The 132,623-nt window shown below is 36.9% G+C and overlaps 1 long non-coding RNA gene across 1 annotated transcript; it reads left to right on the forward strand.

Moving 5' to 3' along the window:
* Nucleotides 1-778: 778 nt before the first annotated feature.
* On the forward strand, nucleotides 779-65,630 carry LOC140689109 (uncharacterized). The gene is made up of 3 exons (XR_012063987.1): nucleotides 779-875; nucleotides 46,105-46,215; nucleotides 65,501-65,630. It is a non-coding gene; the product is annotated as an uncharacterized lncRNA (long non-coding RNA).
* The last annotated feature ends 66,993 nt before the right edge of the window (nucleotides 65,631-132,623 follow it).

The raw sequence follows: 132,623 nt of genomic DNA on the forward strand, positions 1-132,623 counted from the left end.
GCTGAGCCTAAGCTTGGACTTTCCAGCGATGAAGAGCAACAGTCACGTATCTTTCTTTTGGTAGCATTAATCTGATTTCCATTTGGGAATTTCCTCTCACACACTATGTAGTCTTCGTGGGGCTACAAACCCAGCCACCTCCCTGTCTCGAACCAATGTGAGCACGTGACCCAGGTCAAGCCATTGGACTCTGTCTAGACTTTGGGAATTAAACAAGGTAGGATGCAAGAAAAAATAAAAGTATAGTTAAAACACTTCTTTTTTTCATTTTTGGTCCCTGAAGAGGTCTGTGAAATCCTTACTTTTTTGAGCCTAGTTCTCCTGCCTTCCTGTTCAGACTGTGTAACCTTTCAAGGAAGTTATTATCTGCTGGAAGACAGGACATTTGGTGCAAAACTGTGGCATAACATTGTCCAAAATGTACTTAGGTGATTGTTTACTAAAACAGACTTCAAGCTACTTTCTGAAGGACATTTTGGCTTTTCATCTGGTTTCCCTGACACTCCACCTCAGGGCTGCCATTCTCCACCAAATCATTTTGACACATTTTTCCATTACCATCGATTGTATTGGGTGCCAGGAATGATTTGTTTCTGTAAAACAGTGATGTTTATGAGGGTTTTTTTTTATGATTTCTTATAAATTAAATCATATCCAAGGGGCTGTCTTACCATAGGGTCACTCACACTCACTCAGTTGCAAAAGGCTTTCTTAAGTGGGAGAGAGAAGTCTGGAGTGACTAGTATTTAATGGAATTTCTCGCATTCTAGTACAGGTCAGCGGGAGCGTCATGCGTTGGAATCGCTCATGTATGGAATGACTGCTTTCAAGAGCATGGAGAAGCCATCCATTCTTGTTGAAAGGCCAGCTGAGAGGTGAGTAGTATTCCCTTCAGGAATCTAAATTCCGTCCTGGGATAGAGCTTCCCAACTCAGGCTTGAGACTGTGTCCCAGCCCCTCAGTGCTTCGGCTTGTGGTGGAATCACTCCTGTGGACACGCTCTTAAACATTTTGTGCTCGATGTTCTTTTCTTCAAGGAAACCCAAGAAAAGAAGTCCACCAAGTTCTTAGTGCAAATGCTGTACAAATACTGCTGAGTGTTTTTGAGTACTTTTTATGTTTTAGATCCCATGGTAGCCTCTGGGTGGACAGTGAGAATCGGGGCAGACTCGATTGCTGAGCTCAGGGGACTCACATTCTAGAGGACGATCATTAATCAAGTCATCACAAAAAATAGAGGTTTGATGACAAATTAATAATTGGCACGAAGAGAAGACTTAGTGCTATAAGTGCTTTCACAAGGGGCTCTCTGCCCCAGTTCTGGGATGGGTAGAGGCCAGGAAGGGCTTTTCTGGAATTTGTAGGATGATTTGAGAGCTAAAGAATGAATGGGAGTTAAGTGGGCCTAGGGACAGAGCAGGGACCTACCAGCTTGCTGGAACTTGAGTATCACTACTGTTTCTTTACCTTTCCTCAACTTGTGTATGCAGCGTAGACTCTGATTGGGTTGTAGTCTTTACCTTGGAAAATCTTTCAGAGGCAGAAAAAGGCTTCTCACTGTTTCTTTTTGAAAAATGGAATAGTTTATCTCTTTTTCTCTAGGAACATTTATTTCCTAGTTTGAATTTAAATCTTTTTTTTAATTGATCTGTTTTGTAAATTTTGGTTGCTATGACAATAAATTGATTCACTTCAAAAGCTATTAAGAGCAGCTTGGCTAGTCTGCTTTCTTTGTTGAGAATATTACCATAGGTAAAATGTCAGCGATGACCAAGAAAATTTCAGGGAAAAAATGGTACAGGAGTTTGGCAAGATGCGTTATACCTTCTGATTCATTAAACATGATAGAATTTAATTTCTAGTGAATAACTGAGAGATATTAACTCATTTCATATGAAAAACCAGAAGAGTAGGTTTAAGAATGATAACCTTTCTTGGGTTTTCACTTAATTTCATTCATTATTTCAAATCAATATTTATTGAGTTTCTACTGTGAGCCAAGCACTGTGCTAGGTACTAGAAATAAAAGATGAATAAGACAAATCCCCATCCAATGATGAAACTATAAACCAGAATTTTCGTGGGCACAATGGAGAAACATTAAAGCCAGAAAAACTCTGGTAAAGCTGTGATGCCAGGCGTGTTTCCCTTCTCTTAGGCAACATATCATAAAAAAGGCATGGGCACACCTGAGCAGATGACATTATTTTTGGCATATTTTTCCGCTTTCTAACAACAGTGGATATGAGGTAAACATATTACTCAAATACATAACCTGATGGTGAAAACGCCATCACCATGGACACTCAGTCCAAAGCCAAGAGGGTCCATGAATTACAGATAGAAGAGGTTGTGTCAGTGAATTAGCTACCGATGGTTTTCTGCCTGAGTTGAAAGCTGATCCGACTCTGGAGCCTGGATGCCTGCATTTGAATTCCAGCTCCTACAGCGAATGGGTGTGTAACGTCCAGCAAGTTGCCTATTCTTTCCTGAGTTTTAGTTTCCTTATGTATAAAATGAGAGTAATAATAGTTATGTACCATATGGGGTTGTTACGAGGATTAAATAGGTTAATGTTTGTAAGGTTCTTAGAATAATGTCTAGCACATAATAAATGGGGTGTGTATGTGTGTCTTTGGGCTAAATAAAATGAACAGCTTCATATGGAAGTAGTAAGTGCTTCTTTACCTTAGGAGGAATCAAGGGCAAGAACGTACAGATAACACTCAGAACTCACTTTAGACCCCACCTTCATCCTTTTTCTACTTGAGAATTGCTTTAGGATTTTGAATAAGAATATCCACTGATTTCGAACCTCAGTCCTTCTATATTGCATGGCCCAGGAATCTTACTAATAAGCCATTGGCTATATAAAAGCAAATAGTATGAAATAGAAAGATCAGTGAGAGGCATGGATAATTCAGAAACTGGAAAGTAGATCCTGGATAATTGAAAGATGATGGAAGACAGTGTGAGCTATTGAAGTCAATCCTTTCCCCTCTTTAAGAAGAGCAGTGGGAACAATTGGAAGACTGTGATGGGATTCTGTCACATTGGGAAGAACATGGACTCTGAAATGTTGCAGGTTGGAGCTTTCATATGGACTTGCTAAAGACTGGTTTTTTGAATGTGAACATTAGTTTATGTTCTCTGAGTTTTGGTGGCCTTGACTATGAAATGAGCATAAAACTGGGGTTAATTTATGTCACGTTCTTGTAATGGCGTTGGCACAATGTAGATGTTTACAGAATTGTAGCTGTCACTCTTCTTACTATAGCTTCTAACCCAGCTAGATGTGTAGACTGAATGAGATTTTCTTAAATGGGAACATGTTAGATGTTTGTTTGATTTTTTTAAGGTTAAAGAACTAAATAATGCAATGATATAAATAGTACATAAGGTAAAAATACCAAGAAAGCTTTGAAATAAAGTATGTAATCATAGTGATGCTTACATTCATTAAACTGGACAACCTAAAACGTTAGACCTTAAAGTTTAAAAGGGAACCTAATAATGTAAATAAGCAGGTGGTTCCTCTCCTTAGTAAAGCACACCAGTCTTCAAATTTACATTTAAACCATCACCAACAACCTGGGAGAGGTTGGAAGGAGTCTGTGCACCTTCATTATCACATTTTACTGAGAATGGCATGCCATTCATTGGTCAATACAGAGGGTTGGATTAAACCAGTGACCAGGCAGACATTTTTATAAAGTTGAGTTATTTGGCCATCTGCCTTTGTGTTTTGTTATTATTGCACTTAGAACTGATCAAATGCAGCATCTTCTAAAAGTGTTAGTGCTCTGTACCCAGAGGGAAGCCAAAACTGCAGGCAAGCACCAAATAATTTCTACAGCTACTATATAGCTTTGAGGGCATTAATTTTACGTCTGTGCATGTGAATGTGTGTACACAGGCATATAGGTACATATAGTTAATGTTATATGTTATATACATTTAAATCCAATATTATTGTTTCCCTTTAATACCCAAACGAACTTCTATCATAACTACTTTCAAACCAACAGCTAAGACTGGTTGTGCCTGTATCTGACTGTCAGGACCATTTGTGTCCATGATAGGCCAGAGTCAACTGGGTCCTACCTCCTTGAAGGTGGCACCTTACCTTGTTTCAGTAGATTCCTAAGTATGTGTCAGTGGTGAACGTTAACAAGTGTTTTGAAGCATGCTGTCTTTAGAGGTTTTCATAAGAGGTTATGTCAATGAATTAGTAGGCTTAATATGCCTCCCTATTCCATTCTCACCCTCAGTGCAATCCTGGTTTCTTTTTGAATTTGCATAGCAAGATTTTTCTTAATCAATAGTCTAGCCCAGGACATAGTATCACAAATTATGCATTAGTGGAAGCCCAGTTAATAAAGTTTTACCAGATAATGGTTCACATTGTTTTTAGCTTTATTGAAAGCGTCATTGTGTTCCTCAGTACGGGGAAAAGTAATACTTTAAATTTTTCAAATGCGATCATGAGAGGCCATAGTGCCTTAGGAAATTGGAATCTGAAAGTCATAGGATAGGTCAAGAGACCAGCTCCTCCTCTAGAGAGCCTGGGTGGAGAGAAAAATAGCTGCATTGTGCTGGAGGTCTAATGAAACACCACCAGCAAGGGCTCTCCTGCTGAACTTCCATGTCACTTACTGAACGCTTTGAAAAAACTTACACTCTTAGGTAATTCTACAGCTGTGAATTGGCAAGTTGGCAAGAGTCCTGAATAGCCTTGAATTTAAGGCTGAGAAAGGAGGGAAAAAAGGACATTTTATCAGGTCTTGTAAACTTATTTGGATTTTCCTCAGAGACTAGACCATCACAAAACACCCATTTTGACTTTGAATATGTGTCTTCCACAACCTCCAAGAGGCCATTGAATTCTTATCTATTTATATGCAGCTGGACCTGTGTGTGGAGTATATGTGTTAAGTCTTTTGCAAGTACAGAAGTTGGATGTTTTACCTTATTTTATGTTCTTGCAAAATAACTTAAAAACAGTTGTACACAAGTGACATAAATTTATTAGCTTGCCTTCCCAAAATGATTTTTTTCCCCCAGAATAAAAAAGCTTTAAAAAAAATTAGCTTTGGGTTGGTATGCTCCCCTCCCCCAACTTTGGTATTGCTTTTTGTTTGTGTTTTTGAGGTTGAGGGTTATCTATGACTCATTGGCAAGCTCCAGTTCAATCAATTTAGAAGGAACTTTTAGGGCTGAGTTATTTTTAAATGCCTGAAAATGAGGGAGCTGTAAATGGAAATCTAATCACAGCTTAACCTGTAGTCATGCAAACAGTCAACTATGAAATCAAATGAGTTTCCAACCCTCTTAACCCATTAATGGTTACTGACTAGCTATGTTGCCCAAACATCATTTTTCAAAGAGCAGGAAAAGGAAAAGGCACATATCTGGATGGGGGTGCATTGGATAGGAAGGGAGGGGTGCTGCAGATGCAAAGAAGGAAATCTCTAGGATACAACAATTTCCTTGTAGACACAAGCATGGGAGCTTACATAAGCATAGATCTTTTCTCTGTTACACATTATTCCTGTTTGTTTATGACGAATTTCCTTTCCTTGGTTGAACTGCACCTGGTTTTGAATACTTGACATTACAGAGCTTTAGCCCCTGCCACTCTTATGATTAAACTTGCTGAAAAACAGTTCCAGGATTTCTTTGGGATTTTGTATCCATCTGAAAAAGACTCAGCCTTGTCTGTCTCTCTCCCAGCCACCTCCCATCACCTTTCCTTCCTTTGCAGGTTTCCACCTACTCTCCATTTCTGTTTTTTTCTTGGCTTTTGACCCATCTTCTTTGTCCTGCCCCTTGTAAGGATTCCCTGCTCTTTTTCATATGCTCAGCTCAACTTTTATTACTATCTGTCCTAAGAGCTGTACCCTAAATCAACAAAAGAGGTAGCCTTAAAGGCTAACTTGGGGGAAAAAAACAATTGTCTAAACACCCAAGGATTCATATTAGTGATCAGTGTGCGTGGAAGAAAGGAGATGTTTGCGTGTGAGTGTGTGTGTGTGTGTGTGTGTGAGAGACATATAGAAATGCCAATAATGTAGTTAATTGATATGCATTTATTTTCTTACTTTCAATTTTATATTTAGTCCTCTTCAGAGAAGGCAGGCATTCCCATATAATGCAAGTACAAAAAGTATTGTAAAATATGTTTGTGATTGTTGAATTAATATTCTCTACTACGTTAAATTATGAAGTCTCCTTTCTTATCTCCTGAATTGCCACCCCAACTAATCTGAACCAAGACCAATGTAAAAACCTGCATGAATAAGGAAAGTCCAGTTTGGCATTCAATGAAAGCCATGCTTGACTATTTCATCTCTCAGTAGAAAAAGGCAAGCTTGTTAGATGTTGCTTTAGTGCCAAGTGGTAATTACCCCCAAATGATTTCCTGGGGTTGGACCAAGCCTCTTTTCATGAACATTTACCTCCAGTGTCAGAGAGGAAAAACAGTCTTTCTTTTTCTTACGCACACACTCATAAAGATGAAAAATAAAAAGGAAAGCCAAAATAAACATTTTTTTTCTTCTGTTTTGTTAAACGTGGAACCTTGAGTAATGCATCTTTCCCTGTGTGTTCTGAAAAAGGCAACTGGGAACCTGGCCCCTCAGTGGAATTTATGTAAGCTGCACGTATTTAGCACATGAAGTAGCCTGTTTTTGAGCTATTACACTTGTATCCAAAAGCCCACCCCAAATGACAGGAAAGAAAGAACGGTGCTTTGGTTTTGAAAAAGTTGAAATTGAATGGAAAAAATAAAACCTCTCTTTTTTACAGCTGTCATTGTTCCTTTACCTAAGACCCTATGTGCCCTTGTATACTTTGTCTGTTATGAATACTCTGCCACATCCACACCACCAAAAGGGTGAACGCTGGAATAGAATGAAAATTGCCTGCCATAGCATGTGCGGCTCTCATTTCAAAAATCCATATGAGTAATGCTTAAGGTCTTATGTGGCCCTCCTTTGAGACATGTTATCACAATATTTAATAGGTTGGCAGTTGATTCATCCTCCAAACTATATTCCAAAGGATCTCAAAGTCCTTTCAAAACATTGTGAACATGAAACAAAGTATTTTGTCCTAAGTTTTTAACATTTGTGATAGTTATAGGCTGCTTTGTCATTAATATCCATCACATGGAGGACATTTGGCTGAAAATGAAGAAAAGATTTATTAAATTTAGTTTCAATTCCATTCATGGGACCGAAATATATGTAGGAATATGAAAAAGACTAATGTCTCTATGTTAAAGAAATCGATTTCCAGGGTGCCAAGTAGAAAAGTGTAATTGAAATTGACCCATTAAATGATTACATTATTTGTATACCAAATCTAATATATTTCACAAAACTGTAGAGCTGTTTCAGTAACTACCTGCCAAACTGTATATATTGTTCCTAATTAAGTTTTATAAATGTACTTATAGAAATGTGAGGTTGCAGAATTATCCAAGTAATATGTCTCTACGTTTATGAAACCTGTTCCAGAGAATTAAGACAAGGCAGTGCATTTCTAATCTCATGACTATTTCATGACTAGTGAAAGCTGTAATAAACAAGGTGACAAGATGAATACTCAAGGGAAGCCTCCCAGTTGAATTTCTACAACATACTTGGAAATACATCTACTTCTTTTTTAACTTCTAGCATTGCCCCTGGTGAATCACATTGTAGTAAACACTTGACCTTTACAAATGTGATTCGAACGCATTTTCTGAGCACCTACTATGTGCCTGGAACATGCTTTTTCAAATCTTTAATTTTCTGTACTCCTGGCAACCACTCAGCAAATCAGTTCTCAATTATTCCTATTTAGCTGGTGAGAGATGATGGGCAACTCAATTAAGGTACAAAATATTTAATTTTATGGCTGCTTTTAGTCTTTTTCGCCCTTTCATTATTAGACTGCGTGTTTCTGAAGGGCAGGAGTAATGTAAATGCCCTATTCATCTTTGTATTGAAATAATTTAAAAATATGTTATTTTCCAAATGATTTAAGGGTCCTTTTCCTCTTTGGTTTTCTTTACATTTCATTTTCATTGAAGACAAATAATCAAAAGACTCTTAAGATGTTATGCATTTTTCCAGTTTACCAAATTGAAATGTATATGTATTTTTAAAGGATAAATAGTGTAATTTTCTCTTTGGAAGAAAATAGGTTCTCCTTCATATAAGAAGGTGATGCTACTTGACACTTTTGAAAAATTATTGCATATAAAACATTCCTGAGGCATTATTTTAAGTACGTATAGACATGAGTAAGGCAAGGTTCTGGAAACAAGTTCTGGAAAATTGTGAAATAGGATGTTTGTCATCCTCTTCCTGGTGCTTCTGTTCTCTGGTCCCCAAGGGGTTGTTCCTTTCCCTGGACTGTCTCTTTTGGGGAGAATTTAAACACTCCTTGTTAATCACTGGGACAGGACTGAGAATGATCCTTTAAATTTATGAAGTGGCATAGGTAGGGGCCGGGTCCAGGCACTCCAGGTGTCTCCTGCTGTAGTACCGAAAGACCAGTCCAGCTGTAGAGTGCAGTGTCTACAAAACAAAGATAAAGGTGACAAGCAAGTCAGGAAAGCAGCTGGGGAATTCTGGGGCGGGGATACGTTGAAATCCAAGGGCAGATGGTGCATTGCAGTGAACTTGGCTCCAGTTTGTAACTCCATGGCTCCAGTAACAGGTCAGAGTCTGGTCCTGAGCTTTGGAAAATAGCAGTTTAGTCCCAAGATCTAGAGTAGTTGGTTTGTTAATAAGTTTACCAGGAAAGGAACTTAAATGCAGGTAGAAGCCCAGGTTAACTGTGATCAAGGTTGGTGCTAAGCTAGTTAAAGGGTGATTAGAGGGCAGTCCTTCCCAAATCACAGTTAGCTGGCAGCTCCTCATGTCCACCCACTCCAGATAAAGACTGGTTCTAAAACGGTGATGGGGTGGAACTTGTAGTTCAAGCTAGTTGATAAGCTTTCTGTTGCTGTACTAGTGCTGTATATCAGTCTACCCCCAAACTAAGAGGCTTATAAAAAAAAGAGTCTTTACTGTTGCTCATGGGTTTATGGTTCTGCCAACCCGGACCAGGTTAGGCTGATTGCGCTTCCTTGTGAGCCTGCAGTCAGCCTGTGGGGCGCTGGTTGGAGATGACTAGTCCAGGATGGCCTTATTCACATGACTAAGGGCTTACTGGGACACGTGTCTTCATCTGTCAGGCTTAGCCCTGTCTTATTCTCATGGCACTAAACTGGGTACCAAGAGAACAAGTAGAAACAGTCAGGCCTTTTGAGGCTCAGAGCTGACACATTGTTACTTCTCTTTCCTTCCTTAGGTCACTGGACAGCTCAGATTCAAGGGGGTGGGAAAATGGACACTACCTTTTGTTGGGAGGAATTGGAAAGTTGCATTGCAAAAGGCATAGATAAAGGGGAAGAGTGAAGAATTGTAACCATTTTGCAATCTGCCACATCTGGGGCCTTTACCTGTTAGAAAGGAGGGATATGGAGTCTAAGATCCAGGTGGGGCCAGGTGGGGCCAGCCTCTTCCATTGTCAGATGTACGAATTCCTTTCTTTAAGAATGTCTGTCTCAGGTTGTTGGTAACAGATGAGCATGTGGCTATGGTGATCCTCTTTAGGATTATGAATAATCCATAGCTTGCTTAACCTTAGCAGGCTAGCACATTTTTTTTAAAATTCAGGTATAATTGACATATAACATTATATTAGTTTCAAGTGTACATATATAATTCAGTACTTGTATACACTGTAAAATGATCATGTCAATGAGTCTACTTACCGTCCATCCATACAAAGTTACAAAATTTTTTACTTGTGATGAGAAATTTCAAGATTTACCCTCTTATCAATTTTCAGTTGTACAATGTAATATTATTGACTGTATTATCCATGCTGTATATTACATTCCCATGACTTATTTATTCTGTAACTGGAAGTTCATACCTCTTGAGTCCCCTCACTCATTTTGCTGATCTCCTAACTCCCCTCTCCTCAGCCAACCACCAATATGTTCTCTGTATCTGAATTTTATTTTGTTTTGCTCATTTGTTTTCCTTTTTAGATTTCACGTGTAAGTTAAAGCATCTGTTTGTCTTTCTCTGTCTGACTTATTTTACTTTGCATGATACCCTCAAGATCACAAAGGCAAGACTTCATTTTTTATGGTTGAGTAATATTCCACTGTGTGTGTGCGCGTGCGCGCGTGCTTGCACACACATATCAAATGTTCTTTATACATTCATCCATTGATGGATACTTAGATTGTTTCCATATCTTGCCTACTGTAAATAAAGCTACAGTGAACCTAGCGGGCATCAACCTTTTCAAATTAGTGTTTTCATTTTCTTCAAAAAAATATCCGAAAGTGGAAATGCTGACTCATATGGTAATACCATTTTTTAATTTTTTCAGAAACCTCCATACTTCTTTCCACAGTGAGTATACCAATTTACATATTCACCAACAGTGTACAAGGAGTCCCTTTTCTCCACACCCTCGCCAAAACTTGTTAGTTTTTGTCTTTTTGATAACAGCTAGTTCTCAAAGGTGTGAGGTGATACATCACTGTGGCTTCGATTTGCACTTTCCTAATTAGTGATGTTGAGCATCTTTTCATGTGTCTATTGGCCATCTGTATGTCTTTTTTGGAAAATTATCTATTCATATCCTCTGCCCACTTTTAATGAGTTTTTTTTTTTTTTTAGCTATTGAGTTTCTAAGCTCTTTATATATTTTGGATATTAGCACCCCATTGGATATGTGATTTGCAGATATTTTCTCCTGTTTAGTACATTGCATTTTCATTTTTGTTGATGATTTCCTTTGCTGTACAGAAGTTTTTTATTTTGATGTAATCCCACTTGTTTATTTTTGCTTTTATTGCCTTTGTTTTTGGAATCAGATTTAAAAAGTCATCATCAAGACCAATGTCAAGTAACTTATGACCTAGATTTTCTTCTAGGAGTTTTATAGTTTCAGGCCTTACATTCCAGTCCGTAATCCATTTTGAGTTAATATTTGTGTATAGTGTAAGATAGGGTCTAGTTTGATTGTTTTGCATATGGCTGCCCAGTTTTCCCAACACCATTTATTGAAGACTTGTCCTTTTTCCCTTTGTCATATTCTTGCATCCCTTTATCATAAGTTAATGAGTCATGTATGTGTGAGTTTATTTCTGGACTCTCTATTCTGTTTCGTTGATCTGTATGTTTTTATGCCAATATCATACACGTAATAAGTGATGAGTACGTGTTAATTATTGTTGTTTCATTATCATTAGTTTTAGTATTGTTATTTGAACTTGCTAACCAAAACAGAACAAGATGATTGCCTGCAGGATATTGAGGAATACAGGGCTTTTAAAACAGAAACAATCTTCTTTCCTTTCACATAAGACATTTTTGAGCAAGACAATCATCTTGAGTCTCTTTTTCTCTAGTAAAGGTGATGAATTTGTGCCTATTGACTACTTTCTGAGGAACGTAGCTTGAAAATCATAGCTCTAAGAGACCATGGAACACAAACTCAAATGTCCCTGAGGCTTGGCTGGTAACACAAGTTAGAGAAGCCAATAGAGTGTAATTCAGTAGAGAGCTAGGTGCTATGCACCATCTACATATGAGAAGGCCACCGTGAAGTAGAAGTGGTTTTGATTGTTGGTGGAAGGAGAAAAGAGAGCATTTCTTATGATCACAGCTTTTTCAGAAGTTAATGAGATAGGTTAGAGGAATAGTAAATAAAAATTATTCAAATAGTGAGATAATTGTGGATACTCTGGAATTTGAGACTGAAGTCTTAGTAAGAAAATTTGGATTTAGCATGGTGATACTGTTTCAGTGGTACAAGCGACTTATTTTTTCATTTGACTCCATTTAATGAAAAATAAGAAATAATATAAACCAGGGAATAGCACATAAAAGTGTAAGCACTGCCAGGAAAGTTTGTGCTCACCACTAAGAAGCTGAAGTTAGAGGAAGAAACTGTGGGTTTGGGGAAGAAGTATTCTTGAACAGCAGAAGAGAGTGGCCTGAGGTGCAGTGGCCTGAAGCCCCTGCAATGCTAGGGGTTCTGCATTCCTCCCTACAGGGCTCTCTAGAACTGTGCCATGACAAAGCAGCAGTGAGAGGGAAGGAGTCATTCTTTGTAACAGTGAATGCCAGCAGTTTTTTCTAAACAGTATCCATCCAATGAAGAGTGAACCTGGGACATACGAATTTCGGTGTACGTATGCAGACAGAAAGGTTTATTATCACCTACACGTATTCTTGGAAGTCCTGCATAGAGATTGCTGTTCTTTTGTGGTGTATCTACAGTATATTCCTGAATATTCCTCTGGCTTGAAAACTTGGTTTTCATTAGCATGTTGCCAACCTATGAATAGCAAGGCACCTTGGCTCTATTATATGGTACTCTCTCCCAAGAGTAATCTATTAATTTGGTTTCACAGGTCTCAGCTACCTCCTCCTCCTATAATTGGTAGATTTCTTTCCACCCTTCAAGTCATTGTCTTTGGGGTCCTTTACTTTTCTCTTGTAGGTGATACTCTTGAGTTCATCTTATTCCTTCTCCATTAAGTGGAGCTTGGCAGTGGTTCCAAGTAGCATGTTTATTAGAATGTCCACTCGAAGCTACAGGAGATTAATTTGGTCCTCCAAATTCTGATTCTTCCCATAAAGTTGGGAGATGCTGAGCTTCTGTCCAAATATGCCTCCATCAGTCCCTGTCTCTGCAATCCACTATTCGCTTTCACATGTCAGACTTCACTCTGCCTGGTTCAAAGTAGGGGTTCTATAGTCAAGTTCCAGCTCAGTCCCTGGGGTTCACTGACCCAATGAAGGCAAAAGGTAGTGAGATTGTAGTAAGAGGCTGACTTCAGAGGGGCATCTTCTTGGACTGGACATGTCCCCAGAGAGAGGCATCTTTGGTTTGCTGAAGAAAAAGATCAGTGCTTTCTTCTGACTGGGAAGTCAGGGTGAGAGTGAACCTTTACCATCTCACGCAAAGACTCCTCTCTAAGACCCTATCATCTTCCACAGCTTTGGCTTGGGTTCTTCTCTAGAAAACAGACTTTGGAGGCAGCAGTACCGGGGGCTGAAAGAACACTGATCTGTGTTCCTATATTGAACAGAGTTCTGTTATAGGCAAAGAATCTCCTCTGCACCTCAGTTTCTCTCTCCATAGAGTGGTGATGTCCCACTAGATAATTATAGGTGTCTTTCAGCAGTAAGGTTCTGGTCACCTGTGATAGAGAGCCATAGTATATTCTTGAGCAATATAAATTATTGTGTAGCTATATGCGCAAGATTGCCACCAAACACAATTTTTAGCAGATCAAACTATCATTGCCCTTCTGCATTTTCCCATGATAGGTCCGGCTTTCCCACAGTTCCTACGCTTGTAGAAAAAGCAGATCAATAAAGAGTAAAGAGAGAATGTTTGAAATGGTCACACAAATGGGAAAGCTTGATTTAATATATCAGAATATTTTGTCCCACCAGACAGATCTAATGTGTACCAAAGTGTTACTTAGTGAGGATAGAAGAGAAGATGAAGAAGATGTAGTGTTAGATAAACTGAATTTTAAAGAAATCAAGATAAGAAATTCTGATGCATCCATTTCAGGTTAAGCACTGTACTGCCAGTGAGGACTGAAATCAGTTGGATCCTTAGATTTTTTTAACTCCATGCATTCATCCCTTATGCTCGAGATGGCCTTCCATCCCATCTGGAGAGGACACACTGATGTCCAAAAGCTCTCTTTCTTTTGGACAATGCTTAAGTAGACACTGCCAGTGTTTGCTCTGCGAATCTCCTTTTGTATGTGTTATTTCATAACTAAACCTTTATTAGTGGACATTTTCTTTTTCAGGTATTTTTGTTTATTCAAGCAGGACACAGTCCAGCCTTGCTGACTTGCGAATCACTTTTTCTCCTTGAAGTGACTTTACACATCTCTGCTTTGCTCCATAGTTGATATTACTCTTAATTTCTCAATGGGAAATCTTATTTCCCTCTTTTCCTAGTGCGTGAGAGGTAAAAGCCTCACTGAATTCCCAACTACTAGCAAGAAACTTATGAGAGTTTCATTTTTATTCTTGGCATGGCTCGTACACGATCTCACATGAAGAAATTAGGATGTATTTCAACATTATGCTCTAGTTCCATAAAGTTCTGTGGGGTTTTATTAGAATCATATTCTAGGAGGCTCTCCTTTCTCAGTTATGGCAACAATTTGTAAAATTAATAATTACACCCCCTCCAGTACTACTTACTCAACTTTGCTGCCTGATTGTTTGCTCCGTGGGGACATGTATGGTGTGTATTTTATCCCCAGATCTGTAGGACATCAATGTACTCTGCTATACTGTTGAAAGTAGTGTTTATTTATGACTGAGCCCCAACCCTACTCTTCTGCATTACCTTTCCTCCCACTTGCCTTCCTACCTCTTCATAAAATGGCACGTAACTTTGCCCAGAAGTATGTGTATAGCTGTCTGGCTTTATTTGAAAATATTATTATGCTTTAAAAGATACCATTTTACAGTTGTGTATTTAACAAGAATTATTTGAATGTTTGATGAAAGTAATTTCGTAGCTTGCCTAAGGAATTGTTTCCAATTTTGAACACCCAACACTCTCTATATCTTCTTTAAATCTAAATTGACCTTTATCTAGATCTCTGTCACAACACAGTATTGACTTGCCATCAGCACTGCACAGTTTCCCTCTGGCAGAAGTCATAAATTTGCTGAATTTACCCAGATGATGGTTTGCTATTTTTGTAAGAGAACACTGCCATTGTGCCAAAAGTCTTCCGTCTTGCAGGAACTGGCTGCCAGTGCAATTTTCTTGGGCTGCAAATAGGGCAACAGCTGTCCCTCCTCTACCAGACTGTGGATACAACGTTGCCAGAGAGGTGCTGCTCTAGAAACTAAGACATTTGTGATAATCAGCTCAGCCATCCAGGTGAGCTGAAGTGTTTGTATCTCTTGGAATAGCAGGAAAATTTGGACTAAAAGTAGGTATTACTTAATTTTTCGGTTGTTGTTAAGCCCCTGAAGTTCACTAGTTTGAATTGTAGTTACTGCAGTGCACAATGGCAATGTTGTGTAGGGAAGAAAATTCTGGATTGAAAATGAGAATTTGGTCCTTGGGATCTGGTCCCTGCTCTGCCTTCTTGGGATATGTATTCTAATTTCCTTCTTGAGAGTTTTGGTCTGCCATATATAAAGTGAAGGTATTGCACAAGATGATTTTTATGGTCTTTTGGATCTCAAATTACCTGTGAGCTTGAATCTCTAATTTTAGAAAAGGGCAATCTTTTGATGGGGTGGTCTGTCTGTTTTCTGTGTGCTGTGAAATTTGGGGAGTAAGTTTTTGCTAAGCCAGTAAACCTGCCTTATAAATTTCCATGTCTAACTATGAGATGAAAAGATCAAATATTATTAGAGGAGTCTACAGTAATATTTTAACCTTGCTTTTCATTCACAGTTTTTCATTTAATTGGACAGCAATTGCAGGCTGAGTGGGACTCTTCTTCCAACGGAGGCATCTGTCTCCATGCATCGATGCCTCCATGTTTTCTCTCCCTGTTGCTCTGTCTCTGTGTTTCTGTCTGTCTTTCTGTCTCTCACTTCACTTCACTACCTGTCCTGCAGTTTAGCAATTTGGAAAGAAGAATCTTCAGAGTTCTAATCAACTCTCCCTATTATGCAATTTAACTAATTTGAGGGTCATTTGAGTTCATTTAGTAGTTCACAATTTGTGAATTCCATATAGAAACTCAAATAAAGTGTATGTCTTTGACAAAAGAAAATGGCTCCCTCATATTCCTTTGAGTCAGCAAAGGTCTCAACTAGGCTTTCTTGCCTTTCTCACAGTGTATTTCTGCCTAAAAAACAAAGCCACTATCATACCCCACATTTAAGAGTCAATGTCATGGTCTCTCTCCAGCACCAAAGATTGTTCTTTACAGTTATATGAATTTCGTTTCAGCATGCACCTACATAAATCACCTATTTGTTCTGCCTGAGAGAGGAAAAGAGAACGTCTAGAGTTAAAAAAATTCTTTTCAAAGACCCATGGAGATGTAGTTTTTCACTAGATTGTATAATATTTTTGCTTACTGAAGCCAAAGGAATATGGAAAATAATAATTAGCCCATAGTAAAGCTACTTGAGGGCTTTTTGAAGAGTTAAACTGTGGTATTATTTATAGACAAAAAGGTAATATTTTCTGTGTATTCTCGCCTCAATTTGTCTTGTTGCTTTAACACATTACACGTTATAATGTAATCTATGAGATAGAAACAATACCAGGAGTCCTAATTAAATTAAAAGTAATTACCAGTTGTTCAGATAGGGCTTTCAATTGAGCAGCAGGAAGTTGATATTTTGTCATCCCCAGTTTATCTCCATGCATGGAGCACGATTCTTTGTACCAGTTATTAATGGCGTTTTTCTCAACGGCCATGAAGAGTGTGGGAAATAGGGAATGAGGAAGAGAACAAAAGGAGGAGAGGAATTAGAGGTGGCTCAGAGGGAGACAGAGACAGAGGAAGCTTTCTGTTGCTGTTCTTCAACCCGGATCTAGGGAAATTTTTCATACATTGAGGGACCTATTGCTGTCCTCTGCTCACCTATGAAAGAAATATTTGCCCAGCCCATATTTGTAACATATCCTAATTTTTCTTGACCACAAACAGAATTTTAAAAAGAGAATCTCACACATTCTATGCTCAAGGTTTGGTTTATGATGTGACAGACTTTCCATTTTCAGGAAGAAAAAAATAGTTCCAGCTCCCAACAGGAATTTAATTTGAGAGAAGGAGGGAAATGGCAATATATAAAGATTTCCTACTGTCCAATTTCTTATTCTGCTTTTCGACTGGGCATCTTTTAACAATTGGAAGCATTGCCATTCTCCCACCAGGAAACACAGCGCAGGCTTTTAAAGAGCATTTACAGGGTGATGTCCGTTTGATTGACCGTTATCTTGCTGGCATGCTGCTGCTACAAATATGAGCAATTATTGGGAAAGCAGTCAAATTAAATTTTCATAACTATAAAACTGCATTTTACCTTAGGGGCACAGCTTCCTTCCTATTTCTACAATCTATTTTCTATGCTTTATATTAAATCTAAACAAATGAATGTTTATCAACATTAATATTTTAACACAGTATGCCAGTCAGTGCCCTCTCTCCCAACAACTTTTTTCATCTTTTTTAGGAATTTTCTACAAGAGAGTTTTACTTTTCTAGTATGAGATGGGCCATTTGGGATACACTATTGTTATTGGGCTCTTTTCTATCCACCAAAAATATACCTTTTTCTCATTCTTACCTTTAATGATCAAATAAAATCAATAAATGGCTTACATGAAATCGTTTAATTTGTTTTAGAATATTCTTATCAAGATATTAAAGCCTAGTTACCCCAACAGGTCCATCCAATAAGGATGACAAATGTTGTAAGTGGCAGGTGGCATGCTGTGTCCCCTTCTCATCCCCATGGCTGACACTGCTAAATGATTATAGCACAGCTCATTACTGAGACCAGATATTGGCTCTTGGCAGCTATTTGAACTGATTTGAGTTGACGGAAAAGGTGAAATCTATTTTGCTATCCATATTGTGAATGGTTTTATCTCTGTGCTCTGACTGTCCTGCTTGGCATCTTCTCTTATCTCTCCATCTTAAGCCGCACTGGAAAATCCAGCCTCACCATGTCTTACTCTTACCTGAACCACCAGATCCTGTTAGTCCCAATTTTATCCTTCAGATCTAGCTCAAATCATATCTCTTTCATGAAGCATGAAGATTTTCCAGATTTCTCTAGATCACATTTATCTTTCTTCTCTGGTGACTATGCCCTTGTTGCTAGAATGACCGTATGTCCTGGTAATATAACAGTAGGGAAAAAAATCCCTGGAGATATAATCTAGGCTACTATCTCATTTAGAGAGGTAAAGAGTCTCAAAATTCTGTTTTTGAGTGTATCTCATCTGGATATAAAATTGGGCAGATTGAAATTTAAATATCTCCTAGTTCTTCTGTTGCTTGATTTCTGAAAGATGAAAATATTTTTGTATATAAATATATATTTTTATTGAAGTATAGTCACTTTACAGCATTGTGTTGATTTCTGGTGTGCAGATACATAATGCTTCAATCATACATGAGCATACATATATTTGTTTTCATATTCTTTGTCACCGTAAGTTACTACAAGATACTGAATATAGTTTCCTGTGCTATACAGTATAAACTTATTGTTTATCTATTTTATATATAGTGGTTAGTATCTGCAAATCTCGAACTCCCAATTTATCCCTTCCTACCTTCTTCCCCCCTGGTAACCGTAAGTTTGTTTCTGTTTCGTAAATACGTTAGTTGTCTTTTTTTTTTTTTGGACTCTACATATCAGTGATATCATATGGTATTTTTCTTTCTCTTTCTGGCTTATTTCACTTAGAATGATAATTCTGATTTGAGGAAAGGAGAAAATCTTTCCAGGGAACAGCCATGGGAAAGGGTAAAGATAGAAGGAAACATCCTAGGAAGAAATGATAGGGATTTTGAGAGTCTGTCTGTAGAGCTGCTGGATGTGGTGGGGCTCTTACAGCTCAGCTCATTGACTTTATTTATCATCAGTAAATATTAATTGTGAGTATGTTAAGTGTCAGATTTATGCATGGCTGTGACCTTGACCTTGTGCAGTGTTACTATATGGCAAGGCTATCATTATCCCCTGACTTTTAGCTTAAGCTGTGTTTTAAAAAGGCAAGAAAAAGGAGGAAAGAGTAGGAAACAAACTCTAAATTGTCAGGAGGAAATTAAGTAACATGTTGTTTGGAATAGAAGGGTGAGGAATTAGAGAAAGCTCATTTAACTACTCAGTCTTCGACATAGTGCACCAACCCACGCTTATCCTACTTTCAAGTAGTTGAGAAAAGAGGGAGGAGAAAATATTAATTTTGGAGCCCCATGAGTTATTATATTAGAGACTACCTGTGCAAAAAAACAGTGCAAAAAAAGCTTGTTTTCCTAATAATCGTCCACTCTCTTTTAATTCATCTCATGCTGGCATGTCTTTGTGATGATTTTCTTAATTTTTTTCTATTTCAAAACTTTCATGCCAAAGCTGTGTCCAAAGTGAACGTCATCCTGTTTACCAAGGGTGTAACTTTTTGAAATACCTGCTAATCTTCCAAATATTAAACATTGTGCAGGCTGAAGTGGCTTTAGTAAGTGGGAAGAAACGAAAGAAAGAAATGTGAGTGAGTCGTACTTTCCCCATAGCAAAACGTGGGCAGCTGTGGATGAGACATCTGTGTTTCTCAAGGGAGTCAGTCCTACAGTTTCAGGCAGTGAATGACATTTTTGAATCCTTTCCAATGGCTGCCCACCTTTCTTGGCCACATAGAACTGGGCCAGGCAAATAATCAACAGCATTTTTTATCTCTCTCTCTGCGGAGCATTACACTGGGTGCTTTGGGGAAGGTTGCCAGAAGGTGTATATATGGTGCGTTGATATGGCTGCCTACTGTATTCTTGCTCTCAACTTCTTCTCAGAGATCTTCTTTCTCAGGAGAACAGCTGCCTGCGCTTCCTCTTCCTTCAGCAAAGTGATGCTTTGGTTTCTGAAACTGGCCCCCTGATACATGCCTTTGTTTCCTGAGAGACCCAGGCTTCAAACACTTAGAAAAGACCACAATACACCTCACTGCTTCATTTGTTGAGTTGCCAATTGATGTTCAGGATTTTCCAGTGTGATTCTCAGTACGAACAACCACTCCGAGTACTGTTTTTAGCATCATTTTCTTTTTTTCCCACCTCTCCCCAAACCAGCATCATTTTTTAAATTAGGCTTTTTAGGAAGATCATTGAAACCTGATCCAGGAGGTACATTTAACTGTACAATTGAGACAATTCTCATGTACCTAAAATTATTCAATGTTAATCTTAGTTTCCCACTTTATTTAGTTATTCATTTGTTTATTCATTCAATCATTTACTCAACAGCTGTTTGAATGTCTATATTTGGCAAGTTTTGTGCTCATTGTTGGGGATTCAAGCAATGAAGAGATGACAAACAGGTTACCTAGTGAAATGAAACTTAACTGTGGTACTGGAGATCTGCATTACCCAGTAATTTTTGACTTTAAACTACAATAGTATAAGGTTATTTCAATTCATTAAGCATTTATGAGGTGTCTAGTCTATGAAATCTTAGGCAGCATTATATACAACAATGAATGCTGTGAAAGGAATGCACTATTGTTCTTCCCTTCCAAGCAGTCATAATGTGATCTCAGATTCAACTGTATTTAAAATTATGCTTAAAACTAAGACATTGTAGTGATAGATGAAGTGCTATGGGAGTTAAGGGAGGAGAGAGCAAGAGAGAATAAAGGAGGGAGTGAGGGAGGGAGAGAAAGAGAGAGGGAGGGAATTTGGGAAGACTTCCTGAAAGAGGAAGGGTTGGAGTTGAAACTAATACACATTGAAAGGGTAGTGGGGATTTGGGAAGGGATGGCAAGTCCTTCCTGACAGATTAAAACCAACCGACCAACCAAAGAACCAACCAACTACCTCGATGTTAAGGCCAGCAAGTAAAGTCAGTTTCTAAGAACAGAAAGAAAAATTGCTGTAGATAGGGAGTTCAGTCTAGAAATGCTAGTAAAGACTGTGTTGTGAGGAAATTTAAATAACAGGTTGAGCAGGAGGGACATTATGGAGTATGTGAAAGAGACCTAATGGCAGCTTTCCAGTAGAGAAGTGACATTGGTTTGATCTGTTTCAGAAAATAATTTCAGTGGCAAGATTCAAGATGTATTGAAAGGGAAAGACCCTGGATATAGGTTAGGCAATAGTGTTAATTGGGTGGGAGATAATGAGAATTCCAACTAGGACTGAGGAGGTGATGATTGAGAGGAGGTGATATATTGGAGAAAGTAAATTGAAGCAAAACCAATAAAGATTTCAGACCAATCAGATGGTAGTGGTATGGTAGCAGTGGATCTTTATTTACTTGTGAGTGAAATGAGGGGGAAGCTGGAAGGGGCATTTTGTAATTCCTATATTCCCTGAGCACTGTATTCTATAACAGATTGGATTTTGCAAATAGTAAGCTTGTGATACCTTTTAAGAGAGCTGTTTAGTAACTATTAGAGACAGCACCACAATCGTAATAAATTGATGACAAAGTGGAAAAGAGAAATTTGAATCAGTGAATAAGGTCAACCCAATTTAACAACTATAGAACTAAAAACTGGTGCCTAAATTAGATTTCTTCCAAGAACAGGCTTCTTCCTCATTTCTTAGTCAGAGCCAAATCTATGTTTCTTTGATGCAAGGAAAGATTATAAAAGTATTTTCTTTTTTTAATAATAAAAATGACAATTAACATTTATCAAGCACTTGGTATGTACCAGGGACTGCTCTAGGCTGGCATATGTGTACAATGAGAATGCAGACCATATAGATCATACAAGAACTGGTAATTAGAAAACATTGGCAGCAGCTTCATTTTCTGTTAAAAATTATAAATACAAAAAAGGTGGAATCCTGATACCTAATTTGTAAAATGTGGTTTTTTGGGGGGGTCCTATATTTGTTTGGATACCCACCATGCAGAAATCCTGATACTGAAACAGAAAATAAAATGAAAGATTCTGCAATTTCTTGCTGGCTACTTGGCTCTTCTGAGCCCTTAGCTTCAAGGATTTTTCAAAATATATTTTTCTGCACCACAGCTCAGAGTTGCTAAATCCAGAAATTGAAACATTCTGAGAACCAAATCATTTCAGGATGAATCAAAGCTCTTGGAACATTGCCCTAGGATTTTGAAGATAGTGTTTAATAGTGAAAAATGTTCAATATTTTTAAGGAAATCCCAATTATGGAAGGCTGCCCCATTCACATCCCTGATGATGCAGGGTGTCTGACACAGGATGACTTGTCTCAAGCTTCACTTCTGTGAAGAGCCAGGACCCTGTGGGGGAAGATGAAGGGTCTCTGGTCCCACAGCTCCACCAGCACTTCAGACCACTTACAGTTACCCACTGTGGGGAAATCTGACGCTGATGTCTGTTTCTAACTCCACCTTAAAACCTGGAAATGGATACCATCCTTTATTCCATTCTCACCAGCTTGTATTCTGGCTGCCATTTTAATGCCAGGAAATGTGACAGTTTTGAGCAAGAGTTTCATTCCCTGCCCAAACTGTCTTTGCTATCTTGTCTGTGTTTTTGCTTGTTTGTGCTGTGCAGGACTGATGATGGAACCAGAAGATGGGGAGAGAATGAATATAGTAAAACAAGTCTTAAGACCAGGAGGTGTTTTAACATGGTGGAGGGGGTATGAGTTATGGAATCAGACAGTAATGTGAAATTATTGTGTAACTTGGGGCAAGTTATTTAATGATTTTGTGTCTCAGTTTTCTTAATCTGTGAAATGAGGATAATAAAACTTACATCATGGGGTTTTATGGGGAATTAAATGAACCAAACATATAGAGCACATAGTAGGTGATTAATACATGGGAATGGATGGTATTATTATTAGTAGTAATATTAATAACAATAAAAGAATGGAATGAAAATAAGGATGAAGCAGTAATGATGGGGAGCCACGGGTAAAGGGTCATCAGCTGCAATGCTTGACAATTCGGAAGATGCTTTTAGATCTCTCCATAAAGTGGTGGATGGTCTTCTTAATTCCACAGAGACCTTGCCTCTCCTAGACAGGAATGCAAGGTAGAGTGAAGTTAACCTGAAATTTCCTCTCTCTCCTTTCCCCTCCAGTTCAACTCATTTTTCAGAAGCTAGCTGAGTTATCTTTCTCTAGGATGCTGTCACCACTGACAATGACCTCCTTTTCTGTTGAATTAAGGCAGTAAATTACATGCCATCTGGTATGTTCTCTGATTACGTCCTGGAGGTGTGGCTTCCAAATGCAGTCAAGATTTCTTACACTTGCCTTACCTTTCTTATGTGTCCTCTGTAGGATGGATGTGTGGCTGAACACACAGAGAAGCCTTAAACCAAACACTGTGATGAGATGAAAAGAGTAGTCACCTTAAGTTTCTTATATCACAGAAAACCCATTAAAGGGGCAGAGGTACTTCTTTCCTCAATAGGTAATACATTTTCTTCAGAGATGGGAAGGATATTTACTTTTTCTTTGTTAATTTTCCATGTTGTAGCCTCACTTTCCTCTGCTTCATAAAAATTCATAGACCTTTGACTTGGATGTACTCTTTATGATTATTTTAACTATAACATTTGGAGCATGAGGACATTGCTAGCTCAAAGACTGTAGTGATAACAATCAAGTGAGATTTGATGCCCAAGACTCAGGACTTGTAGCCCAGAGTTCTCATGGCTTTAAATGACTTCTAGCTGACCATCTGCATATACTGTGCCTTGTTATCTTCTCTTATTCCCCCCCCCCATTCAAATCATTAAGAAATTTACATTTCACAGAGATGAAATATATATTTAGCAAGGATTTCTAGTTGGGCTCAATTAAAGTTTACAAGGGTTATATGAAAGAATTTATGTAAGGCTTTGTATTTCTTTGTGAAATTAATTTTATTTTACATTTCTAAGCTTGAGAATAACACGCATACACATATGCCTGCAAAACATATGCGTATAAATGTGCATACGTATGTATATGCAGACATGCACACACACTTCTTAAATCTCTTCTTCTCTCTGATAAGTAACATTCTCATCATTATTCTGTACAGTTTTTTGTCCCAGAGTAATGAAAGGCTGTGTCAGAAAGCAATCGGTACAAATATTGTCATTTAGGTCAGAATATGTAAATGTAGGGGGCAAGGTTGGCAAAACCCAAGTGAAAAAGCATAAAAATGAAAGTGGGAACTTAAGCAATTAATTCTCACATTCTCCAGCCTTAACCTGATTATCCTAATAACACATCACCTCATTTTATTCCTCTACTTTTCCTCTCTTGTGTTAGTTAATTATTGTTAAGTAACAAATTATCCCCAACTGTAACAGCTTAAAAAAGGCAAGTATTTATTACCTCACACAGATTCTGAAAGAGTCTTAGCCTAGTACTTCTGGCTCAGGGTGTCTCATGAGGTTGTAGTTAAGTGGTCAGTGGGGCTTGCAGTTATCTGAAGGCTTGACTGGGGCTGGAGGATCTCCTTCCAAGCTCATTCACATGGCTGTTGGCAGGAGGCTTCAGCTCTTTCCCTTGTGGGCACCTCCATAGGGCTGCTCACAGCATGGATTTCCTCAGAGCAAGTGATGAGCGGGTGAGGAGGATGAGAGAGAGAGAGAGTGTGTGTGTGTGTGTGTGTGCACACGTGCGTGTGGGGATGGGGGAGAAAGAGAGAGAGAGAAATGAGGGAGAGAGAGAGAAAATGATTGAGGGAGCTCACAAAGGAAATGGAAGCCAGTGTCATTTATAATGCGATATTGGATATGACAGACCATCACTTTTTCTGTGTTCCATGGATCCTGGTACCGTGTAGGGGGAGAGGACACAAGGATCCGAGTAATAGGAGGCAGGGATCATTGGTGGGTTGTCTTGAAGGTTGGCTACCATATCTGCTCTCTGCCTTAACTTCCCTCCTCCTCATTTCAAAACCTCTGTCTTTGGAACGGATTTTTAGTTGCCAACTGGTAACAATTTTGCTTCATTGCTCTTTGTGTATCTACATCATCAAATTTCATGGCTTGACAAAAAACATTTTCATTTGAAAAATGTAAATGATTCATGGCTTCAGGAAATGTGATCAGTGCTCTTTCCACAGTGTTGGTAGACAGTAGAGGGTGCTGTTGGTGTGTGTGGACCTAAGTTGAACACTGTGAAGGTAGAGCTATGATGGGGCTGGTCCACTTCTCATCTTGAAAAACAGTCAGATGATTTCTAATCTGATTGGTTTTCACATGTCTGTATCTCAGTTCTGAAAAATAAACTTTACTTTTCTTTAGACAACAAGTAGGCAACATCAGGCTTTCTATAAAGGCTTCTGTTAATTCCCAGTGGTCTGTTTGTAGTTTTTCGAGTCCATGCTTCTGGCCCTACTAATGGCTAAGAGAGCAGAAGCAGGAGACCCCTGATAGTTACTTTGACGTGGATTGTGTGCAGATCATGAGGGACAATACTGTTTTTTACTTGATTTGGCTTCTCTGCTAGGATTGATTTTTTTTTAAGGTTCTTTTTTCGTATTAACATATTGCAGAAAGGAGTATTGACTACTACCAGCCACCTGCATGGCTGATACTGGGTTAGTGAAGGATGAGATATTTTCTTTTCTATTAAATTGAGATGAGTGTTTCACAGGGGCGCTTGAGGGGACTGTTATTTCTGTCCTTGACTCTTTACTTTCTTGCAGAGAATATTTCTATCAATGGTGTGGATTTTTTTAGGGGCTGGGGATACTCAAGTGTTTTAGAGACATAACCATATGAGTAAATTCCTCGTATTTGTAATGCTGTCCCAGTAAGATTATTGTGCACTTGACAAGGTAATTTCTAGGAAAAAGACCCAGTTTCATCTCTATAGTTAGAAAAATACTGTTCTTCTCTATCATATTTTAAAAAACATCTCATTTGATCACCTCTTATCCTACTACAGTATAATGCAAGGAACATTAGTTTTTGGAGTAAAAAAGACCCAGTTTCAAATAACACTTTGCTCCTTACTTTCTGCGTGGAGTCTTGTGCCTCAGTTTGTCCTCTGAGAAATGAAAAGTCGTGATAGTAAGGATATTAGGCACTGTGTTGAGCTCCCCCTACATCTCTTCATTTAATTTTTATAGTAAGCTTTTATCAGGTATACTAATATTTTCTATATATTTAAAAATAAGGAAATGAATTTGAGATGCAAAGAGTTTAAGTAATCTGTTCAAGGTTATATGGCTGATAAACCACAAAGTTTAGATGCAAACCCAAATGTGTGCAACATCAAAGTTACCCCCCAACCATTCAACATAATAATACTGACATTACTAGTTTGAGAATTACATTTGAAAATGAACATCTATTAGCCAGCAGAATCTTGTACTATTAACACTTTAAATAAATGTTAATTCCCTTTACTTCTCTTATTTGGAGCAATTTAGCTAGCAGATGGAAGGAAGAACATCTGTTTAGAATGATGACCTCTGCTAAAAGAGGCTCTGTCATAGTTTTGCATAATGACACCATGATTGTTTTTCTTGGAAAACAAATTATAAATGTCCATAAAATTGACAAAGGAACAAATTGGGCACCCCTGGATTCTTTCTGAAGCTTGAACATCTTTGTGGGGGGAAAAAACACATTAAAGAGAGTTTTTCCTCTCTTAAGTAGTGCCTATTTTAATCATAACCTTTGGAAGAAAATTTAAATGTAAAAAGGTGAAAATTAAAAGAACTATAAATAACAACAAATGACTACTTTGTAAATACAAAGCCACATTCACTCCCAGGGCTGTTGTGTCTCCAAACTATTTGAACAACAGTTAATAAGCACATTCCCAGTGAAAGAAAAAGCTAACTGATGTTTCATCCGAGTGCACCCTTTGTTGAGCATGTTCGGGAATGGAGAGCTGGGAGATGGGGATTTCCGTGCTTTTTGCGTTAAGATGTGTGCATGTGCCCACCGAAGAAAATGAAGGGTTTTTCAGGTTCCCCAAATACTCCTTTGCTAATATTCATCTCTGTCAAAAAATAATAATGTGTTCTGCTTGGATTAGTTGAAAAATCATCTTCTTTTCTTGATGGTTTTCTTTTCTCTGTGTTCTCACACTGAGATAACTCACTTCTGGTTCCTGGGCTGGGGTTACCTTGATTTATATGTTGTTTTTTGAGGCTGGTGTTTTGGGGATCAATGGGCTGGACCAGGGACAGCGAAGAGCCTAAATCTTTGCAAGGGCAGCCCAGTGAGTTGCTGGCCTACCTGAATTACACCCCATCCTCCACACTCCTAACTATAAACCGGGGACACTGCAGGGCTTACTTACAGGCTTGTTGTTTAGAAATTAGACAGGCCACTTTCTTTGGGCCACAAAGAAGGCAACGGCAAATACTAAGTTCTAATTTTTTTTTTCATCTTCAAGTTCCTGTTATTCCCTTGAATCTCTCTCTTTTTCTTTTCCTTTATTATTATTTTTAGGGCAAATATCTTTATTCAAGATCATATTATTTTATATAAGAATAAATGAATAAGCTATTGAAGCAATTAAAGCTAGCATATAAAGGATAGAATGAATATAATTTGGGGAGTTTTGGCTCACTTGGTTTCAAGTTCCAGCTTCATGAGTTGCTATGTTTGATTATGGGTGAGATATTTAGCATTTCTGAATCTTATTTTTTTAATCTATAAAGTGGGGGAAGATAGTGGTTATTTGCTACAGTTGTTTTGAAAATTCAATGAGATGGTCTGTAAGATGCTTAGCATGGAGCCTAGTAGAGTTAATTTTATGGCCTATGCCCCTTGACTATTTGAATTCAGGAGGACAAAGAAAATCATCTAGATTTAGTACCAGAATGTACTACAGTTATAAATTAGTTATGCAAAACAATCTGTTTCCTCTAGCCTACAAATATAGGTATCCAGAAGGAACATCTATGTCCCATAATAATAAGTTTTTCAGTACCTAATATATTTATGGGAACCACTGTAGCTGGTTTTTAAAAGATACATGTTATGTGGATGAACCCTTCTATTCACCTGTCTTTACAGATGAGAAAACCATTGTTCATAGATCATGATCAAATAGTTTGTTCATGATCAAATAGTTAATGACAGAGCAAGAATTTAAAACCCAGGTCTTGACTTAGTCACTATCTTGCACTGCCAACCCTGTTAGAGAAGCTAAAAAACAGTCAAAGGGCAGCTCAAAATACAGAATCAGAGCGTCTATTTCTAAAATAAATATGATGTGTGTATTTCAAAGAATACCTACTATTTTTAGAGCTTTTAACCAATTCGTATGTCCCAAGCAAGAGCTTTTGAAAACCTATGACCTCATGAAGCTTTGCATGGCTTTATTTTGACCATTGCTTTAGTTAGACTATATCTGAATTTCTTCTTTAAGGTTTTCTTATATTTTTATGTTCGTGTTAATTACACCATGTACAAAGGAGTTTCACATATGTTTACAAAACAAACCCTTACTATACTTTTGTAATTACAAAGTCTGCCACTAAATTACTATTTCATGTGTTTGTGTTTCAATTATTAATTGTGGCGGCATATAACTAAAGCCGAAAACATATCATTTCTATGGTAATAAGTGAGTGCAATTAGCAGCCTATCTATTCCACACACAGAATGTATTCATTTGCATTCTGTCTCCTTGTATCATTTAACTGTGTTTAGGCCAAGTCATGTCATTTCTGTTACCTTTTTTCAATCTAGAAGAAATCTGTCTTATTCTATAAGTACTTCTAAAATGTCTAAATAAACAGAGTTGGGTGAGGTGACACTCTGAAGACATAAACCTCATTCACTCGGCTGGTTATTTTCTGAATCTTCTAAAGCTCCCAATCTTCTGATTAGTGGTGATAATTTTTAAATTGATGAGATATGTGCATGATGTAGCCTTGCAAATAAATTATATAGTTTTATAAATCTTTTTCTGACTGATGAGTCTAATCTCTTTTTTCCTTGCCAACCACAGGTAAGTGGGAAATTAGCTCTGTTTATCTGTGTTGTATTCACATTACATTAACCAGAACTTTTTGGGTGATAAGTAACAAAAACTCAACTCAAGCTATATAAGCAAAAACATGAATTAATGTAAGGAATTTGAGGTTTCACATAGAACTCAAACGTAAGACTGCAACTGAATTAGCCAATGAACTGAAGCCAGGAACTCAAACCCAGTCTAATTTGGGTCCTCTGAGTTGCTGCTTCATTCCTCTCTCCACACTGCTTTCTTCTGCTTTAATAGGCTAGTCAACTGTGGTAACGGAGTGGCGCCACCTTGTTCCAACATGGCAGCACCGTCTGAAATCTTGTGGATTGATTGCACATTTGTGATCATGAGATGATATTCCCAGGAACAGGAATTCTGAGGAGACATTCCAGTCCACTACTTACACACATGCATGAATTAATGGTACATTTAAATGACCAAAAAGTATTTCCAATAACATTGCCTGTTTAATTTTGGTCAGGTTCTCAGATTACATGAAAATCAAACATGCTGTAGTGAATGAAGGAAAGACAGCGGTTTCACTAAATGCAGTGAAACGGTAACAATAGCTGCCGTTATTGAGCTGTTACCTTTGAGCAAGGCGCTGTGCTAAACGCTTTAAAGGCATGATCACATTTAATTTTCACAGCAATAGCATAGAGTGGAAAATAGTATTATCGCTATATAATAATGTGATGATGAGGAGCTTCAGTACTAACGTTATTATTACATGATGGTTGAACCGGGGCTTAGAGAGGGCAGGAGCCACCTCAGACTTGCTCAGCCGTGACGCGGCAGAGCTTGAATTCACACCGCGGGCTCAGGGGCTGTGAAACCCATGTCTCAAACCACAGAATAGTTTGTAACCGCGTTTTATTTTCGTGATGTGCTCTCTGTTCAGGATCTCAAAGCCGATTCCTAAAAACTAAGGATTCAGGGCATCCCATTCTGCCAAGTTTTGATGGATTGTGATAAAGTGATAAGATACTGCTAATTACAAGGGAGTTGTAATTGTAGCAGAAATTGTCTCAAAAAGGTTCTTGAACAGTTGTCTATCTTAGTCCAGTCTCTGTTGGTTTTTATCTGCCAAACCGGTTCTCCTTTTGATGTCCATCTTCTTTGCCTTGTGTACCTTTTTTGTACTCCTCTCTTAAGAACAGAATTCTGCCTTTGTTACCCTGCTTTTCCCCTTTACTTTAAACTTTGAAGGCAAAAAACAAACAAAAAAACTCTCTGAATCAAACCAAACCCAAGCCAAACCAATAGGTATAAAGGATACTGTGACACCTGTGGACATGCCACGCAAAATGAATAAACACTGGCACTTAGTCATACGTGATTCGGAACATCTTTAGGAACCAAAACATTAGAGACGATGTTGAAGTCCTTCATGCTCTCCTTTTAAGGCCTCCTCCCTCCCCCTCACCAGAGGACAGTGTATATTCAGTCCCATGATGTTAGTCTTTGCCTGAATATATTGAATTGAGCTATTTGTGTATATATTTAAAAATTTACCTCATTTGTAGCAACTATTCATAATGGTGTGCTATTTGCTTGTGTTTTTTTTTTCAGTCAATATTATGGGTTTGAGATCTCTGTTGAACAATGCCAGGTATCCAATCGTTGAATAATAATCTAACACATTAATCTTACAAAATTTAATTATTAGTTAACCTGTTAATGGACAACTAAGCTGTTCCCAAGTTTATATTATTTAAAATAATGCCACAATAACATCCTTATACCTTTTATACAAGTATTCGAGAGTTTCTAATATTTTTGAGCTTACAGTCCAGGGGGGAAGATGTGTTGTATTAGTGGGTGTTCCTAAATGCTATGAATAAAAATAATGGTACAAGGGGAAGGAACATGGATATAGGAGGAAGAAATTTGTTCAGATATCTTAGAGGAAAATATTCTCCCTGGCTAAGGGAACAGCAAATATGAGGACCCTGAGACAGAAAAATCCTAGTATACTGATACTTTATCCTGAAATCGTGATGCACTTCATTATTTAGTTCAATTATTTATTTCTGTTGCATTTCTACATCTAGAAATGATGAAATATTATCACTTCCTTATCAATATCTATGTAAATTATTTCTTTTTCTTATTTTATGGATTAAATATAAGCTCCAATATAATGTTAAGGAAAGGGAGAGAGTGAACATAGTTTCTTTAATGAGAATATGGCTAAATGTTGAATATATCTTTAGTAAAAACCCTTCATGAGGTTAAGGATGTTCTTTCTTCTATTCTTTCACTGTTAAAATAATTTTTAAAATTGGTAATAAGTTGTAAATTTTTCTGCAGAACTTTTCATGAAGAGCAGCAATAGCTGTACCACTCCCAATTCTGATTCTTATGCCAAGGTGTCTCCAATTTTGTTTTTCTCCATTTTTCCTTTTAGAATTTCCCCCATATTCCTGAACAATATGCTAACATGACTATTTCTTGATTTTTCTTTTTTAGTGTTAGTTTAGACTTCCTGCAGAGGAGCTTAGGATTTAATTCTCTTTTCACTACTCCATTCACACTTTCCCTACCCCTTTCTTATGATAGGTATATCAAATTTCCACTTAACCCAATATTCAGTGTTATTTTACATATATATAGTACATATCATGATAATGCATATATATAAACATAAAATAATGTATATATGATAGCCAAGTCATGTAGTATGCTATGTGTGCGTATCTTTTCTTGCATAACTCTGTTCTTTTTCCCCTTTGTTTTTGTGGAGCACATCCTCCAGTAGTTTCCCAAAAAAGGATACCTGTGGCAAGTAGTACATATTTTAGATGTTTATCATCTGTAAAATTTTTTATTTCTACCCTCATACTTGATTGGGAATATAGATGGAAAGACAATTCTAGAATTTAAATACTCCCTCAGAATTGTGAAAGTATCTTTGCATTGTCTTCTGGTTGCTAGAGTGCTACTCTTAAATGTCCGGTGTCATTTAAATTAATATTTTTGTATGTTTTTTTCTCATTAGATATTACTTTTAAGTTTTTTCTTCCTAGAAGTACATTCTCTATCCTTAGTGTCTTGAAATTTCATGAAAATGTGGCTCAAAGTTTTCAGTTCTAGTAGATTCTAGAAATTCTTTATTCTATGATAATTTTCTCCCTCCAGTTTTTCTGAACTTTCACTCTTCAGATATTCTTTTAAAAAACCTTTTCTTTCTTATTAAAAAAAAAACTCTCTGGATTTTTGTTTTTCTGTCTGGGAGATTTTCCAACTTTATCATCCAACCTTCTATTAACATTTTATCTCTGATATCACTTTTTTTATTTCAAAGACTTCTTTTGCAGTTTTGCTTCTTTTGTCTTTGAATCCTGCACTTTCCTTTTTTTTTTTTTTTTTTTGCCTTATGTGTTTGCTTTTGTCTCTTCCTCAAAAGTCAGGTGATCCATCAATGTCTGCTCATGTTAAAGTATGAAGCACAAAGGCATTAACCAGATGTGATATTGCTGGGCAGTGAGTTTATTATAAAGTTATGGGGCAGTTATTACAAGTTTTTTCTTCTAGGCGGATAGGTTTCCTCAGAGAGGACTCCCCTAATGTTCTGCCTCGGGATTGTAAGTGTCTCTCTCAGGGCTGAATGGAGAAGAGGCTATTGTTCTCACGTATCAGGATATGAACATACACTTAGTCTTTTGTTTTCATGACAGGTCCCTTTGCTCTACTTTTGTGCCCACACTCCCTTTTGTTTTAGAGAGTAAATCTTCAGCCAGTTGCCTAAGACTAGTTAGATGGTGTTGCTGCTCTGTGCATGATGAGGGTACCTAGGTCTCTAATTGCTTCAAATGCAAAATTTCAATCAATCTGCCTATCAGTCCCACCTGCACCTTCTTGAAGTATAATGTATCTATAAGTCCTGTGCCTTTCAGGGCTCTGAGGCATGAACTAACTTACTTTTTGGCTCCCCATTACTGTACTTCTCTACAAATGCAGGTGTGGTTTCTAAGAGAGATTGAGTCTGTTTGCTTGCGAGCTTCAAACATTTTTGTCAACATCTCTTGTCACTTCTCCCATTCTTTTCTCTTGTGGACTTTTTGCTCTTTTGATACCTTTAGCATCATTTAAGCGGGTTTCATAAAGGAGCTAAGTGCATGAAAGCAAGGATAGTTTTTAAATGCCACTACTGAAAGGAAAAATTGTTAACTTAAATGGATTCCTACTAGTCAAATGGTGAAAAATTTGAATATAACATAATACTAAATGTAAGTATTAATGTCATTATTATGGTTGCTTGGAACAAGTTGAGTCTGTGAAAGGTCATGGATCCTTAATGATTCTCATACAAGAGTGAATATAAAGTGTAAAAAATTAGATAATTGTAATTCAAAAGTGACAACTATAATAGGATATGATTTATTTTTATTGACTTTAACAATTAGAAAAATAGGGTTTATATATGGATATATTGTTTCTAAACTATGAACATATATAATTGCTCATATTTGAATAATCAAAAAATAAAAAATACATGGAATTTTGAGTAAGTCACATAGTTCTGGAACAAGTGGGAACAAAGGTAAATAAAAATGATGGACTATAAATGTGTAGTTAAAAAGGCTTCTACAAAAATACAGAATTCAGGTTATAAATAATAGTGAAAACTATACACAGAAGTTGATATTCTGACATGGATAGTGGGAGTGGCACCTCCATGAGTACCTCTGCTACATGCCCCTCTAGCATTGGTCCAGATTAGAAGCTCCTTGATTTAAGATCCTTACTTTGCTGAAATAATATAAACTTTATTATGCTCAGTAATTATAAGGCTAAGCCTTAAAATAAATGAAGATTGTAGCTTCTTTAAGTAATTATAATCTTCCAAATGATAGGAGAAAGTAGGCATTTTACTAAGTAGTATAACAGAAAAGAAAGCAGAGACTTCTCCCATGTGTACAGTGTGTATTACAGGACCACACCAAAAAATGTCTAAATGTATATAATGTGAACTTTAAAGTAATCAGGTGGAAAATTAAAAGAATCAGATAAGAGGAACTGAGTATGCACTTATGTCATTTTCCTTTTTCTTTTGTGCTTTATTTTTTATTTTGATGTAAGCTGGTCTTAACTGAGGAATTCTCAATTTTTTTTCTGTTGCTGGTATCTCTTTTCTCTTGACTAAAAAAAAATTGATAATAAGGAGACCAGGGAAGTCATGTCCCTGAAGGTACAATTTATATGTTATTTTTTAGCATGATAATTTGAGAAATCTACAACTTTAATTTATTATGTTTCATTATGAATCTTAAGTCATGAAATTATGTTTCCCCTTGAAGTTTGTTTTTTTTTTTTGCGTGTTCCTTTGTGTAGCATCCAGTAATAAGTGCCACATTTGCAAATATCATGAATTATCTGTTCCAATTACACATCTGATGTTTGGATTTTCTCAGCAACATTTCTACCAGGTGGAAACCACCAACCTCTATCTGAATGCAGAGCGATGGTATTGTTAGTTCTCATTGACTTCCTGTTTCCCTATAGCACCTACCCATTGTTTCTAGTTTTATCCTCTGAATCATCAAAACAAACCTAATGTGCTCTGCTCTTTCTGTCTAGAATGCTTTTTCCCGCCATTACAAGACGCAGTCATACCAATATTTAAAAAATAACATCAAATTTTACTTCTTCTATGAGTGTTCCACAAGTGTTCCTTTATTATTACAAATAATTTCAGAAATTCATTCTCTGGGAAAAAAGTAATTGCCCTTTTCTTGGGAACATGGGAAATTGTCTTAAGCATCAATATAGGTTATCACATTAGGCATGGTTGGTTGTATAAACATTTATTTTACTGCTGTTAGCCAAAATTTTAAGCTACTTAAGATGCCATAACATAGTCACCTTGTACTTCCCAACACAATATCTTAAATAAACAGCAAGTGTAAACAAAATATTTTGAAATTTACTTATTTGAAAAAAATGCTCCAGCTCTGACCTTTTTTATGGTGGTGGTTTTCTCAGAGAAGAGTAGTATAAAACACAAGCTAAAACAAGCAAGGTTCCATATTCTTGCTATAAAAGGGGCTGCAGAATTTTAAAATTTTACTTACAATTATTAATTATTTGTTTTCCCTTAAGGGGGAAAACTAAGTTGCCACCAGTTGCAGTGAACTGTTGTTGAGCAGCTCTAAGTCAACATCTCAGCAAAACATAAGAATGCGCCGAAAGGAGTAATGGGAACGACATTTCTTCCAGACCATGTGATGAGCTTTTGGAAGACTTAGGATTCTTCCAACATAGAGCCGTAGTCACGCTTGTTACTGTGCCCAGCCAAGTTAGTGGGCAGGTCTATGTTGGGTCACCACTTGTTAAGAAAGAAATTTACTCATGTTGATAAGTGTTTCGCAGTTAAGGAGATAATTAAACCAGTATTGCTAAAGGTGACATCGATTTTATTGTGGTTAAAATCTTGGGGCTGGGGGCTAAAGAGACATTACTTCAGATCTTTGATCTGCAGGGATAACAGAAGAACTTAACATAAGAACTTAAGACAAATCCAAGAGCTTATCTTCATTTCTCTTTTCTCATCTGAAAAAAAAAAAAAAGGAAATAACCGTATTTATCTCTGACGGATGTTCTGTAGATTATGTAGCATGTTTAAAGCATTTGCTAAATGCCCAGCTCCTAGTAAATGCTCCGTCAGGCCAGCAGCAGCAGAAGCAGCAGCATTATCAGCATCATTATAATTGATAAGAAACGAGTATTTACTAGGTGCATATAAAACAATAGACATAATTACAGATTAGTATTAATAAGTGTCAAATGAAAGCTAGATAAATATTTGGAATCAACAGAGACCAGGAAGAAATTTCCCTTTGCTATTTTTTGACTCCTTCCATTTATCAGGCAAAAATATTGAAAACAGTGAGAAAATAACACAGCTTTTAAAAATAACTATAAATTCCTCCTTGTGCGTGTGTCCATCTTTGAATGCTGTTTCCTTTAGATTGCAGGGACCTTAAGGCCAGGGACTGAATTTAACCTAGTGTTTAATATAGGCATTTATTTATTCAGTTCTTAAAACTCCACTCTTGAATAAGCTGCCTTGGAGCTAAGGAGATCAGGCCTCCCATTTTTTGAGGGATTATTTTATTTTTTAGTACATTTGATGGGTGGCCCGTGAAATCCTGAGTATGGCGATTTCTCCCCCATTTTTTTTTCGTATTTCAAATGTGCTTACTCTGGTGTAGTGGGATTGTCATTTCTGGGTTCAGGCAGTGGCTCGGCAGTCAGTCCTTCTTTAGCTTTGTTTATGCACAATTCTGCCCAGACACTCTGAATTTACAAGTTCTGGAGTTAGTGAATGAATGAGTATTAAGCATTTACTTTGGACCAGGCCCAGAGTTAGACATTTTCAAATAGCCCCAAGGATGCGTATTATAATCCCCATTTTACAGATGAGGAAACAGGCTCAGAGAGGTTAAATGATTTACCTAAGGATATTTTCAGTGTAGGGACCAATATATAGGGAGGTGAATTTGAAATTGTTGGAGCACAGGGTTTGGAGAAGAGAGCAAAGTGGAAAAGATTCAGCAAAATAGAATCTGAAAAGCTGGGGAAGGACCATAATATGGAGTGCCTTTTTGCCCTGCTAAAGGATTAGACTTTTATCTTGGAGATCAGTGGTTCTCAAATTTAAGATTCATGAAACTTATTTGTTATAACTATTGAAAATGCATATTATTGCCCTCACCCCCCACTCTGAAGTGGGGGCTGCAATCTATATTTTCATAAGCAATATAAGTTATTATTTTGGCCTGCAGTCCACACTTGGAGAACACTGCAGTAGGCAGTGAACTTTGGAAAGAATATTTTCCAAATGAGTTTCATTATTCTTAGATAATGAAGAGAATGGGCCCCAAGGGTACTAAATTAGAGGCAAGGAAATATTTAGAACACTAGTTTTCAAACTTGTCTGCACATAAGAATCATCTGGAAAGCTTTAAAAAAATACTTACACTTGGGTCCCACTCCCAGAGATTTAAAGTTAATCAGCCGACTTAGAGTATGGTTTGGCCATTGGAATTTTTTAAAGTTCCCAAGGCAACTTTTATAGGCAGTAACTTTTAAAATCCACTAATTTAGGAGATTGTTGCAGTAGTCTATTTGGGAAACACTGCAGCCCTGAATTAACCCAGCATTGGCAGCACCATTGACAGTCCATTAGCATTTCTGGGTGGGTTAGAAAGAGGGCGTTCTTCCTCCATGGGAGCCATGGTAACCTTGTGTCATGAGCCTGGGAGTGATTCTGGTACCTATTTTTACCTCCTGTTGCGCAGTCATGTGGTCCATTGCCCAACCCCACAACCCTGGAGATGTTGGAGAGGTCACAAGGATGTGCATAAAGCTAGAGAGAAGAGTTAGGTTGGTTCCCAGTGATACGGTTTCAGTCTTATCCCCACTGTCTACTTTGAGTCTCCACTTTGGTCCCCTCTGTTCTGGTCATGCCCTGAAGGGAGAGTTGCTGAGCTTGACAAATATAGTCTAATAATAGTGGCTACCAGGGATGTTGTGTTGAGAATTATTTTGAAGTAAGTCCAGGAGTCAGTAGGCAAAAGGGCCTCAGTCAAGTAAAACTTTCTACCATGGTATCTGAAGAGGGTGATAGGGGTCCCCGGACAGGCATATGCTATCACAGTGTTAATTACAAAATATTCTCAGCCTAGATGTTATTTAAATGCAATTATGCAAAGTCCAATTCTAATTGAAGAAGAAACTTCTTAATTTGACCCACTATACACTGCTTAGAGGCATATTTCTTATAGATAATATTGTTTTGTTGTCATCATTGTTCTTAATTGCTCTTTCACAAATCCCTCACTTTGCAGAAATTTTGACAGGAATATTTTGTGTGGTTTCCTCTGCACGTTCATTCTAGGAAATACATGCTATTTTGGTAGGAGAGCCTATGCAGGCTTTTATTCTTAAGCCTATATCCTTTTGTTTTTCTTTTTCCTTTTTGAATATATTTATTTAAAAAAACTAAATGATTAATTTTTGTTGAGTTATAATTAACATACGATATTTTATTAGTTTCAGATATATAACATAGTGGTTTGATATTTTTATGCATTATGGAATGATCACCACCAATAAGACCACTTACCATCTGTCACCTTACAAAGCTTTAAGATCTAATCTTATGGGGTTTTCTGTGTATGTGATTATTTTTCTCTTGCTGCCTTTAACAGTCTCTTTTTATCTTTAAGCTTTTGCCATTTAAATTATAGTATGTCTTGATGCAGACCTCTTTGGGTTCATCTTGTTTGGAACTCTCTGTGCTTCCTGTACCTGGATGTCTCTTTCCTTCCCTGTGTTAGGAATGTTTTCAGCCATTATTTATTTAAATAACTTTTCTTTTTCTTTCTCTCTCTCGTCACCTTCTGAGTCCCCTGTAATGAGAATGTTAGTAAGCTTAATCATGTCCCAGAGATCCCTTACACTCTCTTCATTCTCTTTTTTCTTCTTTTTGCAATTCTGTTTGGATGATTTCCACTATTCTATCTTCCAGATCATGTATCTCTTCTTCTGTGTCATCTGATCTGCTGTTAACTCTCTCTAGTATATTTTTTTGTTTCAGTTATTGTAGTCTTCAGTTCTGATTGGTTCTTTTTTATATTTTCTAGCTCTTAGTTGAGGTTCTCACCAAGTTTCTCCATTCTTGTCCTGAGTTTGATGAGCATCCTTATGACTGTTACTTTGAACTCTTTGTCAGGTAAATTACTTATCTCCATCTTATTAGAGTTCCCTGTCCCCCAGGGTTTTATTTGGTTCTACAGTGTGGAACGTATTTCTCTGTCTCCTCATTTTGTTTGACTTTTGTTTTTTTGTTGCTATGAATTTGGTGAAACAGATACCGCTCTTGTTGTTGAAGAAATGGCCTTTGTGGGAGTGTCTTCCTTTCAGACTGCTTGTGTCTGGTGGTTTTGGCAGGCTGGTTAGAGCTGGAGAATTCACAGATTGGGGCAGTTCCTAGAGAGAGCTGCATGTGAGGCTGACTTGGCAAGGCAGTTGGTTTGCAGTAGACCCTGGCTATGGCCAGTTCTGGGTGGGGTTACTTAAACAATGACACTTATTGACACTTCTGATCCCAGAGAGGGCTCCGGCAATTCCCTGACCATTTGGTAGAAGCTCTAGAGTTAGTAAATGGATTTTCTCCCCATGTAGTCTAGGTGTCCTTTAAACTGCTGTGTTTTTTTTCTGCTGTGTGCCAGGGTGGTTAAGTCTGTGCTCTGGTTCCTCATCAATAGCCCAGCTGCTGTTTGCTGCAACAGGGATGGGGTCCTGGTGGATACCATGTCTCCATCTTTCCTACCCATTTCTATATGGTCCTTCTGTGTGCAGTAGCTGTTCATTTACACCTCCGGTTCTTCTTCAGGAGGATTTCACTTACATGTAGGTGAAGATTTGGTATGTCCATGGGAAGGGATGAGTTTAGTATCTTGTCATGCCACCATCTTGGACACTTCTGCCTTTTTCCTTTTTATCCTTAAGAAGAAAAATCTTAGTCTCCTGATCTAAGTGAGGCCTAAAAGAGTCTACCTCCTTATTTTTTTATGGTTGCTATTGATTTTTCTCATAAGTAACTTTCTGGAATTTTCTACCCCTTGAATGACCTAAGCTTAGCAGGTGGTTTGTGTTGTTTTAAACATATTTTAGGGTTAAATATCACATCGTATAAAACCATAAAACAAATAAATGGCAGTGATTTTAAAAGATTTTGCATAGCAGTAAAGGTCTTAAAAAGAGAATGGAAAAATTTAAAAAATTATCAGTGCCAGTGTTTTACTACATTGAGCATTAGCATTTCCGATTTACAGAGGATAAAATTGAGACTCAGAAAAAGGTAACAGAAAAATTTTGCATCAAAAAAAAAAAAAAGAAAGAAAAAAAAAAGAAAAAGGTAACGGAATCATGATTTGCAGGTCTGGCATTCTGCTAAGTAGTTAACATATTTATTTATGAAAGCTCTGTGAGTTAGGTATTCTCATGTCTGTTTTATGGATGAGGAACCTGAACATTAGAAAGATGAGCTACCTTGTCCGAGGTCAAACAGCCAGAAGTGCTGAAAATGGCATTTAGACTACTTTGACTGGCTCCAAAGCCCTGTTTTGTTTTTGTTGTTGTTTATAATAAGAGGTAGGAGGTCATTGGCCTTGGACTTGTGACTTCCAGTCCAGGGTTTTTGCCTTGTTACCATCATAAGTAGTTTCTGTTATCTTTCTAGTATCAAAGTAGCCTTAGCCTAAATCTAGACAGATCACATTTGACCCCAACATCAAGAAAGTGTTATCTATATAATTTTAAAGCATATTCTTACTACAGGTTTCAAGCTGAGAGCTCCAGAAGTTCTTGGGCTACATGAAAAGGGTTAACCCAAGATATATAATTGTAGTAAACATGTATGAAGCACTTACTATGTACCTGGCACTCTCCTAAAGTACTTTACATATTTAACTGATTTAAGTCCCCTAATAACCACTGGAGTAGGTGCTACCTTACAGAACAGGAAGCTGGGACACAAAGAGGTTGAATAACCTGCCAAGGTCCCAGAGCCAGAGCCCAAATCCATGTTCCTAATAACTTTGCCATGCTGCCTCGATGCATAACTTTCTTCATCTCTCCTCCACTAGCTTTTACCCTCATCCTAACAAGTGCTGCCCAACAGACAAACCTTCGGATAATAGCAACTCACTGCTCACTCTGGTTTTTGGACTGTACTTAACTTTCATAAAATCCTTCTTGGGGATTTTTAAAATAATTATTTTCTTTCTCTTTAGAAGAATAGCCAGTGGTACAGATCTTGGGGTTGTGTTGGCTGGAGTCCTTCACTTTCCATCTTAACTTGAATTGTCTGTTACCCTATATCTGCTTAAGACTTATCTATTTGCTTTCAATGCCTTGGGTTTAGTTTTTCTGTAATTGTAGAAGCTGTAGTCTCTGAAAAGTAATTTTCTTCACATTATTTAACATTACTGAGAATATTTTAATGGTAGATAATGGTAGATATTTTAATGTTCTATTTTAAAGGAATGACATGCCCTTTAGCTAATCTGCTTGCAGTTAGATTTATTTGCTGTATGAGCCTCAAAAGATCAAACCTTTTTAAAATATTGACAATGGAAAGTATATTAATGTTTTTGGCAATATAGGTGCTATACAAACTCAAGAGGTTATGAAGATTATTTTATAAAATTGAAATTGATTATTCCCTGTGAAGGTTGATTGTAACTACTGAGATCATGGAAATAAAATGCCAACTCTTTTATTATTTAGTGAATAGAATTGTTTTCCTTTTCATTGGTAAAATAGCAGTTCCATATTCTAACTTTACAAATGTAGTTGAGTTTTTTTCCTTTAAATAGTCATTTTCAGAGGGATGGTCCATGGCTTGCCAACTTACAGTACAGCTGATGTAAAAGTTTGTGATGGCAACCCTAAATGTTTTATCACCTGTCAGAAATTTCAATGGTAATAAAAAGTAACATCCTTTAAATTAATTAGACATGATTAGGGCTTCAAGCCCAGAGGCCACTTCATTATGCAAAAAATTATAACAGTTAGCTATTTAAATTACCATTAAATTGATTCTTATGTTAATTGATATCTCACTTATAACCCTAGATTTTAATTTATATAAGATCTTGGAAATAATAATAAGGTGTAATAAAATATTATTTTGAAGAAGTTCTTTTATGAAAAAATACGCTGGAAAATTGATTGTTATATTTGACCCTTGGTAGAACTTCTGTATTAGAATAAAGCTAATTTCTCGCCAAATGGCACAGTTTAGATTCATCTCCTGTGTTTGTGCAGCCCTCACAAACACCAGTAGAAGCTGCATGTGTGGTTCAGGAGGGTAATTTTCTCCCCAGTGAGCACTGTCTTATATTCTCTTGTCTCACACAGGAAACCAAGTTTAATTTAACCATTTGAGATGCAGCATGTGCTGTGACGGATTTTGGAAAAGGAGGGTAATGTGACTGTGCGCATAGTTGACTTTTGATAGAAAGTGATACATATTTCAGAGGAGAACTGACACCATGGAGTAGAATAAACTTGAGTATCATCTTGCAGGGTTTTAATAAGCAGGTACTGTTGTGCCTTTTCGAAGTTAAAATGCCAGTTGCAAGAAACTTGGAATTAATTGTTCTTTAGGGACAAATTGAGATGACCCAAGACATTTCCCTGTTCAGATACATAACCTCCTCATGCTTTTTTTTGTTTCAAGTGATGAGTTTTGAATCTGTGAGATGGCAGACAAATTAAAATATTGTTCTGGCCTCTTTTAGAGTGTCAGGTCTCTACTAATTAAAATCTATTTCTATTTTTATTTCTACATTTCTTACTATATTACAAGTTCCAAAAGTGTAGGAAATAAAGTTTATCAATACCATTTGGGCCTAATTTCTGGGCCTGGCTTTTCAACTACTTAAGAATTTTTCAAGAAACTTCTAGTTTGCTTTGTGGGTTTTCACAATGACCATATTCAAGTTGTAAACTGCAATCACAATACTATAACTTACAAGAAACTGTATTTGTAGGTATGGAACCAAGATTAGGGTTTTTCAGGAAAAACTCTTAGAGATGGAAAAATAAATTTATATAGTTCAGGCTAAACTCTTTCATACTTTCACTGCTTTTCTTCTTCCACATCTGAGATCTTTTATGTTTTAGTAGTTTTTCTCTTGTTTTGTTTCTGTTTCATTTTCTTTATTTGTCACATTTTGTCACATCCTGGGGGCTGAGCAGAGATAACATCTGAAAGCTGAGTAAGGTCAGTGCCTTCTAAGGCACAGTTGGAAACAAGTACAGTCTAAGAGGAGATGAAGAGCTGGGGATGAAGCTGGTACAGGAGCTCGTGAAGAGGGAGTACAGTGTGATCTAAGATGTTCCAGAAGTCGTAATCCAAGGAAGATGCCTTTAAAGGTACATATAAGATTTTTCTTTCTTCTTTGGTGTCTCTGGTTTGTTGGCACCATCCCACCCCTCCAGGGTGATGCCTATTCACCCTTCACCTCTGCAAACTTCATCTCTCCTTTCCTAGTTGTTGTCCTCTCAGACACTCCCTAATAGGGGCACTAAAGGGAGACTGGAAAACTCCAGAAGGAAGAAGGGACTTGTTCATTTCTGTCCCTCCCTGCTCTTGCCAGGATCACCCCAGCAATGCTGCCTCACTCCAGCGACTGCTGTTCACTCCAGCAGCAGCTTTTGATTCACTGTTCAGTTTTCTCAACACATAAAATCACACCCCCCAGAGCCACCAGAACTAGTTAGCAATGTATCTTCTTTCAAGGTCTGCATCCCAGATCCACAGGATTTCCTTCAGTGAACTCAGAGGCTCTAGCACTACACGTGGAATTTAAACTTAATTAAAATTAAATACATCTAAAACAGTTTTACAGGCACATTTCAACGGTGCAGTCATCTTATGGTGGGGAGCACAGAACCTTCTACCACTGCAGAAAGTTGTGTTGAACAGTCATGATATCTAGCACCAGCTGAGCAATGCTGACTTCTTCAAGGTCTGAGTTCTTTTTGTGTGGCTTCTCCTCCATGCTTCTGCATTCTGATTATCTCAACCTCTTCCCTGTGTTCCTCCCTCCGGAAAGGTGGCACCTGTTTCCCACAGTTGCTACCTCCGTGATACCTTATTTCCTTTTTTGCCTTTTCAGTTCTTTAATACCTTGGTAATAATTCTTTATATTAAATTTTCTCTATTAAAATCGGGGCCAGCTACGTAATTGAGAGACTAGTGCAGAAAGAAAATATAGGTTCCCTTGTTCAAAAAGCAGGGTGAAAGTGCCATTAAAGTTACATATAAGATTTTTCTTTCTTCTTCGGTCTCTCTCTTCCCAACTTGTTGTGCTATTTTGTTTTGTTTTTATGTTTTCCATTTAATGTTATACAAAGTAGAAATACAATTCAAATTTTAAAACATTAGTATGAAATTTATCATGTATCTTTATATTTTGCAATGCCAGTTTTAACTATAAATATCAGACCATCTATTCAAATGTGGACTCTCCAGCATTACACAATTTGTATTTTGTGGCTCATTCCTGGAGGCTGCCTCAAGCTGGCCAGAAGGAACCAATGCAGATGATACTCAGGACCGTTGGAGGAGGAAGATAGAGCCAGCTAATAGAGGGCCTTCAGGCATCGGTATACCTACAGGGTTGATGTAGACACTCATAGAAGCCCAGACCTGCCCACTAAACAGAGGGCTGGGCCAGACGGCTACTGAACATCCCTCTCACTGGCCTTGAGCTGGTGTGTCACACCTGGCACAAGGGTGGCCCTCAAGTTACTTTAAAGCTCAGTGCTGACAACATACTCAGTATCTAGATGGGGTGGGTTAGAAGCTCACTCCATCCAGACAGGATTGGCCAGAGTAGGTAGGGGATAGCTGCTACTATGTCTTGCTCCCAGGCCCAGGCTAGGGGTAGAAGGAGGGAGCAGTCATTGGGCAGGTGTGGGGACAGGGAAAGCTGTCTGGGTCTGGGGCACCAGAGTGAGGAGGAGTACGTGACTGAGCACTGAGTCTGGAAAGGTAGCAAGAGGTGGGAATCGTGTGAGCTGAGACTCTAAGCCCTTGGAACTCGTCCATTGTCCCATTGGACTTCATTTACAAAACACAAATTCAAAGGTAAAATGACTAAGAATTTCAACATAGTGACATCAGAGTGTCGAATTCCAAGTGTGGGACCCTTTTGGACATGGGGCTCTGTGTGGATGCATTGGTCACTTTTCCTGAAACTGGCCCTGATTAAAATAGCTTGAGTGGTTTTGTCTCTTCACTGGACCTGACTGATATGGATGGGAAGCCAGGTTAACTCTGGGGGTGGGGGGAGGGAATGGGCCAACAAATTCTGACACTTCCATCGGGACATCTGTCAGTCGGCTTTTACCACACACGATCATTTGGAGCTCCCTTTTGTTGCTGGCATTCCTCTGTGGACTCCAGTGTTTATTGGCCTGAATTCCTTTTGCCTTTCTTTGTAAAATGTACCGTGTTAGTAAGTTGCTTTTCTCCATTACTGTTGTTTTGCCTCTACTCCCTCAACATAACGTCTGCCTTCTTCAGAAGCCCTTACTTTGCAAAATTATCTCAAGAGTAGATACTGCCCTTCGATATTATCCACACTTTTAGTTCTATCTTTGATGTACCTCAGCCTTTTACTTATGAAGTATCTCTTTCCTTAGGGAAGAACATTTAACACTACATTTATCTCTGTGTAGAGTATTTAAATTCTGAGCTTTTGCATACAAATTCCCAAGAGTCTCACCCTTCATGAAACTTTCAGAAGCGTTTATAAGTTCCTTGTGTGGCAGAGATGCAAACCTGTGCTCTCTTTCCTCTGTTATATTAACTTCGGTGTCATCCCGGGGCAATTTTCAACTTAATGCTTCTGTCTAGCCTGTGTACTTGATGTGCTCACAGTTCTTTGGAGGTTAAGAAGGGAACTGACTGCCTTTCCTCCTGAATACCTAACCTGAATGGCCTGGAGTTTCTTTCTACTCTCTGAGATTATGGTAGGTCTCTGAAGGCCTGCTAGGTAGCTTGTACTATAGTTCTGAGTCTTCTCCAGCCCTTTGACACTGATTTCCTTGGGGACAGAGCTATAGGCTCAATAAAAAGTTTTAGTTAGATTGAACTTAATCAATGGACTTGTTGGGATACAAAAGAAAACAGAGAGGATGAAAGATTGGTTTTCTGTTCATTCAAATCCTGGAACACATTCTTGGTTCTGAGACAACATTCAGAGTCAGCCATAGGCAAATAGATTTTACATTTGAGGAAAGAATTCCCTAGTACAGCTATCTCCTTACCACTCTGCTTCGGTTAGTAAAATTCCTAAACAAATAAATACAAAAGCATATCTGAAGTTTGTAGCTCTGTCATCCCAAGAGGGCTATCCCAGGTAGAGGGACCATGTGGTAAGACCCAGTAGCCAAGGGGAATGAGGGATCCGGTTCCCAGAAAATGCCAGGAAGGGGTAAGAAATTGCAGGAAAGCAAGATTGACAGCATTCATAATTTTGCACCGAGTCACATTCATAGCCACCAACGTGCACATACATGTACATGTGTATACACACCAGCCATCTTTCCTCCTCTCTCTTCAGTAGATAATCATCTTCCGTCTCTACAGTGAAAACTTAGCTAAGGAAAATGAGAAAAATTCATGTTATTTGATCAGATAAATGAACTTTGGGATATACCAAGATGACCCAGCTCACAAGTTAGAAAGCAGTGATTAGTAGGTATAGGTGACTGGAAACATGACAAGAGAGTTTTGCATCTGAAGAGCTGAATACTGTAAGGAGACTTAGAGAAACTAAATAATTGTCCTTTTCACCTGAACATATGCCCAGACTAAGAAGGGAATCTGGGAAAAGGCAGAAGAAGTTTCTACCTGAAGTCTGTCTCTTCCAGAACAGAGTCAGGAAGAACCAACCATATTGGAAAGGGCATTTCTGATTAAGGTAAGTCTTGTAAATATTGTACAGATATCTGTAGAAAATATTTCTTCTCAGTAGGGAGATAATCACTTTACTAAGACAAAAATTGATCAAATGCATATTTCCTGGATAGACCCCTGACTCTCAGGCATCACCACAGGCTGTTGAGGTGTAAATGCAGAGAAAATGGTGTGTCTAATTGTTTTGCCCCTGTGATGATCATCAGTAAATGCCAAAGTAGTATTAAGCAGTTATTTCATGCTTGATTTTTATTCCTTAAATTCACTGAAAATGAATGATAATGAGTGACTTCTCAATAATAAAATTGCAGGTTCAGTTAAATGTGTTAATATTTATTTATTCATTTATAATAATAAATAAGCTATAGTTGTATTATGGCAAAGATATGTAACTCACAGCTTTAATGAGGAGCATTTTGTTTCTATAACTGATCTTCTGTACTGCTTTGTTTCCTATTTGAGTTAGGCACATTTTCTAATTATATTATTTCAAAGATTTTTAGTGTCAAGTTTGGACAGATGGACTTAATAGTGTCTTGATATGTTTTTCATCCCCATAAACGTGACTACTTCGTATTATGGTTTAATTGGTTTTGGTGGAATACGCGTTTTGTGAATATAATACAAATACATAATATGCATATAAAATTCATGCATAAATTGTTTATTATTCTTAAGGTAAAATATTTCAACACTCTTACATCTTCCAGTCAGTAGACACAATAAATGAGCCATATCATATGAAACATCTGTTACAAGTGGAATATTCCTTAAAATGCATATTTAGTCATTATGCTTCAGTATCATCCTTCAAATCCACCTTTGTACTTACCTTTCAGTTCTGGGTGGCACTAGGTTAAACAATGGAGCGGATGGATTGGGACTCAGCTTAACTGCCATTTTAAATCAGTGCTTGTATCTATGATTTTATCCTTGCAAGATGCCTTTGGAAGAGTTGATTTTCAACTATACCATTAGAGAGAAAGGCTAAAAATATTTTTGTTTGCTTTTCTTGCTTGTATTTTTTTCAGCTTGTTAAACTAGGGTCTGTTTTGTCTAGGTTATTTGCAATCTCATCATCATCCAGAGAAATGTGGTTTGCAAATTAAAATAGTAACATCAGCAATTTCCCCTGAGAGAGACTTGCTTCTACCCTGCCAGAGGCAGGATCACTAAGTAACAAATAGTTGGAAGGTTTTTCTCAGCTACTACTGTGCTTATGAGTGTATGAGCACTGGCAGGCAGAGACCTGTCTGTAGATGCTAATGCAAACTAATGTGAGCCATAATCATGAATTTCTTTTGGAGACATGGCATTACTATTATTACTACAAGAATGTTTGCTGAAGGCAAAAAAAAAAGCCAACTAAATAACAATACAAAATCTTTCTGATTCCTCCACTGTCTGCTTCATTAAGTGATTCTCCAGACCTCAGCTAAATATATTCCCTCTCTGGACCCAATCTTGCAATCCTCACTCCTATCAAAGTAGGAACATTGGCCAAGTAATGACTGCAAAACCACAGCCTAAGAATACAAGCCAATTGTGTTTTTGTTTTATTTTATATTTTTTTATTGTGTGCCTCAGCTTAAGTGACTCTGAAGTCTTAAAAGCTAATGCATGTCTTTTACAATCACTCCATCTTTTTGAGAACTCCTAATTAGGACAGAGGAAAGAGGAGTATAAGAAAACTTGTATGTATATGTTCATGAAATAACATAACAAATGATCAACTTCCTTCTGAAATCACATTTGTATATGCTTCTTATTGCCTGTATTTATGGAATTGTTTTTGCTACTGTCTTTCATTATTTACAAAATAAACAACGGTGGAGCTATTTGCCAGATTGTGTGATGATGCTAGTATGGAAATACGAATTAGCCTCTAATATAAAGTAAGTGGAGAATGGTGGGCACATGGAGTAAGAAGTGTTTGGTGAGGTGGATGCAGAGGAGGTTAGATTTAAGGCAGATGTTCGTGCTAATCATAGGATAGTAGAAGAGTCTTCTTGGGAGAGTAGCAATATGAAAATATCTTGTCCGTGTGAGTCTGGCTCCAGAATCTAATCACATATTAAAATGGATGAAATAGGGAATGTGTGGGAAAGAGTGAAATCTGATTTTTCAAATGACTTCAATGACACATCAGAATGAAAAGGCAATTGATTGGTTCTGTGGCTTTTCCCCTAGCTTCAGTGACACAGGAGGGTTTGAATCCCCCGACAACATTAACTCAAGTAATTGTTAGGTGTTTATCTTTACTGGAACTAAGAATGAGAATCTGTTTGAGGGTTATGTATCAGAAGAAACACCTGCACATTATTGTCCAGATATTTATTTGGTACCACGTGGCTAGTATTGGTGAGCTGGAGCTGCACTAGAGAACGAGTGCTAGCAATGCACCTTTGACGGAGCTACATGGCCAGCTAGGTATAAAACCCGGAGAGACCCCAGAACCCACATGTTCTCTGACTTCTGATTACCCACATGCAATGAGCATGTCTATTGTGAACACAGCTCAAGTGCTGAATGACCAAGACGTTAGAAACTCTGCCTGGAAGTCACCAGACCTCTTTTATGGCTCTGCTTTGCATGCTGCACATTTTCCTTTTCTGCGCTTACTAAGTACGGGATGAAATCAGTTCTGTCGTGTGAGCTGGATGTCAGTCTGAATTCAAGACCACTGCTGATGGTAGAACACAGTTGAAATTGGAGATGATAAGGTTTTCACATGTAATTTTTTTACCATAAATATTTCATTTTCACAGTGTGAACATGAAAAATTAAAACTAAAGTCATCAGTGTCACAACCTAGAGATTACTAACACACCCTGATACTGACATGTATGTTTAATAATAGATTCCATAAATGTACTCTTTTATATATGACTTTTCCTCACATATGTCATGAATATTCTACCATGCTGCTAAAGATAAATACAAATCATCATTTTTAATAGCTGCATAGAATTCCATTGTGTGGCTATGATTTTATTTAACTAATCTCTTATCAATACAGTTGCCAATTTTTCACTATTAGTTTTAATATTGTTTTTGATATGTGTGAAAAGTTGCTTTTCTAAAAATTATCAATTTATAATTCTACAAGTAACATATGAGAGAGCATACCTACATATGCCCATCTCTAACCAACACTCAGTTTACATTTTAAAAAAACTTTAGTCAGCTTAATAGATGGAAAATATTTCTTTGTTGATATTTATATTTTCTAATATTCTTTATATTAAGTGGAAAATTATAAAGAAGAAGGTATCACTCAAAAAACCTGCCATGTAGAGATAACTATGTTAAAATCTTGATGGTAAAAAAATAATCTTGGTGTTTAACCTTCTGAACATTTTCAATGCATATATGTATATGACTATTTAAAATATATTGGACTACACAGCACATGCCACTTTTCACTAACAATATGTTTCACTAAATTCTTTAAAGAAAAAATATTCTATTGTGTATGTTTCACAGTTTCCCTATTGTTGAATATTTATGTTATTCCTTATCTTTTTTGCTACTATATAATAATGCTGTGATGAACATCCTTATATGGAGTGTTGCTCACTTGTCCAATTATTTCCTTAATACACTTCTCTGAAAATGGAATTGTTGGGTATGTATGTATAGTCAAAAAAGTATGTATAGTCAAATTGTCTCTTATAAATGCCCATTTCTGCCTTTATCGGCAGTGTATATAAATATCTATTTCCCTACACTCTAGCCAGCTCTGGATATAGTATTTTAAATCCTTACCAACAAGATAGATGAAAGATATTTTAAATTATTCATCTTAGATTCAGTGAGATTGATTACTCTTTAATATTTATTGACTATTATTTCTTCACTTGTAAATTGCCCTCTGATGTACTTTGTCCATTTTTTCAGTACACTGTTCATCTTTCCTTTAAAGAAGAATTCTTTATATATTAGAGAATATCAACACTTTGTCTGCTACATGATTGTTACTGGAATTTTAACATTGATTTTGGTGATTTTACTGAGCTAAATTTTAAAATATAAATGTAGAAAATCTATAAATTTTTGATATCTGTTCTACTCTAGGATTTTTCTTCACCCTAAGATTATTGAACTGTTTTTTAAAATTTCTTATAGTGTTTTCTTTTAAACTAGAAGTCAGTCATTAATTCATTTAGTTTTTCTTTATCTTTCTGAATTTTTCCAAATCATTATAACTCTTCTACTTCCTCCATCAATTTGAAATATTTTTCTTATACATTACATGTATCAGTGTGTGTGTGTATACATATATATAAAATACATATATCTGTTCTCTCAACAGCATTCAAAAGTAAATGTTAATAGCAGATAGAAAATATCCCTGTAATTCTTTGTCTATCATATACATTTTAGAATACTTTTGCCTCATTCCAATTTTAAATCCATTAAGATTTTCAGAGATTGTACATGAAATTTATAGATTCGGTGAGAATCTTCAGCTCTATAAAGTTGAGCTTTCTCATCTAAAAAAAATATTCTTCATTTGTTCAAAGTTTCTTTTATGATTCTCATCAAAAGTTTGTGTCTTTTATAAATATATTTTACACATTGCTATTATTTATTCTTTTTATGTATTTTATTCTTTTTATGTATTTTATTCTTTTTATGTATTTTATTCTTTTTATGTATGTTGCTATGAAGCTTTTTTTATATATATACATACACATATACACATATATGTTTATTTAATTTTTTAAGTGAAAGTAAGTTTATCTAGAGATATCCACACTCCATAGAGTGTGTGCCATCACAGGAGGCAAGAGAGGCAGCCTGTATATTTAATTTTGCATGAGAAGTAAAACATGCATTTAAAAAGTGCCAAAAACATAACTAATATTTATTTTGGGGGGGGTAATTGCGTTTATTTATTTATTCATTTTAATGGAGATCCTGGGGACTGAATCCAGGACCTTGTGCATGCTAAGTACACACTCTACCACTGAGCTACTGAGCTATCCCCTCCCCCATAACTAATATTTATAAAATGTACACTCATTTAACCACCACTGAGGTCAAGACATAACATTCTCAATGTTCCAGAAGCCCATTTACATGTCCCTCTCCTCTCATGACCCTCTTCCTACTCCAAGATGATTAGTAACTTGACTTTTGTGATGATTATTACCTTGATCTTACTTATAGTTCTCTCGTTTTTGAGCTAGACGTCACTAAATAATATAGTTTAGTTTTGCTTGTTGTTGAGCTAAAATAACCATTATATGTTATTTGTAATTCATTTGCAACATTCATTGTTTAGCTGATACTCTTCAATATTTTAGTTGATTTTCTTTTTTTAAAACAGATAATCTGTCTTGTATCATCAGAAAATTGTTATTTATCTTTTCCTTTCCAAAGTCTATAACTTTCATTTAAACCCTATATGATCTTTCCCAACTCCTAGTCTAATAGCATTGGTTAGAGCTAAGAGAACAATGGTAAATAATGGCAGTAGTGAGAATCCCAGTTTCTTCCTGATACTAATGGCCATAATTTTAGTGTTTCATCATTATTCCCATACAGTGGTTGTTTTGAGATATATATGTTTATCATGTAAAGCAATATTATTTTATTCCTATTTTCTGAGAGATGTCTTTCAGAAGGAATATAAAATGTTGTCACATGGCATTTTAGTGTCACTCAAGGCAGTTGTTTGGCTTTGTTATTTTTAGTGCTAAATAAAATTTACAGATTTTTTTGGAGAAAAAAATTTATTGTATACTATTGATATCGCCACCTGGAAACATGATATTCACTAGCTTAACATTCTTCAGGAAAACTGAATAGTTTCCTTCATACTTTTTACTCCATTTTCTTAGGTTTACAAGTAGTAGTTTTCTATTTTTGTAGGTATTATGAATGGAATCTTTACAATTACAGTTTAAAATTGAGTTTTATGCATTTATTTTATAATTGGCCTCTATAGTGACTTCTTATTTTCTCTAACAGCTTTTTCAATTTATTTTCTCCTTAACTTTTTCCAGTAAATAATGTTAGCATCTATAAATAATAATTATCTTTACTTTTTCCTTTAAATATTTATAATTTAGGGACTTGTATGTCAAGATGCAGTAAAAGGGACCAAATTTATTCTCCACTCTAAATAATTACAGAACTGGACAAAATACATGAAACAGTAACTTTCTAAGCTTACTTTTTACTTTATTTTTCCAGCTTTATTAAACTAAGGTTACTGAAAATTGTATATATTTGTGATGAGTTGATGCACATATAAATTGTGAAATGATTACCATTATCAGTCTAATTCACATATCCATCACCTCATGTACTTACCTCCCTTTTTTGTGGTGAGAATACTTAAGATTTACCCTATTAGCAAATTTCAAGTATACACTACATCATTATTAACCATGTGTACATTAGACCTCTGTCTTTTGGCTATTGTGAATAATTATGCAGTGAACATGAGATAATAATTTCATTTCCTTTGGATAAATACCCAGAACTGGAATTGCTGGATCATACTTTGGTTTTTTGAGAAACCTGCATACTATTTTCCATAGTGGCTGTACCAATTTATATTCCCACCAACAGTGTACAAATGTTCCTTTTTCTCCACGCTCTCATCAATACTTGATATCTTTGAAACAATGATTTTTAGACTCTGGGGGAAATACAGCACAGAACTGTGATACCTAAAAGAAGAGAGACAAAGTGAACCCTATGACTGGACTAGCTTGCTACCTAAAGGCAGTTTCCAGGCTGCAGTGCAGACAGAGAATATCCAAACAGAGCTTTGTCAGTGAAGGAGAAATATAGTAGATGTCAGGGAGGTCAGGGAGCTACAGTCTGCAGAATACTGGAAATGAGGGGTCTTCACATACAGAAACAGAAAGCTCTGATAATCTGCAGAGAGGTCTTCTCAAGTCTTTGGCTCAGTACAGATTTGAACCTGGGAGAGAAGAAATTGCTCAAGCCAGGAGAGAACCACTGAGCAGCAGTAGGCAGGAGAATTTCTGAAACTTTAAAAACTGAGGATGGTTTGTGTTTCCAACAGCTAGAGTAGAAAGATGTCGAAATATATGGGGCATTGTATGGAGTCCCAGAGAAGTATTGTCTTAATGTTAGCTCTGCGTTAGGGTTGGACTAAAGCTGACTCTGGATCCACTCTAAAATATCTTGAAAACAATCTTTGAAAATATTCAACTAAGTCCAAGAACTTTTGTTGCATGCCAAAATAAAACACACCACTGCTTAAAGGAAAACAAAAAAACCCAACGTTCAGTAACATCAAGCCAAGATTGTAAGGAAGCATAAAAATTTGTCTCACAACTAGGAAGAAAATCAATTGAGAAAAACCCAGAAATAACAGAGATGATGAAAATAGCAGAAGTCATTAACACAGTTATTATAAGTATGTCCATGTGTTCAGATAGGTTGAGACAAACAGAATCATGAGAAGAAAAATGGGCCATATGCAAAAATACAGTTGGACTTGAAATGAAAAATACATTATCTGAAATAAAAATTACACTGATGAGAACAACAGCAGATTAAATACTGCAGAAAAAAACGTTATCAGTGAATGTGAAAAGACAGTAATAGAGCTTTCCAAAATAAAGCACAGAGAAAATAGTGGGAAAAACAGAGCATAAATATGATATCAAACAGTCTAACATAATGTGTCATTCAGGCCCCAGGAAGAGAGGAGAAAGAAGGCAGAACAATGATGGGGAAGAAATTTCCAAATTTGATAAAAACTCAAATCAGAAAGCTCAAATCATTTCAAACAGGATAAACATTTAAAAAAGCATGTCAAGGCACTTCATAGAAAAAGTCTGATGAAAACAAGTGCTGAAGAAAAAAATCTTAAGACAAAGACAGAAAAGCAACATGCACAAAGCAACAAATGTGAAATGACAGTAGACTACTCATCAGAAACTATGCAAGCCAGGAAATAATGGAGAAATGTCTTTGATGCAGTGAAAGGGGGGGGGGGGGGAAAGCCCCACAAAACCTGTTTAGGTTTTTTCAGTCAGCAGTTTTTTTCTCAAAAATGAAGACATTTTAGATAAACTGAAGCTGAAGGAATTCATTGTAATAGATTTCTACCTCCATATATGTTAAAAGAAGTATTTCAGGCGGAAAAAAAATGATACAGATGAAACTTTGGATCTACACTTTGGAATAAAGAGCACCAAAAATGGTAACTATATGGGTAAATTTATAAAATAAATTGTTCCCCTATTTTTAATCACTGTAAAAAAGAATTGATTGCATGAAGCAAGAATAATCACAATGTATTGTGGCATTTAAAGCATACGTAGAAGTAAAAATATATGACAACAATAACACAAATAATAAGAAGGGGAAACAGAAATATTACTTGAATGAAGAATTTATGGGATGAGGCCACAGCAGTGCTTGAAGAAAATTTTATAGTGTTAATTACTGACATTAAAAAGGAAAAAAGGAGGAGAGGGTATAGCTCAGTAGTAGAGTGTGTGTTTAGCATGCATAAGGTCCTGTGTTTGATCTCCAGCACCATTATAAATAAATAAATACATACATACATACATACATACATACCTAATTGCCTCCCCCCAAAATTAAAAATTAAATAAAGAACTTGAAAAAAAGTCTAAGTTAATACTCTGAATCCACCTTAATAAACTAGAAAGAGAAGAGCTAATTCAACTAAAATCAGAAGGAAATAATAGAGATAAGAGCTAAAATCAATAAAACTGAAAACAGAAATGCAGTAAAAAAATCAATGAAACCAGAAGTTAGTTCTTTGAGAAGATCAATAAGAATTATAAAATTTAGAGAAAGTAAAAGAATAGTAATAAATTGTTATGAACAACTTAATGTCAATAAATTTGACAGCTCAAATGAAATGTACACATACCTTGAAATACTCAAAAAGCTCACTAAAATAAAAATAGATAACCTGAATAGCTCAGTATCTTTTAAAGAAGTTAAATTTATACTTAAAAACCTTCCTCAAAAGAAAACTCCAGGCCCAGATGATTTCACTGGTAAATGATACCAAACATTTAAGGAAGAAAGAATAACAATTCCACTTAAATTCTTCCAGAAATAGTAGAGGAGGAAACAGTTAACAACTCATTTGATAAAATCATTATTGTTCTGGTAACTAAATTAAAGACATTACAAGAAAGAAACGTCAGACAACATCTCTTGTGAATAAATGAATTCAACAAAATATAAAAAGGATTATACATAATATATAAAAAGGATAATGTATCATGACCAAGTAGGATTTATCCTAGAAATGCAAAGTTGTTTCTACAGTTAAAAAAATCAATGTAATTCCCATATCAGGAGAGTAAAGAAGAAAAATCATATGGATCATCTCAATAGGTACAGGAAAAGCATTTAACAAAATTCAATACCCATTAATGATAAAACTCTCAGCAAATTATTCTCAGGGAAAGAAGGGCACTTCCTCATATTATGAAATACATCTGTGGAAAAATCTACAGCTAATATTATGTGTAATGGTGAAAAAATGAGTACTTCTGCATAAAATCGTGAAGAAGGCAAGGACGGCGACCCTCACCATTCTGTTCAACATCAGGAAGGAAGTAATGCATATAGATTAGGAAGGAAGGAATAAAAATATCTTTATTCATAGTTACATCAGTATAGAAAAATCCTAACAGTTCTAAAACAAATCTGCTAGAAGTAATGAATGAGTTCAGCAGTCAAAAGATATAAGGTTAATACAGAATTATCAATTGTGTATTTTTAAATTAGCAATAGTAATTATAAATGCCAAGAAATAAATTTAACAAAATATGTAGAAGACCTGTACATTGAAAACCACAAACTATTGCTGAGAGAAATTAGGTAACTCATATGAATGGAGAGAGATGTCTTTTTCATGGGTCGAATTTATAGATGTCAATTTTCCCCATCTGTAAGTTTAATCAGTGACATTCAAAATTACAATAGTTTTTTAATGCAAATTCAAAACATCTAGATTAGCCCAACACAAATTAAAAAATATGAACCAAGACAGACTCACTAACTCACATCCCTGATTTCAAAGCTTACTGTGAAGCTACAGTAGTTAAGGCAGTGTGGTATTGGAATAAGGATAAGCATACAGGTAAGTGGAACAGAACAAGCAGCCTAGGAAAAAACCCAACAAATATATGATTCATTGATTTTTGACAAAGGTGCCTAGATATTACAATGGGGAAAGAATAATGTTTTCAACAGATCATGCTGGAGCAATTGGATTTTCACCTGCAAAACAGTTAACTTGCAGACCAATCTCATACTACAAACAAAAATTAACTCAGAGTGGATTACAAATCTAAAGACAGTACGTAAATTTATAAAACTTCTAGATGAAAATAGGAAAAAAATTGTGATTTAGTTAGGAAAACATTTCTTACACGTGACCCACATAAGCATAAACCAAAAAGAAAATAAAAAGATTAATTAAATTTCAAAGTTAACCCTTTGACCTTCAAAAAATACTGTCAAGAAAATGAAAAGGTAAATCACAAAATGAAAGAAACTCTTTGTAAAACATGTAATTGATAAAAAGCTGTACCTAGAATATACAGAGAACTCGTTCAACTTAAGAAGACAACCAGTAAAAATGACAAAATATTCGAAACAGAGGCTGTAACATAGAAGAGAAAGAATGTCAGATACACTCATGAAAAGATACTCAACATCATTATCCATTAAGGAAATGCAAATAAGAACTATACTGAGATATTTATACACATCTTAAACTGTTGAAACTAAAATGACGTTACTGAAAGTTGCCAAGAATGTGTGGCAACTGGGAAAGCAAAAATTTTATAGCCACTATGAGAATTCATTTGCAGTGTTGTTAAATTAAACATACTATTACACAGTGGTCTATCAGTTCTACTCTTAGGTATTTGCTTAAAAGAAATGAAAACGTGCTCATACAATGACTTGAAATAAAATGGTTCACAGCAACTTTATCACAGTAGTCCTAAATTTGAAACAATCTGAATGTCCATCAACAAGTTAATGGACAGAGTAGCAGAATGGCTATCATTAAAAAGTCCACAAAAGATAAATGCTATAGAGGATGTGGAGAAAAAGGGAACCCTTCTGCACTGATGATGGGAATGTAGTTTGGTGCAGCCATTATTGAAAATAGTATGGAGATTCTTTAAAAAACTAAAAGTAGACTTAACCCATCATCAGCAATTCCACTCCTAGGCATATATCCAGAAGAAACTCTAATTCAAAAAGATATATGCACCCCAGTGTTCATAGCAGCATTATATGCAATAACCAAGACATGAAAGCAACCTAAACGTCCATCAACAGATGACTGGATAAAGAAGTTGTGGTGCCTGTATATGTGTGTGTGTGTGTGTGTGTGTGTGTGTGTGTGTGTGTGTGTGTGTGTGTGCATATATACACATACATACATATACACATACATGATGGAATACTACTCAGCCATAAAAAGAGTAACATAACTCCATTTGCAACAACATGGATGGACCTAGAGATCATCATACTAAGTAAAGTAAGCCAGAAAGAGAAGTACAAATATCATATATCACTTATATGTGGAATTTTAAAAAAAATAACACAGATGAACTTATTTACAAAACAAACATACAGAAGAAAATTATGGTTAACAGGGGGAAAAGGGGAGAGTGGAGAGATAAATTGGGAGTTTGGGATTTGCAGATACTACTAAATATAAAATAGGTAAACATCAAGGTTCTAGTGTATAGCACAGAGAACTATATTCAATATCTTATAATAATTTATAATGAAAAAGAATATGAAAAGGGTATGAAAGAGAATATAGATAATGTGTTAAACTGAAACACTGTGCTGTATACCAGCAATTAACACATTGTAAACCGACTAAAGTGCAATTAAAAAAAATTTTTTAAAGGAAAAATAACAAGTTAATGAATAAATTGTGGTATATTCATACAATGAACTAAAATATGCCAATAAAAAAGAACAAACTAACTACTAATAAATTCAACAATATAGATAAATCTCCAGAGCACTATGCTAAGTGAAAGAAGCCAAATACAAATTACATTCTGTATGATTTTAGTTACATGAAATCATGGAAAAAGCAAAACTATAGTGACAGAATATAGATCAGGTGCAAGGGGTAGGGCGAAGTGATTAATTTTGAAAGGCCACAGGGAATATTTTGTGTTGATGGCCTATATCATGATTTTAGTCTCAGTAACACAATTATATAAGTTTTTCAAGTCTTGTTGAATTTACACTTAAAATTAGCAAACTTTATTTTATGTAAATAATGTCAATGTAGCTGATAAATATAAATTTATACCTTTTTAAGAACACTTTTTATTTTCTGGCCTGATAATACTGACTAGCACTTCTAAAAGCATAGTAAATAGTAGTGGTAACAGAATGACCTTAGGCCTTTTCCCGATTTCATGACTTGTGCACCCACTGTTTCACTGTTAGGTAGTGTGATAGACTGTTGGTTTGGAATTGAATGTCCTTACCATGTTTAGTAAGTATATTGTATTCTTGTTTTGCTGATTTTTTAATATAAGAAATATCTGCTGGCACCTATCCATATGATCATATGGATTTTTTAGTTTTGGTTTTTGGATAAGATACATTATATTAATAGATTTTCTAATATTAAGTCATCTGTGATGCCATACTGATATAAGACATGCTTCTCTTTTATGGATTATTTTTCAAACGTGGGAGCTTTGCCTCTATTTTTAAAAGTGAGATGAATCATTTGTTTTCTTTTTTGCTCTATTAAATTCTGTTGTTAGAGTTATAGTTACTTTACACAATGAGATGAAAAGTTTTCCTTCTTATCACATGCTTTGAAACATTTTAATAAAATTGCAAAAATTCCTTGGGTATTTTAACATAATTAGCTTTTGAAACTACCTGTGTCATGCGCCTTCTTTAGGGGTATTTGACAACTTTCCCTAGTTCTCCTAGGATTATTGAGTTCATTTGGTTAATTTCTACTTTCTTAGGAAATTGTTTATTAGGAGTGATTTGTTTTTTGCCAAGATTTCCTGCTTTGTAAGAATAAAGTTAAACTGATTTAAACCCATTGTTCTGCTGCAATTTCAAATATGCTCTGCATGGTTTGTTATATTGTTTTTGTTTTCTATTTTATATTAAATTAAGCTTACCAGAGTATATCTACTTTATTGTTTTTTTCCCCAAAGAGGCAGCTATTATATTTATTTACCATTTTCTGTAATTTCTTCTAATTTTTTATTCTTTTTCCTTTTTCTAGCTTCTGTTTTTACGTCTTAGTATTTGTATTCATTCTTTTTATTTTCTAAGACTTTTAAAATTAAGTTATTAAAAACACCATTGACCACATTCTATGTATTTTAATATATAATGTTTTTTCTGAAACATTGTCTCTTAAACAGTATAATTATTAAGTTTTATTTCTTCAAGAATTGATTGTACATTATTATTTAGACAGTGGGAAGCTAGCAAAGGAAGGAAGTGATGATCAGATCTATAGAGAAATATCTGACAGCATTGTGCAGAACGGATTGCACTGAAGTGACACTTAAGATGAGGTTTAAGAGGCTATTGCAGAAGTTTACATAAAGGGTGATGACTGTGATACGAGCAAAAGTCACATTGCAGAGGGTTGATGAGTTAAAGGAGGGAAAGATGAGGAAGCAGTGAGAGTCTGATCATAAACTTAACTAGACAAGCAGGGTCAGCTACATCTGAGAGTGTAGCATTGGATAATGTGATAATCAGGTCAACAAGAGCTGAGTGGGGGCTTTGAAAGAGATTGAGAAATGGAGCCTTGAAGTTTTCCCGGCACTATGAGAACATAGCCACTGTTGCTATTTTGAGACATCAGGCATGGCTGGAAGGTAGTTTGTAAGGATGTCAGCCCAGCTGAGATGGTAATTCTAGATTATATATAAAGAAGATAGGCTCTTCTTGAAAGGAAAGAAATTGCACTTAGATGGAATTGTTCTATGAATGACTTACCATGGGCATGTTAATATTAGGAGAGGAAAGTGTCTGTGATGAGGAAAGTTCTGATGCCTTAAATCCTTGAACTCCTGGCCCATCACCCAAAGGCAAACCTCTTCTTCCCCTGGACTGCTCTGTATTCTCATCCATATACTGCATTTTCTTCACGGAGCCATCATTCCATCATTTTCCTCTTTTTGCTTCATTCTTGGCCAATGTATTGATTTATCTTTACCATTTGCACATTTTCTTTAATAGTGGCAACCTATCAAAATACTTTATTACTTAAAAACGTACATATCCATGATGAAGAAGGTAAACTAAACCAAGATATATAAAATAGTAAGAGTCCTCCCAACTCTCTCCCACCCATCTCGGTTCACACAGGCAGACACTGTTAATACTTTGTTGTACAGCCTTCTAGCCCATTTTCAATATATGTGCAAACCTAAGAAAAATAATTTTCTTTCAAAATTATACTATGATATAATACAAGTCGATAAGTTTCTCTTTTTTACTTAATACATTTTGGATTTCTTCATATTTCAGTGTTTATAAGGTCTTCCTCCTTCTTAGATATAGTGTAATGTTCCATTATATAGATGTATTGTAATTTTTAGTGGACATTTATGTGGTTTCCTTTTTTGTTGTTGTTATTATTAAAGAAAACTTTCAATCCTTTGAAAACTTTGCAGATACTCCTTTAGGATAAATTCCACAGTGGAAATGATGGCTGAAAGGCTAGGCACATTTCACAATTTTAAAAAACATTGTTAGAAGTTTATATCAGTTCAGACCCGAGCAACAATTTAGGAGGATACTAATTTCCTCAGATTCATTCTAGTTGTATCAATAGTTTTCAGTGTTTAACTTATTCATTCTAAGTCAGAAACCTCTATAAAGAAACAGTGTCAGCAAGACAGAAAATCTCGCTGTGTGTCCTCTCAGTTAACAGTGTCGTTAGTACTTTAACCTTTGCCGAGCTTTTTTGTGTATTACACCATTAGGTCTTCAAAAGAATTTTTTGAAACAGATTTTTAAAAAATCTGACTTAATATAGGAGCAAATTTAGCTGTGTGTGGATAAATTACTTGTTCAAAATCACAAAAGTGATTTAGAATTCAAACTCTGATCACACTGCGATTTGATAAAAATTGATATTTAAGTTTTGTTATGGCATATTAAGATAATTGATAATATTTACCTTGACATTTTTTCAACTAAACATTATACTACCTTAAAATTAATATATTTATTGAACATCATTATATATTTAAAAATTATTATTCTCTCATTAAATACATACTCTTTTAGAGGTTTTAGTAACAGAACATAATATTAAATTTTAGAGAAAATTTTGACTTTCAGAGTAGAGATGCCTACTTTTTTTTGATGAAAGACAATAAATAAGATATAAAATGCTAAAATTTTCTCTGCAGAGAGGCTATCGACATCAGTGTTAAAAAGATTTTGAGGTCAGAGAGACATGGATTACAGAACAGTTTCTGCTGCTTTCTGTCTGGCTGACTTTAGTAATAGGAAATTTGCTTTCTCCCAGCTTCAGTTTGTACACCTATGTAATAGAGAGATTAATGTACTTACCTCAAATCGACATTAGGAGGAGTTAAAAAAAGTTCTGTGTGAAGTGGTTAGTAAAGTGCCTGGCATATAGATTACGTGCAGTAATGTTGCTGCCATTATTATTGTTATTATTGAATTATCATTGCAGTTGTTAATAGTATATGTAATTTTTCAGAAGCAAATGTATTTCATACTATTATTTACATATCCATTAAGTTATTTTTCCCTTCTTCTAGAATATGTGTAATTTATTATAATCATGACATGTTAAAGCTTCAGTGGACCTAAAAGATTATTTAGTTATACAGATAAAGGTATTTAAGACTAGATGTGTTAAGAAATTTTTCAAAGTCACGCAGATTCTTGGTATCAAAATAAGAATTTGATTTCTGGTCTCTTTTCTTTCTCCTTAAGGTTAATTAATTCATTTTAAAAAACTATTGTGTGTATTTGAAATATTTTAAAGTAATTTTTAAAACTGCCAGTCAGATATTGAAGAATTCCCTTGGCATCACTGGTGACTGAATACATATCTCTCCTGATTTCATTGAAATGAATTTCTCCCAGTTTAGAAGCAGCTGAACTTTTGCCTTCTGTTTGCATGTTCAGTTATTTTTAAGAAAAGACACCCAAACTACAACTCTGGTAATTGTGCCAACTTCTTCAGTCATACAAAATTTAATTTATTTTGCATTTGTCATATATCTTGTCTCTATAATATTACAGGCACCTAAAGCCTTCATCCAGTAACTAGTTCAAATTAAAAACATTTCCATGCCTGCATGTAAATTGTGCTGCAGTTTTGTAATTTACTAAAAACATTATCTTACTATCAGAATAGTAACTCAAGAAACTTCGACAATAAAATAGAGAAATGAATTGTTTATTCAAGTAAGTAAAATTGGATAGTTGTTCTACCTTCACCTTTAAAGCACCGGTTCTCTGCCTGTACACCATCAGCTGTGGAATAAAGTCACACACACACAGAAGCAATCCTTGATTTGTATGGTGGCTGTCTTAAGAACAAGTGGGCTTCTAACTTTAATACAACAGAGAAAATTTTAAGCTCAGGCTGGTTAGACAGTTCCCCTTGGGAAAATCGGAAAAAATAATTTCTCTGATTTTGAGGTAGGTAGATAAGATTTTTCAAAACATGAAAGAAGAAAACAGAAAGAAAAGATGGATGGGCAGTCATTTGACTATCTAAGAAATCTAAAAATTATTCATATAAAAATAAAGTCTAAATCTAAAATATTACTTATATAAAAAGAAAATACACTATATATGGTGGTTTGGACTAAAAGCCAAAGAACCACCTGAAAATAAATATTTATAACATATATCTGATAATGAAATGAATTTTAATAAAAGTGCAAATTTAGTATCACAGTCTTTTCAATACCAAAATGGAAAAGGCAAGAAACAGAGTAATACCAAATATTAAATAAGGTGCTGAAAACATGCAACCTCACAAACAAATGATGGTAGATAAGAAAAGTGTTTCTGATGACCAATTTGGAAATAGGTGTCAAATGCTTTTAAAATATTTATTTCATTGATTGATTTAATATTCTAGGAATATAGTTGAAGACAATGGAAGTACACAATAAGATTGTAGTATTACGTGATAGCAAAAACAGCAGCAACCTAAATACCCAACAATTGGGGATTAGTTGAATATTTTATAGTGTATGGTAATAGATTCTATGCTGCTGTGTAAAAAACACATTTTATATAATTAGTGATGTGGGAAAGTGCTCACAAAACATGTGGATGATTGAAAAGATGTATTGATGTCAACATGATATGTATATATGATATAGCATACAATCCCAATTTGTAAAATTTTATGTAGGGGAGCTCTTAACCTGACCTATACTTTATAGAAGCATCTGATGGTCCTCCTCCTTTTGTAAATTATCTTTACTGATGTCAGTACTTACGGAGAGCTGGCAGATCCCTAGAATACCCACATTTTTATTCCACCTGTTCATTTAATGTAGACTTAGTGTCAGATGTTGGCTTTTATGTCTTAATACCATTTTCCTTGGCATTATACTTACAAATTCTAATTGTAGATTAAAATATCTAGTAAACTATGAGTACTAAAAGAGAGTAATTATTTATGTTAGCTAAATAGAATTCTTTGGAAAAAGTCAATAAATTTGAGTAGGTAAGAGGATTTGCTCAGATTATGTGTGGACAAGAAAACTGCACCACTGAGGGAAATGATTAAATGCTAGAATTCTACACTGAGATTTCTTTATATGTTTTTATGTTATTGTTCCCATTTTAGGAAGACCAACCTAGAAATCATTTATGATTCATTAGGAAGATGATTTATGTTGTAAAAATGACATGGAGCTCCCATCAGAAGACCTGTGGTTAGAAAAAAAGCTTGGCTCTACATCAAAAGATTAGTGAAGAAAAGCTTATTTATTAAGTTAAACTTATAGCTTATGAATAATTTTTAAAGGTTCTTCACCTTATAAAACCCTTTTCTGATTCTGCTGGCCATCAGATAGGAGGGCTTCTACTGCACACGTTGGTATAAAAAAAATACTAGCAGTCAATACCAAGATGTTTTAGTGATTGGCCCTTGATAGTTATGATCTGTTTTTTGTTCTTCAAACATATATTTTTCAGTTTCCCTGAGGTGAATATGAAGTATTTTGGTCACAACTTAAGGTTATTTAAAGCAAAAAAAGACCTCTCCACCCTCTCACCCACAAAAGGAATTGGACTTTTTGCCTAAATATGGGATCATTACTCTTGTGGTCCAAATGTGGTGTGAGCTGGAGGTTCTTCCTTCCACACCACTGGAATCTGTGAAGGATTAATGGAGCCTGTGCAAGGTCACCTATTCTGTGTTCTGATGGACAAAGCTAAAGATGGGACAGTCCATCCTGAGCTTTTTCAAGTCTGTTGGCTACACAAAGCTCATGATGAAAACAAGCATCCACTACAACAGGCAAATATACTTAGTGCCCAACAGTGCTCAGAACCTGGGTATGAGTGATCGTCCTTGTGAAAGACTGGCATTCTGTACGGTGATTGCTTCCAGACCTGCCCCAGCCCTCCAGGTATGCTTATTACAAACATGTCATACACGGACTTAATTGTATATATACCATGTGTTTGTCACATGGCATATGAACATCAATCCTTTGCCTAGCACACGGTAACTCTGTAAACAGTAAGTTTTCCTTTAGAAGATTATATGACAGATGCATGTGAAAACCATAAATTTGGTTTAGATGTTAAACTACATGGCAGTGGTTTCTATGTCTGTTTTCTTTATAACTTTTCTGCAGTAAATATAGCTTGAATCATGGTGGAACTGAATGCTGTTTAATGTGCTAGTGAAATGTCTTCCATTTTGCATGAGTGCTTTATGTCCATGGTGTAACATTAAGTGATGGCATATTCTTTCAAATTATATTTATATTCCAAAACCCAATTCCCTAATTTGCTTTTCTTTTCTAATGTCTTTTTCCTCGCAAAGTCCATAGCATTAAAAAGATACATATTCCTTGAGAAGATATTGAGCTTTTGCTTAGGGTCATACATAAAGGGGTTTGATTTAAATAATCACAGGAGTTAAATTGCATCTGTCAGAGAGTTCTACATTTTTGGCAGTTATAGGCTGCCTTTATTCAGTTTAATGATGAAGATTTGACTTTGTTGGATTTTTTTCTTCTTAGGAAAATGAACGGTGCATCTTTCTTTAATTGTGATCCTCGTCAACCATTTGGCCCAGTAATGGTATGCAAATTAAACTCTTTAAAAATTAATGCTAACATTTATTAAATAATGCATCATACAAAAAGTTAATTTGAAATTCCAAGTTGGACTCCCTATCTGCGCATGAGAAAGTATTTTTTGTGCCATCTTCATAAAACATCTTTATAGTCTTTCTAAATACCTTGAATGTTTTTCTAGTATTTTGCAAAATTATCACTATGGAGACTGTTCATGTAGACAGTTTCTCTATGCTTTTCAATTTTGATTTGTATAAACTCTCAGATTTTGAATTTATGTCACTGCTCTGACTTTCTAAACTTAAAAATGCTTATAGATGTGTCTTTACTAAAATTTAAAAAGTCTTATTAAGGAGTACGTAAACTTAAATTGTACAAGCTCACATTCACTTTTGATTCTCAAATCACATGCTAGTTTGACAACTGTAAACTTACATAAGATGCTCACCCAGACAGCAGTGAGCACCAGTATTCAGCCTTGTACATTAGGGATTTTGTAAATTTGATTTGTGAATTTTAAATGAGATTATGAATATAATAATAATCTGGGAAGAATGAATCTTCTCAGAGGCAGGTAGCCATAGTGTTAAGAACAGGAGTGCTAGAGTGTGACTGCTGGGTTTGAATGAATGCCAGTCCTATAAGGTATGAGCTTTATTGTCTCAGACAAATTCCTTAACCTCCTTGGGTCTCAGTTTCTTCATCTGTGAAAATGACTACAATAACAGTACCTATCAGGGAGTTGTTATAAGAACTATGAAAAGCTAGTAAATGCATATAAAGTACTGATCCATAGTAAGCACACAGTAACAATAATATGTTATTATTATCTTGAACATTTCCCTTCACTGAGAAAATGTTAGCTATGCTACTTAAGTGAATCTTCAAAGGATTCGACAATTTGGATTTTATTTGCTAACATAAGAGCAAGAGTCAAGTATCTCTTTACTTTGTGTTATCTATAGAAATGGAATTTGGGAAAGAATGTAAAATCCTTCATTACAGCTGATTCTTCCGTCCAATGTGAATTACTTAAAAAGGGAGCTTTCCCATACATGTTTTTATTTCAACAAACATGCATTAAACACCTACTATATGCAAGACTTCGCGCTGACACTCGGCAGGGAAACATAGTAACAGGAGATGTAATCCTTTTCCTCACAGTTATCCCTGTAGTTAGCAATAGAGATCCTAATGTATCAAAAGTCAGTCATAACATAAAAAAGGTATTTCAAGAATTTGTAATAATGAAAAAGTTCATCATAAAAGAGCATATAGTTAAACATTTAAAAGATGATAGAAACAATAAATATGTTTGCTTATTTTATATTTATTTAATAATAGCCTTCTTGTTTCATAAATATGTGAAGCTTCCATGCTAAGCGTTTAAAGAAGAGTAAAATCTCTGCGGTTGGGTTGGTCTACCAGAGCCTCATGAAGGAGGTGGGCCTTGGGAACATTTTGAAGATTGAGTTCCAAACAGGCTTCATCTCTTAGACTATCCCGTAAGTGGTAATAAGTGATCTACATATTAATTGGAGACAGGTATAACTCAAGGACTCAATAGTTGACAGCATGCTTAATTACTGCTCTTATCTACCCTGCAGTAAGCTTACTGAGCTTTTGTCAAGAAGCAAGAGGAATTAGTAGTTAAAAAAAAAAACAGATCACAAACTTGATCATTTCAATAGTACTATGCTTATTAAGGACCTAGTCAATATCCCCCCCATTCCCCCAAATTCTATATATATCCTAAGCACTGGGGAGAAAGAAATGGATTCATCGTTGGGTCCTGGCCTCCAGGTGCTCACAGAACATGTAACAAGTATTTGTTATGCTTTATGATACATGCAAAGATAAGAGTAAGCCAGCGGTGTGATGGATGGGGGAAATGGGTGGGAGTGTATGTGTCATGGAAAGCTTCAGAGAAGAGCCAGCGTTTTTCATTCTCTGCATTCCTGAATGGTAGCCAAATAAACGTTTTAATTTTGGGTCAATTCAGAGTGCGTCACAACTTTTTCCTTCAACTGAATCTAAAGCTATGATCAGCGAGTAAAATTGCTAAGATAAGTATCAATCGGCCAGGAGTCTGTGGAACCATCAGTCTTTTTGATTGACACTTTGGTGTCCTTAGAGTTTGTTTCAGAAATGGTTTTGGGGTTTAGATATCTGAGTTAGTTGGAAGATACTCTAAATCACAAATCCTAATTAATAATGGATCTAAGCAAAAGCTGCTTCCCCTACACTTATGAGAATTTTTCTCAATTGTTCATTTGTTCTTTTATTTATTCAGTCATTTAAATGTATGTGCCAGGCAAGCTCTGCAGAAAACTTTTTGGCTGATTTGGGAATGAACAAGTACAATTTATTTCTTCATGGATTCTTAAAGTCTAGTATTTTGTACCTAGTTGTCTTACAGAGTTACCAGATTACATTAGTTGATAAGAATAACTATCTCATGGGTAGGGAACTAGTCCTTTGTAGTATGGCTTGGATGCAGAGCCAGCCTGAAATAAGGAAAACTTTCAAGTACTGTCTAATTCATTAAATATGGAATCAATTCAATTGAAAAACCATACCAAAGTAAACATGATACATATCCTTAGACTGAAGAATAGCACAGTCTACCTTCAAATGATGACTGGGACATTCATTAGAATATTTCATTGAGATGAAGTCTTTATAATTTTAAGTGATGGTTAGGATATTGTGGGATTTCTGAGAATGTTACTATCACCACTAATACCACCAATAATGACTGCCTACCACTTTACATTTGAGATATATTTTTTCCTCACGGCAGGTGCATAAGTGTGTACAGTCATGTCTATTTGCAAAGAAGGAAACTGAGGATGAGAAATGTTGAGTGACTTGCCTACTATCGGCAAGGAGTTGATAAGTGGCAGAGCCTATACTGTATTTGATTTCTGCTTATCTGTCAGGAGTCCATCTGATAGAAGAGAGATACTGCAAGGTGATCAACAATGAAAAAATTAAGATTGTTTAGCTTTTATGCCCTGAATTTTAATCACAGCCTTTGAGAGTCTGTTGAGAAGGCTGCTTTTCTGCTATGTTAGTATGTCTGGGTAGCTCAGGTGCTAATGATCATGGAAAGTAATATGAATAACTCTTACAGAAACTACAAAAAATGTTCTTAATTTTACTGGAATCAAGACATAAAACACTGGTGCAAGGACACATGTGATATGTATGTTATATAAAGGAAAAGTATAAATTAGTGCTGGGGCAGCATGGTCAACGACTACATAATCCCTATCATTCTTTACGTTAGTAGGGGAAGCCCTCTGGAATAGGTCTTATCTCAGAGCCTGATTGAATGATGGGAGAGAGATAGCTGGCAGAGATGAGTGGAGGTGTTGTTATTTCTGGCAGAGGCTAGGACTTGAAGGTGGGAGTTAGTAAAGGGCTTTGGAAAACATGTTTAAAAGAGCAGATGGGGTTAGTAGGGGTAGTTAATCACAGTATCTGAACAAGATAAGAGAAGTGTGAGTTTTGTGTCTCCTAAATGAAACATTTTGAAACAGAAGAAAGTTTTTTTTTTTTTATTTTAATATGTGGGTAGGCTTCTACTGTAATGCCCCAAGAAGCACTAGATTCTTGCCATGGCAGGTATTTTTATAGGACTTTAGCTGGTTTAACTTAAGTTAAAAATAAAGATGGCTTGACAGTTGTTGAGGGCTGGGCATGGGGGTATACATTATTAGAACTATTTTATTAATGAAAACAGTCTTATTCAAGAGTTCATAAAAAAGCAGAGCCTGAGTCAAGAATTAAGAGGTGATGCTTTATTCAGGGGGCACAATTTCAGGGTAGTGAAAGTGAGAAAAGGGGAAGTGAATTCCTAAGGATGGGAAGTAGTGCAAAGTGGTATGTTATGTCTCTGGCCTCTGCTTGGTGATAAACCTGGAAGAGACAAAGGCAGTGTGGCGTGGGAGACGTATCCACCTGGCCACTTGGTAACTGATCAGACTGCCTGGTGAAACTGCCTTGGAACAGAGGTGGGAGGAAAGCGGGAGAGAGACTTTATCTGACTGGGTGTCTGCATCTCCTCTCTCTTCTTTCTTATCGGTCAAATTTCTTCCATTAAAACACCCCACTCCCAACCAACACGCAAAACCCTTCGACATCTGCTCAGAACCCAGATTCTGTACTCATCAGTGTGGTATTAACATTCAGATCTGGAAGTGGTGAGAGAAACCATGGATTCCAGGTTTGTGTCTGGTTAGATTGGTTGGCTCTAGACAAGGGACAGCCGGGACGTAAGCAGAGTTGGATGGCTGTGGCTGTGTCAGGGCAGGTGGGTGAGCCTCAGCAGAATCTGAAGACGTGCATAGACAAAACTTTTATTTCCTGTTTATTTTATGTCAAGCACTAGACTAGAACTTTGTATGCCTTTTTAAATCTGTTACTGTTCCCACTGTACAGTGGGGTATCTGAACCTTAGAGTAGTTACTTGTCCTTAGATTTGAAACTAAGCAGTTCTTATTAACCTGTTGGAGGGCAGTTTCCTTTTTTTCCTTTCCTCTCTTTTCCTCCTCCCCCTCCTCCCCTCCCTCCCTCCCCCCTTCCTTCTCTCTCTTCCTTCTCTCTTTCCAGCCTGTCTCCATCCCTTCCTCACTCTCCTCTCTTCCTTCATTTCTGTGCTCCCTTCCTTTTTTTCTCTCTCCTCCTGTGTTCCCTTCCCCTTCTCTTTCTCTTCCTTCTTTTCTTCCTCCTTTGTCTCACCGCTTCCTCCCTTTCTTCCTTTCTTCAATACTTATTTTTAACTATCTGCTGTATTTGAGGAACTGGTCTAGCTGATGAGCAACACAACCAACACAGTCCTTGCTCTCCTGCCTCTTCAAATCAAGTTGAGGGATGGGAAGGAGATGCACACAACAGAAAAGTAAACAAATAGCCAGAATATTTTCATATGGTGGTTTATGTTATGAAGACAGTGAGACAGGATATGAAGGTGACTGCAAGGGTATAAAAGGGATGGAGCGGGGAAGACACTTATTTAAGTCGTGTGTTTAAAAAAGTCCTTTGTATAAGGAGTTGATATTTGACCTAATATCTGGCTGATGGTAAAAAATCGGGAGATGGGTCAGTTGGGTTGCTAAGTGGAGAAGGGCATATAGAAGAGGCTACTAGGAAGCTACAGGACTGGTCCAGGCCAAAGATGATAATGGGTTGGCATAGGATGGTAGCATGGAAATGAGAGAAGTGGATGATGTAGTAGTATAAATTGGGAAATAGGACCAAACAGAGGTCTTAATAATGACATTAAGGCTTTTGATGTAAGCAATCTGATGAATGGTGGTCCATTTATTAGGATAAGGAAGACGGACTGAATGGGTTTAGTGTGGGGGAAGTAAAAAGTTCTGTGTTTGTTGTGTTAAGTTTGAGATGTCTATTAGTCATTTACCTGGAGGCACAGGGAAACCGCTGAATTTGAAAGCCTGGAGTTAGGAGAGAAATATGGACTGAAAATTAAAATTTGGGAGTCATTGGCATACGGATGGTATTGAAAGCCACACTTTACTTAAAATATGATGATTTTAATAAACAGCGGATGTAACAAATGCTGTTTCTGGGATTTTTTTCTTTTTTCTCTTCTTTTTTATTTATTCTGACTATATCTTCACTCTTACATATAATTAAAATATTTGCACATCCTGAGTTAAGACAACTTTATAACACTTCGTTATAATTTATAACCCTAAATTATGGCTGATCTTCCTTTTTGGTTTTAGTATTCAATTTGTAAACCCATGTAACTTATTATTCTTTAAATTTGTAAATGAGAACTTTAAAAAAAAAAACAGCAGTTATCTCTAGTCAATAACTACCCATGTGTAGTCTCACATAAAGTTTCTTTACTTTTTTACTTATAAAATATATGGATATTAATTACCAAGAATTAGAATACTAATAGAAGCACTTGAAATATGATCATATGTTTGTATTTTGCTGGGCAAGGATAGTGACTTTATTCGGAAAGCTGGCCGACTGACAGGATGGCAGACTAATGTCTTGGAGAACCATCCTACTCCAGTCAGAACACAGTCTCCTTTTATACAGAAAAACAGGGGAGGCGGTGTGGATGGTTGTTGCAAACTTCTTGCCACAGGAAGCCTTTGTTCCTGCAGCTGTCCATGTGAGTCAGGCCCTGGTGTCCCTGTAAACCTCCAACAAACAAAGGCTATTTTCTGTTTTGCAACCTGCCATTTCTACATCAGTGTACAAGTGCTAACATCCCGGAACGGGCTCTCCTGTACATTTCAGGCTAAAGGCAACACTGTTTTACAAAAGGTGCAGAGCTAGCAAGACTAAGCCTGGAAAACAAGGCACAGTGGTGAAAGCCACAGGAACAGATCCAACATGGAGTCAGATTTGTTCTTGTCCGTTACAGAGGGACACGGTGAGAGCCTCCTGGCAGTTGGCCGGAGGCGTGGCCTGCTGAGAGCAGCCTCGTGATTGCCCGGAGAGGCCGCAGCGGTCACAGGGAGGCATTATGATGCACCACGGGCGGTTATAAAAGCTGGCGCCGCTGCCAAGGTGAGCCATAGCAGAGATGGCCTTTCTGGTTCTCCTGCTACTTGTGGCCACGTCCTCGACCGCCTTCTCCACACCCACCTCTGACACACTCCATACCCATTCCTCTTGCCCCGGGTCCCTCACCCACACCGAGCACTCTAGTCGAGTGCTAGGCTACTACACCTTCGGGCCCCTCTGCGGGCCAGCAAGCCCGTGTACCCGCACCCAGCGCCCCCTGTACCGGCATGGGCTGGCCTGGCTCCTCTCCTGGTTCCAGCCCCATGGTGGGGGATCGGGCACTGACAACAGGAGCACAGCGGACCCCTGCCCATCCTGGGACTGTCCCTCCCAGGCGTCTGCTGTCCCAACACAGCTTTCAACCGGCCAGCCAAGCGACCACGCAGAGACACTTGACAGAGGGCAGCCGCCGACTCCTATGCCACACTTCCCAGGACCTCCTCCAACTGAGCAAAGGGTATCCGGCCCCAAGCCTCATGTGGACGCAGCGCGAGTCATGTTTTGCCTCTGGCCGTCGGCACCTCTGCCGGTCCCAGGTCAGCTAGCAGGAAGAGGCTGCTACACCGTGGATGAGGAAGACATCCTGCCGGTCCTCACGCGTGCCGTCCCCTACCTTGGCCCTGGCTCCCTTGGCCCTGGTTCCCTCCCTGATTCAGCCCCAACCTCCTCCACGAAGGGAAGAATGGGTACCATTAGTCCAGCCTTCCCTACAGCCAGCCAGCCAGATGGGAGGCCAAGACAGACCAGAAACAGCAACCTGGACCCAAAGGCCGGCCTGAACCTGACATGGACTGGAAACATTCCAGGCCACCAGCCCAGGCCAGACTCGATATACCGCTGCTGTGGCTGGAGCAGTCACATCGGTGGTGGCCCAAGGAGGTGACGGCGGGCTTTGGCAAGGGCAGGCACTCCAACGTCACCATTTCGGAGCCCGGGACCCTTGAGAGCGTGGTCCTCCTCATGGGTCACTGGGCCGAGGTGCTGGCAGGCCCCTGGCCTGGGGCCACATTCCACCTACCGTCCTGGTTCTATAACACCTGCGGGGTTATCTTCCTATTGAGACTCATCTTGGGGAGGAGAAAGGTGCCAGCAGAACAGGAGCCCCGGGTCATGGCAGGGAGGGAGGGGCGTGGGCACATTCCAGGGGAGCCCCTGGCCCTGAGCATAGAGGAGTCCTTGGTTGAGCTCCAGAGGCTGCTGGAGAGGAATTATGAGTTGGAGTGGGAAGTGGAGGCCTTGCAGCAGCAGGAGGAGTGGTGCAAGCAGGAGGCTGAGGTCAATGAGATCAAAAGGGCCTTGGAGGGTTTGCTCCACGAGGTGTTTTAACTCTCCCCTCAGCAGCAGGGGGTACACTCGGGTGGGGGGGTTAGGTGGGGGGAAGGGCGTGGGGGGGCATGGGAGGAGAGCTTCCCATGTATGTGAATTGTCAATAAATAATGTGTTGGGATGCAAAACGTGTCCACGAGTGATGGTGGCCCCGGGAACCGCATCGCACGGAGTCCTCACACCCTTCAGCGGGCTGGTGTCCACTAGGCAGGTGCCTCCGTGGTTGTGAACTACAGAGGCAGCACCATGACACCCTGCCCGACCTCCTGGTGCCAGCGCCGAGCGGGGTGCCTTTGGATGGAGAGAAACCAGGTGGAAGGTCTGCTCCCGGTGTTTATTCAAAGACTGCTTCCGGCCTGAGGCAGCCAGTTGGTCGCAAAACTTAGGTTTCCACCTGACGTTCTGGCTCTGCCCTCCAGCCACGGCGGCAGTGCCCCTCCACCCCAGGGTCCTGCATGGGGCAGGCCTTGGATGATCGATCACGGGGGAGGAACCAGAGGCAGGAGCTCTACTCTCTGCTGCTGGGTGGGGGCACGGGGAGAGGGGGCGCAGACAGCTCGCCGTGCACTCAGAGCCACAGAAGCCCTACAGGACTGGGGGCGGACTTGCTCTGGCTGCTCTAGGTTGGAGGAGTGGGGCTGGCTGGACAGAGCAAGGCAGAGCAGCTTTCAGGTGGGAACTGGGAGATCAGAGGGTGCTGGTGGACGTGGAGGGAAGTGGCTGCTTCCAAGAGGCGGAGCTGAGAATCGGTGATTACTAGGGCACTGAGGGACTGCGGGGCGGCAGCTCAGGTGGGGTGGGATCCATCTCCCAGGAGCCACCCTAGCAGAGTCCCCTCTCACGTCCTCGACCAACTGTGAGACCAGAGAGTGACCGAGTCAGTGTCCTCTGATCCAGAGGGGGCAACACGGCCCACCTGGCTAGGGCGCTCCTCGCAGCAGGATCTGACATAAACCTGAGGTTGGTCACAATGGGACGAAACAGCACTGAGTTTCACAGAGCTGACAAAACGTCTTACTCACGCAATTGAGTCTAACTAGTCACTAAAAAATATCACTGTCCCTTCTGCATACATCAGAACACATTTTAAGTGAAGTAAGCCACAAAAAGAAAGAAAAACACCTTAGATCGCTCATATGTGGAAATCAAAAAAAAGAAAGGACACTATGAACTCACCTACAAAACAAAGAGATTCGCAGACACAGTAAACAATCTTATGGTTACCAGGGAAAACAGGTGGGAAAAGAGAAATTTGGTCATTTGAGCTTTACAAATGTAAGTCACTATATATAAAGATAGATTTTTTAAATTTCCTCTGCTCAATATCTCATAATAACCTATAATGGAAAAACATCACAGCCACACCTGGAAACAAGTGTCCTGGGAATCTGGGGCAGTGGCAGGAAGACGGGTGCTGCCCTTCATGAAGTGGTATATTTGCCCCCATCTCCCCTGCGACATGGCCTGGGGGCAGCCTCTGCCGCCCCAGCCCTGCTGGAGGCACCGCCTCATGTCAGCCTGCCCCTTTTGCTGACTTTTAGGTGTCCTAAGTGAGTGGGAAGTCCCAGCCAATGATATTCCATCCTTGCCACCGTAATTGTAGGGATGAAAAATGTATTTTCTCCACCTCCTTAGGTTCTGGGTCCTTTTCAGAGGGAAGACGCAATTCCATTTTTTTTCTTTTTATTCCAGAAGGAAGGAGCAGCTCTGTGATCTCCAGCCAGGTGGTTAACTTTTCTGTGCTTCAGATTTCTTTTCCCTCATTCTGACAAAGGCTTCCATTGACAGCAAGCTTGAGCTAGTTGAGAGATCGCGCAGCAGCTCCTGGCCTGGAGGCCCAGTCAGGTGCGACGGAAGGGCTGCGGCACACAGGCCGCAGAGCAAGGATATGTTTGTATTTTGAATCATAGAAGGTGAACATAATACAGAAGGAGGAACTAACAGCATATTCCTGAAATAACTTTGTTCAGTAAAAGCAACTGTCTTTGTGGAGTAAGTTTGGAAGGAATGGGAGATGTGTCAGTGCATCACGGAATCTGTCTTTGAGTGCCTGGTTTACAACAAGCCTAAAGGAATGCTGCAGAAAGCAATATTGTCTTTATGCTGCTAAATATTCCCCCATTCTCAAAGCTAAGAAGAGATACCCACTTTCCAATAAATATTTACAGAGACTTCATGACATGGTTTCCCAAAGGCTTGTGTGGATTTGAAAGCACTGACCATTTTAGGAAGCATTGATTATGCTGTATATCTGCACAGTGCTGGACTCTATATGAACAGAGCAGGCTGATTTGTAAAACACATTCAAAGCAGTGAGCTTAATATACATATGTTAAAGCCTGTGTTATACCCTGCTATATACCATGGATAGTATATAACATGGATTGTATATAGCAGGTCTGGTATATGGCAAGATATAAACTGCATCTAGGTGAGGAATCAATGAAGAAGGAAGAATACTTCCCCTCTGTTATTTGAGAAAATGAGTTTAGGATTCTTGATAGAAATGTAAATTTTAAACATCTCCAGTGACAAGAGGAGGGGGCTGGTCAGCTGTGAGCTGGCACTTATTTCCAGCATTCAGTCAGGAGGCACCAAGGAAGTAGGTGTGAACTCACACATCATACCTGTAATACCTCAAGCCTTGACTCTGCTCCTTCATACAGTGAGCAGATATTTTTTGACCATTGCTATGGAAAATTTGAGAGATGATGGCTCCAAAAAATGTGGAAGATGGTAGAAATAGATTGCTACAAAGCTTTAAAAACAGTATTTTTAGTGATTAGAAAGTAATCCCCCGCCAAAACATAATTGAATAAAGTTAGCTGAGTGTGTGAACAAAAATAATCACACCATCCAGTGATAACTTTCCAGACTCTAATTGGTTAGAAATATGAAAGGTGGTATTATCCTTGTCTATGGTGACTGAAACTGTGGGCTAAGGGGAAAAATTAGGTCTGATTGCCTCTTTTTTTTTAAGTGTAGACTGAACGCATGTCAATTAAACACATCAAAATTCTTTCTGATTATAGGCATCAATATAGGGTCTCTAACTGTTCTGGTTCATAATTTTTTAAAACAATCTCTCAGGCTAAGTCTTGAAGTTTTTTTTTTTCCCCACAAGAAAGACTAGTCAAAATCTTTGATTTGTTCAAAGCAAATTATGTATGATTCAAGTTACTTTCTTCTGCATCTCATCCATGCTTCTCAAAGTCTCTAATTTCCCAATTTGTGATTTTTCTAATGTATCCTACTTACTACTGTTGGATTACTGTTTCTGAGACTCTATATTAATTTTTCTGCTTAAATATCAGCCATGTAGTGTTTCCCCAGAGTGTCTTATATACACTATTCCCAGGCAATGCAAACAAGGCATCAGCGCTCAGATACTTTTGGAAATTGCTCTATACCTTCTTTCTCTCTTAGGGATTCCAAATATATATTAGCCTAGGCCAAGAGAAATCCTGGAGCAAATATAGCTGTTTAAGTTTGTTTAACCTAAGTGGTTCCAAAGTTATTTGAACTTGAACCCTTCTTCCTCCATTGGGAACACACTTTGCAACATGCAAATCTTAAAGTGTCCGATTACATTAAAAAAATCTTCAAAGATCTGTTAGAACTGTAAAGTAGGTAAGAGATCAAATAGTCCAGTAATTTCACTTTACAAATAGTATAACTGGATTAAGATAGGGCTGGAGACTTATCAAAGTTCACACTAGGAAGAGCCTTCTCAAGTTAGTGAAGAGACAGAATTTTAATCTCCATCTCCAAACCTGTAGTTTTTTCCATCCACATTTTGCTTTCTTGCAAAGTAAGTTTTAGCAGCTAAAGATTCCCTTTTCTACACCTTATCTATTATATATGGCTTCTGATAATGGTTGAGTGTCTGGGAGACCACAGTTTAGAATTATTTATTCAGAATTCATTACTAACACTGAATGCCATGCAGGGTGGACAGTGGGGAGCATAACAGCCATGGTTCTTTGACACACAATAGTCAAATCAATCCGCAGATAATTACAAATCTGAACAGATAACAGGGAAGTTGTGTACCACTTTCCGCAGTTAGGAATGAAGAGGAAAACCTACTTAGACAGGGCTCCAGGAAGGCTCACCCGAGGAGAGGAAACATTTAAACCAAGAGAGAAGGCAGCTGCGCAAAGAACCAAAGACAGACCTTCCTGGGGAGGACACTCACACAATGTGAGGGCTCTAAAGGAAGGAGACAGCTTTTCAGGAGTGAAACAATGGCCCAGGTGGCTTGACTGGGTGAGTTAGGGGAACGTGGTTGGGGATGAGTTTGGAGAGGCCAAGCGAGGATGCATGATTTAGCTCACTGCAGACTGTAGTAAATTGTTGGATTTTTCGGGGGATAGGAAGCCATAACCTCAGGCAGTGAACTGGTGGTCATTTTCCTCACAGATGGTATAGTCGATTCCAGGCAGTTGCTTTTGCAGAATTCTGAGATGGCAGTTTCTGCCAGTTCAGGATGTCAGGCGACTACTAGCTTTGTGGAAGAACATGGGCATACTTGTTGCTGGAGCACCTATGCCGCTGATAATAGGAAGCATGGTAGGTGGGAGCACCAGGTTAGGGATGATGCTGTCAGCATGGTGGTGCAGAAGTACAAGAGGCCTGACCAGTGATGGAGAGGAGACAGCAGAAAGATCCTCCTGTGGTTACAGAGATGGACCTTCCACCTGCAGTCTAGAGTGAAGTGGGCAGAGACGATGGTGGGCAGAGCAGCAGAGGGACAGGCTCTAGGCCATGCAGTTGTTAGAGCAGAACTAAGAAGCTTCTGGGCCTTGACATGGACTGCACATGAGGAGAAAGGACTTCATATCCTGGCTGGTAGTGCTGTAAGTGTGATATGGCTGTAGCATCATGGTGCAGGTTGGATAAAAAAAGGCCTAAAGTGGACCTGACCTTTTTGGTACACATTTTCATCCTTCAAATAAGGATTTCCCTAAGAAATTCTCGGTATGTCGTTTTCTGACATAAGGGTTGAATTTTCTTTTCACTGCAGCAACTGAATAAACTTCCTCTGCAATGTAAGCTCTGTTTTCTGAGTTATTATTTCAAATTATTTTTCCCATTCAGATCTTCCTTCCTTCCTTCCTTCCTTCCGGGTTTATTGATTGTTAACTCCATGCATACTTGATCCTAGACAGTGGAGAATCGTAATAAACAAGATAGGGAAGATTCCTGCTCTCATGGGGCTGACATTCTTTTAGGCATATCTCATAATGTTCTGAGTTAGAATTTTCACCACAGTGAAAGGATTACCAGAGGCTTGTAATGTTTGGAACCTGGAGTAATACCAACATTTTATTATAAATCTGCAAATGACTTCTGCTTACCAAAATATTATTTCTATTGCTACTACAGGATATTAGGAAGAACTAATCACATAATAAAATACTTTGTGATGAATCAAGGGAACATAAGAATTATTTAATTCCAAATAAGAGGTTCAAGCACAGATTCACATATTAGGATGTTTATCTTCAAGTTTTAGAATAACTGAATGTGAAAAAATAGGGCAAAAGTTCAATAAATAGTGATATATAGTAATATGATGCAATATGTATTCATTAAAATCATGCTTTTAAAGGAGCAATATTATGTAGCATTTAAGACTCTGGACACTGGAGGCAGGCGTTTTGTGTTCTTGAGGAGGATACGTATATTTTCACATAGAACATGTTTTTCTCTCCAGGCCTGAACATGTTAATCAGTCCCTTTCCTTTTCACAATTGTAGAGTGTGAACTGTATCGATGTACAATGCCCTCCGGTATCTGCGTGGGGCATTGGTTCCAGGACCCTACCCCAACCCCTGCCATGGATATCAACATCTGCGGACGCTCAGATTCCTTAGTCCATCTTCCCTATCTGCGCATGTGGAAGCCCTGGATACAGAGGGCTGACTGTACTATAAAAGATTTAACTATCCCCGATTCATGGGTATTCGAGACGTTTCCCATAACTTGCTTACAAACTACTGAAATAGACATCCTTGTACACATATTCTGGTGTACGTGGGCTGGCATTTTTATAGGATTCAATGTGAAATTGGGCTTGCTGGCTGATGGTTCTGTGCATTTATAATTTTGAGAGTTTCAAACTTCAGAAAGTTTGAATGACTTGTTTCACTTCTCACAATGACAGAGTTAATTTCCTCAAACCTTATACCTTAGTATTGTACTTAACAAATGCTTATGTTATATAAAGTGGTCGTGTTTGACATGCATCAAACTTCCTTTAAAACTGTCACTTTTAGCTCTGTAATCCTCTCTGAGTTACTGACTCTGTTTGCTTTGACTTTCTGATACTCATAATGGCAATATCAACAGAATTATTTTTTTGCTTTGTATTAAATAATGCAGTATAAAATGTTAGTATTGCATCTGGCATATTAAAAACTCAGCAAATGCTGTTATAGTGCAGCAGTGGAAAGTGCCAATTGTGGTCACTATGCTTATGTTCATGTATCTGCTCAGCAATTTACCAGCTGTCTTGACCTCTCTGTGTCTCAGTTTCCTCATTTGGAAAGTAGAGGTAATAGTTGTACCCACTTCTGGGTTTTTTTGTGTGTATGTGAGATTAATCAGGATACACAGTATGAGTTTCTGGCACTTTTGTACACTTAAATGTTAGTGATTAATTTTATTCTTGCTATGAAGCATAATTATTTAACATTCTCTCATTTCTCAGTTTTTCACTGCTACAAAAGGTAATGAAACATTTTTCTATGTAAATGTTGGCAGATGTTTCTGATTATTTCATCCTAACAATCTTAGAAGTGGCATTTCTGAATCAAAGGATGTGCAAGAATTTTCACTATTTAAGGCTCTTGATAAATTATATCCAAATTCCTTACAGAAAATTTATTTATTGGCTCAGTTTTACCAATTCATACTCCTGCTAGCAGTGGACAAGCCAGGACCTAGCTCAGCACAACCCTGTCAGTGTTCAAAAGTACAAGATTGATTTTTATCTTTTCCAGTGCTAGTAAAATTAATAGCTTATTATTGTCTTTATCTACATTTCTATGAGTATGAGAAGTTTAAACATTTTTCTTCAGATGACTATCATCTGTATTTCTTCTGAAATATTGTAATATTTTTTCTAGTGTTTAATAGAGGTTTGGTTTTTATTTATTAATTCATAAGATTTTTAGACATTAGCATGGCCCTGACAATATTGCATGACATAAATATTCAATCAGACCTTTCTAGGAATGCATTGTACCCTTTCTGCTAACTGCCAAAATTGTTCAGTTCCTCAGCTGTGTATTCCTGAGAGGGTGTTCTGATAGTCTAAGCTCATATTTTTGAACCTAATGATTCAGTTTAGACAATAGAAGAATCTGTATCTTATAAATCATATATCCTGATTCAAAAACTATGGCCTGGGGAAAGTGATCACATGGTATGGAGGATAACTGTAACGATTCAGTTGTTCATACAAAGGATAGCTTCCATAAATGGGGGATGCACAGACACCATAAAACACATCTAGTTTTCTATCAGACAGGACTTATTTTTCTAAATAGTCAATTTCCTCAACATCTTAATACAATAATTTATTTCTTTCTTCTACTGTGTATTCATCTTTATCAAATACTGAGTTCTTCTTTACACTAAGGTCTGTTTTAAGGTTATCTATTCTATTCATTCCACTGTTCTGTCAGTTCTTGTGCCAGTTATTATAATGCTTTAATTAATTTTATTACACGGTTCTTGGAGGCAACCCTCTTTTTCCTCTCATTTTTCACAACTGCATTTGTTACTATTTTAAAATTTTAATTCAGGATGAAATATACATGAATTTTCTCAAGGCTTCTCTCAATAAAAATCTCAGTGAAATGGTCAAATCTGTTAGTTAGCTTGACATTTTCCCCAATGATATTAATTTCTTGTAATACTGTATTATTGCCAGTGAATATTGCTAGTGAAGTAGTTTTTCTTTTTGAATTAATAAAGGTCCTCTTTGTACCTCAAAAATGATTAATTTTGTAAATGTACCAAAGGTATTTGAAAGGGAAACATTTGCATTGATACAACCATGTTGATTTTATTATTCGAATTTTCTATATTCCTGTTTTTAAGCTGTGGTCAAAAAAATCCAAACATTTTGAGAAGCATATAGAATAGTACCATAGAGGGGTAGGAAGGGACAGACTGAGATTTCAAAATGTAGAATAGATAAACAAGATTATACCGTATAGCACAGGGAAATATATACAAGATCTTGTGGTAGCTCACAGCGGGAAAAAAAAAAAAGTGACAATGAATAGAATAGTACCGTAAAACCTCTCTCTCTTTTTTTTTTCCGACACCCAGCTTCCAGCAGTTACCCACTTAGAACTTGTTTTGTTTCATTCTTATTCATTTCTGGATTCTTTTAAAGTAAATCCTAGACATTACATAGTGTTATTTATGATGCCAGTATATATCTCTAAAACATAAGGACTCTTTGGAAATATAATTATACTATTAGTATTTCAACTAAATAAAACTAGCAATAATTACTCAATACCAAATGTCCCCCCGTCCGTAATCAGATTTCCAATTGTGTCATAATTCTTACTATTTCTTTTTTAGCAGTTGCTGGATCCAATGTGACTGCTTTTGTCCTTCCCACACTTCTGTAAGCTATAGATTCCTCCTTCATCTCTTGTTTTTTTGTTTTTTGTTTCTTCCTTTCAATTTATTTGTTGAAGAAATCAAGTTGCTTGTGTATAGCTTCCCACAGTCTGGATTTTGCTGACTGTATCTCTGTGGTCCAGTTTAAAATGTTCCTCTGTCTTCTGTTCCCTGTGATCTGGTAATTGGGTAGAAATGCTTGATCAGATTCAGGTTCAGTTTCTTTTTCAAGCAAAACCAGTTCACTGGTGGTGGTAAGTTCTTCCATCAGAAGGTACATACCACCTGTTTGCTGTTTTTTGTGATAGTGGCATTCTCTAGTCATTACTCAGCTCCGTTGTTTCCTTAGGGGTTGCAAAAGAGTAATGTTTTTACTTTATTTTATGTATTTAATTTATTTTGCATTTTAAAATTTTTATTTTATTACATTTTATCTTATCATATCTTCTTTCTTTATTAGCTTATGTCTTAATGAAAAGAAGATTCCCCTCATCATTCACTTGGTTACCTGGAGGTGAAATTCATATAGGAAAAACATAGTAAATACTTTTCTTTTCATCTGTTTACTATGTCACTATTTTTGGTCTATTTGGTATGTGAAAGTTTGAGTGAGACTTCACCTTCTCTAAAGATTGTATTTCTATCCACTTTTTCTCAGTCATATATATAATGAGTGTTATCTCACTACGTGTCTATTGAACCTGTATTTTCAGTGAGTGCGTTGTACTCCATAGCACAGACTTGCTGTTATGTGTTACCAATCTGGTATTCTTGAAAATTACGGCAGTAACTATACTTGTGCAGACATACCTCTGTGAGTACTTCCTAAAAATGGAAAAGCTTTCCAAGAGTACACATATTGTAAATGTTTGTAAGTGCTGACAAATTATTTTCCAAAGAGGTGGCATGGCTTTACTCTAAGTGTGCGTATGCTCTTTGCCTCACACCCTTGCCAGTTGTATATATTCGTTCTTTTAAAATGTTTGCTGATTTGATATAGAAAAATGGTGACTCCTTATTGTTTAATGTGCATTTTCTCAATTACTAGTGTGGTCAAAGATTTTTTAAAAATTTGCTTCATTGTGTTTATATTTCTTCTTGGAATTGTCAGTTGAATATCGTTTGCCTTTATGTTTTGATAGGTATTTTATTGCCAAGCTGGCTGAAATTTGGTTTGTGGCTATCCACCAGATGTAAGATTAACCTGAAAGTGTAATCAAGGATTTGGATACTGTAAAACAGCAGAGAGCTTGAAATTGGCATAATTTAGTAAGAATGTGAGGGACAAGTATTTTCGGTTGATGAGTAAGGGCATAGACTTATGTTTGGATGGACAACCAAAAGAAATAAAGAGTTTCTTTTGTGAAAACTCAGGAACCTATCTTGGGTACATAGAAATGTAAGTAGAAGGTTCTTTTCTTTTATTTCACCTGAAAAGGGCAGCATAAATGGAGGTCAAGCTGGTATATGTGGTTAGCACCAGTATTTCCCATGGGTAACAGTTTGGAATTTGATGCTTGTAGCCCCATGGTAATTTCCTAGAAAGCAGGAGTAGCAAAAGCATGGAATGCGTGCCAGTACTTGTGTGTCCTGCTCCCTGGACGGACATCACTAGACGGTTGTGCCAGTCTTTCCTCTTGAACTTACATGTACTATCATAGTTCTTTTTTGCATAGTTCCCTAAACTCATCTTTAATTAATGTGCATAGACAATCAAAATAAAACTGATGTTACAGTCCCTGTCATATACCCAGGCTCATTAGAATTTAAGGTCCAATAGTGTATGAATTTGTCTGATTTGCTTCCCAGTGTTTATAACACTTGGGACGTACTAGACACTCAATAAACATTTGTCAAATGAATGTACCAATAATACATTTAGACAGAAAGTTTTCAAATCATATTCCGATAGCCTTCACATTGGCAACAGAATGTTAATTTTATTTTAATTCATTGACTGTCTATTTCTGAGCATTTAACTTCCTAGTCATTAGTTCTGAGGGAAACCTTTACTTTTGATGTTATTTGGATATTGTGGGTTTGTTATAACAGAGTTTTTTTTTTTTTAACTTAAAAATAGAATTCTGTTAAATCACTGTGAACAACAACTACAATAGAAGCATGAATGGAAAATGGCTGTATTTTCAAATACCTCCGGCATCATCAGTATGATTAGCATCCTTTAGTCACATTCCTTCTGAGTTTACAATTTGACTTTAGATCAAACTTGAAGGTAGGGATGATGGTGACTAAATTGAACTGGATGGTGAAACTCATAGCCTATTTTCCTAAGGTCGACATCTTTTCTGATCCGTACAGGAATGTGATGCTGGGAAATGTGCTTTCAAGCTAGCTTGAGCAAGGGCAAGCATGGTTTCTTTCTTCCTTTTTTTTTTTTTTCTTTCCTCCTGTCGCTTAAGCTTTGGTGCTGATACCGGATGGGGTAAATCAGGAATTATGGCAACTCAATTTGAATTTGAATTGCTTGAAAATTGTAGCTCAATTCAAAATTCCGTAAGGTGGGAGTAGGAATAAAAAATCATTTCTTCTAGCAATCAAGAAGCAGTTCAGGTATGTGACAGTGTCAGATTTTCCTTATAAGAAGCCCTGTTACACATGGTCACTTAGTCTATATCCGCAGCTTGATTAATTTTCCAGGCTTCTTGGTTACTTTCCTCATCAATCTTACTTGAAACTCAACAGTATCTTAAACATTCATTTTCAAATCATCTCTCACAATTGAATAAAAGTTTTTTGTTTACAACGTGGAAAATGCACTCACTTAAATCTATTAGGTTAGGTGTTTCTGTTGTTATTCAGATGCTCAAACAAAAAAATCAGACCCAGGAAGGTGGTGCCCTTTGCCATGTGATCACATGGTTATTAAATGGCAGAGCTGTGTTCTTTTCACTCCAAGTAGAATGCACTTTCCAATAAACCACTTCTGCCTGAAATCACGTAACTGTGACTATTTTTTTTGAACCGGAGGGACACCATGAATATAGGAAGGAGAGTTTTTAATGGCCATTTAAAAATGAATTTAAAAAATGAATGCAGGAGGTGGTTAGGTATTTCCCATGTCGGGGCTTTATTTTAAAATATCTCGTGAATAGGTGAATGCTTCTTTTGCTTTTTTGTTGGCTGCTCCCCTCTTTGGGGAAGGTTAGGGGCTAAGCTGTCTTCCTTACAGCTGAGCTCAATTCGTAGTTCAGATCATTTCCATGCTAGAAGTGAAAAAAAGCACTCCAGTGACTTGGTGATAATAACTATTTGACCAGGCATGCATAGTAATCATTAGATTATTTATGCCTTCCATAACTGAATTTAATCCAAAGATTTCTACAGTCCTCTGTCTTCCTAGTAATTAATCTATAAAATCAGGCAAGTGTAAGTGCCTGGAATCTCTGAGAATGTGTAATGATTTTGCATTCTTTGGCGGTGGCTTGATTACTTTAGAATGGGTGAAATCCTGTGGTACAGACACAGAATCTCAAATATCCAGAAATTTGGATTTCCAAATGATGATCACTTCACTTTTCAGGAACCTCTCCTGGCTATGAAATGCCTGAAAGTCTTAAAGACTGGTTCTCATTACAAGATGGGAAATACCTTTATAAATATATTTAAGAACTGTTACAAACTTCAATTTGAGATTGGTCCTCAAGAGGCAAAGCCTGGGGTTTGGGAAAATGTTTACTTTAAGAATAACCTGCCTGTCTGCAGCAAGCTGTAGTAGCGTTTGTGGTTTTATAAAACCCAGCTGATTCACATTCTTCCTGAGAATGGCATTAAGACTATAGGGACATAGTACTCTGGTCTGAAAGAGTTTTCAAACCTATGCGTGAAAAGTCAGGCATCTCCTTACTCTGAGGAAGTTCAGATGATTTAAAACAGGATAGCAGCCCTGATTATAGTGTATGCTGGTGACAGTATCAAAACTAAGACTAGCTAATCCTAACAGAAACTAAAAGGATCTGGGTACTTTTATTAACTGAAAATCAATCCTTTTGTGTGATTCAATTAAAAACATCAATACAAATCTTATTTCAGAAGTCACAAGGAGAGTCTCCACCAATACAGCACATACCACAGATAGAAAACTGCTCAGCCCCCTCTGAATCGTTGCCTGTTTTAATAAGTATTCAGAAATTATACTCAGACTTCAAAAGAAATTGTAAGGAATTGTTAGCAGGTTTATTAATGTTTTATGTTTTATTAAAAGTTTGGGTGTACATTTCACAATGAGCAACATCAAAAATCAGACTTTCTGCCTGTAATTTTGCTTCCTCCTGTCTTTCTGCCTTTGGGATTCACTCTTTTCCTTTCATCAGCTGCCATTTTCAGCAGCATGCAGTAATTTCATGGCTCATTGCAAGCGCTGAAAACCTTTGAAACCACAAATGCTAACCTACCTGGCCTGCAGCCATTTAGGAAGAGATTAATTTAGCAAACAGAAGCAAAACACTTTCTACTTCTAGCCTGTGCATAATTTCACTTCTATCTATATTTATTTTACAGTGAGCAGCGTAATGACAATTTCAGTAATTGCAACTCTATAAAAATTTGCCTACCTAGCTTATCTCACTATCACAAGACTGTGAGTCAGTCAGATTAGAAAAAGTACAGCATGTGAAACAGCACTGGTTGCCTTCCAAAAATATGGGCCTTCTATAAAAACTCAAGTGATGCTTTGCACTTGTTTGTGTTCTTATCTATTGGGCAACGGTTTCTTCCTGATGTTTTGATTGGGACGGGTGCGTTCCTCTTTAATTCATGGTGATTTATGGGGGCATTCTCCTTACAAACAGACCAATGTATTTGGAAGACTAGAAGCGCCAGCCCATTTCTGCAGACTTTGTTATAAATGGCTGTTATGTTGCTGTCGAGCAATTTGAACAGAAGAGAAAGTCCATCTGGGGCAAATTTTAAGCTATCATGCTTGGAAGGATTTCAAGGACTAAATTAGCCCACAAACTGTTAGCTAAAAATAAAAGTTTTATTGTTTCTTGTCTGACTTAAAAATCCCACCATCAAAATTAACACCAATTATACATACTCTATATTTGTATGTACAGTTTCCCCTAAGGGATCATTTGTTGCTTATTTTTATTCATTTATGTAGTTCTTACACACACACACACACACACGCGCACACACACACACACACAATTGTTTAGCAAATAATGAACCTCTGGAGAAATAATGACTCAAGCAAATTGTTTAAGAATTAAGAGAAAACATAATGAAAGTTGAAGTCAGCTAATATACCAGAAAAATCATTTACACTATTTAACCGGTAAGAGGCATCATGAAGGAATTAAATTCAAGAGGTGAAAAGAGAACTCAGTGTGAAGCTGTTGACACCAAGCCCTGTGGCTGGGGCTTATCGTTGAGGGATTTTTATATGTATGTAAAGGACAGGACAAGAATGTCACATTGCTAAGTGATTCTTTTCTTAGATCAGCTACCGGGGGGCCTCTCTTGATAAGTGACTACACTGTTTGTTGTATAAAGAGTAATTCAGAGATGGGAATCTAGGGTTGAGGGTTGCATGTTATGGTCTGATTTTTCCTCCAGAAGAAAGGGATTTGGTAGTCACTGAATGACCTTGAGGTGTGGGATGGTTTCTCCAGTCCTTTGATAAAAGATCATTGCTCATGATCCTAGGTTGCAAAAACATTGCTGCTAGGAAAACACAGGGCGATATAATAAAAGGGAGAAAGAGGAGGACAGCCAAGCAGTGTTCATAAGGCATTTCTGTTTGGGTGCTGTAGCTTTTCCATTTTATACATTCCTTATTCCCAAGTAATAGCAATTGAACATAATTCTCTACTTCTTTACTCAGATTTGAATATTCTGTACCCTATAAAGGAAATTCTATGACATTAAACTTGTTTATGCACTGTTTTTATATTAGCTAATTCATTTAAGCATACAGATACACAGACGGCAGTGGGATGACTGGCCAACCCCCACAGATGTACACCTCCAATCTGCCATCCCATAACATTCATAAAATATGTCAACACAGCCTGGAATTTTTCCATGGTTTATGTTATACTATTGGTGTTCATAGCATACTGGCAAAATATTTCATGTTGAAATTTGTGGTAGTAAAAAAGAAAAAGGAATTCTCTCTCTGTTTTGAGGCCATTTGCAAAAGTATTCTATCAATATCCTTCAGTTATAATAAGCACTTAAATCAACACAAATTGAACATGAAAACACATTCATGTGCCGGGGCGCTGTGTGATAAATAGCTGTTCATTTCTTTAAACAATCGATGGTAATTACGCTGTCTTAATGATCATTTCTAAAATGCAGCACGTCTCTCCAGTTCTGTCCGAAGAATCATAATGCTATGTGATAGAATCAAAGTAATGACAGAAACATATCTGCAACCAATATTAGTTAGTATGCCGAAAAATTTCTAAAGCAAATAATAACTTTTCGTGAAGAGTGTTACTGGTATCACGTGGCTACTAATAGTGAACATTTCACAGCCAGAAGTTGAGAGTAATAGTTTCTTATTGGAGCAAAGAGGGCGGATGTTTGGAGGTGGCATCCCACTCAACCCCAACCCAGTGTCCAGAGGCCATTCCTGGCCAGTCCCTCAGGACAGGCGGTCAGAGAACTGCTGCCAGGTCCTCTAGAAGCCGTAGGACCTGAGAAGTTCCCCTGTAATGTCATTTCGCTCCTTTTCTCCCCAAACTTTTGAAAATTTCTGGGGTCATTTTTGTTCATTCTCACATGTCTGATGGTAGAGAAATGAAAGAGGTAGTGTGGAGTAGTAGAAAGTCTCCCGCGGCAGCCTGACTGCAGAGTTTGTGCTGATTGTCCTGAAACCATCCTCCCTCTCATGTGTGATATGTCTCTTCGATGATTATTGCAAAGATTAACCATGTCTTTTGCTCCATTCTCTGCTTTGGCTTTTTGGTTCTTTGTTTGTTTGTTTGTTGTTGTTGTTGTTGTTGTTGTTGTTGTTGTTGTTTTTTAGCCTCATTTTTACTCCCAAATTTAAAACCACATTTGGGACGCATCTCAGTCCCCTTATCATTCTCATTATGTTATTCATGAGACTTAAGATGTGCTTTTGCATGTCGTGGTGTTGATATCATGAAGGCAGGCAAAGCGGTCCTGATGGTTTTCCACTGCCGCTGATCACAGTGAATTTGGGTAAAGAACCAGTAAACAAGTCTCTGTGATTTGAAAAGCAGATTATATTATATATATATATTGTTTATTACTGTTTATACCAGTCCTAATTGGCCATCATATTTTAGTACCCTATAGTTTTATATAAAAGACTCTCACAAAGAAGATATTTTTAAATTTACGATTTCCAGTATTTCCTTTGCATGGTTCTAGTCCAGCCTTTGTAGGTGCTGCCTCTTTCTCTCCAGTCTTTGTTTTTTCTAGATCACTCTCTGAATAAAATGCATAGTGGATGCTGATTTCTTTCATTTACATTTTGGGTAAGCTTCCATACAAATATTATGAGTATCACTTGTGTTTATTGTTCTTAAAATATGGGGTCTGATATGGTGAGTTTATATTCTAAGCAAGAGTTAAAAGAATGTTGCCATTATAATAGGATTTTTTTTCATTCTTTTCAAGCTAATTGTTTCTCCTCCATTTTGGGGAATCTGTTGAGTTTGAAATTGAAATAAAAATTAGCCCGTTTTTTTTTCAGCTTGAAATATTTCAAAGAACTGCTCAAAATTGAGAAAATTTCCTTTTATTTTTCTTCTTTAACTTAGAAAGCTATGGTAGAGTTGTTAATGTTTGCAAATTAACTCTTGGATAGTCTGCTATAAAAGTCAAGTTTCCATTTTCCATTCATCCATAAGACAAAATTGTATTTCCTAAGCATGAGAAAAAGGAGTGAATAAGAATTTTTGAGGTAGCTCCCAATCTAAAGTAAAGAGAATTTCTCTTTCAGCAGTGAAGTATATGAATTTAGGCATCGGCTTTCTTAGGTCCAAACAAAAGCTATAGAGTCAGAATTTTTCTTCCTAATTATTATCTTACTGGACATTTTTTCTTTTACCAAAGGATTGTTTTTGTCTAAGTCAGCAGAATTAACATCAGTGCCAAATTATAATAAGATTCAGTCTTTGTGGGACACAGGTTATACACTATTTGTCATTTTCTATGTGATTCCTAATTCTTTTTCTGCTACTACTGAAATGGTAACATTTATTTTTTTTTACTAGAAAAATTTGTCTTCCACTGAGTAAATTATTTGAACAGTACAAATTAAGGCAGACCATATTTACAGTTGAAATCTTCTCTCCTCATGTTAAAGATAAAAAATGAATACAATGAAAAAATTGCCCATTTTCACTCTGGCTTGCCAAAATACTAAATTTCCTCTTTACTTAAGTATTTTCTTGAATTGGATTGCCCAGCGTTTAGTAGAACTGTGTTTCTGTCTTCAAATGGGACTATATAGCTTAATCAAGCAAAGTGTCTCATTATTTACAGAATTACACATAAAAACATTTTAATAGATGCCATTTTAGGCATTTTATAGTAAGTTATTACAGTGTTCATCCCAATTAACATTGAATGCATTGAATGTTGTTCATTTTCCTAAATACAAATGTTGAATGTATAGGTAAACCAGTAGAGGTGTGTGTGTGTGTGTGTGTGTGTGTGTGTGTGTGTGTGTGTGTGTGTGTGTGTGTGTGTGTGTGTGTGTGTGTGTGTGTGTGTGTGTTACAGAAGAGGTTTTCAATATATATACGCAGAGGCCAGCCAGAAAACATAATGAAAGTATATTTAATTTTCCAATTTGATTATTCAATAGTAGCATGACAATTAAGGAAAACCAATTCTTGATTCAAAAAAAAAGGCTAGTTTCAGGCCAGAGTATATTGTCAAGACCAAGTTATAAACTTCTGAAAAACAGGAATTATAATGGAATTGCTGCTGCAACCTTAAGTACAACGGTGTGAGCGTACTGCTATTATTTACTATGGTAACATAATAAAAGACAGCACTGTTTGGGCCATTATCCTCACTGCTCTCTTTTCAGTATAAATCATTATATTTATTATCTGTCTTCTTGTATAGAGGGTCATGAGAAAGGCCAATCGAAAGCTGAAGAAACCTACTTTTCTAAAAGAAATTGGGCCTATTTCTAATTCTTTTTCTTTATCAAATACAAGGGAACAGAGACTTTTTTTGTGTGAAAAATTGTTTCATGTGAGATTAAAGTGTAGATTATTGGTGAGAAAATGACGTTCACTTCGAGGCATCTCGTAGATCCCTGGGAGATACTGCTGGTTTCCCTCTAATATTTTTACCTTTCTTCCTTGGGGGATGTGTTTCCTGGCAGGTTTTGAGCAGTGGGTTCTGGGGCTTTTATTCTGTTCTGAGGACTTGTGTTGTTTATTTATTGATGACTAAAGCTATGATCTTAGTGAAATAACTCCTTTTGAATGAATTTTTACTTAAAGATCAGAAATAATTGTCTTAATGCTGCTTTCCTTTCTTCCTTTACGGAAATACTACAAAATATACTTATTTTCTCTTACTTGAACAATTACTTAGGCATATTAGGTAAAATACTTAGCATGTTTTATTAATAAAAATTTCAGAAAAAAGATGGTCTGATTTCATTAATCATTTGATTGCATATTGCTTTTGAATTTGTCCTCAGTCACATCAAGCCCTGGGTCCCCACTGTGAACAAATGACTTTACACAGGATGACAGGATCTCTATATTCAACTCTCTGAAGGGCAGTCAGGAGCCGGCAGCATCTGGATATGAGTTTTAGAGCAGAAAGTGCGTGGGGGATTGAAGGCTGAGAATAAATGGCGGGAATATCACAGAAGACAGCTCAAGGGCCCCTTTCTTACTTCCAGGAAAGAGAAAAGTGAATATAAAATGTGGCTGAAATAATTTTGACTGGATGGAAGCTGAATCTCACACCAAACTGCTCTCAGCTCAGATAGGGCATGCAGGTGGGAGTGTGATGATAACTTGTATAAGGAAAGAGTCTTACTACTCACATAAGCAGTTAGTCATTCCCAAGAACCCCAGTGTAGTGGGCACCCCAGAGAAACTAGTTTGGAGACACTTTTCCCACCTAACCAACAGCAGAGCTCCTGTCACGTGGATGCAACATGCTGCCACCCATGGCCAGTTCTTGGGTGCTGGCTAAGAACAAATTATGCTTATAACTTGGCTCATGTCCGTGTATCCTGGGGTATGGAAAAGGAAAGAGTAAACAGGCCACGTTGCAGAAAATCATAGAGCACATTGCACACTCTGCACCTCTTTTCTGTTAGTTTCCCTGAGTGTATCACACACTGAACAGCTATTTGCTGTAGCCTAATGATGGGATTATCATTGTCTAGCAAAGTTTTCAGATGTTTCTATTCCCCCCCGCCCCGGAAAAAATGCATCTTGGGATTTAAATGAAAATGGATGCCCGGGATACAACTATGGCTGGTTTTGAAAGCAGGGATGTAATCCTAGATGGGTTTGTGAGTATCTGCTGTGTGGCACTGAGGATTCATCACTGGCACTAGGAGGGTTGGAAAGTGCCTGTGAGCAAGTTGCGAATGTTCTAATCATGAAAGAACTACCTGACGTCACAACCCCATCTTCCTTGATTCAGAGTGAAAGTCCATTACCAAATGCCCCTGCTCCCTTCTGATAAGTCGATCTAGATTTAGTTTAAATCTAAATACTGGTTGCCTAGAATGCCTTTAAGTAGTATCAGCACTTAGACCATATCCAAAACCAGCTGAATAAGAATGTCTGAGGGTGAAATGCAAGCACTGAACCCCCCTCCCCACACCCACTCCAAGCAGTGTGCCCAGTCCCGGGGCCAGTCAGTCAGCCACCGACAAATGCCAGAGTGTGACTCTACTACTGTGCTTACCCCCTCTCCACCACTGCACCTGTTCTCAACAGTCTTTTCTTTCCGGACCTTTGCGTGTATAATTCCTATTGCCTCTAATGGTGGCTTTCGACTGTATATATAATCTCTCTCATCACCTTTATCCGTTATCCTCCACATTTCTCCCCATCACCGTGTGGTGTATTTATCTAACTCCTGATCATTTTCAAGTCTCAGTTGTCTTCATGTCACTTCCTCAGCAAGCCTTCCAGAACACTGCACACACTGCCCCCCAAGCCTGGGTTACAAGTGTCTGTAGGGTATAGTGATTTCCTTATTACATTGTATTGAAATTGACTTTTACTTCTGTTCCTCCCAACGGGTTTAGAAGGTTTAAATGCCTTTGAATGTCTCGCTCATCATTGTAACTGTAACCCTCCCTGCCCAGTTTTCTTGACAATTCTGTTCTATTACTTTCAGTATCCTGTTTTGAGCTGTATGACACAGTGAGATCAAAATAGACGTATTATTTTGTGAATGCTTTTGTGAATTAGATGGTATTATTAATTTGGGGCATTATCATCCTCATAACTGAGTGTTGATGTATTTCCCAGGTTCTAACGAGTGATGTGCACACAGTGTCTCATTTAATCTCATAGTGATCTTATGAAGTTAGGTGCTGCTTTTATCCCCATTTTGTAAATGTGGTAAACTAAGTCTCAGAGAGTCGGTAAATGCTCAAGGTCATCCAGCCAGTGAGTGGTGCAGTTAGTACTTACACCCAGATCTGTGTGATACCCAGATGAATACTTTTAACCACCACAAGGCTGTCACTATCTTAAGAAACTGGTGGAACTAGAGTATCTCTGCTTTTGACTTGCCAGGAGGTGTGCAGAGCTGAACCTTGAGCTTTAGTGGCACCATACTTACCAAACAAGGAAAAGGGTTCCATCAAGGTAAGTGTCTTAATGCAAGTCCTTCCTTGAAAGAACTTGGCCTCCCTGCATGACTGTTTCTGTAAGAGCTTTCATTTCCCATGGGCCAGTTTTCTGTAGTCCTGTGTAACCAGTCATGGGATTTCTCACTAAGGACTTTAGTTCATGTCACCTGTGTTTGTGTGAATACACTCAAAGTGCATAACACAGGATGGTAGCCTGCCTAGGAGTTAGGTGTCCCTCTTAGCCATTCAGTGACGGGCAGCAGACTTCCAGTCCAGTTGACAGTAGCTCTCTGCCGAAGAGGATAAAGCATACCTGCCTTCCTCCCTTTTTACGAGACCAGCTCCACTGATGCTTTCCCATAATAAACATACCAGGATCTTCTTGATTTTATGTTAAATTAAATTTGTAGAATGTTCTGTTTTCCTCAAGTAAAAGGTAATTTATTAAAATATGTGTTTTGGAGGTATGATGAGTCAATATTAATACTGATGACACAAGGTTATTATCACTTTGACAACTTTGCTTAATTCAGTAAATATTCCTCAGCATAGTAAACACTGGCCACAAAACCTGCAGTTAATATAAAGTAGGTAAATTGATTGACAAATAGAGTCTGGAGATCCAGGACTCTGAGTTTATAGATGAGTAATTTGCTGATAACTAATGGTAAGGTGGGGGTGGGAACACTGATGTGATCTTTAACAGTTAAGTCAATTTTTAAAAATGTTGCTAGATAAAATACTGCTTCTGAACAGGCTTTCAGACAGACTTGCTAATTTGTTCAATGGCTTTTCATTGCAAAAGAAAAAAGCGATGGTTAGTTTGAAAGCATTTGAAAAGACTGAATTTGCTTAACACACAGCTTTATTTATTAGAAGCTTGTAGCTAAAATAAAATTTCAATGATACAATTCTACATGAATTTTAGAAATATGTTTTATTATGAAGGAAGACCTTGAAGAAGAGTGTTAAGAAAACGTTATTTTAGTCTATCTGTTATTATCTGGAAGCATGTCAATAGTATGTTCTTCAAAAGAATTGATGGGAAATGTTGATCAGCAGATAATGAAGCCAAATGGATTGTTTATGACTATATGGGGAATACATTTCTTGCAAGGCTTTGAAGTATAGACATGAGGGTCATTCTCATGGCTGCTTTTGATGACATTCATCATTGTTGAATATCTAGATTTTAAAATACAGTGTATTTTTGTATGGAGAGAATTGCTATTTAGAGTATATTGTGTTTATATTAGCCTTGATAGCACATTCATGCACAAATGTAGAATCTATGTTATTATTTTAATATGTGGTCATTTTCCTACAATTTACTTTTGCTTGTGCTTTATTTTTCTTCTTTATCAGGATTTTCTTTTAGTGCCACAAGCAGATAGGCTTATTTGGATATCTTAACTCCATTTATTTATTTACAAATCGATGATTTAAAAGATTAGCATTCATTGCTTAATGCTTTTCAAACATCAAAACTGCTGTTAATTAGTCAAGTTAAATCACATGCAAGTATAAAGAAATTATATATTTGAGATATTGTCTATTTGAATATCTTTAGTCCATCACTAAATTTTTGCTGTAATTTTAAAAAAGCATAAACAAGATTTCAAAGAAGACAAACAGGATAACAAATCTGATTAGGAGTTACTACTTTGGGAAGCATGGTTATATATGTATGTATACATATAGAACAGTAATAACAGTAATATATTCTTTAATATGTTTTCTACATAATTATCTAACATACGGAACAGTCATTTGTATAGTCTGTGAAAGAGCTGAATAGGGTCACTGGAAAGTGGGTCAGCTGTAGAAAGCAGCCTTGAATTTATTCATTTCTGGATCAGAGCCTCTTCTAGCAGTGCCTTTTAAAAACATGGACAGTGATTGTTAATAATAAGTTATAAATCATTCAAGGGGGGAGGGGCAACCGAGGTATTATTCTAAACAACACACAGCTCTATAGACAGCAGGTAATTTGTTGAATGTCATTGTTTGAGATTGGCAGTAGGGCTGCAGAATGAGTCCACTTTATGGCTGTTAGTCATGGAGATACCCAGCTTCCTGTGCACTACTCATTACAATGGGATTCTTTAAGAAATCTCAGTACCTGCCCACTGGAGCAGAACTATGTGGAATTTTGAAGTCCTTAGTTTGCACGTCTTAGGAGAAATCTTTAGAAACGCCTCGCTTCATGCTCTTTTTTCCTGCTTTAAACAGTAAAGATGTTCAAGAATATGCCTTAACACTCTACAAGATGGAATGAAGGATCTAAAGATGAAGAAGGAGGCTCTGGTCTCATGGCCCTTACAGCACAAGGCAATCAGATGGGAACAACAACACGCTGAGTGCCAAATCCTAGATGACAGAAAAGGGCTGGAGGGACACTTTTTGCTCTGGGGAGGAGAGTGAGGGGTTCAGGGAAACTTTCCTAGCAAAGGTGTGAATAAGCTGAAGATGAAAGGATAGGGATGAACAATGGGGAAGGAGGTTTTAGAAAAGAAGATTCCAAGTAGAAATGTGAAAAGTAGAGGTTGCTCAGGGAGAAGTTGGAAGTTGGTTCAGCTAAAAGCACAGTGTGTGTAAGGAAGACGCAGTGGATGGGGCACGCGCATCTCTTACTCCTGATGTGTATTCAGGTACTATTTGTAAAACTGTGTCATCTCTAAAGCTTTGAGTGAGTGGGTTGTTGTCCATGAAGCTGTCTTCTCATGAGACACCTAGAAAACTTAATTAAAAGAATTCTGGAAATGGGCAGAATTGAAGAAATCTACCTAGAGTTTATGTTCATGAAACAGAGTAATTATTACTGACACTGATCATTCTTTTATGATATATTCTTTAGTTCTTAGGTATTGCCCAAATGACTTTGTGCAAAAGTAGTAGTTGGTTCTTAGAAAGCTTTTCTTCTTTTGTGAGTTCTAAGCCTTTTTTGCCAAAGCAGTGTAGTTAATTTTATCACGTTACACTCCTCTTAGTCTTAGTTAAAATCATTAATTTTCTGTTGCTTACTTGTCTATGATAGTTCTTCACCGTATCTAACACTTGTCAGTTGTTCTTCTGCCCCCAACTTAAGGTATTAGGAACTTTCACCTTCTGGGGATTCATTTTGGCTGAATGTTACTTAGGACTTTGCTTCTTCCTCCTGAGTCTTAGCAAATAGGTAAATTGGGGTACATGATAATAGTGGCCACTGAAGCCAGACAACTTACAGCCATTTTGGCTACAACTCACCCAGCCTTATGGATGGTTTTCTGGCTGAAAACCCCTTACTCCAAAAATAAAGGATGTTATTATTATTGGTACATAGCCATTCTTTTTTCTCTTTACGTACAACCCATTTTTAATACTGTGTTTGTGTGTCTCTGTGTGTGTAGGTACTGTGTCCTGTTTCCTTTGTGGATTATCTACAGCAGCGTTTGCTAACCTGACTGTATGTGTGTTCTCACCCAGAGTACTGTCAGACTGGCTTCTCTCAGCTTTAATTGGTGAGTGTGGAATAGATTTACTATTTTTTATTCTACACAAAGTTAATAAGTATTACTATTTGCAAGGCCCTGTGCTAAGCATTGAAGAGAAACACAAAGCTGATTTTCAGCCAGGGTGGGCATGTCCAAGTTAGTTGTTGAAATCTTGCCCTTGGTACCCCACCCACCCCAGCCATTGTTTCAGCCATCTTGTACACTCGTCTGGAATTCAGACTTCTCTATGGTTCAGCAGCTAGAAGATTAATCCCAGGCACATAGCAGGAATACTCCACGCCCCAGCTCTAGCGCCTGGGCCAGTCCTCAGCTCTGCTCAGTCAGTGCCCATGCCGCGTCATCGGCTAACCATTGTGAATGCCTCCCTGGACGCACAAACAAATAGAACATGGTCTCTGACCTTAAACTGCTCATATTCTTAGAGAGGAAGCAGGTATACAGTTACTAAACAATGTGCTTTAAATATTTGAGTTTGTACAAATCTGTATCTTTGTATCTTTCCACAAGGAAAATAAAAACTCCATTTAAAATAAACAGACACCTTAGAAAGTTAACGATAAAAAGCACTGTCTTGTTCTGTCCTTAAGCACAATTAAAAACAGATGCTCTTGTCCACACCACGTAGATGTTTTAAAAATAAAAATAAAATACTGCTCAGCTCCTTTTAAATACAGTAGAACACAAATTTAACTTATCTATTTATATTCTGGTAGCTCTATACCATAGTTAAATTATGTCACCTCAAAAGGTCAAACCACTTCTGATAAAAGCTGGATACTACAAAGGCTGTGGACTTCTCGAACTCAGGCACAAGACCATTCATTTTAGCTTCTTAGCGGAGCCCATTATCCATCTTTGGGAAATGCTCCTGGAATCACTGAATCCAGTTAGCCATGGATTTGATAAATCTTTGGACAGGAGTAAAATGTAGAGTTTCAGTCTTTCAATTTTTTTGAACTTAAACTAAATTCAGAATGCCCCAGATGTCTGATATTTTCTAATACTTTGACAATAAATAAATAAGATATATTTACACAACAGGATTTCAATACAAAACCTTGTGTTCACCAAAGATAAAGTAATATTAACCATTAATGATTTTTTTCATTACAGTATACTTTTACTAAAAAAGAAATAAGTTCTAAAAATATCTGTTGATTTTAGGCATTAAGAACAAAATAAAAATAAAATTCCTGAGGATCCTAGATCAGGATAGTTTCAGATCCATCTCCCACAGAATGAACTACAACATTATGGTTAGAACTGCTGTGTAACAAGTTGTTAAATCCCATTTAATCTTAAGATTTCATTTTTTTTACATTACGGCAGGAAAGCAAACTGATTTATTTCAGAGATGTGTTAAAAATAAAGATTTTAAAAAAGATAGTTTTCATTTCATTTTCTGTTAACGAGAAAATTAATGGAACCCAGGATTTTCCTTCTCTCATTTTCTGGATGTTCAAGGTTTAATACCTTATCATCAAAATGTTATACTACGTTTATGTAAAAATTTTAGGTATCTAAGCATTCTCACATGTCATCTCTCATTCTGTTTAAACCCTGTAATTACTGTATGATACAGATGAAAAAATACCAATGTTCAGGGATGTTAATGGACTTGCCCCATATCTCAAGATCTAAGACTGGAATTCAAGTCTTGATTTTTGAGGCTTTTGGTGGGTAGTAGGAGGGTAGGAGAGAACAGTATTTGTTTCAGTTACTATAAAAAGGCAAATGTCACTTTAAATACTGATTTTTGACGAAATTTCTTCAAAGTTAAACATTTTATAGACCAATTCTTAGAAATTTATACCAAAAATGTTGAGAGTTAACCAAAGAGCACATGATTGCTAAAATAATGATTACTATACTATTACCTAATACAGAGCAGCACAGAATTACCTTATCTTTACATTTATAAAATTCTGGGTCATTTTTATGGATTCCTTCCAGTGGCTACTTCTACAATAAGCGGCCAACTGCGCACAACATGCTCAAACCACACAAATGCATCGCAAGTCATCCTAAAGACAGAAGATGCATTTGCTAAACACATTTCTAGAAAAGCACTATGATTCAGCATCACTAGGGGAGATGAAAGGAGCACAACCAGGTCCCTGAAGTCATGTTTATGAGCCTCAGATAAATGCCTGTAATTCTCAAAAGGTGACCTTCCTTCATTCAGAAACATTACAATCTTAAATGTAGTGGGATGGGCCAGTGTGTCATGAGAAAACTACTCCATTTGATCCAGCCAACATTTACTGAGGAACAGGGTGCAACAAAGATGAATTGGAAAGCAAATACAGTCCCTTCAGTCATCTAGACAGTTGTTTGGAACCTAAGAGTCTTATGCTTGAAAAGCTAAGATTATTACCTTTTTAATCATTCAAAGTTTTGCTTATGGTGTGGTTTCTCTGCATTGAGTAGAAAAATGTCATGCATGATTGTGATGATAATTTAATCGAGTAGTTTAGTTTTTTGGTTACAGTTCCTGTAAAAGAATTCTTTTTACCTCTAATGCTTTGATATTTTAAGAATTAATGAATTAAATGAAAATTTTTTAGTTATTTTAAATGAAACTTAAGAGATATTTCACAATTTCCCAAAATAGATTTTTTTGAAGTATCATTATTTTTCTTTCAAATTTCCTGTCCTTTGGAAGCAGTAATGAATATCATTAAAGGCATCTGCATGTGTGTGTGTGTGTGTCTGTGTGTGTGTGTAGCAAGAAATTCAGTGGTTTTAACTCTGAAGCTGGTGAGATCATATCCTGTTTTCCTTCAGGCCTAAAGGTGCCTTTCACAGTGTTTCATTCTCATATTGACTTTACCCAGGACCTAGTTGGAGGTTCAATCAGTGAAATAAAATTACATTACAATTATTTCTACTTAGAGAAATACGACAGCTAGAATTTTTATGTTAATTAATCTTTGGTTTTTTATTATTGTGTGACTACCTATCATAAATTTCCTTGCAATTCAGTTTTAGTACATTCTATAAATTATTTTAGTTTATTCCAGCATTAACCTGACTTGCAAATGGTTAAATCTGCACTGAGTCTTTCATGCTCTAAAACCCAGTATGCTCCATATTAACATCAGAAGGAACCATTTTGATATTCAGAAATAATTGTAAGAGCAAGAAAAACCACAATTCACTGAATTCGTGGTCAGGTTATATTCTTGTTATCATGTTAGATTCTATGGAACTAAATTAGTACATCTTAAACATGATGAGCCGTAATTCACAAACATACTGATATTTCCCTCGGACTCGGACTAAAGAACAAACAGGTCGCTGCTGTTCTTGTCGCGCATCCCACAGCCAAATGAGGAAGCTCCTGCTTCCTCACCTGCATACCCAGTTAAGCACCATCTGTTTCCTGTTTTAATGTGATATCTCACATAGTTTTTCCAAACCTTTCACATCAGTAAGCACAATCCTAATAGACAGTTAATATGAATTAAGAAGCATGTTTTCACTTAAGCTGTGTTCTAGTTTTCTCTCTCCCTCTTATTTTCTAAAACGTGTAACACTGCACTGGCTGCATCAAACCCGCTTCAGTAGCATGAAATTCCCTAGATTAATATAGGTTATTTACAGTGTATTGACTAGACTCTGGTACCCAGGAGCTGGTGGGGTGGGGGTGGGCAGTGCAGAGGCACAAGTGCCTAAAAAGGAAGCTGGAATTTTAATTTTGTGTGGAAGGAAGCATCTCTCACCTCATCTTACCACCTTCTCTAATAGTTAAATTTTCCCTGTTCTCAACCCCCTCAATCCCTTACTATGTGAAAGTATCGAAATTATGAGTATCTGAACAATAGAGTCAGAGGTGAATCTACCTTCCGCAGCACCTTTACTGGCTGTTACTGTTTTCATTCATGGCACCCTGACTGGCTGAGGCCAAATCAGTCAGGTAATTACGATCTACTTTGACTTCCCATAAGTATGGATAACTAATCTGTTTACTCTTGGAAAAGTGGTTTGAGTCCCATGCAATCAATGAATAAAATAATGTGCCAAAGACTCTAGCCTTCACGAGATCCCAGGCAGCTTCTCATCTTCTGTTCTTATAAGGGCGTGTGCCATTGACGCTACTTACTGAACTTGTGCAGCCAAGAAATCCACCAGTTAAATCATTAAGGAGCCTTTGGAATATGAATTGTTTATGAATGTCAAACATGTTTCTCTTGTGGAAGATGTATAATATAATTCAGTGTTTCTCAAACTTTAGCATCAAAACCATGCAAAACATTTGTTAAAACAGAATGTTGGGTCCTACCTATGCTCTCGCCTCCAAGTTCCTTATTCAGTATTTCTGTCATAGAGCCCAGTAATTTGTAACAACTTCCAGAAGATGCTGCTGCTGGTCTTAGGACCACACTTCGAGAACCTCTGGGGTGTTTGTGGCACTACAGGGATGGAGCTGGATTTGCCTGTATTTGAGACCTGGCTCTGCCCCTAAACAACCCTGTGACCTTGAGAAAGTTATTAACCTCTTGAAACCTCAGTTTGCTCAGCTGTAAAATGAAGGTAATACCCACTTCATGAAGCGGTAGTGAGATTAAATAAGAGGATGCATGCAGAATGCTTAGGCCAGTGCCTGGGGAAAAAAAATAGCTGTTCAGTAATGTCACTCTCATGCTCTTGACCTGTTTAGGGGAAAGAATGCACTGTAGGCCATTTCTGTATTTCTGTATTTCACTGTACTAAGATCTGAAGGAGGGAGAGGAAACACAGACAAGGAATCTGAAAATATATGAAAATAGAGACTTGCCGGGAGTTAAATATAATTTAGTTTAAACACAAAGTAAATTATTCCTTTGATATTGTGTAGCTTGGGAAGTAGTTGCACTTTATCTTAGCCACTGGAATCCCATCCAAGAATAACTCAGTGTTAGGTGTTAGGTTGATTTCCTCCTCTGCTTAATTCTGGGAAACTCCAGTCATGAAATAATGTGTTTGTTAAGTACAAATCCATCTTTAGATTCACCTAGTAAAGTGCATTAGCTGCAAATTAAAAATATAAAAATAATGTATATACTCATATGTATACACACTGTTGTAGTAGTTTTGACATTTATATTTGTGTCAGTACATTTTTATTTTTTGAATAACATCAAAACTCTTCATGTGTATGAATAATCAAGATTTTATATCTACTTCTAAAATAAACTTATGGAGTTAGAAGGAATCTTAGTGATTGATGTTCTGATATAAACCTTGAATAGGTCACATGGCTTATAAAAACACAAAATGTTATCAAAAATGCTTGTAACTAAATCATATATGTCCATTACCAAATCTGTTTTAGTGCATGCGTGGCCATCACCATTTTACAGGTGAAGCCACTGAGATATAAATGTAAATGCTGTCTCAGGTGATGCAAATAATTAGATCCAAAGACAGAAGTGAAACCAAGATGCATTGAATCCAAGAAATTTTACCACTAGCATAATTATTTCTTGTGTGAAAATCTATTCTGTGAAATTGTCAAGCAATAGCTTTTTGATTCAACCAGTTACTTAGCAACCATTTACTGAGTACTTACTATATGCCAGTACAGGCATCAGATACAGAATTACCATCCTACCTGTATGATGTCAAGAATTACTTCTTCTAACAAATCTTTTTGGTTTTTCATCATTCACTTGCATCACACACAATCTGTACTTCCAAGTTAAAATTTGCAACCACAACTGAAATTAGGATCATCTTCAAAAATAAAATATACTGAAAAACCTATTTTAAAAACTGTTTTGCGATCCTTCCTGAATAAAAACTGAGCATTTATTTTTATCAAAGTCTACACCCTAAAGTAAGAATATTTGCAAATATGAGACTGTAAGTAAATTTGCAGATACTTATATGCAGTTATTTCTGGAATTTTAAAATGTGAGCACTGGGTAAGCTGATTTTTAAGATCTCTTCCATTTCTAATATTCTAAGATTCAAAGGTATTTGGGATGTAAATGTGTATTGTGTTGGTTTGCCACATATTTTTGACCTTAATAAATGTTCAGATTTATAATGAGCTTTATTTACCATAATTCTTTTCAAAGGAATTGATACCAGAAGCTCTCTGACACTAAAAATCTCTAGATAAAGCTGAGATTTTGAGAATAATTATGAGAATAAATAAATGGTCATATGGTATAAAGCCTTTCATGTCTGACTTCTTTAACTTAGCAAAATAAATCTGATACTCATCCATTTTGTTGCATGTGTTCGTAATTTGTTGCTTCTTATTGCTGAGTAATATTCTGCTGTATGGATGTAGCACAATGCTTTTACCCGTTCATCGGTTGATGGAATTCTGGGTTATTTCCAGTTTGGGATATTGTGAAAAAGCTTTTATGAATATGTAAACAGATGTTTTTGTCTGGACATATGTTTCCATTTATCTGGGGTAAATACCTACAAGTGGGATTATTGGGTCGTATGGTAAGTATATGCTTAACTTTATAAGACCTTTTTCTAAAGCACTGTACCATTTGTGGTCCCACCAGCAATGTACGAGAAATGAGCATAAGGAACAAAATTTGACATTATCAAATTATACTTCTAGCTGTATAACCATATGTATTTATATAGTATTTAATCACATTAAATGTATATGGATAGTGTTCATTGTATATCGTACCATAAGAATATAGTTTGTGTTAATTTATGCAAAGAGTTGTGGTTAGTTTTCAGTCGTCCTTTTACATTGCTTACCTTTACAGACTTTTTTTCCTAATTATTTCTGTACCCTTATATCCAGGGTGAATAATTTTAGTAAAGCAATGTCTTGTTTGTTACTACAGTTAGTGAAAAATAAGCTATTAATTGAAATACTTTTGCATGTCACGGATAACAGGCAAAGTTTGGACCAAAGAGCAAAGGCCAAGAAGACTTTGAATTGAAAATCAGGAACCAAGTTTTAAGGCCAGACGGGAGTCAAAGAACCTGGGGGAAATGATGGCCAGGAGTATTTTGAGTGAGTATGTACAATCGGCAATGGCTGGGGAAATTTTGGAAATTGAAAAGGCTGACACCCTCAGTTCAGTTTCTTCGCATTCTTTGCATACTTGTATATGGTTGGTCAAGGAAATTCAAGGAGGGCAGGTAGAAAACAGATGCTTCCAATATTTAAAGACTTAGTGTGTTTCCATTCCAGTGTGTATTGCATAAATTAACTTAGCTTACAAGTGTTTCACAAACCACCCAAAGTCCCCACATCCACACAAATCAGTAGTTTATTCATCACTGTCAATCTGTAAATCTCATAAAGATAAAACATGATGCTTTATGGAAATGGTTTATATATAAAATTTGGGCCAGTGGTTTTAGGAATTTGGCAGTTCAAGGTTTCAGGACATACCTTGTTAAGAGTCTTTTGTAAGGAACTCCTCTTCTTTGTAAGATACTAATTTCAAGTTCCAGCTTCTAGATAGTCACTACAGAAGCAACAAGCTGATGTGTACTGGGAACAGAACGCATCAAGGATGCAGGTGGAGATGAGAGGTGTGCTTGTGGTTACCTCTAATAAAGTGCCCTTTTGATCCCTGTGCAGTGACCACTTAACTTCCACGCATGACTCAGGTTCTTGCTATGCTCGGGATCAGAGGTAGGAGAAAGCCAAGATCTTGGCAACTAAACATCCTTAGGCCAGCTAGATCCACCCATCTGGGCCCTGATATCCCCATTTATATACTCAGCTCTTATCTGTTTCTATACTTAGTTGGTTTTTGCATAAGAACCCAAGTTCTCAAAAAACTGGGCTCCTTTACTGACATTCTCCCTGCTGATAAAAGGGAGAATAATATACTCACTGTTGTTGGGTCCCTCACATATTTCCAAGTGTTGATTCTCCATTGGCTGCCATTTTATAGAGCACCCCCTGCCCCGCCAACTCTTCTAAATCCATAGGCCTCTGCATTGCTAATACACAGAATTCCCTGATTACTACTGTCTGTTCTTTGGGTTCCCCAGATGGTCTTCTCTACCCAGCTGTCCTGATGGACTCCTGCTGCTTTCTCTTGGCCAGTTTTAGTAGGTCTGATTATTCTCTGGGTCGCAGCCATCCATACCGTATCTTGTTCCAGTGGAAGTGTATGACTGTGAGAATAAGCATGCGTGCCTGTTTTGGAAGAGAGAAGGTCTGAGATGAGCGGGGAAGAGAAACGACATAGAAGGTACAATTTTGGAGAAATTGGGAGGAAGGAAGAAAGCAAGAGTGCCTTCAATGATGGTAATTAGTAGATGCTCAATAAATGAGCAAAGCAAACAAAATGAAACCAAAAAAGGAGTGGACAGAAGCAGAAGAGGCGTCCACAAAAATACAGAGAAATAAGGACAAAGAAGAGTAGGAGCCTGAAAAAAAGAGAAAACCAAGTAAATGATGTAAATAACAGATACTGAAATAGAGAGAAGGGTCCATAAGACAACAGTAATTACTAAATCAATATTTAAAATCAGTTTATAATTTTCCTGTCACTAATTTATACCATTCTGTCTTCAATGATAATTTTATTCCTAACTAGAGCATAAGCTGACTTCTGTTAGAGGTGTTAACCCTGTGCAGCTCAGTGTTAAATGTTTCTTAACTGAAGTCAAGGATAAGAGATCATTTGTTTCTGATGTATAATTTATCTGCTTTTTAATGTTTCCGTGAGGCAGCCTGATTTGGAGAGGAGAGACAAAAAATATATGAGAAAAATTGCTCTCCTTTGTTTTACCAAACAGATGTTAATGGCATTTTCAACTTAGTTTGAAAGCTGAAGAAATTCCCATTTGATTTCTTCTTTGGGGTTACCTTGTCATTATAAAGAAGGAAAGAGACTAAGGTAGCAAGGGACTGTTGCACAGCGTCCTGGGAACATGTCCCTTAAGTTCTAACCCCTGGGGTAAAACTGCCTGCCTAGAGCCCACCTCTCCCTCCTGAATATGCAAAACCGATACCTGAAGGAATAAAGCTGTCGATGTCATTAGGACGTTTCCTATTTCTTTTCAGTCCCCGACTTCTACCTCCCATACATTCCAGATAGGAGACAAGTCAGTTCTGGTTTGACTTTCTCCCACTGAAAGCCCAGCCCTCTGTGTCTAAGTTATTCTGTGTTTTCCTGTTTCACACATCACCTCCAATAATAAGGATCCTGGAATCAGGATTTAGCTGGTGATTTTCTTGATGAAGTGTAAGACAAGGCAAGAAGAGAGCTCTTCCTCAGCTGAGCGATACTGGCAGTGTCAAGATGCCTGTTGCTAATATGGTTTTGTCAGTATGCTACAACCTGTGAGCACTGCGTGTGCCATGGGAGGATTTCAGCCTGCCTCTTCTCTAGTCACACTTTTCCTGTGTGTCACTTAAAGGGGGAGGAGATGATGGCAGCTCCTCTGGAATCACTTTCCTAGCCATAAGGAAGCTACAGCAGGTTGGCAGTAATGGGCTACAAATTAAGACCTCTACCCGTTAATAATATAGTAATCCTCACTGAGGTAGCAGTTTTTTAGCCATGGATTTTCTCCATATGCACAGTTCTCACCTCATTCCTCTGGAGAATGAGATGCAAAAGGAGAATGAAGTCTATGGAAATCTGAAAGTGAATCAAGAACTCCAGTTCCCAGTTTTCTGAGCCCATAGTGGCATATTAATTGCCCAGGGCTTTTTCCTGGTCCTGAAGGGGAAAATATGAAAGGTATGGGTTAGAAACTGGAGAGAGGGGAACAGAAGTATTTTTGCTTGGCATTAATAGGAATTTAGGATGTATAGAGAGAATGGGTATATACCGTGGAGTATGCTTTCTACTTCCTCCTTCCTTTCTACTGAATGGAATGCAGATGTAAATGGCGGGAACTGAAGCAGTTATCTTAAAATATGAGGTGAAAGCTGGGCATGGCTAAGTAAGTAGATAGAAGGGAACTGTTCTACACAATAAGAAGACCATATCACCCCTCAAGTGCTTTAACTCAGGGTGAAAGAATAAACTTTTATCTTGTTCAAGTCACTGTATTTTTGGATTCCCTTTTAAGGGAAACCTAATTATCTTAATGAATGCACAGTCTCTTCCACTTGAACATCGATGTTTCTGAGTCCCAATGCTGTTTCTCTGAAAGATTCACTGCCTTTTCAGTTTCAAGGAACATTGTTATTCCAAATGCCCTGACCATTCTGTCCCTTTCTCCCTTTGCAGTTCACTGGACTCTCTCCCTAAGCAGAATTTGTTATAACCACATCACATCACCACTAGAGTAGGGACAGGATTATAATTATAGCCTTGTATGTGTATCACTACCCTTGTATACATTGCATGCACAAAGTCTGGCCCCTGCTAGGTACTAAATAAAAATGAAGCCTTGTTCAATAAATGAATTCTCTAATCTCCAGTGAACCATCTTTCTCTAAATTCTCATTTCTTCTAATTTTCTCTACCATAAAATTTAGCACATGTGAATATTTTCCATATTGTTAGGCTTTCCAAAAATTTTGGTTATTTATTTATATACCCAAGTGTATATAAATAGACACCTGGCAGTCATGGGCCAGCCTGTCTCCAGGAACCAAAGGTAAAAGCAAGGATTATTCTCCACAAATCACTGTTCCACAGTCACCTTAAAGTGGCCAGCAAATATCATTTCAAGGGCTTGCTTTATAGGGAGTGTTGGTTGCCTTACCACCATTCATTCATTCATTAAATAGATATTTTTTGAGCATCTAATATATACCAGACACTATTCTAGGTGTTTAGAATCCATGTGAGAACAAAACAAAGATCTTTGTCTTCACAGAGCTTTATGTCCTAGACAGAAATTATTTTTTTAATTCAGCTTCTTTGAATAAAAGCACATATTTTTTTAATTTGAAGAATTATAAATAGCAATAAATAGGATTCAATATCTCTGTACACCATGAGATTTCATAAATTATGCATTTGGTTACGTAGATAACTTCAAAGCATGATGTAAAATGTAAGGTTTTGTGCAGCCCTAAGGACTCAAGCTATTAAATGTATGATTTTATAAGGCACATCACTTAAAGGTAGGCAAGAGATTGGCAGATACCGTAAGGTCACCTCTCACTGTGGGCCCTAATACCTGAAAGAAGTATATTTCAGTTGATAACTTTAAAAAAAATTTCATGAATGGGGTTTAGAATTAAGACTTTTGTGCAGTCTCCAATGCGTCCTAATATTAATTTACCTTTGAGGGAATGGATTAAGTCCTCTTCTCACATGCTGTTCAAGACCAACCCTTATTCACTTTATTTTTCTGATAAAATAAGCATAACTTTAATTAGAAAAGAAATCATTTTAGAAAATTACACAGCATTGTGCTGTCTTCGTTAGGAATATAGCCACTGCAAAGGCATTAAGAGGTTAAGGTGAAATTGTAATCACGGGGTTAAATCATTTATCAGCACTTCATATTTAAAAGGCAAAAATTGAGAGAAGTGGTTTTAAGCCTCCTATAATCTATCACTTTACAAATAAATACATCTAGAAAGATATATAATGTAATGTTTTTAAAAGATAAAAACCTAGGATCTCTCTTTTTTATAAGCATGACTGATATGAGTAACTAAATATCAATTTCCCCTAGATACATTTTTCCATGGAACAAATCACTTCTTTCCAGCAGAATACCTCTTGTAGCAGTCACATAATGAAAGTGTTTCCCAATAGATATCCATCTCTGAGAGCAGATTTTATTTCTCTGCCTGATTTCCAAAAATGCAATCTGATTTCATGAGGACGTAGGCCAATGGACCAATAAATGACTGTTGTAAGGATGTATCAAGAAATAGTCACAACTTGTGATGCAAAATCTGCCTTGTACTTCTTATTTCTTTCCATCCGAGAGTTGTAATTCCAGTACCATGCCATGTACATGGATTGAGTGCAAAGATCAGCCCCAGGCAGGTTTAAATAAAACACTGACATTTTGAAAAATGATCCAAGTGTTTCCTTTTTTCACCTTCTATGTTTTTTTACTTTGCTATTTCAGGTAGTATCAAGAAGGAAATGCCTTTTTTTTTTTTTTTTGGACTGTGTTTCTAATCATTGAGTAGATTTCATATTCTTCAGGGTATAGCAGTGCAATGACAATTTGTAAACCATGAAAGATAAAGTTGTAGAATTGGGAAAAGTTAGTTTTTACTTCATCATACTGTCTTCCTTCATTGGAAAGTGAACCTGGGAACCAATCGTGTGTTCATGAGCGGAAGCATTACATATAAAATAGTCGCCGTATATATAGCGTATCAGCCATTATTGAAAGTAATTCAAGACATACAATTGAAGACCATGATTTCCTTTTATTTGAACTTTCTAATTTTATTAGGATTTTATTATGAATGTTTTGATAGTACACACATATTTTACAGCACACCTCGTTGTTCTTAAGAGATAAGCAAATTTACTGTGACATTGTATTAGCAGGGACTGTCTCCTTGTCAAGGAACTGGTAGATGGGGTAGCATATTCCAGGAGTCGATGACTACTGCCTCTGACCTGAAAACAGATATATTGGATTTAGTTTGTTGGACATAAGTTAATTATCAAGTTTCATCATATAAATTGTCTTCAGAGAGAAGAGGCAGCAGGATGGCTCATTACTGCAGAGTTCCTTGCTTGACTCCATCGGAGCGCTTGCTCTCTGATGCCAAGAGCCACAGCCTCAGATGGAGACTTTAATTCATGGCAGTACTGCAGTGCAGTTCATTTCACGATCTCTATTGTTGTGTTGCTAAGAGTTCATTCTTCTCAGTAATGGGAATGGCTCTGCTCTATAGGAGGTTAAACATACAGAACCCTAGTGGCTTGTATGATTTCTGACTTCAGAATAGTTCCTGGCACACAGATGATGGGAAAGAAGCTGTCATTTTTTCCCCCAGCAAGCAGTAGTACCTTACGTAGAGAGTTTCCCCCCCAAATGCTTTATAAGATGAAGGCTAAACACATGCATGTACGTGCATACACATGACTGGAATAAAAAAATATATATACACAAAAGATTCCAGGTTGTTTCACACTGAAGAAATCAAATCATCAGTACAGCTAATCATCGAGTTCCTCTGTAAGTATTCCTTCAGGAGGGGATTTTCACGTAAAAGTTTCATGCTTGTTTGTTTAAAGCTTTGGTATAAATTTGCAGGTGATGAGAGCAACCTTCACTCTGATAAAAGAACAGGCCAAGCTACTGATTGGAGAAAATTACATGAAGTTTTTTAATCAAAGTCTCTGTGGTCTACTGTCTGATTTTCTAGGCCAGATGTCAAATGTTTTTCACTGATGTCGGTGTTGAAGTAATCACTAAACCAATTCCAAGAACGAGGAAGTGAGATGGTCATAATGTTTCATCTCAGTATTACATAAGGTCTCTTCCCCAGCCATGAACAAAGTAACAGGACCTCTCTGATTCAATATAATTACACAAACTATTACTTTGAATTCTTTAGATAGTTTCATCTCTTCAGATTATGTGACTTTTTTATGAATATGTGAATACAGCATGTACCTTGATGCTTTTAGCTAAAATGAGAAATGACCTACAATTACCAACTCGTTTATATTTTCAAGATTTACGTTTAATTTAAAATGTAGGTAAACATTTATTATTTAATCTGTTTTGTATAGTTTTTCTTTTTTGTAATAACCGATCATCAAAAACAAAACAAAACAAAACAAAACCCAGAGCTCACTAGAAAAGCAAATCTTCTGTTGTTTGACATGCCAAGAAAATGAGTTGCTAATTTGATACACGCTGTGATTTTTTTTTTTTTGAATCAGCAAAGCAATCTGGATGGGCCAGAGAAATTAAACCAAAATAAAATGTTGAATTTCTGATTCAGGGTTTTATGAAGTTATATACGATTATAATACTATTTTTCTGTGTTTTTCATTGGTACAAATCTCCTTTTTCTGGAAACAGCAATATCAGAGAAGACAGTTTTACTTAGGAGGACAAGTACTTCCTCAGATTTAATTGAAATCAGCATTAAGATATTTTGGAGATTCCTGAAAGAATGTGCCCTATCCCCCACTGTCAGTTGTAGCTCAGTCTGAAGAAATTCCACTGGCACTGGCCCCTCTGCAGTGGCACCTGGTTTCATTCCTAGAATTCCCCACCTCCTTCTCATGTCTCTCACATTGTTAGCCTAAGAGAATTAAAATACCTAGAGACAACAGATACTTTAAGCTCTCTTCTAAGTAGGAATTTCTTTGAAAACCAAAAGTATAAGGCAAGGCAAAAATAGCTTAGGAGAGGGTGTAACTGGTATTAAAACCAGTGTGAGTAGCAGTGGGTGGGACCTAAGAAGGACTCCTCTCAACTAAATAGCGACCCCCTCTCCACTCCCAACAGTGTGATCAAAACATTCCTACCCCAAAATATCCCTGCATCAACCAATCCATGTATTTATCATGGACAAATAGTAGGCTTCCTCCTGAGGTTATTTTGATGAATGAAAGATTTCCCATTTCATTTATTTCATTTCATATCTTCATTTTCTGCTAGACTGTTGGTAAGGCTTTGGTTTTTAGTCATTAATTCCAGTTATTTATGGCTGTATAACAAGTCATCCTAAATCTTAGTGACTTAAAACAGCAACAATTACTTTTATTATCTCTCACGGTTTTGGAAGTTGACTATGTTCAGCAGGATGGTTCTTGATTGGAGCCTGGGATGGGAGTCATTTCAAAGTCTCCCTCAATCACATGTCTAGGGGTTGATCTTATTGACATGAAACTTAGGTAGACTGTCATGGACTCTCCATGTGACTGGGACTTTCTCACACCAGACAGGAGGTAGGAGCTCCCAGTTTCTTAAGCTCTGGGCTCGGACAGGCATGGAATCACTTTTATACTCCACTGATGAAGCAGTTACAGAACCTAAATTTAGAAAGAGGGAATACTGACCCCACTTCTTAATGGAAAGAATGTCAAAGAATTTTAAAACCAATTTTTAAAAACATTTTATTACCTTTTCACCCTCAGTACATAACATAGGGTAAATTCTTAAACATTTAATATATATTGATAACTAAAAAAACTAAAGTTAAAGCAAAACTTAATAAGATTCTTAATTAGGTTCGAATCAACGTCAATAGATAAAAAGAGAAAGGTGCAAGAGACTTGTAGCGAGAAAAACAGAACTGAAAAGAAGAGACTCTAAAATATACCTCAAGTGACTGGCCTATATGACTTGGATAATTAGGGTACCATTATCTGTAACAGATTATGATGTTTCAAAAACACCCGGACAATAAGAATCACTCAAAAGTAGGTTTGGATCTCTACCACCACCAAACACATGCATGCCAGTTTGCACTTCTGCGCCTCAGTTAAATGGTAACCATAAGTGAGGATAGTACCAGCTAATTTCCAAGTTGTTGGGAAGATTAGAAATCATGCCTGGTAACCTACTCAATGCCATAATGAGTGACAGCAGTACATACAGTCCAAAGATTCAGAGAGAACGATAAATGAATCTTAGTATATATAAATGTCCTTTGAATACCTTTTTTTTATTAAAATGTCATGACTCAGTGTTTTTATTTTGTGTTGTTTTAATTAATTCAGTCTTTAGCAGTCTGTGATGAGAAACTTAATCCTGCAGTTTCATTAAGGATATGGGCTGCATTCTGCATCAAATATTACGCTTGAATTCCATGTTATCAGTTGTGAATTGCCAACAGTCTGTAAACCTGATCAGTTTGAAAATTTGCTAAAATTCTTTATAAATATTCACCACCTGAAAAATTCTTTATCTGTTGTAATCTCTCTCGTGATTTTGGATATTAATAATTATGCTTAACAAGAATTTTTTTTGTTTCACAGCATATTTAGCGAAAGCATATCCAGAAAACTAGTGCTTAAGAAACAGTCAATTAGAAATAATTTATTAACTTTTTATTTGAAATAAGTTATCTTCCAAAATTTTAAAGTAAAGAAATAATATTTTTACTGTATGAGAAGATTTGTGCATGGTCTTTCCCTCTTTCCCTCTCCTAGACATATTCTCATGCAGAGAAAGGGAGGTACAATCAGTGGAACTTATTCAAGAATTGCAGCAACCCAGAAAGAGCTTGTTCATATGCACAAATCTTACACTTATTTATTTAATATCCAAAATAGGCAATTTGGGTGAATATTAATATATGCAAACTAAATCCATTGTCAATTCGGGTTTTTAAACATTATAATAGTCATTTTGGGAAGAAAGGGGCAATGAATTCCATGGCCTTTTTATAGAGCTACTGACTGCCTTCGAGAGTATATAGAAACCATTATCCTGGCCATATTGCAGGTTACTTTTTCAACTTAAAAATAAAATCTATAGACCATGTTGAATAATCTCTCTTGCAAGACCATCATCCTAACTGCATTGAAACACAGAGATAAGATATTCAATGGGTATGAATGCTCTTTACTTATCATTGAGCTTTTAAAAAGGCTCATGTAACTAGATTCATATTTTATGCTGAACTGGGCTCCATTTTTAATTCCTATGGCCATTGAGGGATGAAACAGAAAAAAAGATGAATTTGTAGCCAGTGAGTCAGATGTTTATAATTTCTGAAAGAGATTAAGAACACTCAAAACGTTAGAACAAAATATGGAGATTTCCTCAGTTCCATGTGAATCAGATAGTTGTGATAGTCTACTACTTTAATAAAATATTTTTATGGATCTTGTTCTCAAGAGAAGAAAATTATAATTCCAAAACACAATTTCTACTTGGCTTTTTAAGTGAGAAGCATAAGAATAACATTTATTAATTGATTATTTATAAGCTTGTGGAAACATTAAAAGGCAATATGATTGTACAAAAGAACACAGGTCTTAGAACAAGAATTCACAAGTTAAATTCCTTCTATCTTTTGGGGGCAGGTTTGGAGTGCAGGTTTGATTTTTGTTGCTTGATTGTTTTTTGGTGACTTTTGCAAAATAGAGATAGTATAATATACCAAAAAGGTTTTTGGGAGCATTCAGTAAGCTAACCAATGAGAAATGTACTAGCACAGTTCTGGCCCATGATAGATTGTAAACAAATGTTAATGTCTTGCTTGCTTTGTATGAAATGGTAGGTATTACTGTTACTCACTAGCATCAATCTGCTTCATCTCTAACTTTGGCCACACTAGGCATGTAGTATGTCCTTGTGTCCTTGAAGTTAGGAGAGGCCATATGACTTCCTTTGTACAATGCAATTTGGGTAGATACGATGGTTGGCAGAAATGACATATGTCACTTTGGGGAAGAAGCATTTAATTGCTGATATTCTACCCTCCTGGTCACTCTTCACCCTACTAAGATGGTAGTGAAAGAAATTGTGTTGATAAGAAGTTTCAGAAGTTTAAAGCTACCTGGAATCCTGAACTAACTCATGAGCATGGCTACTCTTGACCTGAGAGCTACTTGGATTTAAGGTAGTCTTTGTGTGAGCCAAAAATAAATATTTGATTTTGTAAACTACTTGTATTTGAGGATTGTTTGTTACCTCCTTATAATCTAGTCAATCTTGAATAAGTTTACCTAATTCAGTTTTTTTCACTTGTATTTCACATATCTTACGGCATATGCACTCACTATTTAGAAGAAAAAAATAAACAATTTCACTGTGTATAAAATAAAAACTGAAGAATGTAGGTCTATAATATGAGAAAATTTATGCTAAATGGATTATTATTTCTGACTTGTTTAAAAATGACTTAGTACAATTCAAAATATCATTATTTCTGTTTTTGGTTTTCTAACTATACATCAGAATGTGTAAGTCATTTTTGAATGATTATTATGGATCACTTTGTGAGAAAAGAGACAAATTTTGTTTCACATTTGAGATTTGGGAAATGCACATCTTGAAAGTGAAATCTTGAAATGTTTTCATTAAGTTTGAAAATCATCTTAATTGAGTCATAATTTAAAGAGTGTAGAATTATAAAACTTAAGGCCTGGAAAGAATATGATATAAAATTTGGTCCCCAAATCCCACTTTGCACATCTAGAATCTGAGAACCTAGGGTATAAATTAATTGACTTGCCCAAAAGTGTTTTTATAGAGACATTCCTCTGCTAAAAATCAACCCCCAGTGGCCCTGCATTTCTTAGAATATAAGGTCAAAGCTCTTAGATCACACTCACCTCAGATTACTATTACCACAAAGAAACTAATCCCACGATTATGCTAACTAGACCACCATTTCCTGAGCAAGGCAGATTCTGCTCTTCTTCTATGTCTTTGCCAATGCACATCTTTACCCTCTGTCTAGGATGTCTTCCCCATCTTATCACCTTGACAGATTCCTGCTCAACCTGAATGACTAAGCTCAAGTACCACTTCTCCTGCTTTTATTGCTGCCAGATGTGGTATTTAGATGGTCCTATATATGTGACCCAAACACATTTCATATTTACTCACATTGTTTTGTAGTGTATTCAGTATAAATTGTATTTTTGTTTCCAAGTTTTTGTTCTTCATTGTATAAGAGGATTCCTCTTCCCTATCCGTTGCCCTGTAACTTGGAAGGAAAATATATTCTCTTGCTCTTTTGACATCAGTCTTGGCCATGTGACTTGCATTCGTTAATGGAATTTGAGTGGAATTTCCATATATCATAAAGAAGCCATTTTTTCTTTTCATACGTTAAAATAATGGCATGTGCCAAATAGGGGCTTCTCCTTTAATCTCGGTTCTGCAGTGAAAAAAGATGTGGGGCAAAGCCATAGCTAACCCACAGCCACAAAGTCAATATTTAATGCGAGAAATATAGTAAGAGTCTGAGACTTTTGAGATTTTTGTGAATGCAGTATTCTTTCATGAAAACGAATACACAGTTTTTTACATCGTTTTCCCTGGTTCCATTAAAGTAAGTATCTTAAGGACAGGCACTATGTCACATTAATTTTCTTGTTTCCAGCTTCTTGATCAATTTCTGATACATAGTAGGTGCTCATTGTTTTGTGACTAGATGGATGTAGTTTTGTTACATGATGCTAATGCAGTACTTTCTGAGGATTCTTATTTCCCAAAGATTTAGAAACTGAATTAAGTTCCAGTGATACAGAAAAACAAGGAAAAAAGGTTTATAAATGGAATATGAATGTTGCACAGACACATACAGAGACAGCAAAATTATTCACACTGTGTTCTGGTTATTTGCAAGTTGGGGGAAAAATCAAGTATAAATGTTTTTGTTGAAGGTTGAAGAACAAGGGATAGGCCTTGGACTTCAAGGTTCCAGTAGAAATCATTATTCTCTTTCTGATCAATCTAAAGATGGGTTTATGGAGTATGTGCATTTTTAGTAGTCATCTAAGGAACAGGGATACATGGTGATATTACTAAAAGGCAGAAGGATTCACAGTTTTAACGTGCAAGATAAGATATTTTGCATACTTTTACATTCCACACAAATGTAAAATGAATAAGGTAAAATAAGACCATATAATATATTTTTTTATCTTTCCTAGGAATATTTCACTATTCATTTTCTAGTTTCAGCACTCCAGAAGAAATTATTACTAAATATTGATTTGAAATAAAGTATCTTAAATCAGACTTCAACTTTCTAACAAAAGGTATGCATTTGTTTTTTAAGTTTTCTAAAGTAGTTTATTCCATCTGGATTTTACTTTTTAACTCATGTATTAAAATTTTTTAGTTTGGGCTCTATTTAGAGCAGCTAAATGTCCAAATTAAGTAAAATGTACTCTTATCTATTTCTGTTCCCTTCACTCATTTTAGTGATTTGAAATTTAACCATTAAAATGTTTGAAATAATTAAAAACTTACTCTTATCTATTTCTATTCCCTTCACTCATTTCAGTGATTTGAGATTTAACCATTAAAATGTTTGAAATAATTTAGGCATGAACCAGTGGCCTTTCATAGAGATTTTAATAAATTTGCTGTTTTGGAAATCTCACACTGGGGAATAAGGCTGAAATTTACCAACAGATATATGTGATAGATCTAAAGGGTGCATTTGAAGTTAAGCCAAACACAGTCTCATCCATGAGCTTAGTTCTTTCTTATTTAGGATTCTGCTGAATCAGAATCAAGGCATTCTGCATGAAATGTATTAATTTTTATCTTAGGGACTATTGAATGACTTATCAAACTGATAAGAAAAATCATTAGAAAGAGATATAATGTGCTCCAAAGAGTCCACTTGTGAAAATTATGTAAATAGGACATCAGATCTCATGCTTAGCCAACACAACAGCATACTTCATTTCAGTAGGCATTATAGAATTTCTGACCTCTGATGAGAATCCACTGGTTATATTCGTAAAGATATGTATCATGTCACTGTGGGACGGATGACTTATGTATAGAATTTTATTTAGAAGATTCTCAATTTTTAACTTCTTTTATCTACTGGAAAACTTTTAATCTGTTTGCTCAACCATACATCATCATAATTCTTTCTCTAGATGAAATCACTTCTTCCCTACATATTCAAAGATTCCTAAGTTTTATGCTAGTATTCATTTTGTTTTTCAGAAATTCGGATTTCTTCACAATAGATGGCATGGTTCACTTGCGATTTTGTTTACTGACGTATCATTGGATACACGCATTTCATGCCTTGCTTACCGTAACTCCAAGTGCTCCTCTTATGGATTCAAGTTAGACTTTGGGACAAAAGGACATTACAATATGCAAGAAGCTTGGTTTTGAAGATGAAGGATAATGAAGCTATTTGGTATGTGTATGTATTAAAAACACATTTGGGAGTTTTCTGTTGGTATATATCGCCAAATCCACCATGAGGCAGTTATGGCATCCTACAATTTTCACGTTACATTCAATATCTCTAATTTGTGCCAGATTTATTAAGCATGAACGGTCTCATAGAGACTGCAAATGGAAGGCAGTAGCATATTGCTCCTAGTGAAGTTAAAAAAAAATGCTGTAATTAAAACTCTGCTTTATATTATTGGTGAATCATTTTCATTGTCCTTATCATTACACTAAACATTTCTGATTACTCTCTTCTGGAAAAATTTGAAAAAAAGTCTGTTGAATTTTTGTCATTACTGAATTTTCCAAATTCATTGCTATTTATACAAACACATAACCAAACAGATAAATATGAGAGCTGGGTCCCATGTCATGACTGACCCCGTGTCACGACTGTACCAGGTGCTGGCACAACAAATTGACAAACGACACTTCAATTATTTGATATGATTTCAAACATGATACCATTTTATGACCTTAAGATAAAAATTGTTCAAATTATCCTAAGTGTTAACTATTAGCATATAAAGTACACAGAAGCTAGAAAGTTATTAAATTCAATATAGAAAGTGTATTCAACAAATTTTCATTTTATGTGTGTGTTTATATGAGGTATGTTTGTGTGCATGAAATTATTAACTTTTTAATTTTTAAAATAAATTGCTTTAACCAAGTAAGATATTTAATTATATGAAACAACAAGTAACCAAAGTGAGCATTCACTAGTTTTAAATTAGTGAACATTTTCTAATACAGTACTCCATCCAGAAATTATTTTATGCTAAAAGCCAAAGCAGTTTACACTATATTCTGCACAATTAAAAAAATCCCTCTACATACTGAAACACCCCCCCCCCACATATACACAAACATACTATGTAAGCAGTTTTGTGTATGTCTTACTTGGGAATAATGGAATGCCTTATGTTCCAAAATTCATACCAGTCTATTCGGTAGCATCCCCTGAAAATAAAACATACCAAAAAACACTAAATCAACAAACAATATTATTACCACTACATGAATGATTTAATGGTAATTCTCTAAATATGTGTAGGTTTTTGAGCAATTATCAGGGGAGAGCTAAGTTCTTGGCTGTCTGTAAATCAGCGCTGATGAAAGGAATTGACCAGATCAGTGTAGGATGTGGACTGGCATGGGGCACAGAAGACAAGCAGTGGATAATACAACTGTGGGATGATAATAGGAGAAAGGACTGTGACAACATGGTTCCTTTAATGCCTATGACTAGGGCTATCACATCTTAGTGAGGAGGGATTGTAACGTAACATCTTCAAACTACTCGAGTTCTACCTACACAGCAGTTATGAGCAGCATGATGTACTGGTTAGGAGCATTGCTTTGAAATAAGTGAGGCTTGAGTTTAATTTTAGTCTTGCTATTTATAGTTGTGCAAACTTGAGTACTTAACGTTACCTCTGCACCTCCCTTTCCTTCTCGATGAACTGGCAATAATAACCAGCTTGCTAGCATTCATAAGCTTTAAACCAGCTAGTTGTCGTACTATACACTGCACCCATACTTGGTGCTTTGAGTGCTCCCAATAGTGCTAGTTATTTTATTTTTAGACAGTAGTAATTCAGCAAACTGTTTATAATTCATTCTATTATGGGAGGTAGAGTTTATTTCTTAACTGATCTTTGTGTGTGTGTGTGTGTGTGTGTGTGTGTGTGTTTTATTTTGAGACCTCAAGTTAAATGAACTTCTTATATTTGTTTAAAAAGAAGTGGCTGAGCTGAGTGGAAATAAATAATAGGTTAACAGTCTTACTTACCCAGATGCCACAGGAGAAGCACTCCTTCCCTGGGCATATTTTTAATAATGCCACCAAATTGTAGGAAACAACACTATAAAATAAATAAAGCCAGGAGTTTGTCTTCTGAGCGCCATGAACAAACCAAACCCAGGTTGATATTAGGTGGATATTCTTTACACCTCATATTTCCTATGGAGTATATTTTTAACAAGGACATAAATTTAGCTCTAAAGGTATTAATATTACAGTGAATGATACAATTGAACTGTCTTATTGGCTTCAGGTTTTTTTTAGACAAAAGACAGAACAGGATAAATAGGACCACAGACAACCTTCTGATAACTTTTTGTAAACCAAGACAGAGCTAAAAGTGGCTATAGTCCAAACTCATCACACAGGAGATCACACAGATGGGGAGATAAAGTTGTCCGTGTAGTCCCTTGACAATGCTCAGTATTTTATTCAGAATCTCAGGTAAGCCACCTGCATGCTGATGACATCACAAAAATAAAGGCCAAGGGCTGAATACTGGATGGGTACTCTTTATTATCATATATCAGGTGTCACCTGCAATTTCACATCTCTGGCAATGCGACAGGATCCATCTGTCATCTAACCGTGGATCTTACTCAATTTTCTCTGCTCTTTGGAAACAAGCTCTTATATTGTGTGGGAGTAGTAAGAAGCCAGCCCACTTTCTGAGACTGACTGTGAAATAGATAGAACAACAGTTAAACAAAACAAGCTGATGTTTTCTACACGGTGCCAGCAAAGAAAATGCCCTGTTTTTCAGCAGTTTTAATATATAGAACTGTAACTGGCTCAGATCTGCAGGGGTGTCGTTGATGGGCCCCAGTGTGGAGCCCAGGCAGTCAATGAAGCAGAGACATTTGAACGTAGGGGTATGTTACAAATGCAACTGTATTAAAACAAGGTCCTTGAGGCACTCATAGTGGCTTACCTCCTAGGATGGCCTTCGAGCAAGACAGATACTTAATTATGAGGATTCTGGGTGTTTCACTTTCTGTGAACAAGCACCGAAAGAACAGGTTTGAAAAAAATAAAAGGTAAAACTTCTCAGCGTGTAAGTACAAATCTTTCTTATTCGCTTTCCCTCAAAATAGAAAGAGGCAGAAAAGGACCCCCCTAGTGACCTTGCCCTGGGACCTTATTAAAGCCACATTTAATAAGCACATCTGTATACTCAAAGGAAAAAAGGCCAACGTATAGAGTTCATAAAAGTTTGGAGAGTCTGAAAATGTTCCACTAATGGCTAATTTGGAAGAAAGAATCAGGAGTAAACTAAAGGCTATTACGTAGACAAAAAGAAAAATCTGTATAAAAAAGGTGCTTTGCAGCTTCTCAACACAAAGGAGGTAACAATACAAAGAACTGCTGGAATAATTTGGGATTTTTTTGTATCATTTTAGATTTGGCATGCCATTCAAATGAGAACATAGTTAAATAAAAGACGGAGTTTACATGCTTTTAAAAGTGGAAATGGGAGGGAGTCTTGTCTGTCCACAGTCAGTGAGGATCAGGCCTCCTTTGGGCAGGAGAATGTTTGTATAGCAGTTGCACTGGAGATGCAGTTGTCTTTGCCTTTGCAGGGAGCGTAAGTGCAAGGAGTTATGACTTATCTGGATGAGACAAAAACTCTACAGAGTAATGTCTGGGGTTTCTTCATGATACTGGATAAGCTGGAGGACTGAGTATCAGGTAAGTTTTGGTATAGTGGGTAAAAACACATTTTTATTAAAAGCAGATTCAGAACATGCAGTGCATCTCTCAGCTCTGAATTGAAGTGGACAATTATGGGAGCTGGTGTTACAATACCTGCTCCATCACAATGGGCTTGATTCTGTAAGAAGCTTTAGGTCTCTTTCAAAGTCAATTACCAGCAGGGTTTCCAGACCCTGCATTTGTCATAATTATATTTGAACTTGTTGCTGGTTGATTGGAGGGCTGTGTGAACCTACTTAGATGCAGAAATCCAAAGCAGAAAGAAAAAACAAGGTGAGGGCTACAAAAGGTCAAAGGGACCGCAGTCTCACCAAGGTGCTAGTTTCTGGAAGCCATATGATCATAAAAAGTAAATCCTGAGATGTAGAATCAGGAAATACCTCATGCATAATGTCATAGTAAAACATCCAGACTGAAAAAACAAAAAACAAAAAACTAATGCTGCAGAGAGAGGGAAAAAAAATTGTAAAAATCTATTATCAAGATATATTTTAGGAATTTGATACAACATTGTAAAGTGACTATAACTCAATAAAAAATTGTTTAAAAAAAGATATATTTTAAATTATTAGTCATCAATCAATCTGAACCAGACGGACCATTTTCATTATTGGCAAGTTTGTCCCTTAATGGTGGATTTAATTTTGGATAATATTAAGTGGTTTTTTTTGCATCTCACATTCCCTTCTTTTATTTCACAGGCCTCCTTTATAAACAAATGTAGTGCTTAAGGACACATTTTCCTGGGCTTAGACTTCTGGATGTAGAAGCATTCTCTTTTACCTAAAACAAATTCCTTTTAACCATGCAGTGTGTTGGGGAGAGACGAGGGAGACAGTATTGTTATATTCCCTTGCCTAAGAACAAACGCTTGAACTATCACACACAAAAAGTTTGGATTTTTCATATGTGAATTTTCAAAATCGTGGTTCTGTAGTATACATGTGTGTAATATATACATATATAATAATATATATAATTACACACTTGTATATATATATTACACATACACACACACACATATATAGTGCATATAAAACATTTCCCCAACCCCCAGCCTAGATAGTGAATAAAACCAATAAAATCAATAGTGTCTCCCCCTAATACAAGTGCTGGATTGAGGCACTCATAATGCATACCTTCTAAGACAGCTTTCTAGCCAGATGAATAATTGGTTCCCTCTGTACCCTAGTCCAGCTCCCAGTATCCTAGGACCTTCTGCTTCTAGTAAGTCATTGAAGTCCACACTCTGTCCTTACCACCATTACTGTCAAGTGCAAGGGCCCTAGCCCGGCTGAGGATCACAAGAGCGCAGGATCTGGTCAGGAGTCCTTTCTTCTTGTTTTCTGTTGCTGCTACCTCCCAGGATGATGACACTGTGTCTTCCATGCTGGGGAGAAATAGGGTAACTTCCTGTGCCAAGGGCCACCATTTACATGACTCATTCAGGGACAGAACCATTTCCTGCAATAAATCTGGGGTTATTTCTTCCTGGTTGGCTGAAGCCAAGTCTAGGAGCTTATAAACCCTGCTCTCGCCAAGAGATCAAGTTTAGTCACCGCTCCTGCTCTCAGCTCCCACTGCTTCTTCTCCACTCAGGACTAGCTTTGAACTTTGTTTTTCCAGAGCAGGATTTCTCCCTTATTGCATCTTGGATTTGACCTCATATCCACCCCTTAAGAGAGACAGTAAGAAAGACTTTTACAGACTTTAAAAAAAGTGAAGACAACTGTTTTCCTTTGACTGACAAAGACCATTAACTTTCAAAGCTGAGTACCACATTCTGCTGCAAATAACTTGTGTTATCAAGAGTAGAAGATGTTATTTGACTAATGTCTCTGTTTTTCCTTCCACTATTCTCAGCAGTTATGAGATGTAATACAAAACATATATTTTGACTGCTACATTAGGTAGGATGTTATACTGGTTACTTTGCTGTGGTGAGGCCAGGTTTAATACTGTAAATAAAGTGAATATTTTTAACAGAATTAACATTTATACATGTTATAAAGTAATATATTTTGTCATTTTATTGTGTAAAATGAAATAGAAACAAGAAGTAAATTTTAAAATGCAATTTATTGTTAAGCCATCCATGACTGTCCTTTTGGTCCAGAAATTTCACATCTATAGATCTCTACTTTCCTACGTAGAAAGATTTTTAAGAAATATTATTTCAGAAAACAAATCGCAAAGCATTGAGTATGTCATGATTCCATTTGCATAAGGTAAGTATGAACATATATACACTTGCATATGCATAGAATGTTTCTAAAATCATGTATAAAAATGTGCTTTTTCGTATTTTATAAATGGTACTGGCCAAAAGGGGAAGACTGTATTTATTTTTATTTCTACTGTTTAAATATTTTATCATGAATTGGCATAATTTCATAACAAAAATTAATTAAAAACATAATCTTAGTTCTCTCCTCAACAAATACTATCTATTTATTGCACCGAAAGAGAAATCTTCGCATTTCATGGCACTCTTGTGAACACTCGATGATCATACATTTTGTCACGTCAGGCTATTTATCTCATTCATTTGAAATAAATGTGAATGTGGAGAGGTTACCTGACAAGCATTATATCTGGGATGCCTCTTAGAACTCCCTACACCCTTTCCCTTACTTCTAAAAGTCAACTTCTCTCTCACTTGGCTGTGATTTTTCCACAGCTGAACCTTTTTAAAGACAAAAGAAATTGCTGAACAAACTTAGGGAAAAATACTCTTCTAACTTGGGAGAAAAAGATTCACTGCGAACCCAGATTGGATTTTATCTTCTGCCCCAAACTAATCACGATTGAGACTACTTGCCAATTACCCTCAATTCCCAGAGCTTACCTTGACCAGAATTAGGAGAACCAGATCTGAATACTTGAGTCCTCCTTCTGAAAGTCTGCCCCTAACCCATTGTCACCTTTGAAAATACTATCCTCAACTGACTGCCCAGACCCAGGCTGGACTTCTGTTTCAGTTGCTGTTAATTAGATTCCCTCCTAGTGCACTCCCAAGGATCCAGGCTTCTGTTAGGACCCAGCTCTACCTTTCTCCACCCTGCCAGGCACCAGATTTCTGCTCTAATGACTAGGAGCTTGCTTCCTGTGGACAGATTTCCAGGTACTACCTGTCTGCCTCTCTGCCTTTTGGGGTATCCGTTAACCAACTGTTTTACTTTGCTTATCTATTGTGATTTTTTCATGCATAATCAATCAACTTATTTGAGACACTCTTTCATCTACTTATTCATCAATTTATTTAATAAATATGCATTGAATGCCCACCTTGTGCCAGCCACAATGCCAAGTATGGAGAGTGTATTGTGAACCAGACTCTGTCCAGTTCTCAAGAAAACTAATTCTCTTGTCAAATGATTATCAAATAGCTACTTCCCTTTCTCCTTCCCCTTCTTCCCCCCTCCTTCTCCTCCTTCTTCTTGCAACAGAACTCCGTTTTTTTAAATGAAGTCCTACAGAAACTCTGATAAAAAAATAAAGGCTAGAGTCAGGCTGTGAATCCACTGTGTTCCTCCTCACTTTAATAAGAGTATTTCCTGTAGCACTCTAGGGGTCCCTGGATCTTATGTGTTTTCTGTCAAACTCAGTTTCGATTCCTGCAACAACTCTTCTAGATTCTTGGCTCACCACAGTGGGCAGGTATTGATTTAACTCTATGCCTTCATCCACACCAACCTTAAATCCCTGTTACATGTATCCAGCCATTCCTGGTTAAATCCTAAACTGTGGCATCTAGACCAGGATAGGAAGTTAAGAAGGATTCAGTATAACCTCAAGAAAGTAATACTTTCTATTTATTTTATTTCTTTATGGTAATATAGTCGATTTAAAATACTCAGGTATACAGCAAAGTGATTCAGTTATACATATATTTTTTTCAGATTCTTTTCCATTGTAGGTTATTACATGATACTGAATATTGTTCCCTGTATTAATGCCTCTCATTTGGAGACACTTTTCAAGGGTAGAGGGTGAAAGCAGCTTTAGAACTTAATTCTCTCACTCTTGCTATGCAACTTGGGTCAAATTTTGGTATATGCTTCCATTTAAAAAAATAAAAATAGAAAATAATGTGTTTTTCTTTAATCCAGAACATAGAAGTTGCAGAAATATGTAATCAAGTGCAACAATGATCCAAAACTCTATTCTAGGGAGGAATTTTGTGTGTTCTCTTCTCCTTCACATCTCTCAAAAAACATATGAAAAATATTTTAAAAGATAAAGGAAAACTTTTTTTTCCGTTATAATACTTATCTCTCACTCATTAGACTCTCCCTCCCTTGAAACACCTTTAAGAGATCTCTTCAGAAGAATGTAGTGTCCTCATAAGTCCTCACAAAAGTAAATAAAGACTGCAACAATGGCTGGCCACTGGCTGGGATGAAGGAAAACGAAAGCAAGTATGCATCTGTCCTGCCATCACAGGCTCTTTTAAACAGCACTCACCTTCTTAGTCTCTGTTGCATCCTTGGGTTGCCTATGTCAGGACAAAGTGGTCTCCAGAACGGCTTCATCTTCCGGGAGAACAGGCAGCACCATCTGAGACAGTAGTAGCATCTTCCCGATAGACCTTTATCTAACGTCTGAATCTCAGTCTAGAAATAGAAGAATTCCATAAATGTAAATGTTCCCCTTTGATCACCTGCACATTTCTTTCTTCTTGTTTTTGTTCCTTTGCTGCTGCTACCCTGGAAGTTATCCTGTGTTTAAGCCATTAAGGACTTGCAGATAAAGGGAGACAAAGTAGAAAATCCAGTTTCCTATTAATATTCCTAGTAATTGTGGTGCAATTTGGGTGCTTTCGTAAATGGGGACCATAATCACAAAGATGAATGAGGGTTACCAAAGGTGGACAATCCAGATGCTGGCAGGATTCCGAACCTCCAAGTTAGTGAAAACAGCAGAGAAATATGGGAGTGAATATGATAATTAATAGAAGGGTCAACTAAGAGTCCAATTTTGAATTTATTTTTGAAATGTGATAAATTTTTAAATATGTCCCTCGAATATAAAGTAGAATTCAATAAACAAGCTTATTGAACATTTCCACTTTTCAATAGTGAGCTGTGGTGGCAGAGTTACTGGGTAAGTAAAACCAGGGCCCTGCTCCCTAACCTAAGGTTGCTTATAATCTATTCATTGAATGAAAACCAAAATATACTGAATAATAGTGGTAAAAACAATAAATTCTAATTAACATGTTAAATTGGGTTCAATAAACATAAGCTCCTCAGGTGTGGAACCAATATCTTATCTAACTGAACTTGGAGTGGCAGAGGATAAATGACGAATATATGTTTCAGTGAATGCATAGTGAATAAAACAGAAAAATAATGGGGGAAGGAATTGTTAACTGGAAGTGAATTTTTATAAAAGGAATGAATAAGCTAGCAGGATGAAGACAGAAATGCATCCCCAGTAAGTGATAAAAAATTAACAGATACATGGTCATAGAATGGAGTGAAGGCCAGCCTTATTTGAATGAAATTGTGTTTGATTAAGAAAAATATAATACTGAAGATCAGACACTGTGTTAGGTGCTTATAATACAGAAATAAAGAAATATAATATATAATAAAGAAAGCCTGGCTTAGGTTTTCAAGATACCCTGGTTCAGTGGATACTTCGGAGCTTTGAAACTAAGATTGAAAAGACATGGTAAATCCAAATGAGAGAAACTTAAGAATCTGGACAAAGAGCTTAGATTTCCTACAATATTTTTTATTTAATGATAGAAACTTTTCTCAATATGATAAAGACATAATGAAAGATTATGAAATTGATTTCCAGAAATACTGAGATGACAAAATAGGTCAAGCACTATGGCTGCCATCCCTATTTTAGATATACAGTTAAGATTTCTTTATGTAGTGTGCCTAATTTTTAACAAAAATATTAATGGCTTTTATCAAAAAACTGCAGTATTGAGGACATTCACTGTATTTGTTCATCTCTGTGTTCAGTACATACTTCCTGAGTGAACTGAATAGTCCAGGAAAGTAACAAAGATTACAAACAACAGATGGAGACCCTTCCACCGGCCCGTTGCTCTGTGTGTGCTAACATCGGAGTATTTTTCACACAGTACTCAAGCCCATGATGTTGTCATTCAGCCACATGAAGAGGCCTTGAAAGAATAAGGCAAATGGTTATTAAAATGCTTAGGGTTGATGGTGCATTGGAATTACATTAATGCAGAGCCTCCTTAGTTTGATCAGAAATTACCATTTGATGCAAGCTCTGGTTTTAACTGACACTTGCTTGTTAGTCAACAAAGTTTGGTAAAAATCCCTCACTATGATTACCTCAAGAATGCTTCCCTTTTTTCATCTCTAAATTGCTGGCAGTGTGGGATGGGTGAATGAAGTGGAATCTGAACTTTGGGCGAGTTAAGTGGGCCAGCCTTCCACGTTCATCTGTCTCCCTCTGAACTGAATAAAAAAGCCTACAGTTTTTAGGGGGAAAAATGCCTTCCAGGCCTAGTACTTCAGAGTTAGACAGTCAGATAGCAAATTTTTGTTTATTAAGTTTATTTAGTTTGGAAAAACTAAATTTAGAAGCAACATTCCATGGAAAGTAATGAATAGATTAGAATTAATCTAATAGATTAGATACACACCATCTAAGTGGGCAACTTTCCTGGCCTGTCACAAATAAATACTGTGAGATGGCCAAAGCCAAGGGTGAGTCAGAGGCAACACTACAGTCCGCAGACTTACAGGCCTGTGTTCGATACAGTGTCTGTTCATGATTGTTGGTCCCTGTGCCTGGCACTGGCAGGTACTCAAGAGCATGTGGCATTATCACAATATTGGTAGTGTTAGGGAAAGACATAGCAAATTAGGGAAATTTACAGATGGGCCTGATACTCCAGATTATCAGCACACTTGTGTTGTTGTTAAAATAAAATACTCTCCAACTGTTCCATAGCTCTTTTGCATTACTGCTAAAGAAAAGTGTCTTATGTAGGCAGTATTTTAAGCCCAGCTAGCGTAATGATAGTGATTTGGTCCATTTTAAAGGAGAGGTAACAGTATGATTTAACAAGAAGTTTCAATAACTTCAAAAAGTAATGGATTTCCCTTCACATCTGTGTAAGCTCAAGGTGTACCTTCCTGACCTCTCTCGTGTCCATTTTCAGTATTACTAAGGCTTTAAAAAAATACAACAGGAAGATAAATTGATCTGAATCCTATGAAATCTACTTTACTTCAAATCTGTAAGTCTTTGTGGTGGACCAGTTCAACAACAAGAAAAATTTAGCTTTGTATCTGGAACAAAATTCAGTACTGTGGCATATTATTGACCAGAGTGTATACTCAACATCTTTGGTAATTTGGATTTCAGTATAGAAATTAATGTGCCACAGAGATTTAATAGCTTGTTTGGGTGCATCCCTTCTTGTATCTCTGGAACAGAAGCATGGTAGCTTTTCCTGTTGTCCTGTTTGTTTTGTGCTTAGTTAAAAAAAAAAATTTTTTGTAATTGCTAAGTTGAGTGCTGGTGTTCTTTAGAACAGGCATGATAGATAAGGCTTGGCCTCAGTGCTGACCAGGGCTTTTGTTGATCATGCTGAAGCATTTTTTCAGGTGTACGGCTCTTTCTTGGCAAGTGTGGAAAGAAGGACAAGGATCCTCAGATGGTGGGGAGGAGATACTCCTCCCCAAACTCCTCTATTTTTTTCTCTTCTTACGACTTCCAAAATTGTAAAAACCTGACTTACAGGATGAAATCTTTAAAGGCTCTCTGTCTTCTACCGTAGGCAAAGCCATGAAAATGTGTACTGCTCCTCATCACTTTGTCTCGTCACATCTGATAGATCTGGCATTATAAGATGGATGGCTTTGCTTTTAATTCTGGGACCCAGTTCAAAGCTGATGTTAAATAAATTAATATGAAGAAAAATACTCCAGCGAATAATCTTTCAGTGGTAGGTAGCTGTTACTTTGGTGAAAATAACTTTTGTGCTTTTCACCTTTGAGTCAAGCATTATTTTAGATTTCTGAGGGAGAAGTTTTACTATAAAATATCCTGCATTTTAAATACTATTTAATTATGATTTGCTTCCTTGGGGATTATATCATCATGTGATTTAATTTGGTATATACCCTAAGGGGGAGCATATTTCAATTATAAAATATTTCCTCCAGAAACAATAATGGTTCAATGATTTATTTCAGGATACTGTTATAAAATGGCTTATTCAACTGGAATTTGAATGCATTTGAGTTTTAAAGTATTGTATAGAAACCCCAAAATGCATGAAAGATGAACATATGTGCTTTTGTGCTCACACACAAAAATTATATTTATATCTATTTTCAGTCTTTACATAATACTTCAATTATTATATCTTGCAAAAAGAACTTAGAAAGCTGAATGCTATGAAACATTTATATTATTATCTCTTCAAAAAGTTCATTTTTGGACAAGTATCATTTGGATAGGGATTAACTTAATCAGAGATTTTGAATCTTCTTTAATTTTTAATCTCTCTTTAAAAAAATATGTCTGAATCTTTAAAAGACCTAAACCTGTAGTCACAAAGCACTGCTTCAAAAAAGGAGGAAAAAAAAAAAAGAAGGGAAAGTTTTTAAAGCAGCCACCAGCTGTAAGAGAGATAGTGCAGGCAGCAGATTTGTGACAGAGTGGAGCATGAAACCCATCAGCTGATGAGTGAAAATCCCTGGTTTCTAATTAATCGAGGTACACAGGCCAAGGGATGAAGAGGATCAGGGAAATGAAATCAGGAAAAAGATACCATCAGTCATTTCTGCGGCCCATTGTCATACTTCAGAATCTGCTGTAATGAATCACTCAGGCATTCCACAGATACATTCAAATGGTGAAGAAAATTCATTGTCCGGTGAAGAGCGTTTGATAAAAATCTTTCTTTCCCCCCCTCTTTGTCAGAAGCCTATGATCAGAAAAGGAAATCCAGACAGCACAACAGGTGTGCTTTTTGCAAGCCTGGTGAAATCTGCAAATGAACCAAGTATGGAAGAATTTTTTTGTACTAATTTTTTCCCCCAAAATGTGTATGGGGAGGGTGTGGGCACAGAGCATCTGGCAAAGAGAGGCGTGTTATTGAAAAGGATTGCCGAAAGTGTAAGATTAAGAGAAGCAGGGGTGTGAGCCCCTTCCTGCAGTGAAGAAATGCATGTTCCTATAAAATCTCAACTAGGGAAATAAGAGAAAACTTTGGGAGACGTAGTAATATTTAATTTAATTTATAAAGAGAGACATTTCGTTTGAAGGACAATCTATCCAATGAGGAAAGCATTATGCACTACAGCCTGGCTCTGATGAGAAAAGAAAAACCTCATCCTCAAAATCAGACAGCTGCTCTTGGGCCCGTGGTTTCTGGGGTTTCCTAGAGAAAGGGTTTCCTTTAAAGTCAGTGAGACCGACTTACCCGTGATGAATGCACATTTCAGCCTGAAGGTTTTGTTCAAAGGTTTCCTAATTCAGGCCCACATTCCTTCTGGGTTTAGCCCACTTTTGCAATAGTCATGTATTTTAATGGAGAAAATATTCATTGGAGCACCCACGACACAGTATCTGTGCTTTTCTCTGCAGCAACTTTGTGACTGTGAACAATTCCTTGTAGCAGCTCCAAGTGCTGTGTGGCATTAGGTGACATGTGAAGATAATTGTTTTCAAATAATCAGGTACTGTACTGAGACATATAAGGATGGCTGATTCATTTTAAATTTAATTACTGTAATATAGGGTTTCGCTGTCTATATTATCAATCACCAAGACACTTTGGAGTTGATAATATTAAAATTGCAACAATAATGAGAATTCTACTTCATGATGAAAATAATTTTAATCATGGGTAGATTACAAATCCATTTACAGTTACGGTTACTGAGAATTCTATTATCTACCTTCTCTTGTAAAAGATGTTAAGACATGTTTTCAGGAAGTAGAAAAGATTATAGAAGTATGCTGCTTCTATAAAGTTCCAAGCACGGGCTTTCAGAAAACCTCAAGAAAGCTTCCAAACTGTCAAGACTCATGGGGTGGAATGTGGAGGTGGCTGGGATTAAAGGGAGGCAGAAAGCCCCCCGCCTTTTTGGCTCCTGTTTGCTTTATTCTTTCAGGCAAAAGTATTTTTGAGAACCTACTATGTAACAGGCTCCGGGCTGGGTGCTGGGCATGAAGCAGAGAACAAGCAGTGTGGTCACCACCCTCGTGGTGCTCAGTCTTGTCTGCTTCAATGACTGCCTAGCCTTGAGGGTGTTTCAGATTTTAGTGGATTCCAGTGGAGGTCAGTAAATGAGACTAGGCAGTAACTGGTCCTCAACTCTGTCTGCACATTAGCATCACCTGGGAAGTTAAAAAATATATTTACATATGTATATAATATATAATAAAATAATATGTAGATATATGTCTTTATCCAGGCCCCAGCCCCAGGATTTTGGTCTGGAGTAGGACTCAGGCATAAGCTTCTTGAAAAGCTCCCCGGGGAATTCTAACGTCCAGCTGGAGTGAGGAAACACTAAGCCACCAAAGACAGCCTCTGAAGGACCGCCACTTTGGGTATTATCTAAGATGACTCTCTGCACGTCTGGTAAGCCTCTAGGAAATCACTTTCTAGTGTCTGACTGAATTAAACTAGCTCAAAAGTCCAGGAATTTATTTTGCAGAGGATAGGTAAGTTCATATACATAATACTGTATAATCACTTTTGCTAAGCCTTGACTTCATCTCCCCTTCTAATATCATAAATTGTCAGATGTGGTTTGATAATTGGCCCCAGCAAGATTTACTCACTGCTGCTCATTGTTTACTCTTTTATCTAGGAATTTCTGAGAAATGGGTTTTATTATACCACAAGTAGATTTAAGAAGCTGAGTCAAAGAGATACTAAATGTGTTTGAGGGGACTGCTTGGTTGGAAGGTGGGAGTTCAGTAATAACGGATGGCCGAGTTTTCCCAGCTGCACTCCTGTTTGGTGGG

Source organism: Vicugna pacos, chromosome 25, assembly GCF_048564905.1.
Source record: "Vicugna pacos chromosome 25, VicPac4, whole genome shotgun sequence".
Taxonomy (NCBI): Eukaryota; Metazoa; Chordata; class Mammalia; order Artiodactyla; family Camelidae; genus Vicugna; species Vicugna pacos.